Source organism: Dromaius novaehollandiae, chromosome 21 (genome assembly GCF_036370855.1).
Source record: "Dromaius novaehollandiae isolate bDroNov1 chromosome 21, bDroNov1.hap1, whole genome shotgun sequence".
NCBI lineage: Eukaryota > Metazoa > Chordata > Aves > Casuariiformes > Dromaiidae > Dromaius > Dromaius novaehollandiae.
Window position 1 is genome coordinate 2,863,845 of NC_088118.1, and position 130,429 is coordinate 2,994,273.

General features: G+C 41.0%; 4 protein-coding genes and 2 long non-coding RNA genes across 9 annotated transcripts; 3 read left to right on the forward strand and 3 right to left on the reverse strand.

Annotated features, from left to right (window-relative positions):
• The first annotated feature begins 10,450 nt into the window (after positions 1–10,450).
• On the forward strand, positions 10,451–15,814 carry LOC135330482 (uncharacterized). Its single transcript, XR_010392488.1, has 3 exons — positions 10,451–11,451; positions 11,717–11,879; positions 13,742–15,814. It is a non-coding gene; the product is annotated as an uncharacterized LOC135330482 (long non-coding RNA).
• SIK2 (salt inducible kinase 2) lies at positions 14,709–82,224 on the reverse strand. The gene is made up of 15 exons (XM_064524237.1): positions 81,952–82,224; positions 73,031–73,147; positions 68,281–68,344; positions 50,246–50,407; positions 36,757–36,881; positions 34,527–34,650; positions 32,254–32,474; positions 30,587–30,739; positions 27,887–28,051; positions 23,581–23,809; positions 22,589–22,873; positions 22,256–22,419; positions 21,145–21,258; positions 20,362–20,453; positions 14,709–18,721 (listed from the first exon to the last, which is right to left on the reverse strand). Exons 1-15 carry the CDS (start codon positions 82,099–82,101, stop codon positions 18,133–18,135), a joined length of 2,754 nt encoding a protein of 917 aa, XP_064380307.1. The 5' UTR covers positions 82,102–82,224; the 3' UTR covers positions 14,709–18,132.
• On the forward strand, positions 19,217–26,214 carry LOC135330481 (uncharacterized). Its single transcript, XR_010392487.1, has 3 exons — positions 19,217–19,391; positions 23,528–23,952; positions 25,404–26,214. It is a non-coding gene; the product is annotated as an uncharacterized LOC135330481 (long non-coding RNA).
• A 6,284-nt stretch (positions 82,225–88,508) lies between the features above and the next one.
• On the reverse strand, positions 88,509–99,918 carry LAYN (layilin). 4 transcript variants are annotated; one of them, XR_003260053.2, is made up of 8 exons: positions 99,767–99,918; positions 97,127–97,424; positions 94,752–94,909; positions 94,353–94,391; positions 93,891–93,974; positions 92,996–93,122; positions 91,038–92,335; positions 88,509–90,522 (listed from the first exon to the last, which is right to left on the reverse strand). XR_003260053.2 is itself a non-coding variant. In XM_026105856.2 (8 exons), the coding sequence occupies exons 3-8, from the start codon at positions 97,399–97,401 to the stop codon at positions 91,984–91,986; spliced, it is 1,035 nt and encodes a 344-aa protein (XP_025961641.2). In that variant the 5' UTR covers positions 97,402–97,424; positions 98,941–99,025; positions 99,767–99,790; the 3' UTR covers positions 88,509–91,983. The 4 variants fall into 4 exon arrangements, 3 of the variants coding, with proteins under 3 accessions (XP_025961641.2, XP_025961640.2, XP_025961639.2); XM_026105856.2 differs by adding an exon at positions 98,941–99,025 and having other exon boundaries at positions 88,509–92,335; positions 99,767–99,790; XM_026105855.2 differs by having other exon boundaries at positions 88,509–92,335; positions 93,020–93,122.
• Positions 99,919–105,806: 5,888 nt separating this feature from the next.
• On the reverse strand, positions 105,807–115,562 carry HOATZ (HOATZ cilia and flagella associated protein). The gene is given in 6 exon segments (XM_064524067.1): positions 105,807–105,882; positions 106,889–106,941; positions 108,716–108,775; positions 114,203–114,285; positions 115,179–115,217; positions 115,271–115,562. Coding segments are annotated over 6 exon segments (603 nt in total).
• A 9,366-nt stretch (positions 115,563–124,928) lies between these two features.
• On the forward strand, positions 124,929–128,015 carry BTG4 (BTG anti-proliferation factor 4). The gene is made up of 5 exons (XM_026105852.2): positions 124,929–125,002; positions 126,098–126,294; positions 126,931–127,068; positions 127,258–127,453; positions 127,610–128,015. Exons 2-5 carry the CDS (start codon positions 126,122–126,124, stop codon positions 127,799–127,801), a joined length of 699 nt encoding a protein of 232 aa, XP_025961637.2. The 5' UTR covers positions 124,929–125,002; positions 126,098–126,121; the 3' UTR covers positions 127,802–128,015.
• The last annotated feature ends 2,414 nt before the right edge of the window (positions 128,016–130,429 follow it).

Below are 130,429 nucleotides of genomic sequence, written 5' to 3' on the forward strand. Positions count from 1 at the left end.
AACAACTGCTTACTCCTACAAGGAAGATATTTCTTAAGATGCTGGTCTACCAAAGACCACCTGAAAAGCTTCTGCAGAACCCTTTGTTTTGCATTTGGCTTGGGATCAGCTCCTGAGTTCAGCAGAGATTATGGCTGTGTTATTGTTGTTGGAGTTTTGTTGTTGTTTTACTGTAAGAATAACTGTTATCAAACAGCAGCATTTTGGTTGGGCCATTACCAAGGAGGAAGGCAGAGCAAACTGTCTCCCTGTGCTAAGTAAACCCCGATCTCTTTAATAATCACAGTCTGCAGACAAAGTAACACAGAAAATATGCTCCTGGGCCCCATCAGACGTACCCCTAATTTGTAAATGCACAGCTTTTTATAGTCAAAAGTTACACTTGGAAAGGTCAAGCAAGCAAGGAAGAATGCATGACTTGTGTATTTTCCCCTTTCCCTTGCAGAACAGCTGCCCAAGCTTCATTTAGAGATTCATGCATGAGTTTGTAAGGAATCTTGAACTCATGCCCGGGGAACCTGATGGCATGAAGGTTCAGACTGAGCCAGCCAAAACGTGGTTTTTGTGGTGCCCGGTTTCGTCATGTACGTGTTAACACTGGGCCTGACCCAGAACTTCCCTGAAAGTTTTCTGTTTGCTCCAGTGCATCCTTCCTTAGGTGTGTATATAAGGGAATCCCAGGAGATGCTATTGGTGAGAGAAATGGAAAAACTGATTATTTTATTACTGCAGCATCGTGAGGGAGCCTTGCTGGGCAGACACTCAGGCTTTGCATTCTTGCAGGGAAAACTATTCAGGAAAGTCCTAGCCTAGGAGAGGTGTCTGCAGGTTTTCCACTCACCAACAAGCTGATGTAAACCTCTCTCACCTATGTGTTTACTTTGACCTGCTTACCCGAGTGGAAGGGACAGCAGCTCTGTCTCTGCTTTGAAAGACTCTTCTCCTAATGAGGAGGTAACACCGGTGAAAGACAGTCCCCATGCAAGCAGTGTTGCCTAAACAGAGCAGGAGCAGGAAAGGAAAAGAGCAAGAGGGAAGTTGAAGTGCACGGCAGGAAGCAGCCGTGCCTGAGGTCCCCCCGAAGCATAGTGGTGGTGGGCTTGGAAAGCTGCTTTCTGTTGATAACCAGGACAGCGCTGTGTCTTAGACCGTGGTGGGCCTGATGCTTGCCCAGTTCTGTGTGATGGTGGAAGCACTTTGGTTTTGTATGAAAGGTGCCTTAGAAAACCTCCCCTGTATCAACAGAACCTACTGTGTGTGAGAGGGGAAATGTTTACCTGAATCCCTGCCATGGGACTCTTTGCCTGCCCCCAAGACCGCTACATTACTTTGGGAAAACTCCTAACACACTTGTGCTCATTTTGCTTCAGTTCTCTTGTCCTGCCTTTGGTTTCATGAGCAACAGTAAAGACGAGCTTTTCATGTTTCTCATGTAGATTCCTTCCTTTCTGGGAATGGGACAAAATGGCTAGTACTCCAGTTCTAAAATCTGTGCTTCCCTAAAGACAAAGTGTGAGGTCCTTGAAGGCTGAAATGAAATTAGAGATTTTGCCTGACTTCAGCTCTACTGCTGAGGGCTTGGGCTTTTATTCTGAAATCTAAGAGGGTGTATTTATGCTGCTGTGATCACTTGATTTAGATTAAAATTCTTAATAGTGACTAACCGATTTGTTACCTGGAACGTACAACAGATGCAAGACATTTAGTGTGAAAGGAGAACACAAGATATTTATTATAGAGGCTGCCTATAAGTCCAGAGGCTTGTATATATGTAGGTGACTCTTCTATTGAGCACTGATGTTATTCAGAGAGCAAGTGCTTAGTGAGGCATCTGCTGTTAAAGCAAACTGTCTGATGCGAGCTGACATTTCTTATAAACAACCATTTTAAATGAAATTTTTCATGAGTGAGAAATTTAATCTTCCCTCTGCCTGGGGGCAGAGCAGGCAGGGAACTGGCCTTCAAGAGCTGCTGGAACAGTTCAAGGTCTGGAAAACCTGGTTTAGAGGATTTATCCTTTTGGGATGCCATTCCCCATTGCAACTGGTGCTTTGTCTCTGTCTCTGTTGTGTAAGGAATGATATTTAGGCTTGACTGTTTTGATTCCTGCAACTCCCCTGCAGGCAGAACAATGCTCTTAGGCCACTGTTGAGAGGAAATAAAGGTACAGCAAGCTAAAGGTCTTGCTTGTACTCACATGCAAAGTTGGAGTCACAGGATAATTCCCAAGTTGAGCCATTCAGTGTTTGGTACCAAAGTTTTCCAGAAATCCCCAGAAAGCAATTTGCCCATCAGCTAGCCGCAGTTTCTCTCTGCTGGGAGCTGACAAGCTCATCCTTCAAGTCCTCAGCTGTGGGCCCACAGAACTGGATCACTGATTCAGAGCCAGTACGGTAAAGTACCGGGTTCTCCCTGCCTTCAGCTGACGTTCGCCTCACTCCTTGAATAAACTGGAAGGACTGGTGGACCTTCTCCAGAGAAACCCTGAGAAATGTGTGACTAAGCCAGATTAAACTGCTGTGGAGCAGTGGGGGAATATGTGACCCTTTGCTAAATTTACCCACAGTCTCACTTGTTGGATATTTTTGTGTGACCGTAGAAATACCCTTGGTGCCTGGAGATAGGCTTATTGCTTATGACTTAGGCCTTACGCTCACTGTCTAGTTAAAGACTGTCAGATTGTTCCCACTTACATTTTTAAAACCACTCAGAGTTGGTGCTGAGTTTTGGGATGTTTTCTTTTGTTATAAAATAGGGAGCGTTACTCTCTGTCTTAACAAAACACTTTTACTTTACTGAGACTTTCTACTCTTTGACACTGGAGACTTAGTAGTACTGTCTCCCAAATCCCCTCTGACAGAACAAATCCCTCCCAGCAAATGTTTTAGCCTTGCCTGCCTTGTGATTGAGACCTACTTCAGAAACAGGGAGAAGGGCACTGCTGAAAACAAAATACAGCAGCTGATCTGGCTCTAAACCCCCTGGGTGCTTGAACTGCCTGTTGGCAGCGGGAGATCAGATGCTACTGGCGTCAGCTGCCTCTCCTCTTAAGAAATGTTTTGGCCATTTTTCTTTCTGTTTAGATACAGGCCTGAATTGGTGTGCTAGCCCATTAACCCCTCAAATGCTGTTTGTATAACTGCTGAGAAACTGCTGTGTTTCTATGGAGCTAAAAGAGCGTGTTCGGTGCTGCTGTTGAGCAAAACCCAGCATGATCCAGATCCTGGGGTCCTTGCTAGTTATGGGTAGGCCTTCGCTTAGCACCTGTTGGAACAACATCCTAACTTCTATTTTTTCTTTTTTTTTAATGAGCCAAACCCTAGATGCCAGCATTACACTCTGAGGGATGAGCTGCTCTCCACAGACTAGGACATTAGGTCATAACTAAGAGCTGAACTGCTTCTTATGTATGTCACAGTGTCTCTTCCTGCAGCTGTCCTTGCACTTGCTAAGCCTGATGTGTGGATCATGTCAGCCTCACACCAGTGAGTTTTGCACCAAGAAGCCTATCAGGACACATGCATTGGTGCAGGTATGCAGCAGCCAGGCCAGACGCAGCCCCGACGCATGGCTCCCTGCACAGCACAGCCCTCGTTATGGGCTCCTGCACCTGTTGGGCCACTGCTAAAAGGCTCTGATTATTGTGGCCTGAGCAGCCCTGAGGTGTCCCAACAGCTTCTTGTAGGCTCTGCTGGAGGCAGGCAGAGCCGCGCAGACACTGGGATGGCTGAATGCCGCATGGTTTGCCCATAGCTGGAGGTGTGGAGGTAAGCAGTGGAGGAGTGAGAGGGGTTTGTGCGTGGAGCAGAGGTGTGTCTGGATGAGGAAGCTCTCTGTCTGGCCGGAGAGGGGCAGAGGACCCCAGAGACACAGACAGGTACCCGGCCGACTGGAGGAGGTTCCCGCCTGGCAGGACTGAGGCCCGACGTGTCAGCGGACAGGTAAGGGCTGCACCTCTGGCTGCAGGGAGCTTTGTTTATTCTCCATCTGTGAACAGTATATGCTGACCTGAGGTGAGGCTGCACGAGAAAAAGGATAGCGACTCCGTAACACCAAGCCCTGCAACCACAGCCTGGAGCTCTGCTGCCTTGCTCCTGCATCCTGTTTATAACACGCCTTTGTCAGGCACTGTGCAAACTGCAGAGTCCCTGCCCTGAGCAGTTTCCAGTCTTTCCCAGCATGTGGTTCCTGGAAACCTGCAGTCAAATACCAGTAGCCACTGCTTTGTGCTCAGGGAAAATAGGATGGCCTTTATTCATGCAGATGCTTTGATTTCGGAGATGAGGGTTGCCATTGAAAAGTGGCCAGTAAATATCAGTGCTTTTAGTTACAGGGTGAAATGTGTAGCTGGTTCCCTTTGTTCCTTTACAACTGAATGCCTGCGAGCTGCTCAGTGGCTACAGGAGGTCTCTTGGCCAGTAAAGTAGGTTTCCCCCATCCCCCAGTGCCCCAGCTAGAAACAATGGAGGCCACACGGCACAAAGAGCACTGTAACAACGTTGCCAGGAGCTGACGTTGCTTTCCCTTCTGAGTTTTTCCAGGCTTATTTTTAGGCAATTTACAATTAATTCTCTTGGAGTAAAAAAAAAGCCTTTGTGGTTTCTAAGAAACTGTTGATATAAAAATCAGCCCTTTTAAAGGCTGGTATTCTGAGATGAATACCCCAAGGGAGGACAAAAATCCGGATATGTCATGCCAGGGCCCTAGGCAACGTGTTCAAAATAATGCAGAAATGCATGGTTATTTCTTGCACTTTGTACTTTTTTTTTTCTTTAAGTCTCAATCTCCAGTTCTGACTCGGGGTAATACATGTATGAGCAGCTTATGAACCCAGGCTTTTACTGTTGCTATGTTTGTGTGCATGTTTATCTTGTTCAAATCATGACATCTGAGCAGGTAAGAAGGGAGTTATCAGGGCTTCTCAGAGATCAAGAAAAGCTTGCTCAAGAGGCAAACTCTCTTTTGGGGCTCTTGGAAAGCATGCGTTTTTAGAAAGCCTTTCAAAATTCCTGTTGTCTTTGTGTCTTTGTAACTGCTTCTGCTGAAACTAAGTTAATGGCACTCAAAGCTTTAGCTTTCCATGTTCGTTTCCCTGTATGGAGTATTAAATGCACTAGTTAGTTGTCATTCATGAATGTTTGGGTTAAATTGTCCTGGAGAACTGACAAACATCTAATTTTTTTTTTAAATTGGCAGCACTGAATCAGAGCTTTGGCCTCTCCTCAAATACGTGATTACTTTAAATAAACATTAATAAAACAAGGTGAAGTGCTCTGGACCACAGGACTGTCTTTGGAGCTAGAGGTTAAGGACCTGGGTTAAACCAGAAAGGCAAAGGTTAAAGCCATGTGGTTCTGGGAGGAGGTCAGGGTCTTGCTTATTTAACTGGAACTTGGCACCAGAGCGAGTATGTGGCAACCTGAGGTATTAAGGGGAAAAGCAGGCTTGTGGCCTATTGACACCTCGGCTGGGTTTTGCTTGCTTGCTCTTGTAGGGCTTACGGGGGAAACAGTAAGTGTTTTTTGATCCCCTCCCCCCCCTCCCCCCAGACCTTTCTGCATCCAGAGGAGTTGGTGGGTCCCTGGGGAGAGGGATTTTGGCAGCTATTTCTATTCCCATCAGCAGTTCTACAAATTTGCTCTGGCTTGAAGCCACCTTCCTGGGGAAGAGCTTGCTCAGTGTATAAAAAGGGTTAAAGCACTTCAGAACCTTCCCTGGCTTTTTGTGCTAAATTACCTTAAACTTTCAACAAGTAGTGATGGCCTAGACAGATGTGTTGACATGGCAACCGCTCCAAGGAAACGCTTGTGGAGAAAGGAGAGCAGCTGGCCTCCAGTCATGACAAGGTACCTCGAGCGGGAGGCTGCAGCCACTGCCCTGACTGTGCCCCCAGATCATGCTGTCAGCGCTCTGATTAGTGTGAATAATTCATGTGTCTCTCTAACTGCCTTTAATGCAGCTGCAGTGACGTGAGCAGTGCTGACAGGACCCAACCACTAATTTGCAGCATTAATAATAATGTCCTTCTGCTTTTGCTCATAGAGTATGTTTCCAGGGAAGGAAGTTAAAGCCAGATTCTCTGTTCGGTGGTTCCAATTGCTCCTTTTTCCCCTGCACCCCTTTCCACCAGACAGATGGAGGGACTCAAAGCTTAGAGCCTGCAAGGCTGGGAACATGGGGTGGGAGTGCATGCGTGGGCTCTGACAGGCAGGACCAGTGGCTTCAGCTCCTTTTCTGCCTGCTCTGAAGGCAGCAGACCCTGCTTGCTGGAGAAATAGTGTGGCCTAGTGGCTAGGGTGCTGGGCTGGGATTTGGGAGATGCTGAGCTCCCTTTCCAGCTCTGGCATTGCTTTTCTGAGTGGAAAAGGGGGAGGATTCTGCTTTCATAGGCACCTGAAGAGTTACTTTCCTGTAGGTATCTGCTCTGTCTGTGCCTACCCTTATCTGAGTGCTGTGATCTGAGACCTTGACCGTATTTGCTGACCTGCGCTGCTACACAGTGCTCTGTGGGTCCCTCACGCAGACCAGACCCAGTGTTCTGGCTTTTCGAAGGAGAGGATCCCAGGTCCTGCAGAGCCCCAGAAAGGAGCTCCAGCGCCGTTGCAGATACATCAGCTCTGTCTTGCTTCCCCAGGCCAGCAGCAAAGCAGCCTTTCCAAGTGATTAAAAGGCAATCTGTTCGTCATATATAGAACAGCCTGTCCTGGAGTCGGGGAAGTGGCCTCTTGACTGCTGTGAGCAAAGGCTGCCTTTGCGCTCTTCTGAGAGGTTTTGCAGTTTGGCATCTGCATATCGTGGTGCCCTGCTCTTGGTACATGAACTGGGTAATGGTGCTGTATGCTGTGCTTTCAAAGAAGGCAGTAACAAGCCCTGAGAAGCTGGAGTCCTTTTTTATTTTTTTCTTTCTCCTTTCTTCTTTTTTTTTTTTTTTTTGTTTGGAGAATATTTATTGGGTCCAATGTGGTATTTTCCATGCAAGCAGACACCTGGGTTTCCCAGAGTGCTTTGCAGCACAGTGTGCTCAGCAGGCTCTGTTGAAAGGGTAATGCATACCCAGGTGATTTCAGTACATGGTATTATTTACCCTATTGACGTCAGCAGCTGCACGCTCTCAGCTTCTCTCCTTTATAGCAGCCTCTAGGAGATGAGCTGCAGAGAGCTTACGAACTCCCTAAATGTGCCTAACCTTTCCAGAACTCAGCATATAATACTCAGCTAAGTAAATGTCCATTTATGAATATTTTGGGATCAAACCCTCTATTAGCCTTCCAAAGTGTAACTCATTTTGCTCCTGTTCCACAAACCAACACTACATGGATTCTTATCAAAACACTGTAGCTTTTATTTGCTGATAAGTCAGTTCAGCAGGGACTGTTACATAAAACCATATTATAGCATTTTCCTTGCAGAAAATCACCGCAATAAAGTACCTTTTTGAGCACAGAGATCTTTTCTCAAACTGCCATATTTAAACATTTTCCTAGCACTGAGTTACAGCTCTGTGGGAAATGGAGCCTTCCTGTTAGGGACAGTGCATTGAATTTTTGCTGAAAAGACCTGAAAAATTGAACAAATACAACTTCTGAAGTAAACTGGAAAAATAAGATCGGGTCTATGAGTCTGTTTTGCCAGGATCGCCTTTATCACTGTCGATGCTTGTCTAGGAACAAAGAGAAAGCAGTGTTTCTCATGGTGTAATTTCGTTTGCTTTTTAGCTGTAGATCAGGTTCGGATTGAGCATTTTGGGTATCCTGGTGTTGTCATGGGGGGGCTGCTGTTGTGTGCTTCAGTCTCAGCTTTGATTAAAAAGCATAGCTCCTGCAGTTTGGGTTAGAAAAGGCTGCTTTGATGTGAGCTGAGTATTAACTGTAGCAGAGCTGTCTGCCTGGGTTTGCAGAAGGTTTTTGAAACAAGCTACTGTGAGGCATGTATTGAACTTCCCTTCTCATCTCCGTAGCTTTGTGTGAGTGCACAGGAGATGACAGAGGCTCCTGTTGCATGCTCCTGCAGTCTTTGGCTGGTGGGAGAGGCAAGATCCTGCACACAAGTTGACATCCACTTCCATACTGCCCTAATTCTCTCATTCGTAATTGTTCCAGTTACCATGTAAAATGCTACCACATTAGTTTATCAATTCTTTCTTTTCCTGCCTGTTTTGGTCCTGTTGGTCCTGTTGTTCCTGTTGTGCCAAGATAACTGCCATTATGGTTTGCTCTGTGTGCCCCCTGGTTCATTGCTGCTTTAGCACATAAATCTGCCTTATTTCTCCATTCAGTTTCCTGATTCCTATCCCTTTGAGCTTTTGTTTACCTCATTCACAGCTGATTACCTGTGAGATTCACCCAACTAGAAATTTCTTTCCACCTTATTTAAAATGAGCTTTCTGTTATCCAGTCTCCACCGCAAACATGCAATATAATATTCCTGTCATCAAATAATCTGAATCAGCAAAAATCACAATGCTTTTGTTGTCTTAAGTTCTAGGGTTGCTTGCAATTCTGCGTGCTGGGTTGACCTCCTTGGCAACGTTCCTTATACTTTGTCCCCAGCCAGGGTCAGGGCTACAGAACCTGCACACCATTTTCCAGCTATGTACTTGGAATGTCCATTAGTGAACAAAATTTTATTTGTGCTATAATTTTATATTCAATCTTCAAAATCTTATTCAATTTCATGTGTAGGGTGCTCTTGTAAATGGTTAGACAGACCTGCTCTGCTCCTTCATTAGAATGGGCGCAGATGAAGAGATCAGGTTTGCTTATCATTTCAGAGGTTATTTTATGGCTTGTTAATAATATACACTGGCTAGTATTATATGTACTGGAAACTCATCTCCCTGTCTGTGCCATTTGCCTCTCTCTTTTGGATGCCTAGGTTTCCATACCTCTGTAAGAAAAAGAATACGAGGTTTTAATTTAGAGTCTGGGTTACAAACTAATCAGCAAATCTACCTCTGTCGAACTTTTCAAAATCCTTAGTCATCACTTGGAAGTTACTGGGGGAGCAGGCAGAATAGTTAAATTTTGGATGTCCTGTTCCCCACTTGGTCTATTCATCTAATGCCTTTTGTACTGCTTTGCCCCAGGAGGATCCTCTGATCCTGGTGTGTCAGGATCATTCCAGCTCTCCCTGTCACGTCCCTGTTCACAGCCTCAGTTTTCTGCTTCAGTGTATTGCCTCCCACAGCTGAGGTGCTTGGAGCTTGGAGCTGCAGTCTGATTTTGCTGTTGCTTTCGCTTAAGCTCAGTCTGGATAAACTTCCAGTTTACAACTGCCTTATAATCTTAGGGTCAGTTTCTTAACCTAAACTTGCATTTCTGCCTCCTGCTTGTTATATAGCCTGGCATTCAGTCACCTCCTGTGTAGTCGCAGCTAAACGTACTTGTAAGTCGTATCTTACCTTGTGTTGCCTGGTTCGGTATTTGTGAGGCCTGACTATCAGCCTGTTGCTGTTGTACATTTTGTTTTGGCTCTCTGCCTCTGAGAATAACGGGGTGTTCTCCTGAGTGTGGTGACCCTTTTCCTCTAAAAACTTTACGAGGGCATGCCATTGAAGACCTAAAGAAGGATGCTACTTACTATTTATGTAAATTTTGTGTGGGACAATACTTGCTATGTTTACCTCAGTGTCAGTCAGGATTACATGTCTGAACTGCTTTCTCAGTCCAAGGAGCAAGTCCTTGCTCTTGGATCAGCTCCCTCAGGAGAAATACCTTCTCAGAACTCTTCTTTCTGAACATAAACTTAATTGATCCTTTCAGATCTACTGGAAAGTTTCCCAGATGCAGCCCTCAGCCTTTCAGGACTGGCATGTTGTGCACAATTACTAGCTCATCATTGAGCTTACAGGCTCAATTACTGCTCTTTTCTTCACCTGCCAACTCTGCTCTGTTGGTTGCATTTGCCATCTCACAAGGGCTAGACGTGTACACAGCAATAGCCATGGAACAGACTTGTCCTCGGGGGTGTTGCAAGGCATTGGGCCTGTCTTCACCTGAAGGTCACGTGCTGCTGAAGCACTTACTGTTTCCATGCTTGCTTATGGGGCCTGAGGCCTCGCCTCTTGGGAGGTGTCATAGGAAGGGAACTAGCTTGTATTCGCGTGCAAACACTCCTGCATAAGTTGTCACTATAAAGCAGGTGACTCCTGTCAGTGCTATACGGCTTGGCTGTAAGCCCCCCGTTCCCCTGGCATGCACGCAACGTGCAGGTCGGCACGGCTGTTGCGTGCCAGCTTTGCAGGCAGGTGGGGGGGGGGCTGGGCAGAAGCCTGGCTGTAATACAGAGTTCCCTTCTCCCCGGGGGCAGGCGTCCGGGCTATGCTGTTTGTCCGAGCACTGTGCTGAGCTCTGCAGCGTGTGGATGATGTGTCAGATAATCCCCTGAGTTAGTGTCTCAGCAAGCAGAGCGGGGAGGGTAGGAGACTTCATCTGCTGCAGACAAACCTGCTTCTACCTTGTATCAGGAAATTGGCCCGCTCTGTTTTCCAAGCGGGAAGGTGGGTCATTCGAGTGTCCAGCTCAGTACAGCTCTAGGGAAACGTGTGCCACCTTGTTCCTGTTTGGAGCTGCTCACTAATCCAAGTATAAAGCTGCCTGTACTAGGAGGAACAGTGCCTAGGTTTGGTTGAAGCCTTGCAAGGGCTAAAGTTTCCAGCTGTTGGCTGTATCTGTGTTGGAGCTCTTGCGGCTGCGTGTCTGGGTTCTGGTGTGCAGAAGTCCCCCTGCTCTGTGCGTGCAGAGGAGCAGGCTTTGCCGTGCATGTGTATGTGGGTTCTTGTTTGTTTCTTTTCAAGCTGTCGTTTTTGAATATTTGCTGCCAGGGGCTACCAGTCTATTCCTGCAGTCCTTTCCTAGACACTCACCCTTTCCCACTTCCAAATGTACCAGTTATCTTTCCCAGGCTTTCTCTCCACTTGTTCTTTAACCAGTCTCCTCTGCTGCCACTTTGCTCCATACTGAAAGGACTTGGGTGATGAAGCTTTTGAGAGCTTATCCTGAATGTGTTTAGGACTCTGATGCAAGGTGAACAGAGGTACAAGCTTATGCCCACAGAACTGCTACGTGCCTGATTCAGACAAACAGTTTTAAAGCTACACATAACTAGCTGGTCAGCTCAGATCGCAAAAGCCTAATCAGCAAAACTGATGCATATGCGTTCTGCTTCCACCCCATACACAAACTGTGCCGATAGCGGCTGCTACCACGTGTGTACTGTGCTCCTGTGACAGCCTTGCTACTGATCCATCTGCCAGGGACTTAACTGAGCAGTGTCAGCCAGATAACACTGAAAAGGACAGCTCTGCTGGCCAGAGGCCCAGCAGGGGAAATGCTGTGCTCTGCAGCTTTTGCAAGGAGTTTAAAGGCTCTGACCTAGTCTGCAAGTCACAATTTAACCCAGGAAGAGACAGAGCTTCCTCCTATCTCCACTGGGATGACCAGGGTTTAGCCTGTACATTTTGGGTTTGGCGGGGGGGGGGGGGGGGGGGGGGGGGGGGGGAAGGGGGGTTGTCTTCCAGACAGCCTGTAAGGTTAGTTGAGGTCACCCCTTGAGGTATGATCTTGCTCTCTGGTTTGTTTTGCTTTGACTCCTAGCAGCAAAGGAGTGTCTCTGTGTGGGAAAGCTTTTTCTTTTTTTTTCTCCTGTCCTGTATGTAGCCTGTTTGTAGCACTTTTGGGGCAGGAGTGACTGACTAACAGCCCCTGTCTCTCTGCAGCTTGAGTCATCCTGAGATCTCTGGCTGACATCTCTGGTTAAGCTGGGCATGGAGGCAGATACAACACATCACCCTTCTCGCTTGGATCTTCTCCCCAGACTGTATCATGAGGCCTAGGTCAACGGAGGAGCGGGGTACGCAGGCGAGCCGCCATGGCAGTTAGGTATGTTATGTGTACCTAGCTCGGTGTAGTGTCCAGGCAGAGCCTTGCTGGTGGCCTGTCAGGCTCTGTATTCTGGAGGCTTCCTGGCACTTCTGATTCATGGGAATGTGGAAGATGATCTGTCAGTTGGTCAGCTTTGTTACAAACCAAAATACTAATTCTGTAGCCAAATGTTTTGTGTCCCAGTGCGTCATACTAACTGCTGTCTTCAGCTGCAGCTGTTCATGGCCAATTGTAGCTGAGGTCACTGCACAAATGCAACAGGGACAGAGGCGTTTGAGTGTGGCAGGGTAGGTGAACTTGCCAGGTTCTGCATTAATTCTCGCTCATAAGAGCTTGAAGTATCTCTGAGCATCACAGTTTTATTTCTATTGAAGAAACCTTGTCTGGGGGTCACAAGAGTGATGTTAGAGGTGTTGAAGAAAGAATTGTTCAAATGTCTCTCTCTCTCTGTCTCTCTCTCTGTGTCTCTCTCTCTCACTCACACACACACACACACACACACACACACACACACACATCTTTCCTGTTGTGTAACTCCTGTTGCAGCTAACTAGAATCTAGAGGAAATTTCAGAGAGCAGCGCAAAGGGCAGGCTTGTTGCGGCCCCAGGGTAGAAGCTGTACTGCAGTGTCTCCTATGTGAGTATCTGCTGGTCTTTGGTGAACCCTCCAAGAAAAGTGTGGCACTTTACTTTCTCACAGAGCCTCCTCTGGAGTTGCCCATTCTCGCTATAAGTTTAAACTTTCTTCCTGAATGATCAGAGAACTACCATTAATTTTTAGTCTTTTCCCTTAACAGGGCAGAGATGTAGGACTTCAAGGAGGTGCCAAAACAAGCAGCAATAGTGAAAAAATCCATCTTAGCTCTAGAGAATGAAGCCTCTTTTCTAGGAGGCAAGTCCTAGATTGTCTTAGGCTAAGTCAGTGTAAGCCTATTACAACCCAGATCAGGGTGAACGGTTTTAGGGAAAGTAGTTGACAGAATTAATTGTCATTATTATCTATGTCTTGCTCTATTCTGGGAGTTGGATTTTTCAGGACGTCTTTTACAGACCTATTCAAACTTTCTGGCAGGGCAGAGAAAGGAGCCAGCAGAAAATGTGAGTACAGCTTTCGGATTACTAAGACAGATTTCAGACAGCACAAGTCTTGTTATTGTTCCTGATTTCACAGATGGAGCAAAAATTTCATCCTGCTCTTTCCACCAAACTTCAACTACTGCTTTTTTTGGTCTTGTCTTAGTAATTCTGAATGAGTCTTCCACTAATGAAAGTAGAAAGTATTGTAACTACCTTGTGAGATCAAGTTTTGCAGTCTCTAGAAAAGCCTGCAGTGTCCCATGCAGCACCTGGTTTCTTTGTTTTATATGAAACTCTGGGTGTCTTATGCATGTGGACTAGAGAACTAAAGACTCATGGCAGCTGGTAGCATAACTAGCTCAGCAGGACCTAGATGCCATTTACTATTGCATGACTGGCTTTCTAAAATGCTCTCAATTTAGAAACAGTTACAGTGTTCTCATGGATTAATGATCCTATCTCAACCACTGTATTCCTGTACATCTATGGAAATACAACCATCGTGTGCACCACTCCATGGTACAAACCACGCACGGGATTGTACCCATCTAACTGAGTTTATGAAGAATTTAATCAGTGGAAAGTATGTGTGGTCCAGACCAAGTAAACTTTAAAAACCCGCTCTCAGTTCATACTAATTGCTTCTACTATATCCAGAATGGCTGTCATAGGGAGCTGATCAAAGCTTTGGGTTTTTTTCCAACATTTTCCTTTATAGAAAAAGGAAGTTTAATTTAAAGAATCACAGGACGGTGTTTTTATTTTGTTCTTTTTCTTTTAGTGAGAAATTTTGGAGTTTCATTTTTCCTGACAAGGAGTTGACGATTAAATCTTTGAGGTCTCTCCCATCCCACCCTCAACCTCCTCTGCTTTGGATTGCAGAGCTGCAGACAGCAAGCACTGTGGAGGATGTACAAAGAAATACTTTTACAGGTAGAGCTATTGTGCAAAGTTAGAAAAACAGGTGAGAAGACCCTTCTTGTAGATACTATTTTTATTGCATTTGGTGTCAAGGGAGACGCATGTAAAATTTAACATGAAAAGACAAATCTCATTTCCTTTTCTGAATGTATTCTTCTGATTCCAAGCAGTGCCATATGTGTGAGTGCTTTTTCTGGTCAGATCCTGACCATCGCTTTTCAAGGGAGTGGGCGGCTGCATGGGATGAGATGTTGGAATGCCGCGGTCGTGTTACTAGGGAAATTATGGTGGCTTCTCTCTGGCAGTGCCCAAACCCTGCCCCCTTCACAGTGTTCCTAGGGATTAGTATTATATGATCAGCATCAAACAGCTTTTGCATCACTTGCTGGATAGGGTATGCTAACTAATGTCACACAATATCAAAACTGGTAGTGGTTCGAAGAACTGTTTTCCTCTTTTGGAGTCAAGGCAATACATCACTGAATGATGACATTGCCTGTGTTGGAGACACATTCCTGAGAGCAGGACAGATCCACGGGATAGTGGGCAGTAAAGAAATGCAGCTTTTTGTGAAGTTCTTAGAAAGCTTTCTCTCTCCATCATTCTTTCATCTGCCTTCAAAAGTCAGTGGTATCAACTACCCCATGAGTGTTAAAATGATATGAAACAAACTTCAGCCTAGAGCTTACAGCCTTTGCGGTAGGAATGCTCATTTTCTTTTTGTGAATTTTAGCCTGGTGTGTCAGAAATAAAATAACCTTAAGGTGATAGATAAAGAGGTTGCTAAGAACAGAAAAGCTGTAGAGGCTGCTTTAGCTCACTAAGTATTTAAAAATGAAATGTAGATATTCTTTATTTTGTAGTGATACACTGTAATTGCTTTACAGAGTCCAGCATTATCGGTTGCATGTAAAGACTACAGATGAACTTGCCAAACTGGAGCTCACAAAACTAGTGCATTTATCCCAAAGCAGACTAAACCTTCTAACTTCTTAAAAAAATACATTAACGTACCACGCACACACACACGCGCACGCACACACACACATACACACACATATATTGCACTTTTCTCCATATGAAATTTTTACCCCATATACATCACACCAAAGTCTCTTCAAAGGATCCTGTAATACAAGATAATAAAGCTAATAATTACTCTAGCAGTAGTATACGCAGTCCTCTAATGTTAGACATAACAGACTTGAACAGAAGAGCCACTTCAAAGTAGCATGAATACAAAGAGGTGCCCAAGGGATACTCTGCTGTGGCACTAGAAGTCTTTTATTCTAGTTGGCTTAAAGGAAATTACATGAAATGTTAAATAGGTGGTTGGTTGAAGGGAATGGTCTAAACTACAGTCCAAAACTCTCTAACTTCCCTCTTACCAGCACTGCAAAGCTTAAATCAGCTTACACTAGTTGGCACATACTGGCAAATGAATCATGCAGCTCTGTTCAGAGCAGAATTATTTTTGAGTCCTGAAATGTACGGTAGCATAGCGTTGGACAGGGAGGGAAACGGCTGTGGTTACAGCAGTAACCCAGCTCCCACTGCAGAACTGGGCCTGTCGCCTTAGGTGTTACATATGTATGTGTCTCATTAGCACTTTTCCTTGTGCACTAGGTCTGATCTCACATGTCCAAAAAAAGTGTTACTTTTATTATGCTGAGGGGCAGGGAAGATGGACTGAAAGGACAGGACTTTGTGTTGCCTCCTTTTCTCTTCTGCAGTAGTGAAATGCCTGGCTGTTGTTCTTTTGTTGTGCTTTTCAGCTGTTTCCCTTCTCTTTATTAGTCACTTATGGGGGGGTCATATGGGTTTCTGTGTTCCATAGTTATTTACTTCTTCATAAGAGGGTTTTATTGAGTTAATTCCCTCCAAAATCAAACTTGTCTATCATCTCAGTTGTTTAAAGTTTTCTAGCTGCCTGGGTCTTGCATCCAACAAAAAGCACATGGATGTGATCCCTCTTCTTTAAGCTTCCCTTTATTGAGGCTGTGAGAATCACTGTGTTATCAGAGGTAGAAGCTGAGCCCTCATGAACTGAATCCAGCTGCACAACTGGACCAATATCAGAGCTTGGGTATGTACTGACAGGAATTACCTCTCCTAATTACTCTCTAATTTCAGTATACAGGAAATAAGGTATCTTCTGTTGGTTGTTAAATCCTTCCCTCCTTCAAGCAGTCTACAATGCAGTGACTAAGCTTCTACTGTTCCGCATTTAAATGCGGCGTTATTGCTGTAAATGCTGGCTGATTATTCACCTTTGTGGTGAAGGAAAAGAGAACAGCTTTGAGCACACTTTCTCTTTTTTTTTTTCCTAGCTTGGTAGGATTCTGTGATTTGACACACAGGGAAGAACAAACCTATTGGAAATACTTCTCCCCTCCCACCCCCCCCCCTTTTGCTGCCTGTTCAACCTAGTGCTTTGCTGTAGTATGTATAATGCTAAGATGTTTGCGTATCAACGTAAAATGACAAGGTGCCCCTGAATACCCAAATTCTGCAAGTTTGGTGGTTACAGCCTCTTTACTCGTAGTGTCAAAAACCTTAGTTCATTGATACCAGAGAAATTCTCCAGCCAACAGTGGTGTTTCCTATATGTGAGATCAGCGCCATTTCTCCATCATTCTTTGTGCTTTAGTGAATCTGCATTGTGCTTGATGTTTGCTTAAAAAAAGGGCTGAACATTCCAGCTGTGGGCCTCGTTTTCAGGAAGGCAGACCTTGCCTCACAATATTTAAAGCCTGGAGACAAAACCCAAATTGCAGACACCTAAACTTTCTGTGGGTTCCTAAACAATCCTCCTATGTCTAGCATTTCATGACTGAAAGGTCTAGAGACACAAGTGCTTGCTGAGTTTAGTATTTGTTGAAATGGTTAATACATCAAACAGTTCTTGATGCTAAATATTGCTGTAATACTTTCAACACTATATGTACATGAGCAATCAAGGTACTAAGAAAGTTAAACGTTACATTCCACATGGTGGAATGTGTGGTCTGAAGGGACTTTGGCTGTAGCAAGGATATAAATGGGGTACGATCTACTTTCCTCAGAAAAAAGCATATAATCTGATAAGGAACTGAAAAAGGCACAGCACTATCACTTCACAGGGGTTTTTTTTAAGCTCATTGTTTTTATCCTTAAGTTCTAAAACCCTAAATAATTGTCCAAATATACAAAGCTCAATAAACCACCAGCAACGCATACTGTAAATTCAAAACACATTTTTTTTTTCTTAAAGCAACAAAAGGACAGATGGATCCTCTCCAGCGATCAGAGCTTCTCCAAGATAGAGCCCTCCACAAACGGCTGCCTGCAAAAAGGGTTGATTTCAAATGCCAAAGACCGACTTTTTTGATGTCATTGGCTGCAGTTCTTGATCTTCTCATGGTACGTCTTACCCTCTGTCTCTCTGTTAGCTAATCCTTTACCTTTTAGTATTCTGAGCCCCACCCAGAGGTCTCTACAAACCACTATGGCATCCTGCATCAGTTCCAGGTATCTTTTGGCTAGGTCAGTGTGTCGCTTTGCAAAGATCCAGAAGCTTCTCTTAGTGGATGATGAAGAGTTCCTTGGCAGGCTTGAGAAATACTGTTTAATTGCTAACACGAGGAACTGGAGGCTGCTCGAGATGCCTGGTGATCTCTGAGACTTACTATGGAGTAGTTCAAGATCAGTAGCTTACAATCAGCAATTTGATGCCCAAGTGCAACTTTCCTTTAAATCCACCTGACTCTACTGTTTCAAGAGTTCTACATTTGCCATCAGCACAGACCCAGATCTAGTCTGAATTTCAATGAAAACTATTGCTTTTATTGCCAAAAAGTACAATGCAATATGCACTCATTCTCCTTTCTCCTAGTACTGGATGAATGTTGCCAAACTATCCTTTTTTTTTTTTTTTTTTTTTTTTGGAAGGGGTCACTTCCTTCCTTTAAGATTCACTTTTTTCTTTCTTTTTTTTTCCTTTTTTTCTTGTCTCCTTCCATGGAAACTGGTTCTTTGTTGAACCAAACTGCACTATCTGTTCTCCAGCCCCTGCTGCCAGCAAGATGAGCTAGTGGCCAAACACTTTAAGCCATCCCCTGCTTTTGCCAGTCAGGTGGATTTTTAGATCCCCTGTTAAATTCAAGGGTTGGAAAATTACCGTGAATGTTAGGGTTGGAACAAAAACAAAAATTCACATGCTCCTCCTTCGTTTGTCTTGTCTTCCACTCTCATGTTAGCCACCCTGCGGTTTTAATTCACCAGGACATAGCCACTGTGCTGGGGATCTACAGTCTCCATCATTTCACAGTCAAAGAGTCCAGGCAATTCTGAGAGGGTTAATGCATCATAGTTTGACTGAGACTCATGAGATGCTGAGCTGCTCTGGCTGTCAGGCAATGCTACACTGCTCTGTTGTGCTGGGTCCATGGAATACTGGCACTGGTTTGGGTAGTCTGGCTCAGAAGAGGTGACAACAGGCAATTCACAAGTCTGATAGGAATATTGTAAGGACTGTGGTGGCTGCTGCACCTGAATTGGTGATGACAACCGTGATGAGCTGGTGATCTGGGAGGGTGGTAGTGGCTCCAGCTGTACCTTCTGGTAATGACTGAGGAAGGGGTCGTATTGCATTTGTTCTGAGGAAGGCTCCATCACAGGGCTTAGAGGCTGTTGCAAGCTGAACTGCGTTGATTGCTGCTGCTGCTGTTGCTGCTGCTCCTCCTGGCATGACAGCGGCAGTTGACTTGACCTTGGGTACGAGCTCTCGGCTATTTGCATCTGGTTAAAATAGGCTTGCAGCTGGGACTGCTTCTGGAGAAAGAGTCGCTTCTGATGCAGCCTGAATCAAGAACATAAACAGCAATTATTTTCATTTTTTTAAGTGTTAAGGCAGTAGCGCGAGTCCTGCATGCCAGTCACTCAGGCAGTTCTAGCAGGAAAGGACAGAATTTTAAAGTTCCAGGTACCTCTTGTTTACTTATTAAAACTTGTACCCAACCCGCATATTTGTCTTTCAGCAAACGTGCAGAGGCAGAGTTTGCAGGCCTCTCTTTGATAACACCTTTCTAATTGACTAGTGAGCTTTTCCTGTGCAATTAAGTTAACCCTGTGCCTTGCTTAATTTTGCTTACTACACACAAGATGCACCATGTTTGTATTTTAAGCTTTCTGTTCAGTGCTGCGTATGACCCAGGAACTGAAGACTTGAGTATCTCTGGCTACCACCAGGAGTGAACAAAGCCTTCCTCCTCCCGCATTGCTTTTCTCTGAACTGCACTTCTCCTTGTGAGCTTTTATGAAAGTCTGTGTTTTTGACATTTTACAAACAGGAAGAATTTACAACACAATGCTGGGTTACATAGCTACCTGTGACAAATTCCTGCGATACAACAAAAGGGAGGTCTCCAGCCAGCCAATTCCCAGGGCATGCAGAAATAGGAAACCTACTACTGACGCATGCCTACAGCATTCAGAAGAGGAATCTATTGTTTCCCTGCTTACATACTAAGGTAACTTATTTCTCTATAGGCACCTTTTTTTTTTTTTAAGTCAAGAAGTGTACTAAGCTGCTCTGATTATCTAATACTGTCAGCTGAGTTTTTGATTAGAATTAATCAACTCTGCAGTTGCCAGGAGTGGCCATAAACTAAAAAGTAATTCCAGATTGCATGCTTTCTTGAAATCAAGTAGTATTTTCATACCTCTGCTCAATTATTCTGTTCTGTTGGCATGTAGCTGGGTTATTTTCCTTTTTCTCACTATGATCCTTTTGCAAAACTCAGGGACAGTAATTACCTTTAGCAGCTAACTTGCTTATGATTACCAAATGATGAGCTTGGTCTTGCAGCCTTTTAGCTTGGCAATTAAAATTACAGTAAAGAAAAATAACTGACGGAAGGGAGTGAATAGAGCTGAAGCATCCTTTTATAATTCTCTGTATTAGAGCAGTCAAGATTCTTTCAGAGGAGCATCACTTCTAGATTGATGGATCCTTTAATGACCAGAAATACTTGACTTACTTTTTGTTTTCTTTACAGTAAAGTTATTGGGTCATGGGAATGAGACAGGAAATACCTAAATGACTGTGGGGCTTCCAAGCAGGGGGAAAGACATGATCCATGTTCTGACTCACCATAAATACTGCAATATGTAGTACTGAAATGGGGAGTACAATGCTATAAGCAGTAGGGTAGTTTTCTCCAATGCTTTTATATGCCTGCTATCACTAAATGAAGCATGCAGGCATTTGCAGTCTACATGCACCCTGGCAGTGCTGGCTGATAAAGAGCTCAGGGCACAGCAATTTGTAAACACATGGCAGGATTGTTGTCCCTCCTTTAAAAGTACTGTGTCCTTAGAGATTTTAAAATGAAGTCTTCCCTCTAAAAGAATTCCTAAATGGACAGATTGTCCCAGTTCTTTCATTACTCTTGGGAATAAGAACAAATAATTTATCTGCCTGTTTTGAAAGCTTCTCACCTGTGCTCCTGTAACTGCTGTTCCAGACTCCGGGGTAGTTCTTTGCAGTACAGCTGGCAAGTATTCTGAACTTTTGATAGCAGGGTGGGTTTCTGCAAGAAAACCAGAAGTTCTGTTTTAAATTGTACTGGTTTTAATGCATCAGACCAGAAAGCAAGTGAACTTCCATAAAAGAAGATTGTCTGCCCTTATGACAGTTTGAGTGCCCACCTCCATTTTCAGAAGCTGTCATTATAGCTACTATCTAAAACCACAATCACTACCGCTTATTGGCTTCTAACTCTTAGATAAAGAATATCTCTGCATGATAGCTTGTATCATCAAAATCCATAGAAAGATTTCTTCCTAAGTGAAAGAGAAGCTGCAAGCTGGAAAAAAGTTCGCTTTTTAAAAACTGAGGCAATGTGAAAATTGATTAAAAAAAAAAGGGAGGGGGAGGGACAGTAAACCCCAGGGGGTCAGAAGTAGAGCAGATGCTTCTCAGATTTTGGTGTGTGCGCTTTATGGGGTGCAGCACAAATGATAGGTATTCACTAGCAGCTACTTCAAATTGCTTTAATAACCCTGTACAGTAACAAGCTGAGGAGGAAAACAGCAACAATATAGTATGCTTTTTTGCATAATCAGGGTTAGTGTCTGACAAAAGAAAAATACAGTATAATTTCAATTTCAGCTGTTGTCTGCTAATTTAGCTCTTGACCAAGGAACATAACAAGATCCAAAAGGCCAGTCTGCTGTGTACAACAGTGCCTGGTTCAGTTCAGTGGAGGGGAAGCATGGTACCTGGAGCCTGTGTTGCAAGTACTGTGTTTCTAAGCTCTGCCGTCTGGATAACAATGGGGGATGTGCTCCATTAGGGAATGCAGATGTAGCATCCTGCTGCTGAGATGCTTCTTCCTGCAGAGAGAAGAGGAAAAAGTTTCATCCCCAGAAAAGGCTTACTTTTCTGCTTCAACCCTTCACTATTTCCACTGACAGGGGTTCCCCAGTTACCATGTGGGCTGGGACTCTGGTGTCACTCACCACTTCTACTGCACAGTTAAGAGTCTAAACCATAAAGCTTGGAACTCTCTGTGGTGTGAAATGCCTAGGGTTGACATCTCTAACTGAAATGAGGCATGGAATGTATTTCTGACTGGCCAAACTCTGAATGTGCTTTAGTGCAGCCCTCCTGTCACAGCTTCAAAACTGAAGGCAAAAACTTTTCAATAGTGGCCGAGAGGATACGCACAGAGTAGGCATCTCTAGCAGGTAGGAGAGTGCTGACATAGGAAGGGAGTAAACTGTTGTCACAACTTTGTGGCTGTCAGCACTGAAGTTTTCCAGCAGTTAGAAAGTACGGGAGCTGGAGCTTTAAGGACAGCAGGCTTCATCTGGACATCAGGCACTTGTGTTGCCTGTGTATTTCTTATCCGCTTTATTCCTAAGCTCTAAGAGAAACTTATTATTCATGTTTCCTGTGACCTGTTCCATTTCAAACAAGTAACTAGGGAATTGGTAGAAGTTTGATTAATGCAGTGAAAGGCTAAATACCTAACTGTTGTATTATCACTCTGCTTTTGCACTTCTTGCTATATGACAGTTATATCAGACCGGTTCCACCATTGAAAGATGTTAGTTAGGCTTTGTAGAAACTAAAATATCCTTCAGACAAAAAGTAGGCATAAAATGCTGGATTCAGAAAGATAATTAGGCCATCTCACTGATGCTATAAGGATGGGAAAGGCTAACCTGGAAATGCCCATTCTCTCTTCTACAGGCGACAGAATGAGAGAGAAGGGAGTTTTATCTGTACATTAGCTTTTCGCAGCTCCTGCACTCCTTATCCTTTGCTTAACTGGCCCAAAGCATTAGTTCCTCAAAGACAGAGCTTGTTTATTCCTGGTTTAAGTACCTGAGGGGGGCTATTAACGAGGTCCTGCAACTGGGTGGCAGTTGATGTCAAGCTAGGCTCTTCTTCTGATCCCATCTGTTCATAGAGCAGCTGGACTTTGTTCAGCTCCAGGATTCCTTTGGTTCGTGCCAGATTCTGAAGGTGCTGTCTAAATGCTACAATTCCTGGAGAAGAGTCAAGCAAAACTCTTGTCAGAAAATCAGTTAATTCATTTCTGGTTAGCACAGCAATCTGAGATCAGCTGAGTCACAACCCCACCTTGACTGTTCTGTGAATAAAGTACACTTAGTACCACGTCTAGGTATAATGCATCACGACAGCGGTTATAATTACCTTGCGTGAGGGATGTGTCAGAAGCTCTACGCCCCTCTCGGAAACTGACAGGAGAACGGTTGTGGGTCTCTCGTTTTTGGGAGGTGAGGGCCTGCATGGCTGGATTGGCAGGTCTCAGGCCTATGAAAGGTGGTGTCATTCTGGGTGCTGGTTGATTGGTTAGCACCATTTCTTTCAAGGAAGGGGTGTCTTCCAGGAAGTTAATATCTCTCTGAAGGGATCCCATCTCATACTCTGAATCAATGCTGCCCAGAGATGAGTTTTCATCCAATGAGTAGACTTTTCCTTTGACAAAAAACAGAAGCCAGAATAAAAGGAAAATGCAACAGTAATTTAGCAAAGCAAAGGAAGTGCCACAGGCTTAAGCTATTCCTGCCAACAGTGTCTCCAGTGATTATTTTAGAGGAAATGAAACAAAAAGCAAGTTTCAAAAACAAAGTAATTGTAATTTAACACTTGCAGTGCTGGAATGGGGATTAGCTACTGGTTTTTACACTATATCAAAGGTAAGACACTATGCAAATAATGTTCACTGGCTTATTTGGAGAGCATTCAGTGCTTTTTGTGGAGGACTGATAACTCTACAGCCTAAGCCAAAAGGGTTGGTCATCTTGATAGTTCTGGAATAGCAGAATCTAGAGGTTTGTATTTCCCCTTGCCCTCCTCCCCCAGCACCCCTTTAGGAGATGATGTATTTGGGGGCACTTAACTATGCCAGTAAGAATAGGGCAACTTGCCAGACTTCACATGTTGCCTTTGAATTAGTTGGGGTTGTACAAGACCGTAGCCAGCTGTGAATTTGCTGCTTTAGTTTATACTGTCTTTACAGCAGGGTTGGGGGAGCGGGGGGCCTTTATAGCAAATGCCAAGAAATAGAAACAAGAAGCTCTTTCTTGTGCTAGTCTGCACTTTTAAAGTCTAGTGTTTTTCCTCCTTAAGTGAGTGCTGAGAGCAGGAAGTGGGCTCTGAGATGCCTCTGCTAACTTCTGTACCTGTGCCTGGCACCATCACCAGCTGGTTGGTAACTTCTGCCAGAGTGTGACGTCTCTTCCCACAGCGAGTTGCTTGGAGGGCTGCAAATGCCTGTGCAGGGTCATCTTCTGACTCGCCTTCTGTCTCTATTCCTTCATCGATAGAAGTCTCCATCATGCTGGTAGGCAGTGACTGGCATCCTTTCCTAATCACCACAGGAGGTACAGGATCGAGCAGGCAGCCATTTACCTAAATGCCACAAGGAGAAGACAGACAGCTTTCAGTTACTGGCACACAGCACTTCCCTGCAGTGTAAGAAACCTCTGCCTGTTGTACAGACTGAAGGCAACCTGGACTCTTCAAATGTGTGAACATCCCAATAATCTACTGAGGTAAGTACGACTTGTTAACTGCAGATGACAAAGAAATCCATCTGGGTGAAATCACCACTGACATTCTTTTAGTACTCAAAATCTGAATACTCTTATTTCCACAGTATTGTGTTCTCCAGAGTTTTTTTGAAAGTCTTTAAAAACCTTTGCCAGCTTAGTCACAAATATAAATATTTATGGCATGTACAATATTACTGTTTCCCTTTACTATACTTACCATCTTTATCACACTCAAATAAGCAATATGAAAAAATAGTCTTGTCATCTCTAAGTCTTCAGTGTTCTTACAGAGCTGCAGAGATGTGTTTAACAACAGCGCAATAAATGCACCCTTTCCAGCAAATCCACTTGATTTATACTGCTCATCTGCTAGCCTAGAGAGGCTGTGGAATCCCTGTCCTTGCAGACTTTCACAGCTCAACTCAATAAGGCTGTGAGCAACAGCATCGAGCTTTGAAATTAGCCCTGCTTTTGGCAGAAGGCTGCACTATGTGAACGCTAGAGGTACCTTTCCAGCCTAAATATTCCTAGGATTCTATATTTATCTTCAATCAGTCTTTATACTGCCAATCAGTTTGTCCTGAATCCTTCTGGGCTTTAGCTACTTTTTCTCCATATGCAACTAATGGCTTTGGTGGACCATAGTCTGCATGTCATACAGTATTAGGAGAAGCTGGGGATGGTGTAGGTGATGTATTCAGTTCTATAATACCTTAGAAACTCTAAACAGTTTCCTGTTGCAGTATGGACAATCCTGCCATTTTGGAAGGATCAGGTTGGGTCAAATGCAGGAAAAGAACAGATCATTCATCTAACATAAAACCTCACAGTAAAATTATGGTTTATCAAGTTTCCTGCAATGTGGACATGGATTGGTTGAACATTTCTAAGTCAGCCAGCCCCTGAGCATTACATATGCATCAGTACACTAATTAAGCAACTGTAATCCTAAAGCCAGTCCCACAGACTTTAGCAAATGATGACGATGTTAGCCTAACTGGATGGAAGTAAAAAAAAAACCACCTCTGCAGACATTTCACGTTCAAAATGAAATTTTTCATGTTCTCTACTACCCTATGTAGACAGAACATAGTCCTTCATCACCTCCGTGGCTGCTGACTGCTAAGACAGGATTGCTAGGAATATGCTTATAAAAGTATGCAAGAAGTTCTGGTAGAGAAGAAAATGTCACTTTTTACCCTTATCTGACTATAAAGTCTATCCTAAAGCATTGCAGTTTGCTCAGAAATAAAACAGGAGCTGTGGCAACAGTTATTTAACAAACCTGTCTAAGGAGCCAGGATAAGAGCTACGGAGATCTCCAACGGAAAACCTGACATGGCAGCTGCATTCTCTGCCATTAGTCTTGGTACATAAGTTTCATCCGCAGACATCTAAATCAGTATGTATATATCAGTATACATACAGGGCTGTCTTTGTATTATTTCTAGATCAGACAAGAATGAACCTGGGAGATGGTTACAGATGATTTTATGTAAAAATATTGATGAACTGTTCCTGAATTTTCTCCAAAGTTCTCTGGTATTTTGAAAACAAGTGTATTTGGAAGATGACTTCACTGCACGAACAGTAGCTGTTTAACAAATGGTCCTACAAGCAGACTATATGGCACTGCTCTAAGAAAACATTTAGAGCAGCATCGAGAAATAGCTGTAAATATTTGCTGCTTCAAGTATAATGACGATGCTTGCACAGAAAAATTCTGGATCTGGTGCCTCTCTTTTAAATTGATGAATCATATCTTTAAGCCTAGGTTCCTGCGCACTTTCCTTCCTATTTGTGACTTTCTCATTCAAATGCATTCCACTGATGTGGCAGCAAAAGCACTAGAAAGAATATTTAGTGAACTACTGGAAAGGAAAAAAGAGAGCCAGTATCACATGGGCAGGCAGCTCTCTACAGTTTATCATGGCACATGGAACAAAGCTTGGAAGTCTTTCGCAGACACCTTCCATAATACTTAGCCACTGAAATATTCCCAAGGCAATTGTGATTTGATGCCTCACAGTAGTCACCATTTGTTGATTTACTCACTCAAACTGCACCTAGAAAAGGAAAAAACTGGAAGGGGAGTGTGTGTATGCAAAATAAAGTTTGTAATGTTAAGTTCCAAATTTCTCCTAACTGCTTTTTGCTTTCCAGTTGTAAGGGACCACACAAGGATTTACTTAAAACAATGATGAGAGATGGGGCCACACTCTTAGCGTCAGTAACTAACCAATAAATGAGGTATAAAACCTTCAAAAGGGCAAGGATGAAATCAAACCCCTGGCTGGCAGCAGGCAAAAAAATACAACATGCTAAAATTAAAGTCATAACGGTGTGATATGAGAGAGAATAACAAAGATTTTATGTGAATAACTTGCTTAATAGAGGTGGTTCTTTAAGCAATTTCCCCTTCCTCACAAAAGCTCCTGTATTTTATCCATACTGCCAGCTCCCATGTATCTGACTTACTGCTTGCTATCGTACAAAGTATTGTCACAGACATCAAAGTTGGATGGCAAAACATAGCTCCCTTCAAGAGTTAAACTGTAACCATACATTTGTAAGGCTGTGGAGCCGTCACATCCTATCAGTTGAGTTAAGTCTGTTAACTGTGGAGGTGTGGGAAGCCTACACAAAATCTTTGTCTGATTACAGGAAACAAAACTCATTAGATGGGACTGCAATTTTACATGGTCTCCAGAGAAGATTGTACAGGCATTCCTAGTTACAGAAATGGCCTAGCTGAGATCAGCTACATCTGAGATGCTGCAGTTCTAATTTTTTTTTGACAGCCTAGAGGTCCTACAGGCTATTTACCATTCAACTAAAAATTAATAAAAATGTCATTCTTTTAGCTGGCTTACTATGAAATTGGTGGACATAAGCACTTTAAGTGTGTGGTATTTTAATAGCTTTAGCTGGCAATAGAAGCTTATGGTTAAGGATTCGTTATACTTTCTTGTTCTCATTTGTCTGAAATTTTGGATGAGTACCTAGCTGAGTAGGTTACTCTAGATTTCAGCACAAAGAGCGTGCTTGGGAATTTAGAGAGGAATCCAATCAAAAGTTTTTAAGGATTAAAAGAAGCATACATAAAAAGATGTAAAGACACTATGGGTATATATATTAATGTTTGGTAGCAGAAGCTATACAAGAGGAGTAGTCTTCTGGCCTTTTAAATATATATTTGAGAAGAAGGAGAAAAAAACCTTCAGTAGGTTGATTTTCTTTTACAAATGACAGTGTGGAATGATTGGAATGTAAGCAAAGAACCATGAGAGGCAGATTAGCAATCAGAAAAAAGACACAGCTGTCAAAAGTTATGTGCAAGAGAGAAAAGGCAGAAAAAGGAATATTGAATACCTAAAAGTCTCGCATTCAAAGATTACTTAAATTTGGGGGAATAAGTACACTGTGTTTTGTCCAGCTGGTACAACAAATGTTTAGATCATGTGTTTATACTAGAGGTCTTTGCATCTGAGCTGCCATTTATCCTGAGAGGTTACCCAGGAACCAGAGCTTGCAGTAGGTCAGAATTCTGAGGACAACATATGCATAAGAGGAAGTGCTTGGGGACAGGATGAGGATATTGGGCCTTAGAAGAAAAGGCTACTGAAAACAGAGAGAAGCCTTCAGGTTTTCCAGCTCAGCTACCTACAAGTGTCTAGACATACGAGGCATGAACCACTGAGGTCTGTGAAGTGACATTACTTTAGATTAGCAAAGACTCTGGCCCCAACTCCCTAGTGCTTTGTGCTAGGATGATATACTAATAGGACATTGGTTCCTTTGCTGCCAAGTTAATTACCAAAAAGCTACACGTTCTACACTAGCAGTGCTTTTGCTAGGCAGTAACTTAAAGGACAACGATCATTTTTAGTCTTACTGAAATTCAGCAAAACAGTAGGCCAATTTTAAGCCGTACCTTTGGTGTCTCAACTCTTTCTTCTTCCATAAATGCTGTCTCTGCCTGGCAGCTGGATGGAGGGAATGAAAAGGCTTCTGTACCTGAAGCTGGGGGCAGGCCTGGAGACCGCAGCAGCCTTGCATTCTGTGAACGCAAGTTCACTGAGGGCACCACAGCTTGTGCCTAAAAGAGATTAAAGAACTTCAAAAACTCAACAGGCTTAGGTAGAAAATAAGGAACAATAAAACAACATAGACTCACAAATTAAAAATAAACAATACCCAGGCCATTTCCACAGCAGGAGAAGTCTAAGATATTTTCCTCATTCTTAATGCATTGCATTCTTAGTCTTTAGAGTTAAAAATAATTAAAGAAAAAAAAAGAGAGAGATGTCTTATTAAGTCTTCCTAACTACTTATTGAAGTTGAGCACTTACTAACAGCAAAGAGAGGCAAAGAAAGTGTTTGGGACCCTTCAGTGCCCTCTAACTTTTGACCTGCTGCAGTTCCTTTCTACATGTAGTACAAAACCCTTAATATTACAGTGAGGCATAGAGCTGGTTTACATGATTTTTCTAACATGCACTGACTCCTGTAGAACAAACCGTGAGAAAGAATAGAGTAGGCTAGCTCTGAAGTAAGATATTTCAATAGAGAGCACTAGTGAAGAGAAAGGCGTGCCTCAGTGAAAGCAGCCATGGCAAAACTAGGAAATTAAGATTAACAATCATGTGAAAACCATTCTTTTCCTGAAGTGCAGGATCCACACAACTTGTCTGTCCAAAAGAAAACAAGCAGCATTATACAGGAGACTGTGGTGCCATCATGTGTGAAAATGAATTATCTTGCTACTCAAGACAGTACAGTCCTGAGCCAGAAGCAGGTAATGTGGCTAGAAAGTACAAGAAAGTTGAATTTAGTTCATTAAAGAACCACCTTCTGTGAGGTATTCTCTTCCTCCTTGCTCATCTGTCTCCACCTGCTTATAATACATCTTCTGTAATTAACAATCTGCTTTGGAATACTGTCTCTCTCTCTCTCACTGCAATTACTATCTAAAATAATCACTGATTTTAATCTCTGTCAGCCATATTGTTCCTGGACTTATGTTTATAGCTGACAGTTTGGCTTTCATTTCAACAGAATCCAAAACCAAGTAGTGTCTTACTGCCTCAAGCAAAAATGCAGCAGCATGGTTTTGCTTTCTCCTGGAAGCAGAGTAACAAAAGAATTCTGACAGCATTTGGACACTTGTTATATACCACAGCAATACGGTACCTACAAGGCTGTTAGCTTCAGCAAGTATTTGCTTGAAACCATTATAGTCTGAGTTGTCTTGGGCCAAGTCTTTCATGTTTCCAGTTATTCATTAATAGAAATCAAAAGCTGTACAATGTCTGTGTATCTTAATGAAACAGAAGAACATGTAAAAAATCTGAGAATTACTGGAATAAGACATGATAAACTGTACATGACTTTTTTTTTGTGTAGGAAGTTACCAGGGAAGAAACAGAATAGCCTTAGAGCCTGTACTGAATCAGTCAGTATTAATTACTAAGTGGACAGTCTTCTGCAATGGACAGGCTGGCACCAGATCTAGGGAGCACCCTAAATTACTCTTGATAAAATATACGTGACCTCTTTAAGACTTAAATCAATTAGTTAGTCGTCACATTGGCTCTGTGGTCTATGTCTGGTCTACAGAAGCTTTCCAGCTGTGCTGTGAAACCTCCTGTGAAATGAGATTCTTGCTGGGTCATGGGAGGAAAAAGTGATATCAGTCTTAGCAGAGATGACATTATTCAGAAACAGTCTTGAGCCACCAAGAATCTCATGGCAACGATAAGAATATATGGTACTTAGATATCATAATGAATGGGCATATTAACCTGACAGATCAATCCTAATATTTTCTCTTTGGTATCCCTTTGCTGTTCTTTGCCATGCTTCATTTCAAGGGAGATAGAAGGCATATCTGGAGAACAGCAGAGGATAAAGTAATTTTATTTTCAGGTCCTTTTAGAGTGCATATATTCAATAACACTGAGTAAAGCCTGCATGCGTTTAGCCCCCATGCTAGCACAGCTCCCCATAAATTCAACAGCTACTTTGTTGATCACATTTAAAATATTCCAAGTGTTGCACAGTCTCCAAGCCAGAAACCTTGTATTTCTCCAACAGTTTACCCAATGACTTCCCAGCAAAAGGTTACAATTTCTCAAAAATGGAAGTGTTCCACCGAGAAGCCCAGGAGCACCATTTTTCCTTTAATTGTATTTTCAAATTAACGTATCCCAAAAAGACAAACCAAGAATGCTAAGTGTGAAACAAAAAGTAGAGAGGAAACAAACCTGGAGTTAAGGCTGAACCACCCAGCTACCCATTAAGGCCAAAGTCATTGTTTGCATTTGGGGCTTCAGAATGCAGTCAACTCCCTTATTTAAAGCTTATCCAGTCCCCTCCAATAACAAACACCATTTTGGGGTGGAGGGTGGGGGGAGAAGGTGCCAAGTGTGTGCGATAGACAACTGATTTGTCATCAGATGGTACCGACAGAAGACAAATGCGAGTCTTTCCAAAATGATGCTAGAAGTCTACAGATTACAGAAATCAGGAAATAGCAATAGATTCTAAGTGAATCTATCTGGAAGCACCATTCTAGAAGAGAAAAATGTCTTGTGCAGTCCTAAGCCCACCTCTGCTAGGAATGAGATGTTACCTTGGCTACTGTCTGCTCAGCAATGGTGCTTGGCCGACGCTGACGCGCATCAAGTCTTTGCTCCACAGGGAAGCTACTCCGATGGGATTTGAGCCTCTCCACCAACAAATAATAGATCGCAGCAAAGTGGTTATAACTCTTGTTCTGTAGAGACTGAGAGACAGAAGCACAAGAGATCGAGTGCAGCCAAATGTATGCATCTTTTACGTACTGTGAGATTAGAAAGAAAAGAGAATTGCCTTCTGGAAGAAGAACAAATTTTTCAGAGGCAATGGGGCCTTCATGTTGTTGTGAAGTCAAAAAGTTTCATAGCAGAAGTGCCAGGCAAAGAAAGCACCAGCCTTACTTTAGTGGCCCTTATGAGTGGCAGGAGCTTGCTACGTTCCAGGCTGCAGCAGAATGTGTAGCTAACGTTCAGGTGCTATTCTGAGCCCTCAAAGGTTTGAGCCTGCAGAAGGGACCGAGCTCCAGGACTTCCTGAATAGACAGGCCATTCCAAATCACTGGAAGCAATGGGGAACTGAGCCCCTGTAAAGCACAGACACTAGCCTTTTCTGGCAGGAAATATTCAAACTGCAGCCTCCACAATGGCTAAAAATAGCGACCATTCTAAAGGAAATGATTGTGTTAACTCCATAGGGAGTCTTTTAGCATTTACATTTGGTAAGAAGTATGATTTGGGATTGGAGGGAGACAGTCAGTTGCTTACTGCTTTTATGCTCCTTTTTGAATTTCATATTCCACCCTCTCAGAAGCTCAACGTGAATTTACTTTCCCTTCTGCTTCCCTTCCTCTCTCTCCATTTGACATGTAATGATGTATCCGTCCCGCCCAGGGAGTCTAATAGTGTGGAAGCCAGCATAGCTCCTTGATTTTAATTCTCTGCTTAAGAATCAACTTAGCTAGCAAACAAATCCCTAGAAATGACCATTTGTAAGCAGCAGCAAGTATCAGCATCCTGACAGAAAGTACTATAGGGCTAGCATTTTTTAAGTAGTGCACAATATACTTCTGTGTGCCCTACAGTCTAATGCAATTGAAACATCAAATATTCTGAAATGTGTACTGGTTTAAATGAAAGTGAATAGTTAATTACAATAAAAGACCAATAATCTAGTCCTGTGGGCCCTGGAATATATGACCATAACACATTATTCTTTTCCATAGCTTCTAATTTGGATTCTTGACACACAGGAGTATCCTTTCCCCCACAGTGCTGCCTTTTCAATGGACACGTTTTACTCTGAGGGGCAAGGGATGCCTCAGACTGGAATAGCTGGGTGTGTCCAGCAAGGAATAAGGCACACTGGTGAAGTTGTTTGTGGGAATATTGCACAATGCTTGCCTGCTGTCTGCATAACAGACACCTTCCCCCTGCTAGGCATGATCTTTAGGAAACATCTTGGAGGGATGTCTCTCCTCTTCCTGGCCAGTCTACTGGCACAGACTGAGGCATAAAAAGGACAGAACAACTACAAAATGCCTCCATGGGAAGCAGGAGCATAGCTGCTTTACCTCATGAAATAGCCTACCAGCTTTGGTTTTTTTTTTTCCTAGGTCTTGAAATAAAGAATGTTGCAAGGAACTCACGTAATAACTCACAGTAATAAAACAAAAAGGAAAGTGAGCTCCCCCTGGGGATAAATATTGGTGTAAATCTGTTCTACCTCAATAGTTTTCTGTTGGTCTATTCCAAGGCTGTGCATTAGCCGCAAAACTTGCTCGTTATACTCTCCAATGGAAGGCTCATTCTCCTGTCCTGGTGGATAAAGAATGGGTCTCTGTGCAGGAACTTCTATAAGCATCCACTTGTGCTCCTTAATCTGAGCAATAGTTAACCTTTTGGATGGGTCTAGGACCAACATTCTTCTAATCAGGTGTTCACACTCTGTTGGGAAAAAATAAGGTAAGTTACCAACCTGCTTGCTAAGTGCTACTTGCATATGTTCACCTGACATCTACCAATACAGAGCACAACAACAGGAAGCTGGCTTGCTTCTACCTAATTTTGGTGCTCAATACATTTCCTGAAAGCTAAAACAATCTTTCAAAACAAGACTAAAAGTCACACTAAGAGGAGAAAAAAATCAACTTCTTTAAATATATGATATGGCTAATAGTGCTATTACTTCCACACAGCTCCCACACAAGGGTAACAGGTAATACTTAATACCTCCTTAAGGCCACTTGAGCTGTTCTAAGAACTAATGACGCTTCAAAACACCTCTGTGAAGTGAGGGGGGAGTAATTAGCATCCTTCTCCAACACAGTTTGACCCCTGTGGTCACAAAAACAATTAAAAGTGATGCCTGCTTGGGCTGTGAATAGTAGTCAGTGACTAAGACTGCAGGTTTATATGTTTCAAATCCAGAACCAAGGTGCACACAGTAGCTTTAGCTGCCAGAATGATTCTGAACACACCTAGCCATTGCCGCTCTCTGACCGCTGCATGCTGGACACGGTAAAAATACCATGTTTTTCTTAAGATCTCAGCTGGATTTTGGAAAATGAGGAGCAAGGGATGAACGTGCAGTTTTTATATGGGAGGAAGTCAATGCAAATTACTTCAAGGGGGCTTATCAATATGCCCTGCATTCCTAGCTGACCATTATGTGGCTACAGTACAGTTAGAATGAATCAGTCCGTATGGGCAGTTATGACAAACAGAGCAATTTCTGGCTATTTACTCCTGTTCATCTCGTTTGGATTTTGCTGTTTTGCTAAGAGACACACCCTTCCCCACTGCCTGCAACACCATGTGATCAGCAAGAGGGGCAGCAAAGCTGGAAGTGAAACGGCAGATCTACACTGCAGTCAGGACAGTGATCGCAACTTGCACAAAGTACCTGGATCTAGCTTGGATCCCTATGTCATCAAAGTCACAAAACCACCACACAGCTCAGCTCAGCTCAGGCTGCAAAATGTGCCCAGGAAGCTGAGGGGTTGCTCAGCTCCACTCTGTGGTACCATAATTGCATTGCTAAAAGCAACCAAGGGCTGAGCTAACTAGCTCTGCTATAGCTACATTGCAGTGGCTATTTTCGGAGGCGGCGTTCAGGAGTACATGCCACCAGAAAGAAAAAGGGGAGAGCCAGAATGTTTTGCAGTGCAAAACCCCCAACAGCAGGGCAGGGGGCAGGACAGAAAAAAAATTATTTAAGACAACTAAAAATAAGCATAGAAAATAGTCTACTGAAAAGGCATTTGATTCAGGAAGGTTGTTTCCAAGTAATCCAAGTTTAGAGGCCTGTTCATACAGGGAAGCTGAGGGACAGCATAAAATCCTGTGCAAAAATGGCCCCATTTGTTCTTGTCTGAACAGGCATGAGGGAGAGTGAAACCCAACAGATGGGGCAATTAAGCGAGGGAGATATCTGATAGTCTCTCAGTCGCGTGTGGGAGTGCCAGAATATGACTATGAGAATCTAGCATATGAATTAGTTGTGCACTTTTTTGCTTTTGTTTAGCAGATGCTGTCAAAAACCAGGAAGCACCCAATCCACAACATAAGTATGACAGTGATACTGCTCTCAGCATAATTTTCTTTCCAGATTAAAATGTTTATGGCATTGGAGAATGTAAATCAATTGCTGCTCAAATATATCTCTGCTGTTGTACCCCCGTATTTTTAGTCACAGTAAGATGAGAGTTTCTTCAGCTTCCGTTTAGAACCTCTTGTTGCTCTTGGCTGCAGCCATGCTGCCGTTTGCAATACACACGCGTCGCAGAGGTAGAAATGGGCTGGTTTGCCTAGCAGAAGCAGCGTAGTTGCAAAGGCATGTGGCTCACCTAGGCTAACTTATTTTGTTTTGTACCAAAATGAAATGTCTGCCACACCATAATCTGCTGGATAGATGCACACCCTTTGCTGTCTTGCAACAGAGATGATTCTAGTCTTTACTCAAGATTTACCACCCGAAAATATAGGACACATTATTACCTTCTGACATAAAATAAGGGATCCTGAATCTTCCTTCCAGAACACGTTGCCTCAGTATGGGGAGTGTTGGTCCATCAAAAGGTAATGCTCCACAGACCAAAACATAAAGAACTACACCCATGCTCTGTAAGAAGGAGAATACTCATTTTATCTTTTGAACCACAAGCAAAGTTCTCTGAGCTTGGCTAGCCAACTCCTGTCACAGAAAAAAATCAAAATTATGTTCTGCAGAAACAGGAAATATACAGAAAAAGGAGTTATATTTCTGAAAATCCCTAAACATTAAGAATGCTCAGCTAACCCAAGGTGGCTAGGCTTGCAGTACCTTGTGCCGATAAGCAGGTAAGCTGAAGTGTAATGGGCTAGAGACTCTGGCTGCTAGCAGGAAGCTCCTCACAGGTGACTGAATGATACCTGAAAAGTGAGCCCCAACTTCAGGTGAGAATTAGAGACATTCTTTATTAATCTGAATGTTCTTCAAACAAAAACAAAGCTCAAATAGCAGCCACTCAAAGTAAGAAATTGCAACCTCTTACATTTACCAATTTGCAAAAGCCTGGGGAGGAAGTACACTAGCAGCTTTATGAACAGTGTCAGCTTCAGGGAGACTCCAACTAGTGATTCTGCACTGTTGTGTGCAGTGCTGAGCACGAGGGATTATGTAAAATGAGCAAAAGGAGACGATCTGGGCAAGAGCTCTCATCCAACTGCCAGACTCATTTTTGAAAGTATGCAAGTTAACTGGCACTGCAAGTGGAAATAGTCTTGCAGAATAGCCAAAAAAAATACAGCACCACACCACATGAAATAACCACATCAGACCTTCCTGCCATGAGTTGGCATAGATAGCCACAGCACTGGTTTTCTCAAGGGAAAAAAAGTAAGCATTCCACATTCACCTTAAAATTTTGTAAGTACATAGAGATTTTAAAAACTAAATATATATTTTAAAAAGTCACTTCCTTCCTTCCTTAACCTGACAAGAGCTGAACTGCAGATTGTTGCATTCCTCCTGCAAGCTTAGCACTTTCAGCCGACCTACTCTGTAATGAGCTGTTGCAAAAGAAATACAGAATCCTGAACTCATCTGAGAAGATAAGGAGATAGCAATTTTATCTTAAATATAAACACACGTGTGCTTCTCTTTGTGAGCAGGCAGATTCTGTTAATGATTGAGGATCTTAAATATTTAAAGAAATATTTAACAAAGCTCTGAGATTCACTTCTGACAGTCACACAGTGCCTGTGTTACCTGAAACAATGAGTATAGCTAAGGTCTACTGCAGGACTGTTTAGCAGGTTCAGAAAGGCTGTAGCCTTTTGTTTTTTAATTGAGATGTATATATAGACATATTGATACCAATAGATAGACAGACAGACAGATAGATCAGGAGTGTTTTTTTGTTAAAACAATTAGATTATATTAGATTAGCAGCTGAAAGATGAATTTCCATGCCGGTTAACAGGCTCTGACCAAAATGTCAGTGCCTGTGTTGTTATTATATATGCAACATTATCACTGAAAACCTGATGTCAGAGCAAAGACTGGCAAATTGTACTCTATCTCTGGCTGCTTCAGGATATGAATCTGTCATTGTAAGTATCAGAATACTAAAATTAAAAGCAAAACATAATAAGGAATGAAAAGCAGTCTCTGACAATTCATGAAGGGTGCAGAGAACCTGTTCAGCTCATTTTAGTCCCTTTTTCATTGCATAAGAATTTGGTTGCTTTCTCTGTGCTCTTCCGTTAGAGTAGTATGCGTGGAGACACACACATGGATTCAAAAACATGCAGCTGCCTGCAGTAGAAATGCTTGGTTGTTCTCAGCTCAGGGAGAAACTCAGTCACTATCTCTCCTGTGTTTTAGTGGCTCAGGACCCCTTTAACCTCATCAAGAGCGTACAGGCCTTACAAGTTCAATTCCCACTTAACACAGAAGATATCCAATGCACTGAAACAGCAAAGTTCAAGCATTCAGTCAGGAGAGCTGTCTGAGGTGCTACAGTTTTTCCACTAGTAGGCTTATGTATACCTACAACGTACATTTAATAGCCACTTAATTGTTAACTTCAATTCCATTCTATGTTAGAGTCATTTTATGACGCTTTCAAGAAATAAAACCAAAAAGAAACAGCTTGTCTGCAGCCTACAAAAACTCAGAGGTGATTCCTGTGTTCTAAATTCCTAAAAGCTGATTTAAATCCAGTTAAATAAAAAGTAATGATACCCAGATATCCAGCTGGGGTCCCTCATATTGCTGCCCTTCGAAGACTTCTGGGGCTGCATAAGGTGGGCTTCCACACCATGTCGTCAGAGGCTCACCGCTTTTATAGAAATTTCCAAAGCCAAAATCTGTTGAGAAATTAAGGAAAAAGTCACTTCAAACTCCAGTTGCATGACAAACTAAATTATATGCCAGGACTGGACCTGAAAGCTCACCTTCGTTCATCAAAGGCGCTATCTTTCACCGGTACCGAAAGTTTTTACTGGGATGCTGAATGTCCTATATTGTTGTTTTCATGACAACTGCACAATTATTAAAACTCTCTGCAAAACTTCACAACCTGTAGGAGTTTTCAGTTAACTTCTACCAATTTGCTAAATCTAAGTTTATAAACAGTTATCCCTAGAATTCAACAAACTGGAGATCAGACATACATAGGAGCTTATTTACTTGCCAAGAAATATCTGAGATTCAGTACTGGATCTGAGATTTCCTGAGTTTTCTTTGGGTGCTCTCTAGCCTTGAGTACACAACAAATATTGACAACAAAAGCATCAACACTGGAGATGGGAGGAAGGAGCTCTGCCAAAAGCAACAAGCATGGGAAAACACACAGCCTTCTGCTAGGAAGGAAGCTCTGCTACCGGGATTGTCTACAACCCTTTCAGCCTACAACTGAACATTTACTATTCTACAACTCAGCACTTTTTAAAAATGTTCTTTATGGCTTAAGCATGGGACCAGATTTGGGGACTTCTGTATTAGTCACAATTTGTAATAATCCAATAGTGAAAAGTGAAGTGACAGTCACTATTGAATAAGGAACATTAAGTCAGATAAAGTCTGAAGCAATTTTTCTAGCCTCCCCTGTTGCTGCGCTTCCAGGTTGCATAGCTTTTACTAAAACAAAACAGCAAAAAATACTAACAATGAGGAACTGGCTTAGTGGCTGAACTAAAGCTGATTATTTTCAAAAAGCGGAATGCCAAGTGGGCGTTACCACTCCCCAGTGTCCGATCTGTAGCTTTCTTACCTCCCACTCCACCCTTATCAGTATCTTCAGAGCTCTTCACAGCCCAGACCTTCCAATTTCTTGTACGTACTGCCATCACTCTCACTCCCTTTGCTCAGTTCGTACATCATTTGCTTTAGCATTCCCTGCTCTTACTGCCTAATTGTCCCTCCTGCATCCGTTTCACATACCCCTTCTAAATACACTCCTTGACACTACACAGTATTAATACACAAGGTTCTACTTATTCAGCAGTCTTTTCATAAAAGACACTGGAGCAGTGTAGTCGGACACACATTGAATCTAAATCCTGGCTCCACTGAAGCCTAGGGGAGTTTTCTCATGGAATTCAGTGAAACCAATATTCCTCCCCATTACTTCCATTATTACTGGTCTGTATTGTTTAGTCCCTTATTCCACTCATGCTGCACACCATACTCCATGTTCTCTGTGACAACAAATGCTGTTAATGCAAAAAAAAAAAAAAAAAAAAAAAAAAGAAAAAGAAAAAGAAAAAAAAATGTTCTCAAGGTGAAAGATCTGACAAGGGCAAATATTTTTGGATTTAAGACTTTCAAGACTACAGCAAACTGGCTTCAATTTGTTATCTGGTCAGCGATATCTCTGAAGGAGGTACAGAATGGAGCAATAGCAAGTATCATGCAAAGACACTCAAGCCTATGTTCTTTGCACAACAACGCCATTTATGTTCACCACTGCTCTACCCCTGTGTTAATAACGATTTATCTTTTCCCTATCACCTTTTCCTAAACAGAGCAATCTATACAGTAGAAGGCTACAAGTTGCCTTGGGTTTATTCTTCTTTAAGGATAATGCTTTACGCTTGTAGCCAGCTAGGCTCCTGCAAAGTAATACTGCATGCTGGCATGACTTGAGGAATCCTGTGAAAGTCAACAGTGTTGATACACCATAATCAGGCTGTTGATTTAGTCCTATCAACCGCTGAATACCTCAGAGGTATGTTAATACGATGTGGCACTGATCAGCAGATAGCAGCACTGATAAACACTGTGGTTAGCAGAAATGGTACAGGCACTGCTGGTACCACTTTGTTTAGTTCTATTTGTATAGGTTGTTTTACATAGAGGAAAGGGCTTGGCTCTCTATTCACATGTTGTGAGCTATAAAATATTGGAGAACCTCAGAATCAAAGCAAGACAGAGATATTAAACAGAAAAACTGAACAGGCTTAAGTAAAGTTAACTTGGAGTTGCTTTAGAGGAGTATTATGTAAATTGAAACATACAACTTGTTCAACAGTAAAGGTATTAATTTTTTTTCTTTAACAAAAGGACACAAGAGCTCCAGCAGTTCATTTAATATAATGCTTCCTGCAACATGCATCAAAAATTAGCATTGACGGAAGTGGCAGTTTCAGGAACATCAAAACTGAAGAGGCTTTAGAGCAGTTCTCCTGCCTTTCAAGATTTTCCTCTGCACAGAATAAGGTATAAAGCTTCTTCTGCAGTCACTTCTACAGGTAAGGCTTACTACTTAGTACTTGAACACCTGAACACAGCAGGAATGTTTCTTCCCTTCGAGATTTTTGCCTGCTGGCAAATTTGGTTACAGCCAAGCAACAGGTTCAAAAGTTACGTGGGCCGCATGCACAAACAGCGTGATCTCACAGGCCTTTTGGCTGTTTCTGAAAATTCTTTTAACTACAAGTTCACTAAAGATTTCAGCAAGAAACATACCTCTGCTTCCTTACTGCATTGCACTACAGAGTCTCTATTGGTTAAGCAGTACTACTAAAATAAGCAGGATATTTTTAGTTGGCTTTAATGAAATGCACTACTTAGGAATAATAGAGGAATAATGGAGAGCCAAGACTATGCAACTAACCAGCTCTCAGCATGGAAATCTCTACAGTGGGTAACACACTGTAAGGTAGTAGAAACAGTCACTATTTTGTGCAACAGCCATATTCCAGAGGACATTCGTATTATAAACTTACCTTCCTAACATACCTTATGACGGTGATCCGCTTGATTCAGGTAAGCAGCTGGTGACTGCAGATCAGCCACAGTAATACACACACAATTCATGTCATTCTGTCTCATTTTATCCCTCATCTTTCCAAAGCTCACTTGTGGTAATCTTGAAGTAACAGCTAGACACAGCAATGTAAATGTCTAACCTGAATTAGACCAGTTCTCAGTGGTGTTCTTCCACAGAAAATTCATCTTTGAAAATATTTTGCAACGTGTATAATTGCTCTTTTTATTCAGGAATTTCAAAGCATTTCTTATGGAATTTGTCTCTGTTATCAGGGTTTTAGCCTGTTAAACAGCATACCGATTTTACAGGCGAGTCCGGTGGAACAGAGAAGTTAAGACTAGCCCCAATTCGCGTAACAAGTCGGTGGTGACCCAGACAAGGGCCAGGCATAAAAGTGCCCGACTGTTCTCTAAACACCAAAGAGAAACTTGTCACTCAGCTGAAAACCTCTGCCTAGGCATTTCTACAGCCTGAAATTCAGTGCTCTACTTCTGCTATAACCTTTCTGTCACCTCTAATACACATCATGTGCTCTGGGAGCATCTCAGTCCAGTGACCTGAATACATCAGGGTATAAGGGGAGGTGCTAAGTCTCATTTCCTTTTATAAATATTAGCCTTATGCCTTTTTTCCTTGGTTGTAACTACACGGTCTGACACCCTGCACATACTTCATCACTGTCTCATCAACTTATTGGAAATTACCTTCTCTTTTAAACAAACTAGCCATTCTGTGAAAAAGACATTACAGGGATGTCTGAATTTGCTGACATAAGAGAACAAGCCTAAAAATAAGTAGGATAGTCCATGGGATGGTAAAGATATTGGCTTAATTGTCAGAAGCCGCAAACTCATGTTGAAAACATAGGAAAATGGGCTGCATCTCCCTTCATCTCCCTGACCACATGCCTGAAGCTCCTCGGTCCAACCCAAAGCAGTCAAAAGGCTTCTCTTTATTTGTCCAGACCTCATACACAAACTAGGCCAGGGGCTGAGTGCACCACAGACCATTCGATACCGGGCAGTCAAAAATTTCTGGGTTTGCACTAAATGCTCCAACTATCCACTCAGGAAAACTCTGACCTGGATCTGGAAGTACTCTGAAAACGCAGGCTTGCTTACACAGATAGACCTGCAGGTTACTGTTCTGGCTCCTTGTACAATCCAGGTGAAATCCACTACCTCTGTAGCAACGAGAAGAGCTCTGGTGCCTATAACCCTCCCAAGCCATTCTCGTAATTCCTTCAGCAGAAAACAAAGTCTCTGATCTTCAGCTGTCTGGGAAACAATCCTGAATTGCCTCAGCATAGCGTCACAGGACATATCCCCAGAGGCGTCTGACAACTGCACAACTCTAACTGCACAACGAGCAGATCTTTGCTGAGGGAATTCTCGTGTCCAGATAAACCGCACCAAGGAGTCATTCTGGGACACTCGCTGCCAGTACACAGCAGATAAAGGGCATAAAACAGAATATTCCTGCTCCTTTACTGGAAAGTTCAAAATAACTGTGGGATGGGGTTTACCAGGTCATTATGAAGTGCTAAGAATAATAGCAACACCTGCATTTTAAAGTCTGTAAAAACTCAGCATGCCAATTCCTCTATAACAAAAATTCTGCAAAGACTCATGTCCTTAATGCCCTAGGAAGAGGATCTGCATTTCAGTAGTCAAACCTTGGAGCTGTTCAGCAGGTGTATTTATTAATGAGAAACAGTGTCACCCAGTCATAGGATTAATTCCTTTCACTTCTTATCTCAAACTAACCATACCCATTATTTGCATACACACAAAGCAGGAACAGACACCTCTTATATCCTGAGGGTTTTCTCACATGAATTCTAAAACTGTCACCCTACCTTTGGGGTTGTAGTAATGGTCTTTCCTCCAATCTATCTCCGACAACAGAGCGAGCTAATGCTAGCCAAGTCAGCGGAACATTTGCACAGTATGTTTTTACTTCATAAAACATTATGATTATTTGTGGTCAGGATCCTCTGCCCTTCATTTATTATTTGTCTCCTCAGATAATCACATATTCATAAATATAATCACATATTCAGATAATTACGTATTCAGTAAAAAACATGTCCTCCTTTGGATAACTGTGACATCTTTTTGGTGACACCAGAATACAAATAGTTTGATGCTCTTACTAGAAAATAAACAATTCCTTTGATATCGGAATGTGCAAATGCTATGGAGAATCCTCTTTGTTGATACTTAGTATCCATAATAAATTATAAAAACTCATGGAAGAGTTAGGCACTCCTGTATAACATGAATACAACACCTCTGTCTTCTTCAGCTATTCTACTTCTAGCTAAACAGTTAGGTACAAATGTTTCTTGCAGCAATTGAAGGCAATGAGGAGTAATAAATGAAAACCATTAATTATCAGAGGAATGTACATAACGTAATCTTTGGAACCCCACATTTCCTCCCCCTGTCAAGGAATAACACACGAGAGTGCTTCCTTTTTCAGAAGGACTGAAAAATCCAGGTACTTGTTCTTTGCAGTTTTATGATGCATTTTTTGTTCTGCTTTTATTCAAACAAATAAACCTTCATTTTAGGAAAGCTGAGTAGGTCTCTGGATAGCCCTGTTATCCTCCCTCCAAGACCTGAACTGCAGGATTCATGTGAGATCAACTCTGCTAAAGTGATCCTAGTGACAAATAAGAAGCTGTAGCACAAGGCTTCAGGCTGGAAGAAACAATTAATGAGAATCTACTGCACAACAGATCACGATCAGAGGCCTTGAGACTTCAATGAACTGCTTGGGGCTCTAGGGCACAGATGACTTTGAAACTGTTATATTTTGTGATTTGTGAACCACCTTCTAGGGCTGCAGTAGCATTTTGTGGATTCATTACTTTAAATATCTGAATAAAAATTTGAGGTCTTTCTAAAAGATAGACACTAGTTCAAGTACAAATGATTGAATTTGCTGGCAGCAATGACTGACTGAACCAGCTCCACATTCAACATAGCTCCGTAGGGGTTTAAGATGTATGCATCTGTATGCTGGCTGCTAATTGTGAGTTGTCATTTTTGTATGGTGTGATACTATCTCTCGCCTGTTTTTGCTTTGTTAACAATCAGGCTAGAAATTTAAGAGACAAACATTTAACCTTCATTTTACCCTTTTAACACAACATCTCCAAATCAATATTATGTTCCAGATAATTAACATAATTTTGGTATGAGAAAATCATTTTATGTTGCTGCAAATACCTGTTGTAGGTGGAACTCCCAAGAGCCTAAGTCTGTATTGTTGGCCAGGACTGGCTGGGCAACACTGTATTGGCTTGATGTCAGAAAATCAGATACCCAGTCTCACAGCAATGGGACTTTGGGACTCTCCCATAAGCAGAGAAGAGCCCCAGTGCCTATCAGTAAGAAGGCTGCAATGCCAGAAAGAATATTTGAAGGTCAGACCGCATGCCAGATCCACATGAGCGTCATGCTCTGCAAGCACACAGAATGCCTGACAGTTGCATGAACAGTTACATGATGGCATCCTGGCGTGTCACCATCGTCTGGAGGTGCAAATGGCCAGTGCCAGCTCCGCTTCCAAATCTAAATAGGAAACACTGAATATAAAATTCATGCTATACTTCCTTTTCCATCCACCTTCAGTTCCAAAACAATTACAAGTTCAGCTGGAATAACAGAGGGGGAAGTAACAAAAGCTTCTACAGAAAAATCCCCCAATCACTCTATGTCACCTGCCTTTTTCCTATCACAGCCAGATTTTTGTTGTGAATTTTTTTATTCACTTTGAGGAAAGTTTTCTTCACACATCATTGGCTTGGCAACCTTGACAGTACTTCAGGAGACACGAGGCAAATTTCTTCTCTCAGAAGCATTTTGCCATCTGTGTAGGTGTCATTACGTCTGATCTCTCCCTTCACTTATCTTGAATTTGTCAGATTTTCAACATCCTCTCAGTACTGCAGATAAATATCAATCTTTAACTCAGAACTGCAGCTCCTACTCAGGTGCCACCCTCGTACGTCTCCATATCAGATTCGCAAATACATGTACGTATACTTGTAATCACAGTTACAGAAAGCATGACTTGCTCAGGAATACACAAGATATCAATTCCTAAAAAAAAGAGAAACTTTGCCTATCCAGACTGGATTTAAAATTAGGTATTTAGTGAATATGAACATGAGGAGCCACTTCAGAAAGAAAAATTTTTAAAAAATCTGAATAGCAAAATCCAGGAGAGAGTCTTTCAATATGACTGATCAGTACAAGCTGCAGGTTTATATTACAATGAGGATTTTCTTTTTTGCTATTATCTTTACATGTTTAATTTCAGAACACGTAATAGTTTTATTTATAATTACCCAAATAGCCTAAGAGCAAGGAGGTCTTAGAACTGAATGGCATGGTCCTTGCAAGGCTGGTGCCTTTTGCCCCCTATTTGAGCACCACAATTACATAACTTTGGCTGTCGAGACAGTCTCTGTCTAGGTCGAGCAGCAGCAGTTGGCTTTCATCTGATGGTTTGGTGATGGCATGGAGGATTAAGTTTTATTAGACAGAGCCATGAATGAAAGGTCTATAAACTGGTACTAAAAGGAACAGGCAGGAATGTATCCTCTACAAGCACTAATAAGACAATTCTGGTTGCTGAGGTTCAGGGGTAGGAGGAATGGACTGCAGAAAGTGGCCAGCCTCGTATACCCTCCCTGAATAGCATCTCCCACTGTCACTGCCAGACACCCAACAGTAGCCTAGATGGGTCACTGGCCTGACCCAGTAGGGCATTTCTTAAGAGTCTGTGTGCTTGGGCTGGGATTACATGCCCTAAACTGGCCAGCTGTTCCTTCATTCTGCCCTTGATCTGCAGTTCTACAGCTTCAATTTCTTCCCGTTTTCAAGGGAAAGGCTCACCAGTATCTCTTCAGTTTTAAGCATACGCTGAAAACAGCATGCATTGACAATAAGAAGTACAGTCAAAGCCAGACACCTATTAATTCATATTGGACTTTTTCATGTAACATAAGACTTAGTGATGCATATTTCAGCAAACTGTTCTTATCTTCAGAAATCCAATTATATTCTATTGTCGAACAAAATGATTATCTGTGCAGGAAGTTCAACATCACTTGTTAGGCTACGTATATTATTACAGTTACCTCTTTTTGTTTCCATTATGCTTTCTACACTTGTTTTTTCAACTATGTTAAACCATTTTTTAAGAACTCATGAATTTACAGGACCCACTAAAAACCATTTCAAAGAGAAAGTTCAAGATTTAGATAGCATACTGGATGTGCAATCCACTGGGCTTCTTCAGTTTTTAATTATTGCACTGTCAGTTTGATTGTCCCACTTTCTGAAGTGTCAGAATGGCCAGGACTCAATTAAGCACAAAACAATCACTAGCCTCTCTCTCTGTCTTCCCCTACCTTGCTTCTGCTTTGCAATTGCTGATCTACCATAATCATTTAAGGTTAAAGATGATTGTTTTTAATGTAAGAACAGTATTAAGATTTTTCATTCCATATCTGCTGGATTTTAAGAAAATTACTGATCTCTAAGGGAAAAATGTGCCAGCCCTCTACAAAACATGTGCCAGCCACAGCATTCTAAAAGGACTGAAATTGGACTCGTTACCAGAGGACTGAGATTACATAACAGAGTGATCTTTATCTTCTTAACATTTGCCTGAATCTGCACTTTAAAAAAAATGATCATTTACAGCTTTGTGTTCAGCTGAATAAACTCTGTGTTTGTGCAATCTGCAAATATTGGCTCTCAACATTTGTGGCATTTTGTTTCTCAATATCATTACCCCCTTTAGAATAATCTTGAATTTAGAAGGTATAATTTTTTGCATGCACATCTTTTAAATGGAATCTGTTTTTCTGTTAAAAATGGAAACAGAGTAAGTTTTCAGACCTGTTTGCAATTTGAGAATTGGAAGCTCCCTGCCATAGCCATTGCAGCTTCTGCTGTGCATCTAGTAATATGAGGTGGTCTCTAATTTGTATCTCTCACAATCCTCTAGAAGGGCCACTAGCTTCAGAATTATAATTAATCCACTTTCCTAAAATTACACAGAATTCAACCTGCCTGGCTTCATAGAGGCGTGTGGATCTTTTGTTATAATAGTAGTATGAGTGAAGGAGATAATCGTGAGGAGGGAGGTACCGATAAAGGAAAGGTATGAGTGTGTTAGAAGCAAACCTGACCCACTTCATGAACTGAATGCTGATCAGCCAGTTCTGACGTCAATGCATATTTTACTGTCCACCAGCAAGACAAGCCAGCACTACAACCTACTTCAAAATAACAGTCTCTCCTACCTGATCTGGTTCAGACACAATAGGTTTACAATCGAGATGGCATGATTTCTGCAGAGACATCTATAAAGCATCTCAATCTGGCAGTTTTGTGGAGTGGGAAGCATGCAGTAGCTGAAATCCAGCCCTTATGATCCTTTCAAAAAAACAGCAAAGCATAAAGGGTAGAAGAACATTTTGACTATCTACAGGCAACAAATTTGAGAAGAACAAAGGAGTTTTATCTTGTTACTTTTTGAAACAAATTCAGTATCAAACTTGATGGAGACTACATAGTACAGTAGTATTTAGCTGCAGTCTTCTCAGTGGATGTTTTATCCAATTAATATTTTTTTTCAAGTTACTTAGGCTAAAGTTTAAGTTTGAGGCTTTTGTTCCCAACAAGCTAATATCTTCTAGAGAATAACAGCTGATAAAAACTATCACCTAAAGATCTTTATGCATTTTCTGTTTGTCATTCAATTATTAAGATTCAAGAAAGTTCCTTGGATATCTATCTATCCTCTTTCTTTTAGAACAACTTCAATGGAAGTTAGGAAGAGCTTGGAACAAGCATGAGTATCCACTTGGATTTATTTCCTGGCTGCTTGGAATGATCAGCAAGGGACAGCCCCAAGCACAGTGCACAGAGCAAACACTGACACTGCAGAACTTTCTATCAACATAATTAATCAGTTATTGTACTGCTTTTAAATTGCTAGATTAATTCTAATTATCAGAGTTGGGATCCTGGCTGCCCTTTGTTCTTCCTCAGTTTGATGAATGAACCATGCAGCATATGAACCACTGGAAGAGACTCCTCTCAGAGACCTGTGCAACAGCAGGTAACTCCAAAATCGCCGATTAACCATCCTGTGGAATTCATCAGATATTTCCCTTGCAGAGAAGTATAAAACAACTGATTGGGGACAAATCACTACAAAAGTTTCTGCCCATCATAACTTTCCTCCAGCTATTTTAACACCAAAGCTGGACACGGGAATTGCTATCGATCTGACGAAGCTTGACAAAGCAACACACAAGAATCAGACCATATGAATCACCGCTAGTTAATATGATCATTTACATACAGAGCACCAGTAATTAACATTCTGTAATACACAGGTAGAACAGAGGAGCAGCTAAAAGGAGGAGAGAGATAGCAGCAGATCATGGAATCTATTAACTTAACCATTCATCAATGCATTTATTTATTTTTGAGTCCCTGGAGAACCTACGCATTTAAATTCCCTATGACAGAACAGTTCACGTCTCTAACCTTTGCTCTGTTAACAGGTCTCCTGGGATGCCTTTGAAGTAGTTTTTTTGTGACCCTGTGTTGTACTTGCACTGCAGTGTTCAGGAAGGCAGGGAACTTGCTTCCCCACAGTGCTAAGGACAGTCATGAAAGGGACACCTCTGAATACTGCCCCGGTTCAAGGCAGCCAAGGCCCCTGCGGAGGAGTTCTGAAAAACTATCCTTGGCTGAATGTGATGATCTACAGTGCCAAACACTGATACAGAGGGAAAAAAAACAGATAGAAAGTGGTGGTGTAAGTGGGGAGACAAACAGCAGATGAGGAGGAAAGAGACTAGATGAACAATAGGCCAAAAAACCCTTAAATTTAGTTCTGTTACTGATAGTAAGTGGGGTCCATGTGACTTGCACTCCTTAGACTTCGTATTTATTGAAGTCATACATTGTCATAGTAAATATAATCATAAGTCAATCATAAACCTCTAGGATTGGAAACAACTGTTTTATGTAAATGTAAGTTCAAAATTAGAAGAGATAAAAGTAAAAATATCCTACAAATGTCTGTTGATAAATTTGCTCAATTAAAGGTGAACAAAGCAGAACAAACTTTTCATTGTCAAATTCATAGCTCTGAGCAAACAATGTGAACTGCCCTATCAGTTTTCAGACTTTTGAGACTGAGCATCACACATTCAGTCCCAACATCACCAGTTATTACACTCAGGGCATTCTGTTATAAAGTCCAGATACCATCTCCATCTTAAACTGTTTCTTTAGCTTTCTTCAGGTACCAAAAGCCCTAAGTAAGAACTCATACCAGAACTCCAACTTCCTGGTAAAACAGCTGCAAAATCCTTTTGCTTCATCTGATAGTAGCTTTCAATATTATTACAGTTTAACATTAATACAAAAACCCACCTTTATAGAACAGAGAAAATTAAAAGGTAACAGTAAATAGTTTAATATCAGATGAAACAAAAAAGAGACTACTGAAAAGACTCTGCTATTAATTTATATAAAGCATTAAATAACAGAACACTTTTTATAGCTTTTATGAAACTGCTGTAAAATGCTCTAATATGCTAAAGAGGCATGGAACACACAGGACATGCCATCAAAGACCAGATTACTAGTCTTCCCTCTTTAGCCCCAGAGAATCTGTTTCCCACACCCTTCCTTCTGCCAAAAATATAAAACACAGATTTGATAACCAAAACCAGATATGAATGGTTTGATAACCATTTTATTCAGATTTGATAACCAAAATTAGCTGAACGCTATCAAAACCATGGTTCTGCAACTCACATAGCTTTTTTTTTCCCTTTTCCTTAATTTTGTTTTATCCCTTACTTACCCTTTCTGCAAGCTCTTAAACAATGAGAAAAACATGCTAGAGGTGGGAAGGTGGTGGTAAAGGAATGAAGAAAGAAATGCTTTAAATGTACAAACAAAACAAAGGTCAATACAAAAGCAACAAACAAATCCAGGAGCTGGGAAAGCTACCCCATTAATACATATCCTGATAAGAAATACCTTCATAGCCCACCAGTAAAATCCCATTTATCTTTGGATCCCAATCCAAAGATAACCTCTTTTGACAGCAACGACTATGGGTTCCTTTTCTCTAAGTTTAAAAGAAGATAAAATTCTCGCTCAAACAATAGTTTCCATCTCAGAGGTGAAGTGCTTATTTTAAAAGATTGCGTTGATTTCCCACTCTGATAAAGATGACTTGTAAGGTTGTAAGAAATTTTTCCTGAGGGTGAAATGAATCCCCAGAAATAGTAGGAGTGCCCAGTCTTCCCAATGTTTGCTGTAGTATCATAGAGAAAGCGGTGAATCTTTGTGCCACAGATTCTAACTAGTTAACCAGGTGTTAATTTAAATAAATAAATTAAGCTACCTGATTAAAAATCCTTTTCCTGAGTTTCTCAATTTCATTTTCTTCTCGTCTGGGTAGGTCTTAAATTTCCTGTATAAAAAACACCCCCTGCCTTTTCTGTTTCCTCTAAACTCTTTCAGGATGCTATCTTCGTATTCCATAGAGAAAGAGAAAAAGAAATCTCTCTGTTAAACATCTGCAGGCACATTTAATGCTTTTCGGCAGCCTTATCCTTAGAGAAGGCATTAGAGATCAAGACACATTTTCAGTCTATCCATTCCAGATATTCCAGACAGGAAATTCAAGGGTAAAATGATGCAGCAATGATATGCAGCTCAGAAAAGTTCAGCCCTACACCTTTTTCAGCCAGCTGAAAGTCTATTGTCACTTCCTTCTTAGAACTGCAAAGCTGACTCCTATGCAAACCAGTTTCACAGAGCACTTAGCCTCCCTTTTCTGCTCCCATATTATTGATGGTTGAAGTTCAACAGTCCTCCAAATTAAGATGTTATCTAGCTTTCCCTTTGCAAGTGTCTGAGGGCTAAAGTCAGCATGGAAGGGTTCACAGAATTGTAATGAGTTGACAGCCGACAAAATGATTTCCATTGCTAGCAACATCTGCTGTGTCTAAATTTATAATTAAAATGAAATCATGCATGCATGCAAAAAAAAAAATCAATAAGCTTCCATTTTGAGTTTTTCTAATGTTGAAAGAAGTTATTTGATTAACACTGTTTTAACCTGAACATCTGGCAGCATTACAGACACGTTATGACACCCACAAAAAATGACGATGGCTCCAAAAATTATTTCCTTTTTCCTGAAAGCATAATGGAGCTAATCTAGGAATTATTTTAGCTGCCTCCACTGTGATATCCATAATGAAAAAAAAATTAAATATATTACCACTCTGATTTTCTGTACCATATGTGCAACAGGATTTCTCGGACAGCAGCAACTGAATTAGTGTAACTGCTTTCATAAAAACAAGGTGTTACTGAACATTCTGAGTACCTGCTATTTTGATGTTCATATTGTTGTCAAGCAGAAGATTTTCAGCCTTCAGGTCACGGTGCACAATCTTTCGGCCATGGCAATACTCCACTGCTGAGAGGATCTGCCAGAACTTGCGCCTGGCCTCAGACTCACTTAGACGGCCATGGCTGGCGAGGTAATCTGTTCAAATAAAGGAGGTTTCAATGGATTAGCCAGCAAGCAGTAACCCTGAAATTAAGTAATTTCTCTCAAATATTTAGCACTAGCAAACTCGGTAAGGATTTCAGCCAGTCCCGGTTCCCAACCCGTTATTCTCCCACGCTCCCTTCCAAAAGGGTGGAGAAAAAGAGCACGAAAAAGCTGCCACCTAATCAAACTCAACCCTCTATTACCTCCTTTAGGGTTGTATGACTGTTCCAATAAATCTTTTCACACGACACAACTCCTGTGGAATAGGGAATGGTTGGAATAAGTAACTGGCTTCACCATCATAAGGCACTTCAAGTCTTAGCCTCTTAACAGTTCATGTGAGTTTCATGCCACAATTCTCTCTCTGAAACCTCAACACATGCAGTGTGTTGTAAAAGCAAAAAGTTAAAGTCTTATTTCTCTGGAAGCAAAACCAGTAGCCATAAGGAGCCATCCCAACTGGTCTCTTGTCTTCATCACACCACAAGCAGGAAGAACATTTTGCTTTCATATTTGATTATGTCATAAAAGTAACGTTAGTCCCGAAATAAACAGCAGCACTGGAAACCGAAGACTCCATTTATCCTCAGGAACACAAACAAGTGAAGCAGCAGTGGTGAGATTTCAGTTCAACTCTCCTGATAGAAAGGAGCTTCTATAGCCAATTCTAGTTTTTCCTTCTCTTACAAGGCAGAAAAATCAAGAAATCAACAGTGAGAATGCTTTTAGAATCGTCTTCTACCCCCTACAAAGACTGCAGCTAATGGCCAAAGTGCAGCAAATGCACACAGGTATTCCACCCAGCGATCCACAGGCAAGGGCAGCACATACACGCACACCGATCTGCAACCACTCGCTGCAACATAATAACCTTAGCTAGTCTTTAGCAGGAAAGTTAAAATAAACAAGAAACAACGAGCAAGAGACCATCTTATTTGAAGAATGATAACAGTTTAAAAACACAAGATGATTTTCAGCCAAATGACTAGTAGAGTGACAAAAATAATTTCTCTCTAATAAAACGAGGTGGTATTCCAGGAACAGTTGCACTCCCTGCCAATGCAGCACTGTCACCATTCACTCAAAGGCACTGCAGAACCTCTCAGCACAACTACCCTCTCAGATCTCTTGAAAACTAAAAGTCAAACAATACACAGCTTATTGTATTGTTGATTACCGCAATACTTTACAGTGATGCTGGAAGGTAAACTATTCAAATAGAGGTGATCAAATATACCTGTGAATCTTCTAACCAATGACCTTTACAGGACTACGCAAAAAAAAGGCTGCTTTGTATGGACACTGTGGAGAGGACACAAAGCATTTCCATCCTCATTCCTCAATTCTTTCATCCAATCCTCTAACACACAAGGTTTTTATCAGTAGCGATGTTTTCGGGGAACAGGTATGAAATCCAAGTAGAACGAAGCAGGAAGTAATTAGCTGAAATGAGATGCCAATTGCTTTACTGCAACCGCAGCAAATAAATTTTTTTTACAGTGATCTATTTTAAATCTTTGCTGTTTATCTCACAAGTTTCTGCTAAAGGGTGAAAGGAGAAGGGAGGGAATACTAGCTTCATCTGGAAAGTGGTTTTGTCTCTGGAGACTCCATCTCACCATTAATTCATTTTGCCCATATCTACACACGCAGTATTTTTCATCCACCCGTGTTTTCCAGCTCTGTTTAAAGTACAGAGCAAAAACTGAGACTCTAGGATTTATGCTGTGATTCAGCACTGAAATATGTTCCAATTCCACTTTACACATATATACAATACAATATTATCAGATACTTGCTTATCACACACAGCAGATCTCTACATGTGCTAATTACATGAATAAAATGTACATCTTGCTCCCTGCTCATACTGGAGTGGCTAGTAGGAAAAAAAGTGATAGGATACAGGCTGCATAAACAGTTTCAGCAAGGTAATAACACTGATCTATAATAAAATGCACTAAAGTCACATGTATGATAATCAATGACCCAGTCAGCTCTTGGAAAACCTTGACTAGAGACTGTTGATTTCTGCTTGGATAAATCAGAAGAGACAAAATTAAATTTATATAATCTAATGTTCCTAAAATAAGTTGGTACTTTGGTTCTTAACATCATTACAAGGTTGTTAGATAGCTTGGAACCCCACATCTTATTTCCATGGCAGGTAACCTTACGCTGTACCTATCATGAGGTGACAAAATACAGCCTTATTAATTGTTATGCAAATATCAACCTTCCAAAATCTAAGGATAATGGAAGGCAGTCTACAGGCATTTGACTGTAATTCCTGCATTATGTCTGGGGGGAAACTTCAGAGCAAAGAAACCTTTTCTATCCTGCAAGTCTTGTAAAAAATCTTACTAGACAGTGAGGACACGCATTGCCAAATGTTCTGCTCTGGCAATATTCCATAAAACCAGCATTTGTGAGGAGGGAAAAAGGAAAAGGAAAATGTAATTTACAAGCCATCAATACCAATGCAGCTGCTAGTTTCTGATGCTACATGGAATAAGAGCAACCCAGCTTGCAAAGGGTCACTGGGAGCATAAGACAACTAGGGCCAAACTAAGCTTTCAGTTACCTGTAAAGCTGTGGGAAATTAGCAGAATTACTCTGGACTCATTTCTGTGCAAGACCACTGGCTTTAGCATATCACAAATACATAAAATTTCAATATGAACTACAAAAAATGCAGTGAAACAGTGATATGAAGATCTGGAGGAATTGTGGCATGATGCTGATTTAAGAAGAACAAAGGGTTGTGAGAAAGCTATTGCTTATTTGGCAGGAAATCACCCAGCCAATAACACGTATGGGAAATAATTCATCTAATTGGCAGTACATACCCTCCAATTCTACAGAAAGTACAAGATTTCCATATTAACTCTAGATTACAGGTCTGCTGCAAATGCTTACGTGACTCTGTAAATACCCTGAAATTATATAACATATCTGAGGAAAGTACCCACAAGGAAGTTGCAAAGTTTTGTGCAATGCAACTGAAAATGCTGCAGAGAACAGCTACCAAGCATAGTTTCCTATTGGTCAGTAATATTTTTCAGAAGATGAGACTCAGGATTCAAAAATCCACAAAACACTCCTAAAAGTTACTGACTTACTAAAAAATTTGTGGGGAAAAAAACAGGCTTGAGCCTTCAAAACTCAGGTTTATCCATGCCACGTAATTGCTAATTTTCAATCCGTTACATCTAATGTTTTCTAAAGACAAAGATTTTTTTGCTTCTAGAAGTCACCTTTAACTGCAACAGTAGTCATTAAAACAGGACATGGAGCAAATGAAAGATTTTTAAAAAGTCAGACATGAATTAAACCAAATAAAACTTACATTTAACTTTACTAAAGCCTATTTCGAAAAGTAGCACTTTCATCTTGTAAAACGTGGCATGTAGAAAACCAACTGGTATAAACAAGGATGTCTTCTTGAGAAAGTGCTGCTAAAAAAGGCACAACAAGAGACCAAGAGCTTCCCAGCTGATCCAGAGAGCCGCAGTGAAGTTGTGCTCAAAGCCAAAAAGGGAGTTTCTTCAATTTGTACTAATACAACTGAGACCATCAGTGTGCTATTAAGGCATAGGCTTATACTCAACTACTTAATCACTTCAAATTTTGGATTTAACAAAAAAAAAAAAAAAAAAAAAAAGAAGCAGTTTTTGCCTTTGCCTACCATTTGTTCTGGCAATTTCACTGCACTGTCAGCAGTTCTCCCATACCACTTCTGCTCTTCATCAGAAGTTCAGCTTTTTTTATTTATTCTGGCAAAGCCAAAGTCTTTCAGATTAGGAAAGCAAAAAGAATTTTTTTTTCTTCACGACAACAATTTAAAACCAACTTACCATTGGTTTAAAAATACGCTAATGGCACCTGAGCCACATGACAAAATATACCAGTAATGAAACTGCAGTTGATAATTTAACATTTCAAAATATTTTTTATTGTAATGCCTAGGAGATATACGAGCTGCGTTTAAGCTGTTTTAACACACTAACATGCTTAACAAACTTTAGCTGGGCAAAAGCAAGAGCGTATCTGCAATACTAGATAACTAAACAAGTAGTTTCTCTGCCTTCAGTGAAGTTTCATCTTATTTCCGTCTGTGCACCCTTATTCTGGTCCAGCACATCCTAGCTTGCTTAGCTACTGTTTAAAAGTTTCTTTTTCTTATGTCTGCTGTTAGGTATACATTTGATTGGATGCTACTCTTACAGAGTTATTCTGTAAGAATTACTTCTTTGAAATTATTTCTTCTTGATCCAGATAAATTCTTAGAGGCTGAAAATGAGGGTGCAGGAGAAGAGTTCACTCCGACCTCCAGAAAGCCTGCAACTACTAACTGATAGGTCACCCCAGCTACAAATGTGGGACAACAGGTGTCCAGCACAAGGGAGGTAAAACAACTGCTTTCCACCAGATCTAGAAAACAGATTTCCTACTTCATTCCCTGTACTTCAGTGTGAGCAAGCTGACTTCAGCAGTCACTCCAAGGACCAGTATAAAAAACATTTGCTTCATTTACAGTGGCGTTAGTTTAAGGTCAAGGCAGATTTAATAGAAATGATGGGAAAGATTTGCAGACAAAACCGGGAATAAAATCCTGGTTACATACATTATTGTCTCTTATCTCCAAATTGTCGCATTAAATATTTAAATGTCACTTCCGTTTTCTAAATAATTTTCCTAAAGATTCTGTAATTCTTTCAGGCAAAAAAAAATTTCTCAAATTCCTTATAAATAGAAATGCAGTTACAACTTGAAGATTGCATATCACTTCACTCTCCTGTAACAAAACAACATAGAAACAACAGCACCAAATTTACATGAATACAACCAGCAGAAGCATGAAACTTTATCCGTTCTTACTGGTATTACCAGTCAGCTCACTGAAGGATTTCACCAGCCACGTAAGGATGGAGATGGTACCTTCAAAACTCAGAAGGCTACAGCTCTGAGTTTCCAGCCTCGATAAACTCACTGTTTTCAATAGACCATATGTCCAGAGAGAGGGGAAACGGGGCGGTTGAAGCTCTCTCTGAAGCACAGTGCTGAGTCCAGCACTGACAGCCTCAGCACATGAGGCTTTGGGACTCTCTATCCCAAATTATAAACTGCAGATTGCCCCTCTCTCCTATTGCCCTCAATTCCTTAGGCATGGAAGAGCGTTGCCTTGAAAGGCCCTCTCTTTCAAAGCTAAAGAGTATTTCAGAAAGTTAAAATGAAGAACTGCTTAATAAATTTAAATTCAACGAAGCACAACGATGAAATTTTAGTTCAGGTCCAAACACGTCTTAAAATGACTAACTGTTGGAGCTGCTGTCAGCCCCTTCTAATTATCGTTTATGGAGAAGGTCCTACAAGCAGGAATTATCATTTACAGACCAGCTGACACAAACATTTCTGTCTGAATTCAGTTAACAGGTCAAAACAGCTGCTAAAAAACAAATAAGACGTAAAGGAAGTTTTGATCCTGCTTCTGTTTATTTGCGAGGATCTCTGACAAAATTCATAATTAGAATGACTAATTGCATCTTCCAAGCTAGTTATGCAATCCCAATGACCCCCAGAAGATCATCTTGCCCAAAATAAAGCCGAAGCAGCAAGGTAATACAGAATATCTGGAATTTTTTTTCCTAATTAACATAATAGTGTTTATAGCACTCACAACATTTAATATAAACTTTTCTGCATTTCTCAATGATAAATAAAGATGACCTGAGCAGATAGACTAAGCAAACTCCAAACCTGAAAACATCCTTCCAGTAAACTTTCACTGATGGTGCGCTCCTGTTCCATTGTTAGTACAAAAAAGGACAAAGAAAGAAGACCCACCCACAATCCTTGAGGATTTTTACAGATATTCAGGAAAATATAAAGGAAAAAAAATTAATTTTACATTTAAAACCATCTTTTTTGGCTTTAAAAGTCATTTTATGTGGCAAGGCAGTTGGAGACTGAGGTCTTACTGAGGCAACAATTTTTCCTTCTTTCCCACCAGGTGACACATCACTTCTTACCTTCACTCTCAGAGTAGGAGAGGAAGGAAGAGAAAGTAAACCCACAAGATTCTGTTTTATATTAGATAGTTGAAAAGATAAACAGAAAATAAAGCTTTAAGTAGTTGCTGAATAGCATTCCATGCAATATGATCAGGCAAAGAAACACACCTTGGATTCTGACAGCATTACAACGGTTCCCCTACAGAGGGGGAAAATGGTCTTACAGTAAAGCACATTCAGGTTATGCCAAAAGGTCAAAGATGCATTTCATTTAACTGTAAATGATTGGGTCAACTAGAATTAAGTTATTAAGCTACACCTTCCCCCTAAACACTTACCAGATTCCTGATAGATAATCAGAGATACCTAGGAACCTATTTTGTGAAGCTAAGCTACGTGTATATCCACAATTCAAACTAAAAATCAAATCACGAAGTGCTTACATTTCCAAAGAACATTACATTTACATGTTCTGCAAGAACAGCATTCTACGAGCTGAGCTGTGACAGGCTCTTCTGTGGGCATATCACAGAAAGGGAAATACTCTTCTTTTACCTGTATGTTACTTATCAGAAACTGGCCTTGTAAATGTCGCCACACAGCTTTTACAGATGAAGGAGACAAAACAAAACTCACAAAGCTAAGGTTTGCAAGGACTACGCAAAAAGCAAAGGACTACACAAAACGCATCACTGCAGGTTTAGAATTTGTCAGGTTCTGGCTTCCCACCCTTTACCCGGTGGATCATTATTTCCTTTACTCCCACACCCCAAAGAATAATAGGCTGAATTTTCTCTCAATCCCCCACCATCCCTCTGTAGAGACCCTATCTGTAGTTATATCGTCTCCCCTAAGATCAGATTTATGTTACAAGACAAACCAAAATAGATGTGGCACTACCTAGACAGGAAAAGAAGAGAAAAACAAGGCAATTCTGAGGGAGATGGCTACATCTGAGAGAGATTTACTATATAGTATATGATGAAGGAACATCAAATGTTGTTCTTTTCAAAACAGTCTTTACAAACACACACACTGAGAATGCCACTCTTATTTTAATCCATGCCAAAGCCACTGTTCATGCTCTGAGAAATAACTGTGTAACATGTCTGGTTTTCAGGACAAACAGATCCATGGATTATAAAGCAACTTTCATGAGTATCAATCCAAGAATGTCAAATTCAACCCCACATATGACATGATGCCAACTCTGCAAACTCTTTAAAAATGTAAACATGATGGTGGAAGGAAGGGGAAAGCACAGTGCTCCCAGTATTACAAATATAAGAAACAGTCTCTTCATGTTAGATAATCTGCAGAAATCTGAAAATTTCGAAGAAATATGAAGATCTGGAGAAATCTAAGAATTCTTCTAGATCGCATAAGACTGACTACTTCCCTGACGTTGCGCTCTTAAGCATCAGAGTTCTCAGCTGCCATTTGGGTCACTAGACTATACGGCCATTAAATGCTCCAGGCATAAGGCTATTGATAAGTAAAGTGAATTCTGAATTGTGTGTTTATGCCTGTGGTTTAAATAAACAATAGCCATCACTAACAAATCACCTTCTTAACATGCTCAGTAAAACAGGCTTATTTAAAAGATGTTTTGTAGGCAGATTATTTAGAAAAAAGGCCTATATTCCATAACCAAGGTGACTTAAAAGTTTTGTTTGTGTTTAGTTGAAAGCATTTCATGCACTGCTACTACCATCTCCCAAACAGGTCCTGCAAGCCAAGAGATGACTGTTCCTGACCCCCTCTGAAATGGTGAGACGAGAGACTTCAGTGAGTAGTAGGCACTCTACTTAATTTCAACAGCCCCCCAAAAACATTTTTAAGCAAAGCAGATCAGATCTGGTCTCCAGAACCTGCAGATCTCAAAACTTTCCTTAGAGCTTCTAACCTACTCAAATCTCCATGCCTTTTCTGCTCGTTTAACTTGGCAAAGCACATGAACAAACAAAAGCCTGGCAGCAAGGGGAGATCATAATATTTGCATGCTAAATACCATTCAGTCACAAAGTGAATGACAAATCGCATGATATCAAGGTGAAGTCAGATGTCAAAGACAAACTAAATTACACTAAACACAAGCCAACCCTTTAAGCTGTTAATTCATCCTTTGTTAGTAATGCAGCAGACAAGTTAATGAATTTAAACTGTCATCTGCTTTTATAGCTCTGGCCTGTTAGGGGTAATTTGAAGATTCCAAAGCATCTTTTTAGATACACTTGGCCTTATACTTCCCACCAAGTCTAATAGTCTCTGTACAGGAAATACCAGTCTGGTTATTTATGCTGAAATACACTACTTTCTCTCCTGCAGAAATAAATGTGCCATAACCTATCTACACAGGTGAAGCTGATATCTGCAAAGACACTGTTTGTGCATTAACAAGCTTTCAAATGGGAAAGGTTAGGATAGAGGCAGTGCCAGCCACTGGATTTTTTTTTTTAAGTGTGTACTTTAGACAAATCTCACCCTCACATCACACCTTCTGATTAAGTGCTTTTATGTTTTGTTGTTTGTGTTATAAAATAGAAACAAGAAGCCACCTTAGGTTCAGCTGCAACCATAGCAGGAATAAGCCAGCCTTTTGCTCAGAAAGCAGCTCCTTGTCCAGCTTTCAGTAGTACATTTGTTTTCAGGATAAGTGAGACATCAAGACATGTTTTGTAACATATGATATTTACTTCACAGTATACAATTAGTAGATACATTGTTTGAAAAAGCCAGTGGTCAAAGAGTATTGCCCTTCATCTAGATGAACAACTGTACAGTAGTTTTTTTGGTTTTACTTTGTAGGTTAAGGGTCTGCTTAAGAAACATAAACATACTGGAAAAAGTCTAGTGAAAGGCCACAAAGATGATATGAGATTGGAGCACTTGTCATACAGGGAGAGGCTGAGAGAACTGGGACTGTTCAGCCTGGAGAAGAAAAGGCTCAAAGGGATCTTAGCAATGTGTATAAATTCCTGATGAGCAAATGTAAAGACTGAGACAAACTCTTCTCAACAGTATCCAGTAATAGGACAGGAGGCAATAGACACAAATAGAAATAAAGAAAATTCTATTTAAAAATATGGAGAAAGTTTTTTACACTGCAGGCCAAAACCTGAACAGGTTATGCAGAAGGGTGGTAGAGTCTCCATGTTTGCAGACTTTCAAAACACAGCCGGACACAGTCCTGAGCAACCTGCTCTAGTCAACCCTCCTCTGAACAGAGGGGCTGGACTGGACGATCTCTAGAGAACCCTTCCAACCTCAACTGTTCTGTGATTGCGGGATCTGAGCTCAGTGCGAGGCAGCAAAGACATTGCTCCTCAATATCAAGCTTAGTAAGGAACAGAGATGAATATTCCAGTATTAGAGGACATGTACTTCTGGGCTTATGAGTGCCTACTAACAGTAATAGTAATAATGGTTTTGAATTTCAGCTAAGGAAGCTTAGATTATACACTAGAAATAATCTTCATAATAAAAATTCAGATCTTGAGTAGTTTCATCTACGAAGGTTACTGAAATTTCCTTTGGGGATGTTTCTGAGAACAAGTTAGACAACTTCTGCTAGAAGCATTAGTTGTAACCCTTCGCCAGGGTTAGGACATACTGGACAGCTGCTCAAGTCCATTCCAGTCTAGCTTTCTACATCTGTGCCCAGATGTACATGAAAATGTGCAGGACAAACTGCTAGGTAAGACTAGGTTCTTGCCGATACAGACATAATTAAATGCTCTTACTATCAGAAACTAAAGTGATGCCTGAAGGCCTCCTTTATGTAGAAATGTTTCTTGAGAGATTTAAATTTTATTGTTCACTTACCAAACAGACACAAGAGTCTTAGCAGCTGAGAACGCAAGCACTTAGGTTCATAGCATCAACCACATCTCCTTAAGGCTTAAAATTTATTTATGCTGAAATATTCTAGAAGACTTGAAAGACTCAGCATCTCCTCTATCTACTGAGCCAGAATACTGCAACAGCATGAAGGCATCAAACTACAGATCCACTAATTTCTAGGCCAACAGGACTAGTTATGAAGTGAATCTTGATCTCAACAAAATTTGATTTGATGACAAAAGAACACTACCTTGGCTTCACCAGCAAATGGAACAAAATCAAGAATAAAATTTAGGCCACTTCAGTTAAATTGTGCATCCCATTGGTTAAACTGCACCACGTTTCTAAGCAGAGCGCTCAGAAAAGTACCAATAAAAGAGTGGCAGCAGTGCTACCTTTTATTTTGTATAACATGGCACACTTTACATGGCTAGTTACTGATCATTTTTAATGTAGAAATATTTCTTCGATGTAGAAATATTTCTTCATATTCTGGTTGCTGTTTTTCTAGTAAGAAACTTTTCCTAACATTTACTAACCTCTGTCGAAATTCAGTAGTATGCTATTCAAAAATCAGTTTTACTTGGAGATCTGCTTCTCAGGGATGTTTGATTCTGTGTGTGTAGAAGCAGCTGAGAAGCAGACTCTTCCCCAGGCTGATCTGTTTTTCCAAACCACCATAGTGCATATACCATTAAAGCACAAGAGCTTGCAAACAGAGAAAGGTAGAACATAAACAGGACTGACTAAAGTAGCTTACTCTGAATTTCCATGCATTGCTATTATTCCACAAAACTGATTTCTGAAATGGGATGGTGAATTATATGTAATATATAGCCACAGGCTGGCATCTGACAAGATTAAGGAAGAAACATCTTGCTTCCACTGTGAACTCTTTTACAAATCTCAGAATAACCTTATGGTTCTCCATAGTAAAGGATCAATGTGTCTGTTTAAGAAGAGTTCAAGTAGTAGGAGCACAATAACATAGCCTAATGTTATGGTTAGCAGTATCCCACTATTCCCCACAGCTTCTTAAAGACAGCAAGGTCCTCTCTACCTACTGTCCAGTTGCAGAACAGGCTGGAGATTTTAAGCAATACCTAAACCAACAGGAAAGTTGATGACAAGATGGAAGGTAACATAAGTATGTAAATGTGGTGACGCTCCTCTTCCCAGGCACAATGAATGGCAGTTGAAATGTCATCTTCTATTCTAGGTCTTTATCTCCTTCACAATTCTGGCATGCAGTAGAAAAAGGAGTACCAGAAAAGTACATAGGCACAGTCATCACATTACATGTTCTGAAATGCTATATTGGGATTCTGGAGATAAAAGTTGTGTTATTGTCACTTGTTTGAAAAACTCCTGTGCTAAAAATCCAGCTGCAGACCACATTAGGAAGTTGAAGCACAAAATTAAAGTAATTTCTCCTAAACTTCAGCCAAAAGCAGCACATTCCTCTCAATACTTATAAGCTTAACTGGACATAAATCACACAAGCTGCTAGTCCTGAACTCCTATGGGGACTGGTTACATTTACTGCATTTAAAGCACGCTGTAAGTCTTTCATGTAGTATGTCAGACACAGCAGGCAAGAGGGGGTGAACTACTTTCACAGTAGTACAAATGATCGTAACTGAAACCTCAGACATTCCCTTTCCCCTTGGTGAATGGCTGGGTTATTTGTAGGCCAAAGAGTCAGCTTTACCCTCCAGAGTCTGGATTCTTGTAATGTAAACAAAAAAAGTCACTGATGAAAAATTAGAGTACTAATCCTTCAAAACAGGTTCACTAACTAATTTAGCTGACAGTTTTCTTCATCTCAGCTCTTAAAGAGACTTCAGGTGAGAGATGCTGAAGAAAGGTTACAAGGTGGCTGCTGAATATACTAAGAACATAGCAGAAATAGCTAGCTTAAAAGCTTTGTAGAACCGAAGTATTAAGCACAACTGCAACCTTTTTCTTCAAATATTTTATTAAGTGTAAAGACTTTTTTAAAAAAAGAAAACAGCTTTAAAATGTAGTAACATTTAAAATGACTAGACTTTAAATAACATTTACAGCAATGACTAACTAGCAAAAGCTAAATTCACAACTGCTGTTGAGTGTAAAAAGTTTTACTGCAGCCATGAAGAGAGCAAAGCATCTTAGTACAAGGGATAAAACAAAGTAATCCCTTGCGTGAACTAGCATTCAGCACTATGAAATGAAATGACTGTTTAGCAGAGCTGAAAGGACTCAAGGTTCAATACCAGGCTTCTCACAATGAACTTGAAAGTCCGACACAGCATGAAGAGAATATTTACCAGTTACCAAACACTGATGACCATTTTGAAGAGCATGCTGTGTACTTTATGGTAAGAAGAATGATAGATAGGAAAGGGACTTCTATAAACTTTTACAAGTTTTGTCAGCTACTAAGTACCAAAGTTAGGCTGAGAAGTGATCACTATGGCTAACTTCAACATAGTGAGTCTAATCTTTCTCTGGGCTCTACTTCCTGTGGTCAGAGAAGGAAGAGAGGCTCCTCTGGAGGGTGAGTCAAAGCTCAGTTCAGCCCTTATTCTGAACCAGACCCCTGGGAGGGCCCTCACTTCCCCTGATTACAGAGGGAACATAAAGGAAGATCAGCCCCACTAGATTCAAATTTGCCTTTTGGGATATACTTCTCCCCCCCTCACTGGCTCTGGAATAAGAACGTAAATGATCTGCTCTTGTCCAGAAACCCAGAGCTATTTTTCCCAAGTGCAGTCAAAGGTTACACAAAGAACAAAACAGAGCACAATATTTATATGCTGTCAGGAAACAAATTAACTGAAGAAATACCGGGTTCCACAGCTTTATAATCATCTTGCTTTATACAGGAAAAAACACAATATCCCTCAAAAACCGGGCAGGCACATGACAAAATGCTAGAAACTTTGAAGATATTTGGGTACAGAACTCTAGCAGAACATCCCACTATTACCACAGTTTGAAGTCTAAGGTTAGAAAAGGGAGACTATTTTACATACTTTTAGACTGAAGTGGCAAATTCCATATAGGCAATGAAAACCATGACATGGAGGAGAAAAAACCTACACTCACACAGTTGGAGTCAACTTTCTCCCCCTGCCCCACTGTTTTTTAAATACTACCCTGGTTTGCTCCACTTAGCAGTTGCATCAAAGTTCCCCTGGACATGATATGTCACTTAGGACACAACCAGTCCAATGATAAGGACTTAAGGGAGGGGAGGGGGGAATAAACCCAGACAAGAAGAGACTTTGACCATTTGAGTTCAGTTTCCATGTGACCCCTCCTGCCCTCCCAAAGGATAAAAAACCCCACAGCCAGGCTCCACCTCTCCCGTTCTCCAATCACAAGGGCCCTCCACATGCTGAGCTCTATTCTGATGCCCCCTGTGAGCTTGTTCAGCTTGGCAATGTCAACCTGTGACATTCTGCTTCACTGAAACTGTTTTTTGGCAACTCCAGTTTTGTTACTGCAATCTAAAACACACCCAGAAACTCTGAGTGTCTGACTATCAAGCATAAGAATCATGAAGTTAGCTTTTATTAAGCAAGAGAGGTTATTACTTTTAACAACGCAGTCTAATTTCTAAACAGAGCAGCAATATGTATGGGATGTGCTAGACAAAAAGCTTCCCTTTACCTTCAACAGTATTTCTGTTCCTCTGCTATTTTACTATTATTTCTTTCTTCCATTACTCAACTAGGGCATGTGAGACTTGGTCATGGAATATGATCCCCCACTATGCTGGGTATCATACAAACTTGAAACAAAGTTGGTATTAGGTAGTCAGTGACAGTTTGTTCTTCACATTGGCCTTATTGTTATAATGGGCTTTTCTGTCAGTCTGCAGAAAAAAAAGCAGAGACTCTTACTCTCTGAAAGTTTAACATGTTTCTACTACTACCTAATTGCTGCTTCCTCCTCCAAAAACATATGTAACAGTGACTAATACATACAATTTACAGTGAAGTACCTTGTCCTCAATTACAAATTAAATCACTCTCAGATAAAAATTACTACTCTAGTAAAAATTCTTATTTAGGAAAAAAAAGTCCTGAAATATCAAGTCTCCAGTAATAGACCCAAAAGGGTCTTGTAATTATTTTTGAGAAAACAAGGTCTAAGAGAATTAGCAAACTGTGTCTGAAATGCAAATTAATGAAACTAAGTGGGAAAACTCTCAGAGCCCAGAATGCCTGTTTCTCCAATGAACCTCATTTTCTCACAGAAGGAAGCAGCAAAAAGCTCCTGGTCTCATAAATGCAACTTGATAGTTACAGAATCTTGACTGAAACTACACAAAATACACAAACTTACCTTTAACCTCATGTAGCTACAAAGGTAATTTTTAGATAAATCTATGGATTATGTTAATCACTTATGCATATCTTGTAAGACAAACAACATCCAATGTTGTAGTTTTCAAAGCAAGTTATAAAACAAATGGAAAGATTCCACAGAAAGAAAGAAGAGGAGAGCTAAAGGGGGGGAAAAAAAGTCCTGATAGTCCACAATACCCTTCTAGCTCTCCAGCTGGATGTTGTAACAGTTTGTTGAAACATGAGATAGGTGTTAAGGTGTTAATCAATCAGTAAGAAATAATGATGCAACAGTAACAATTTACAAATCTGTAAATTGCACTCAAGAGTCCATACTTTTATCTTCAAGCACTCTACAGCTGACTCCTACAGCTTTTCCTTTAAAAATATGGGTAAACCTGAAAAAAATAGAACAGTAGAAATTATTGAAAAATTAAAGTTGAACTTTTGCTACAGTGCCTAATGATGTCCTGTTACATGCCAGATAGGCACAACTATGTGTCATTTCTGAGCGGTTCAGAGAGTCAGGGAACCTGTCTCAAAGAAGATAGTTCACTTAATTGTCCCCATTGCATATGGCCTCACTATATAGAGTGCAGAAAGGTCATCTCTGGCCTAGCTAACATTAAAAACAGCATTTAAGCACTATTCAAACCCTGATTAGGTCCGTGAAGAAACCAACTTACATCAACTAATTGAGCTCTTCACATACTCTAAATAATTACCTGTTCTAAGTTGGCCTCTACATTTTTATTAACTCAGCACATGTTCTTCATGCTACCGAAAAAAAAAAATCTTTATTTAAACAATTTGATGGCATACATGTAAAAGATGTCTTGAAGCGTAGGTAGGCCAGCCTACAATCTTGTGGCTGGGCTTCAAGATTAGTACTAGTTTGAGAATAGCAGCTTAGCATGTGAGAAAAACAGAATCCCCTTTCCTCTTATTCTGTATTTCCAGATGGCAGTCAGTGTAAAAGCACAATAAATCATGCAGTCTCTCTGGAGAAAGAAACATTCCTGGGAAATGCACAAGGTATTCAAACGTTAGCAGACCCCAAAACAGACCCACACTTACATGCTGTATGCTGAAGCAAGAGCAGCATTCTTAATATTTTATTACTCCAGCCTCATTAGAAGAGCATCTTGCCATTCTGCAGATTGTCCACCATTTCAAACAAGTTTATGAATAGTGGGCTCATCTTTGGTCAGAGAAACACAAGCTATCAGAAACATTTTGTCGCATGTACAGAAGCTGAGAAAAAGCAGTTTTCAGGTAGGCTTTGATCACTAATGTGCACTGTAAAGTTAAATACACTAATACAGGTTAAAATGATGCATTTAACCAATTAACCTCACATTTTGTATGGTTTCTTCCTTGTGGTCTAACAAACAGCACTACTAAAGCAGATTCAGCCTTTTCCTCCTGGAAGAGACTTTGCTGCTACCCTCATATCCATAACAAAAAAACCCAAACAGAGTAACTTGGGAAACGTGCATAGCGCAATCACAAAAGACAAAATAACCTTGAGATAACTAACTAGTTATGTTAGAAGGACTCAGAAATCCTTAGGTTAGAACAGTAAAGAGCATGGAGTATATAGCATGAGCATATGAAAGCCTGAATGCTTTCATAACTATGACAATTATTCAAACTACACTGAAACAGAGGTCAGCAGGTACAACCTGGCTGCCATAACCAGCTCTCCATCACTGTGCCTGTTACCACAATCAAAAACCATGACTACACAGGGAAACAGCGCAGGAATCATGATCAATACAAAAAAACCTCAAGAGGGTGGAATCGCTTTCATTTACCCACTTCATTTCATTTATCCACTTCACTGCCCTGGGAAGAATAAAGGCTCACAAAAACACAACAACAAAAAAACCCCAACTCACCAATTACCTTCTACATACTAAGCAGCTGAAGGTTTCAAGATTCAGTAAGCTTCCTTCATTCTTCTGATGCTTCAAAACACTGAATAATTCTCTACTGTTCTGCACTTCAGGTGGTCATTTACACTTACGAGAGGGCAAAGCAAGTGCAAAGTACTACCTCCTTAGAACAGTCCATTTACAATTGCCTTGCACTGGTTTACTTACAAAATGACAAGGTTCTTAGGTTAGAAGGATAAAGAACAGCTTACATGTACGAATATGGCTGGCAGCATTACCTGCCTCTCTGGACCCAACTGTTCAGAATTCCACTTCTTTCCCTGCACTGGACAGAAGATTTATTTATCAGTGCCCCAGCATCTGGGTTTCAAGCTCCAGTCATACTAATTTTGTATCTACTTCTCCTCTGGCTACAGAATCAATAGGTGATTATACACAATTTTGGTTTTCCATTGTATTTATGTGATAAATTCATTCACATGTTGACAGCTTCTGTTAATTTATGCCAATTCAGGCAGGCTTACATGATGAATATCCATCTTGTTTCCATCTTGGAGGAAAAATTAGCTCTATTAGTGCTAAACAAGACACAGGAAAAAGAGGAACTGCAGGAACTGAATTATGCATACGCTGTGTTACATTTTGAAACAAAAATCCACCTGATGTGATCTTTCCTTCCTGAGAGTTTAGGCAACTCGGGACAAAACCCACTATCGTAGTTGACTACCACAGCCACTTAAGTCTTTACATAATACTCTCAGAAAAGTAACTCTTGCTAATAAAAAAAATCACATTAAGACTTTCATCTAGCACTGTGAATGACTGCTCATTATACTCAGCCGGGGCCCAACCAAAACTGATCTGGCTAAACCTGATTAAGCCGATGTAATTGTACAGCTCCTCATGCAAGTTCATATAAAAACCCATCACCTACTTCCATTTTTCAGCTTCATCAGCCGCCTCACATTTTGAAGGTGAGAGACAACTCCTGATCTGGAGTAAATAGTTTTACTCTAAATGGGAATTAATATTTCATTTGTAGTATCAAAACAAATTCCCCATAATCTTATACATCTGAGAGCTACAAAAGAAAAAGCTGCATTATAAAGTATTACAACTGAAAAATTACTGTTTCATATGAATTTGTTACAGAACTCCTGCTTAAGTGAGGAGTTTGGACCAAAGAACAAACATTAGTGTGCATATGAATCAGTCAGTCAACTTGGATCACTTAAAATACTTATTATAGTGAGTGTTATTCCAAGTTACCCACACACAGACACTCTTCCCTACTGCCATGTTCTTCCTGGGAACTTATTAAACAAAATTATGCCTGATAAAACAGTAAACACAGACACAAAAATAGAGCTTCTTCAGCTCCAGCTGAAATACTGGTTGGGCCACTATTCATTAGCAGGCTGAACATTTAAAGACAAGATAGTTTTTCATCTCAACCCAAAGATGAAAACCTGGTAATTCTGTCATCAAGTGAGATCATAGTTTGCCCTGCGCTATTTTGTTTAACCTATGTCTTCTGCTAAAGGGACATCAGTTTTCTTTAACTTTTTTATACCAGCATACACTGTAATAATTTTGCCTAGACTTTTTATTTCTAAAATGAGAAACAGTGCCAAGTGTCACAGTTTTTTCTTGACAGATAACAAAGAAATGACATACTACAGTAAAAGGGATCCTTGGCCAAAATAATTGCAAATGGTAAACTTCAGAAGTTAAGCTTAAGATGTGGAACATGAAAATATTCTCTTGCTTACCGAAAATTTCTCCGTTTTTGGCAAATTCTGTCACAAGGTACAACATGCTTTTGGTCTCCATCACCTGTTGATGGAGAAATTGCATATTAGTTTATTTGGGGGAAGAGCAAAAAACCAAATGAACCCACACGAATACACATTTTCAGATCTCTCCTCTGGTAAGAAAAGAAGTGAAAGTCTTGGCCTTGCACATACAGTTATCACAATTTTTCACTTTGTTTCTTCAAATTATCTCTACGATTTCAAGGGGTGCATTTGTGTGCTAAGCACACAGTTAAGCTTTAAACACCTTAATAAGCTACTGTACAGGGGAAGAGGTGGACAGGATTCTTGGCCATAAGTGACTAGCACAAGGAGGCATCCTCACTGGCTAGTTTCAAGACTTTTTCTGAAGGAATAGATCCAGGTAACTCCCTTGTTCAACTCCTCTAACATGCTGACAGATGGTTAGTATCTGTGCTTAAGAAAAGTCTGGGGCTGCTACTGACCTGTTACCAACAGGTCTCTAGTTACTGGGGAGGAAAAAAAAAGCATCGGTCTAATCTACATCTACAAGAGCATCTAATCTACAGCAAATTTCAGATACAGCACCACGCCACAGGATCACATTGCACAGTCAGGCAGAGCACGCTATGGCTTTGTAGCTTTACAGTATTTCCTCAGATTAAAACAACCCTATAAGCATCCTCTACCTTTTCTGCTGGCCTTTCCAGCCTGCCTGTTACAAAAACAGACTGGTCACAACTCAGAAACATGCAAGGTTGGAAGGAATAGAGGAGACAAACTGAAAAATGAAAGGGGAAGGGGAAGGCTTCAAAGGTTTTCCATAAACAGATGATCATGGCCTTGAACAAGAACATTACACCCAACAATTCAAGATTCCATCTTTCCATCAAATACACTGGGAAAGGACAGTCCCCCTCAGTTATCCTGCAGCTCTCTTCCTAAGGCTCTACTCTGAAATTGCTTAAACAGGCACCCAGGAACTCAAATAGTATGACTGAAAGATATACTGGAAATTCCCTACTTCAAATAAAGTCATTTAGGATCTCCCTTCAGTGTAATACAATTTCAGCATCAGTCACATACTGGGCCTATGCTATTCGACAACCACAGAAAAAGAGTTCAGCCCAAGCTGCTGGTAGACAAGCCCATCTTGAATTTTATTTGTGTTTTGTTTATATACACAAGCTTGAAAGTGCTGTAAGACTACCTCATAGATGAACTGTTTTCAGAAGAACATTTAAAAAAAATCAGAGGAAAATCATGAAAGTTATAAGAACAGCAGAATTACCAAAATCTGACAAGCCAGCAGATAGAAGATGAGGGCACTACAAATACACTGGACCGTTCATTACCTAACTTTGTCAACCCTCAATAGTTCCCTGATACAAGACAATTCAGAAACTCATAGCATGGACACAATAGGGTGATGGGCACATTGCACAGGCAAACTAGAGAAACAGTTTTATTGAACGCTATTTTAAAAGTCAACTCACCTATCTGCCAAATGTACTTCTAATGTGCCACTCACTTAACAATGAAAAGGTAAACACTACATAACAATTACCCTCCTCCTCAAGTAACCTTGAGAATCTCCAGCCTTAGTTTAACTACTCCGTCTCCTCTCTCATTTTCATGTTTTGTGATCCATTCAGGAGAAACTGTGGTAGGTATTACTCAAGCTATTTAAGAGTTGAATTCTGTAATGTCTGCCTCTACTCAAGGAATCAACAGGCTATTTTAAAAAGGAAGTGCCAGTCTCTTTTCCCTAACATGAAATTAAGGCTAAGCAAGGCTAAATCAGCCCCTTTGTCTTTATTCAACAGAATAATTCTAACATGGGAAGATCTAAGCCCTTGTGCAAGTGATCATGCTGCCATTAGTGATCTGTGAGATCTGATCTCAGTTTAAAGTCAAAGTTTGACTTTAGCATGCACAAATTTGTTTGTTTGTTGAGCTAGGTATTTGAAATAAGCAGGAGAGTACCTCAGAAGCACTATTTAGTTTGTTAAACATACCACTTACAAGCAGATCCCAAAGAGAATACTCTGAAGAAAGCCTTCAAAGTAATATTTGTGAGGCAGAAATGCCAACAGCCTCAAATATTTTACCACTATGCTAGAGGGAACAGAAAATGAAAGAAAACTGGAAAAAAACAAAGCAAAACAAAACTATATTTTACTACACAAACTGTGTGCACTGAACGAGTAATCTTGTAACTTTTTAAAGTTTGTAACTGCGTGTTTCTACAAGTACATGTTAATCTTTTATTTTTAATAAGCATACTCTCACACCATGATTACTCATCCACTACATTGGAAAGGAATGTATTCAATTCCACAACACACACAATTCACAGTTTAGGATAATAATCAATCTGTCCATGTCCACCACACCAATGATGAAAGATTCCAACAGAAATAAATCCACTACAGAACTTGTTCTCCATCTTCAAATTAAAAAAAAAAAGTGTTAAGTTTTTGGATAGCTCTCACTTGGTGTATGTATTTATATCACAAGCACATTGGCAGAATCTGGATTAACATATCCTCATGTCTTCTTACCCAAAGATATCAAAGATAGGCTGCAAATATTCTTCAACTTGCTCTCTTATCAAAGAAAATTACTACAGCCACACAAATCCTCAGCTTCCTTCCACCTAACTACTCAGAAAACTAACTTAAAGGCATGCATGCTAAACAACCTCTGCATTGCCAAAGGCATTTAAAAGGCCACTTTGGATGTAGCCACCTCACTTGTCTTTATATCCTTGAGCAGTCAGAAATACTGACAGTAATATTTACACAGACACACTTCACTAAAGGACATCAATCATCCATAAACATATCTTAACTAAACTAGTCAGAGAACAGAACAGAGAACTAGCAGATCCACTCAAGTTACTTAAGAGATAGACCTATAAGGCAAAAAATATACACATACAATATTGAGCTTATAAAATCATCAGACACCAGCCAAGGACAAAGAAATGCACTGGGCTTCTACAGTTTGCTTGTTCGGAGTTTCAGCAGGCAGCTGTACAGCGCCAGAAGAAACATAAGTAATCATGTTTCCAGGTAGGGGATAACCTTTTACTAGCCATTTCTAATATATGCCAAAGCTCACTGTATATGTACTTAACTTATACTAATCAATATACATGAAAGGCACACTCCTTTTATCAGATTTAAAGAACAGAAAAACATCCAGTAATCAGAGGTTTCCAAAAAAAATAGCGCTCCTTCCTTTCAGGCACAAACCTGAGGTGAAAAGCCAATTCTTCCCACCAAGAAATATAAAATAGACACTATTTTTGTGCATTGACAGTAAGCCTAGCTTGAGGGTAACCAACTTTTAGATCATAACATACATTTCTAAAACTGATTCTGAAGTCTAGGATCTATTCTCTGTTTTCCTCTCCATCCAAAATTCTCTCCACTCTAACTTTCTAACCTCTTTTCTACCCCATTTTTATTTTGAATTCATCTGGCCAGCCAAGGTTTAGTTTATTGCTCAGAGATGAAAACATTCAACCTCCCCAAAAAAGTGAGGTTTGTACTACAAACCACTAATTCTATCAAACATTTGATCCAAAAAGCAATGGAAAATTCCTATGCAATACAAGGGATCCAGCAATGGCCCCAGTTTTCAAAAGGCATGACCTACAATATTGTACTGCTATTTCAAATGCACAATAGCATGTCTAGCCATAATTTCAAGGGGGGGCTTTCACTAAAGAACAAACGTAGACTATTGAAACTGAATTCCTCTTCTCACCTCTTCTGTGCCAACGTCCATTAAACGTTAAAGACACATGAAGATTAGCAAGAGAATTTCAGATACAACTGTGAATTCATGCAATTTTCTGAGGCTCAGCAAAGCCTGCACATCAACTAAAAAGTCAACAGAAATAAAAACACTCTTCAGAAATCTCCAGTTACACAAACAGTTTTGATTGACTACTGTGAAGCTTCCAGTCTATTATGACAAGGACTTTGGTGTGCATAAATGTTAGGAAGGCAGGGCAACATTGACTTGGTGTTTTATGTTTCAGACAGAAAAAAACCAACATTTTCCACCACTTCAGATAGCTAAGAATTGGGTTTTTTTACATGTAGAATGATTCGGTGGTCTGGGTTACAAATCCTTTTCTGCAACTGGCTACCTTCCATAAAGAGCTGTCAACTACTGGCAGGTCAATGAAAGAAGAAACAAAAGCTTTCTGGTGGTCTCCTGGTCTCAGCGGACAAGCATTTACAAGAATCACACCACAACTATTAGTATTCCTTTTGATAGTTTGGGGGTGGCAGCAAAAGGAATCACAAAACTAACACAACTGTTGATACTTGCCTACACAAATTCTCACTGTACACACACTGTGCTGAATATTCCCGTGCTGTTCTAGCTTACATGATTGTCTACTAATAGACAGGAAAATTTCATCACCAGGTATTTAAAAAATCACCTCTTTCACTAACATCACATTTACAATTTTCTGTGCATTTTAAAGTAGATTTCAGGTATATCTGAGTATCTAACAGCGCCATCCCAACTGGTACTATAGAAAAAGCAAGACCACTGTTCACACGCATGCAAAAATATTAGATGTGTACCCAACACAATTCAATCCCAGAAGAGCTGAGAGTTTGTCATGGACTGGCCATCTGTAAGAAGTCACTGGTGTAGAATGAACTCTTCATACTGGAGCAAAGACAGAGAGAAGGGAAGAAAACACTGCTAAACATACCTGGTAGAGCTTTATAATGTGTGGGTGATCAAGCATTTTCATTATCTGCACTTCTCGATAGATCTTCTCCAGATTCACAGCATCCAGCTGAGATTTGTCAATGATTTTTATTGCCACCTGCAGCCAAAGAGTAAAACAGATTAAAACTCTGCCCAACATTTTTCATTATTAGTTCATCTTCTTTATAAAGAGAGTACCATAACCCTAGATAATTTAGGGGTCTTTCTTCCAGCTCAGAAATACACATCCCACACTTCAGGATTTAAAAATACAGCAGCATAACATTAAACACATCAGTAGTCCCATTAAGTATCTGCTGGACTATCACATACATTTGCATGTCAGTAACCAAAAACTTCACTGGAAATGGAAGACATGGAGCAGGTGGTAGGAGGTTAGCACTCCAATGCGCCCAGCCACAGGATGCTCCTATATCAACAGCTAGTGGGAATAACTAAGGACCCTGCATGTAGCAGTGCTTTAAAGATGAAAAGCTTTCTAAAAAGCCTAATTATTTCCACTTCTGGAGTCAAGGTAGCCAGTTTTAATCCTACAAATGCAGAACATTTAAGCAGAAAGTGTTGGCCTAACACAAGTAATTAAAACACAGTAGAGTCACAGCTTTCACTGTTACATACTTATTTTAACTGTGATTAATATGCTATTACATAAGGACATCTGCAATTCATCTATGGAGGGGGGAATACACATTTCTAGGGATATGCTTGCCAGTCAAACACTGCAAACAGCTCAACTAGTTTAGAAAACAGATTTGGGTCCTACTGACCTTACTTTCAGTCAATATCTGAAAAACAAATTACAGAGGACTATGCATGCTTGTGAGATAACAAAATTTAATTTCAAATTAAAAAATAGTTAAAAATTTCACAGAGAGAAAACAAAATTACAGCTGCTATAAAAACACACAAAAGATAACAGCACTGAAAAATATTAAATACATTAACGGTCTGCATTCACTCTGAATACCACATTACAAATGTGGAAGCAGGAGCAAACAATATAAATCACACAAACACTTCCAATTATAGCTGCATTTCACATAAACTATTGAACTACAGGAGACAGCTGTTATGCAGGAGACAAAATCCACAGGAGGTGAACCTCATTATCTCCAGTAAGGCTGATTATGGACCTACCTGAATTCAGAATTAACTATTTACTGACTTCAACATGCTTTTTCTTTGTAAGCTCTTCAGAGGCATACTTGCCTTCCCCAAACACCAGAGAAATAAGGAAATAAGAATTAAGACCCTACTATGAGTGAATAAAGTGATCTAGCCCTTGTAATCAATGGAAAGTCGCTTTTTCTTAAAAAATGAAGGATGCACTACAACACAGCTGAAGTAGAACAAGATTCTGGTTTTCAAAGCACAAATAAACAAAGATTTCAAAAAACCCGCAAAAGATGGTTAGCTTTCACAGTTTCTCATCATTGTAGAACTCACTTCCACTCACTGAAATTGAGTTTAACCAAAAAACAGTATATATAAAGGCATTAGACAAAAAACAATGCATAAAGGTTCACATCTCACAACATATTCACCATTAACCATGAAATTATTCCATAGCCTCTATTCTTCAAAATGCAACAGTCAACACTATTGGGAGAAGTGGTACTTAAAACATTATTCAAGTGTTGAGTGCTCTCCTCCTCTTCTCCAGCTCTCTGCAACTGCTTTTTCCATCCTAGCATGACGTACAGCAATTTAGATAATCCTGATGCCTGCTCTCAAAATGTGCTTTTCTGTTCTATTCTGCTAACTATTTATAAGTACAACATTGTCCATAATAGATCTGCTCTGCCCTCTTTGACATCACACTACATTCTGCATTGAGAAACATACAGTGAACAGCAATCAGTAAACAGGAATCAGGCCCTAAGAGATCACCGATTTCCCTTTGAAAGTTTCTGTCTTGTGACTATGAAGACCATACCTCTAAACCATGCAAGTAAAACAGGTGGATAGCACGCTTCTATTCTGACTTGCTACCCTCTAACTCTACTCCCATTCCTTCCAACTATGATATTTACTGTCTTACATAAGTTTTACAAATAAACTTAAGAAGGCCTAACTTCACATGTGCAAGTAGTAAGGGACAAAGGAAGAACAGTAACATGCATTGGACTGGATTATTGAAACACATAGTTCCCGCTTCGTCTTGCCAGATTTGCATTTAAACTACTCCCTACAGCACTTGCTCATTCTCTCAGCAGGTCCCCTTTTGCTCACAAAGGCAGACCAGCAAGTTGCTTCCTTATTTGGTCTGATTATATACCATGTGGCAGCAGAGGATGCAAACAATCCTACATACAACTCAACCCCCACCCTCCAATACCTCTAAGTCATCCTGCCCTAGGTTAAGATTACACCTAATAAACTGACTTCTGCTTAGGTTTTTTGCAGGCACAATTAACCCAGAAAAATCATGTTACTAGAAAGTTACAAAAAAGTAATCAAAGTAATCAAACCAAACCACTAAAGCCAGACCAAATTCTTAAACACACATCAGGAAATATTTATTAGAAACAACTTGTGTGCTACATTTTCCCACTTCCTCTAATTTATTTTATATTGGCTCCCTGGAAACGCAGCATCAACCAGAGACACAAGATGGTTTCTCATTCATTCTCAACATCTATCTTAGTTTGTGTGTGTTATTTGGGTAGCTTCCAGATTTAAGAGCGGAGACCACTATTTCTTATTTACAAAATAATGAAAAGATGAATCCTTAATAATCTTGCATTCCTACCAGTACACAAACCAGTAATCTCTCTCTCTGTCAAGCAGCAAGGTATCTCCAATCTCAGATAGATCAGTTTTTTCAGAAAGTGCAAACACCTCCTTCATTGATCCACTATAATGCAAGAAGTCCTGCTGCCATTTTTGCTATTACACAGCATTAATCTCTCACTAACTCAAGGTATTTACAGTAACTTTTTTCTTCACCTCCTTCATCCTAGACAACACAGTGTAGAAGCTTCACATAAAACTCACAGCACCTAACTTATAGACTGCCTCCTTCCCTTGCTCTGGTCCATTTAATTTCACTTTACAAAGTGACTGTGCATTTTCTTCCCATAGTTCTCTATTTTATGAAGCTCTCTTTAAATACAAGTGAAAAGAAACTAAAGTAACTTTCTCCTATTTACTCTTCTTGCACATCGGAAATGCATGCAGTACAGAGACGCTAATAAAAGCAAAGCTATACAGGACTTCAAAGAAGAGAGCTTAGGTCTAATGCAGAAGAGGAAAACAACAAGCAAGACCACAGCAAAGAAATAAACAAAGGTTTCCTTGGATAATTTGAAAGTAATAGCAGCAGCCTGCCTGCTGGGGCTCTTGCTGAACCTTTGTTAATCTATCCATCATACTATCATGTATTTGATTAACACAAACATTTATACATCCTTCTCCAATACTTCTCACCCCCTCCAAATGGGAAGGGGGTGGGGGAAGGGGGAAGGTCTGCAACTGTACAGCTTGCTATTACTACTTTTTCCAAGGAAGCTTGACTCTCACCACCTCACCCCAGTGAAAAAACCAGCTTTAGAAGTAGACTCTTGGCACTTTTTTCTAGCACAGTTTGGCACTTCCACAGTTTGCTCTTATATTTTGAGTATTCCTTCTACTGAAAGCATAAATATTTAATACAGTCCGTTACCACTTTCAAGCTGATCTACAAAAGTCTACGTTGCCAGCTTTCTCCACAGATATCAGGCACCATTCTGAATGCTGCTGCTTCTAACATGTGCAAAAAGTTCCAACAAAATTGGTATCTGAAATAATTCTAAGCATAGTTCTCCACTAACCAAGAATACCTTTGCATTTGACATGCAAGTGGAAGTCAGGCGAGAAAACAAAGGACTGTATTTCTAGTTTCAATAGCCATTTCATAAAAAACAGATCAAACCATGTTTTGTCTTACAACATGATATTCTCTAGAACTACAAGCAGTTGACTTTTGAATGCAAAAAGTGAAAGTGTACAATTAAAGAAAAAAATTTGCTGTTTATTTTGCAATCCTTGTACAACTCCCAATATGTATATTATGTATATGCATACAGTGCCAGGCTTTTATATGAGAAGCATAGTAGCAGCTGGCACCACTGCTTCTGCAATGAAATGCAGATTAGATATCGCAGTATTTTCAATTTTCAGTTCTCTTGCATCTTGCCAGGTCTGTAAAAGGCTTAGAGGAAAAACTACTTGGAAATACTTAAAAATATGGCAACTTCTTTATAAAGATGTTAAGAGGAATATTACATTCAGTAGAAACAGTTCACTTTTGTCCATAATCTCAGCTGATATACTTCAAGACAACTTCAAGGTGACAAAAAAGCAGTGAAGCCTGCTCCCTCCTTTTTCTTCCCACTTTGCCTTTTTGCTCTTAAAGACTTAAGAAAACAGCAAAGATGTTTTGGAATATTATTCCTTTTTAATTAAAAAAATTAGGAATAGCAAAAAAGGGAAGGAAGTACTAAAAAAGGCCTAGAGAACTGGAAAGGGAGTTTGTATAACCCTAATCTGAGATCTGGGAACTGAAACCATCTGGCAGCAATTTTGAAATGAATGTTAAGCAAAAGAAGTTCTTCTATCCTTCCAATACTCAAGCTTTCAATTTTCATTTAGTTTTGCTATTATCCATTTAATTCTCTAATCACTCTTTTGGAAAAGAGGCAAACAGAGCCTAACACATTAACAGGTAAAAAGAAGTTTGTCCACGTCAGGACAAACTTTAATCTTTAAGGTTTCATCCAGGTTAGAGAAACCACATTTGAGTTGTTAACCCAGTGCACCTCAAAAGTATGTTAACAGCATTAAAATTAACAAGCACAACTTTCTGCAATCTGGAACTAGTCCAGTTTAGAACAGCAGAGTGTTTGGATATCAGATTTACAAAAACATTGCCTCCCTTAAGGTGCAGTTTCACATTATACCCAATCTGATCTACCTGTGAGATGGCTGACAAAAGGAGCTGTTCTGCTGTCACTCTCTGCCTCTGGATAGGTGTTCCTCCTCTGCTCCTTGCAACAGATCTAGAGAGCCCGTGGCAGCAGAGTTAGATCAGTGCCTTGACTCTTTTTTTTAGTGATGGCTTGATTTTCCCACCGTATTGCTCCACTAACCCAAACTGTGGGTTTTGCCTACACACACACGATCACTCACATGTCTAAACCAGTATCCCATCTCTCATCAGTAGCTACTAACAGTTTGAGAGGAAAGTACAAACCATTTGTAACATAACAGACAGTCAGAAGTGTAACTCTGTGTACTTTAAGTCAGAAATTTATGTCTGAACCGTAATGACACACTAGTCTGAAGGGTTTAATTTTCTTCTGAGGAGCAAGGGCTAATACTAGGGTTTATTTGTTACAGAATGTCATTTTCTGAGTGGGGTGGGGAGGAGGAACCTTTCATACACTCACAAAGAATTTCCTTCACCTTTAAAATATAAGGCTTTTTTTTTCCAGGTGGTACCTTCATCCATTCCAAATGGTAAGCAAGAAGCAAGTAACCATTATTTCACACCTCATCACATTTCACTAGAAGCAAATACCCGTCTTTCTAAACTTCATGTTTCCAATTATTTTTGTTCTCTTTTCTCAGTTTCCTTTCCCTCTTCTCCTTCTAAAGATGAATTTTGCTTACTTGCACGTGTTTCATTAACAAATGTCATCCTGAGATCACAGGATTCCTTAGCAACTTGATAAATAAGCATGGCAGGAAAGAGCATGTCATTAACTTAAACGGCAACAAACACAAACAAGCAAAGCAAAGGTCACATTCAACCATGCAGCCTCCTTCTGAGCACCTTGTATGGACTGTCATTTAAGAGGGTCATGGACTATATTACAAAAACATAACAATTCCCCTGTTTTTGTTAATTTTCACATTTCTTTCTGGTTGACTATTTTACTGCTGTATTAATAGTGTTTCACTTGCAATTTCAGGGTTTATTTGCATACACCTAAAAGAGGGTAGTAGATGGGTATCTTTTGCTTCAGGTCTGGTTTCATTTTATTTTCATCTATAATTTTCTTAAATAGTTTTACAGCAACTATATTTTGAGTTTTCAGTTTACATTACAATTTTCAATTCTAACATGTAGGCTTTTTATATGTAGGATTGATTCTGTACATAGTCCATAAATGCTAAGCTGTCAAGGTAATAAAATTCTATCTTTTTAAATTTGACAGTTATTGGCCAGTGTGCTAGCGTAATTTAGAGCCTGTAAAAAAGCATACAAATAATTTTAGAGGTCAAAGACATTTAAAATACAATTTCAAAGTATCTACACTAAAAAAAGCCCCAAAATAAACAAATTCATAACAAAGAGTTTGAACAGGGAGACTCAGGAGAAACCTCAGAGAAGGAAAACAGTCCCTTTAAAAAGACTTTTCTGAGCATGTCTTAACAGAAACCCAGCGCACATCTTCACCTAGTACAGACTTGTTGGTGAGATGGCATTACTTCATTTCAGAACCTAATAAGCTAAATATTCATCCATGGCAAGTTTAATAGAGGCAATCACACTCTGCATATAAATGAATGCAAGAAATAAGCAACTTAATAAATTTAAACAACAGAACTTAACAACCAACAGTTTAGGGCAAGTCTCAAACATGAGCATCTTATATCTAGAAATGTTATTAAGCAGGACTTCCACTTTCTTATGTGCATAGCCAGCTACCACTAGATCAAGTGAGGTTGTCCCAAACTTGAAGTGCTCATTCAAAGAAGTATACTCTTAGAATTCGTTTCCCTTGACATTACTGAAAGTGATCTTAACAGGGTTCCTCTTCCTCAAAGACCATGTAAATACTTCCAGCAACTAAGCAAGCAATTAAGTTCCAAATAAATATTCTTGCATCTCTGGCTGCAAAAATTCACTCGAAATTTGCAGCAATGTAGCTGTACTAAAAAATGAAAATTTGATACAAAATTCTGTTAGAGGCAAATCTGCTGTAAAAGTAACGCAGAAAAAAGGCTCCAGATTATCACTGTACGCAAGGCTTCTCGTAAAAGGTATATGTGGTTAACAAAACTCAAGTTTATATTGATGACAGCCTACTGGAATTTAAGAATTTCTTGGTGCACAGAGAGAAGAATCATTCCAGAGTTGAAGAGCTGTTAAGCTTTAAATTTCCTATAATATTCATTACTTTGAACAATACTAAACAAAGACTTTCTAAAATAACAAAGTCAATATTGAAGCATTCATCCTCATCGTAAAGCCTGCCAAAGAAATAAAAACTAAAAAGTAAATGACAACCTACTGCCTTCAAGTGAAATATTTAGAAGTTTAGCATATAGCATCAAGCTTGGGAACAGAACACCTTCAGGTAATGTTCAGAGGTCTTTACTTGGCTCTTCAGTAACAGCAGGGAAAGATTTAAAATGATTAGCAGTTTATTGTGCAACTTGAGAAATACAGCCACAAGAAAAATTTCTTTTAATATTTGGGATGCAAAGCCCATCTACCACAGCATAGCCAGAAAAACATGAGCATTGGAGGTTTGTTTTCTTTAATCAAAGTCCAAACTCACGGCAGTTTTCATTCCTGCGAGGAATGAGTTTGCCATATGAGACTACAGCAACTGAATAATCCCAGGTCTTTCCAGCTTGTTTACTTTGTACTATGGACAATATTTTGTTTAGCCAGTTTCCTTATTTTTGTCTGATATAAGCACCATATTAAGCTCTTCTTCAGTAAACAATGAAAAGGATCATAACAGACTGACACAGACTCACCTCTAGGTGTAGTGATTAAAACTACTTAAGAAGGAAACATGAGAGGAGGTTGATCATTCAAAGCCATTACTCCCATCAGATAGCAGTTTTTAAAGTGCATCTGACTACACATTATCCAAATAGATCACAATAACTATAGTTTTAGATGAAGTACAAAGAATTAACAATTTCAAGGCTAGTACTTACTGGGTAACATTTGGATGGCGTAAAAAAGGGGGGGATGACAGAGAGACTAAAATGGTCGTATTTGGTTAACTTGTAGGATAACTTAGAGGGATTCACAGCAAAACATATATAAAAAAATAGTTCCCTTACTAAAACAGACTACCACTGCTCACATAAAAGCATTAGCCAGGTGAGGAAACTATAATATATTCAGGACAGCAATCAAAGCACAAGGCAAGCTCTGAACCTTCCTTATTAGCAACGAGTTATCATTATCTGATCAGTGCGCCTCATGAACTAAGCCAACAGCTGTCCACCCCCTCACACGCAGCCCCCAGCATTCTCACTATCACAGCCACAAACCAGCAAGTGCACTGCCACGGCGGGGGGGGGGGAACCACACACCCCTGCTACAGCTGGGCAAAGAGGCATTATTGCTGCCCTTGCCAGCAAGAAAAAAAAAGAAAAGAAAAAGAAAAAAAAAAAAAGAGGGCATGATCCGTGCTCTGAAGCCTGCTCGCAGCAGAACGCTTCAAATAAATAAAATATTTCTGCTCACGCCTCCCTCCCTGAAGGAGAGGGCTCCTGCGCTGGAAGGGACAAAGCCGTGCAAGGGCGCCCACCGAACCCCCCCCCCCCCCCAGCCGAGCCACCCCGCCTACCCCTCCGCAAAACCCCAGCCCCGGGCAGAGCCCCACAGCCCTGAAGGCCAACATCCCCCTCCCGCACCCCGAGCGGAGCCCCGCGGCCTCAGGCTAGTCCCCCCCAGCCCCCGAGCAGAGCCCCGCAGCGCTAAGGCCGATCCGTACCCCGAGCCGAGCCCAACGGACACCTCAAAGCCCTAGGGAGAGCGCGAGCGCGAGCCCCCGCCCAACGGTCCCAACGGTCGGCGCGCGCGAGGCCCGCGGCCAGGCCCGGCGGCGGGCGGGCGGCGCCGGGGCAGGGGGCGGCCGCGGCCCCCGCCGCCTCGCCTCGCCTCACCTCGCTGCGCGTGATGCGGTGCCGCGCCAGCTTGACCACGGCGAAGTTGCCCTTGCCCAGCGTGCCCTCGATGTCGTAGAAGCCGACGCGGACGGGCCCGGGCCCGCGGGGCAGCAGCGGGGGGGGCCGCCGGGGCTCGGCCATTACCATGCTGGGCGCGGGGGGCGGCGGCGGCTCCGGCGCGAGCTGCGGCAGCGGCGGCGGCTCGGGTCCGTCTGCGGCGCCCTGGAGCCGCGCCGCCCCGCCCCCTCCGCCCTCCTCCACCAACCGCGCGTCACCGCGCGCGTCAGCGGGGGCGGGGCCTCGCCATGGCAACCGGAGCCACCGCGGCGGGGCAGGCGCCGGGCCTCCCCTCCCGGGCGGCCCCCGCGGCGCAGCCAGGCCCGGCCCGGCCGGAGCGGCCCCCCCCCCTCGCCCCCCCGCAAGCAACAAGGAGCTGCCTCTCCCCCCTCCATGGCCCCGGGGCCGGGGGAGGCCCCCCCATGCCCTCAGGCCTAGGCTGCTCGCACCTGTGCCCACAGCAGGGCTGTGTTTCTGCTAATGCAGGGGACCAACCCCCCCCCAGGTGTCCCTGCATCAGCAGCACAGCCCCCCCCACCTTGCTCCGTGGCCTCAGGATCAGCTGAAAACTCAGGCCCTCACCACCAGCACCAGACCCTTTGCTTCTGGACTCCATTTCCTGCAGGAAATACCCTTTCCCTTGCTGAGAACAGCATCTTCCTAGGCCAGAACGATGCCCTTTCTCCATACACCAGGCTGTCAAAGCACCAGTCAGCATTTCCCATGATTTAGAGAGATTTCAAAGCCCCATGGGACCCTTCAGCATAAAATGGTTCCCGGCCCTGCAGAGCCAACACTGGAAATGTGTGAGAAGTCAGGCCGTTTATGCTAAATTTCCCTTCCCTTACTCAGTCCACCTAGTTCTGTTTACTGCTTGCACTTACACTTTAGCATGTTTCCTTTCAAAATCACCATGCTCTTTTCAGCCACCATTGCTGCTCCTGTTCTCACCCGACCCTCCCTGCTCCCCTGCCTGACCCAGCTCACCCTGGGAGACAGGCACCCCCTGACATGCAGGCAGCAGCAATCACCCTCTGGAGGTTTCCTGCAGCTCTGCTGACTGAACTAGGCACAGCCCAAAGCCCATGGCCTGAGGGCACGCACGCGTCTATCGAGTCAGCTGCACATTCAGCAGCCCTTACAGGCCTGCTCTATACCACCGAGCACCGTGGATGCAAATACCGATCAGAACAACACATCACCACCAAAAGAGTTCGTGAACGCAAAAAGCTACACTTGTCTCATGCTTTCCTTTCACATACAAGTCTGATTTTTAAAAGCTGCCTCATACTTGTGGAAGGTCATTTAAATTTGTCAACCACTATAAAGCAATGACCATCTGTCAAGGCAACCAAAGACCTGAGTGAATAAAAGTTAACACATACCCTGCACTGCACTTGCAGTTTATGAGATTCCTCTAAAGCATAACATTTTCAGGTGACACTGCTATGGATAATAACCCCACTGTTACCACTCTATTTATCCCCTTAAGAAGTTCTGGCAATGACTAAGCCATGAGTTGAGTTAGTGAGACATTCACCCTTTTAAATGATTGACAGGTGCATGAGCAAGCTCACCATAATCCCACTTGGATAGAAAATGTTGTCATCCCCATCCACTACTTGTGAGATTTCACTGCCATTTCACACAGACCAAACAGTAATTCAAGCATGATGCAAGCCTCAGTATGTTAAAAGTAACTTTTTCTTCATCTAAATCCCTAGATGGCACAAAACATTGCTCAATACTTACTCTCAGTTGCTTTGTTACAAATAGAAATTTTAGTAATATAAGATCTAGTTGCTTCCTGCCTGCTTCCATGCATGTAAAATCTCAAATTCCTCCAAAATCAATTAAGTCAGATAGTGTTTACAATAGAAAACTTGATTTCCAAAAACTTTCTTGCAGAGCACTGTGTAATGCCAGTTTCAGCCTAAAGTTGAGGTTAGAAAAAACACTCCCTAACACCACTGCTGGAGCAATTACAGTCACAAAAACATCATTTGTGCAACAGGCTTCACAACCATTGATGGCTTTTACTGTGCTTCAAAGAAGGTGATCCAAATGCTTCTCTCAAACACTGGTGTTTTTAGACAAAATACAGAGGAGTGTTTCCAGGCCAATTTTCAACAAACAGCCAAACAGTATCAAATTGTGGAGCACATATGCCCTCTTGTGGTCAATATTGCTGTGCCTAATACTACACACCTGTGATGCTTTAATAAACTGACATACCAAAGACAAATTGGACTTCTTCCTCTGTCCCACATAACACATTAGAATAGGTCCAGTACACACAGATAAATGCATTCACACATGCTTGTCTGCCCAGAAAGATGCATGTCCAAAAAGCATGGAGGGGGGAATATAGGTTTGAGATACATCTACAGTAGGGATCAGGCACCTAATCCAATGCTATCCTTAAAAATTAAATGGCTGACACACAAAGGAAAGCAAGGAAATAAAAGCACCTACCTGTACAAATACAGCTAAAAATATCAATTAGGTCTGCAGTGCTTGTTGAATGCCTGGCAGAGGAGGGCCTGCAAGAATGGTTTAGGTGATCTGCCTGACTTTACAGGTTGAATCCTGCAAAAAGTAGAATCTCCCATGAAACAGCCTTAGCAGGATGTGCAAGGGAACTGCTTTTCTATCTAAATTCCATTCTAATTAAATTTGTATTTGCAGTACTGAAATCCAGTCCTAGAAACCACACTAGGGATAAACCAGCTGAGATAAGTCCTAAAGATAACATCATGCTAATGCTTTCACCTCCTTACTAGGTCACAGTGGAGCGTTCGGGAGAAAGCTCCGGAGAGTACAATTATGAATTATGTGGCCACAGGGAAAGATATGCTGGAGAGAGGAGCTAATTTAATGCCAGCAGTCCTTTCTGCCAACATCCTCCTTAGATGTCATGCAGCATTAGAGAAACCAGGCAGACTGCTGAAGAGGAAACCAGCTTCTTTGAGGTCACCCCCCTTAATGTGAAATGACACAACTGATAGATGTTAGTAGCCTGTGGAAACAAAGCCACATTAAAATCTAGCACTTCCATCAACAGCTGAAGTGGTGGATTAGATGCATGCATTTTTACTTTTTCCTAAGGCCTGCTCCGTCACTGAGCTATGTAGCCTTTGGCAAGTTATGTAACCCCTAGCCATCTTTGCAATCTGTAAAATGGCGATAAGGCACAATGCTAAAGGGGGTTAAGGTGCTCATTTCTCTCTAGGAACAAACATGGAAGACATCAGCTATGAGGCAATGAAATTGCAGTATGTTAGACTGCAGAACCACCTCCACAAGGAATCAGCAGAAGAGCCGTTTCTTGGTGCTTTAAATAAGACTGAGATGAAACTGTGGAAGACAGCCATATAAAACAGCTTGCATTGCCTCATAGCTTTGGCTTGGAAGATGCAGGACATTCCTTACCTTCTAACTGTTTCTGTAGCTGCAATGCATACTGGAGCAGAGTCTATTCATGTCTCATTTATTTACCTTCATTTAGTTACCTACATGCTGAGACAAAGAGACAGATTTTAAAAGAGCACTCAAAGGACTCAGGGAGAGAAGCTATGCTAAATTGGAAGTGCTGGAGCATCCAACAGTTCTTCCAAGCTTTCTTGTTTTGTATGTCAATTTTGGTGTTGATTTTTCTTGCTACCAATACTGGGATGTACAGGGGATGAAACCACTGACAAAAACAAAAGCTGCATTCAAGAAAATGCAGTTTATTACAAGCTGCTCCCTAACACATTAAGGCAAAATTGTTCCAGATGGGAAAGGCCAAGCAAGCCAGAAAAGTTTACAGCACCCTGTAAAGCCTACAGGAACACAAAGGCAATGTAATATCTAAGCACTTTTCCAAAAACTAATTACAAAGTGCATTTCAAAGAGAGAAATATTGGAGAATCAACTCAATTCCTCAATTTTTTAGAAATACTCATAGCAAAGGCCAAAACTTGGAGGAACCCTAGGACTTGCATATCTAACTTCTGAGCCATCTATTTCCACACATTGATTGTCCCGATTGTGGGACAATCTGACCACAGCCTTATAAGAATATCCCCAGAAAAGCAGCTATAGCACATGGGTAGTCTCAAAGAATTTAAATTGCCCTCATTTTAAGAATTTGAATTTTGTTTCTAACCACAACATAGCTCCTTTGCACAGAAGATATAACTTTTTGTTAGTTTGTTTTCGTAACTAATCCAATCAGAACAGAGAGCTTGTGATAGAACATCCATACACCTCTACCCACCTTCTTCATCTGAGTCAATTAAAAAAGTCTTTTGAGAAGAGAAAAAACATGACCAGAGACCATGAACATTAACTTTCATCCAAACAGTTTAAACCAGACAGCCTATGAAACTCAAATCAAGTGTGAAAAAATGAGAAAGACTATAGATCAGCATTACCCAGCCCTACCACCAAAAAAGCACTATTTTGGGTCACTTATGTATGAAACTTTAATTGATTAATAGGTAATTAAGTTTATCCCTATAGCTAACTGAACTGATTTCCAGAGATGGTGAACAATGCAGCCGACTTCACCTGACCTCAGTAAGTCAGCAGCTCAAATGGCAGGACACTTGCATAGTTACCAAAATATTGCTTTAAATGTTTACACACCTAAGCTCCAATATCTAGGTTGAGCTTTTGCTCTCATTTCCTGTTTTTCAATGCCTAAGAGATGCCAAGAGAAAAAAGCCAGAAGAAAGAGATGCTAACTGGGTGCCATTTTCAAAGCAGGCAAAAGCCTTTTCTGCAAGCTTGCTGCTTCAGAGCTTGATCCTGCACCACTGACTGCTGGAGGAACACTGCAAGATTGGCAGACGCTGTGTCATCCTGCAGGTATGCAGGACAGAGCCACTGTGCACAACCACTTGTCTGTAACACGCAGGAAGGGGGAAAAGCAGCTGTGTGAACTGACTGAAGTATTTCCATGTTTGCAATGCACAGCAATAGTACACAGATCCAGAACTGGCTTCCTTTGTATTTACACTGGCAGAGCACACTCATAGCCACATCCTGCACTCACTCCTGTTGTTTCAGTCCCATATAAAACACCTTCTGCTAAAGCCTTTGGCAGATCTTTGCTTCCTGGTGGCTTATGCAAATTGTTTTTGCTTTATTTTCCTATTTATTTTCTGTGCAAAGAGCAGCAAACTTTGTGTGAACTCTGTCAAGAGCTAAATTAATTTCAGATGCTTCACAGCCAGACTCATTTGGCAGGAGAACATAGCCCTCTTGGAGCCGGAAACATTCACCTGCAGAGCAATAGGTGAGTAATTATTAGCATTCCTGCTTGGCTTGCTTTATTTTGCTTGGTCATACTCTCTCCATTACCTGGTCTCTGATCAAAGGGGAAAAAAAAAAAAAAAAAAAAAAAAGGAACAGATGCATCCAAAGCCTGGAGTTTATAAAATTCTTGGAAATTTCTTAGCATAAAGCAAGGCAAAGCAGATCCAATTCTTCATAATTTTAACAATGCATTCTGAAGAGTTCTGGCTTCAGTGACCATTTCATGGTGTCAAGATTGCCTCAACCTGCTCCCTTCACACAGCTCTGCGTTATGTCCTTTATGCCTTCAGACAAAACTCATCCGGCAGGAGCCTAGCGCTTCACTGCCACATCACGCTGCCTCTCCATCAGTGCGTGCACAAGGTCTCCTAAACAAGGGAAATACTCTCAACGAAAACGTTCCACCAGCAAAATGAGATCAATGCAAGTCTTTCTGGCCACACTAGTACAGGCTCTTAAATAGCAGTGTCTGGCTGAGAAATCACTGAGGGTTGCATGGAAATCTTTAAAAAGATTAAGATTCCACTAAGTAATTCTGTACTGAAGGATACTGAGAAGTTTAGACTGGGCCTTAAAGCTTAACCATTTCCATTGGCTGTTTAAATCACAAGACTGAGGACTAATATTGAAGTGACTAGATCTTGTCTGATCACAATAAATATTTCTGAGTTCAGAATTCCTATGCTTGTTTGAGATCTTATAGACAAAAATTTTGTTGAGAATATTACATAATTGTAACCAACATTGAATGGCAGGCCTTGTTTTTTTTAATTAACAGGCATTCCCCATTTTTATTTGGCTTATGAAAAGGCTGAACATGATCCAACAGAACAAATAAAAATTACTTGCTGAACATTGGGCCAAGTAGCAGAACTACTCAACCAAACTATCTGTAATTAAACAATTTTTTTTTTTCTAAACATTCATAATGACTTAGTCTCAACATGCATCTGAACTATTCCATAGACCTGCTGGACAAGAGAATTAAAATTCTGGCAATTAAAAGGTCTTATTACTGTAGGTTCAAATCATTTTACAGTCACTCTTATTTTCAGATTCATAGCATCCCCAGAAGGCTAGGAAATGCTGTTATTCCTATTTTTCACAAGGGACTGAGACACTGAGTGGTTAAGATCAGACTGAGACAGGGTGCAGAACTCAGTCCAAACAGCCCCAGATACAGGACAACATCCTAAGGAGTTTCTTTTCTTTAATGCAGATGTCCAGATTACCAGTATTCAAAGTATTTGGTTCTCAACATGGCACTCCCACTTCTCAGTCCAATGGGATACATTCAAATAAAATGCCAGTTTTAGGAAATAGCTCCATTACTGGAATAATTGAAAACAGATTAAGTGCAGACAAAGCAAAATGTGCTGGCTTAACTCAAAGCTGAACATATTTGCCTTAAGAATACATAAACAAGTTCATAAAAGAGCTGAGACATCAGAGCAGACAGGAGAAATCATAACAGCCTAACTCCACAGAGCTGCTGCCAGTTTTCTACATAGACACAGCTATAAATGTGCAAAGATCTGTAGCAAGAAGCTGTACATCTCTGAACGCAAACCTCCAAGCATTTTCAGGACTTCAGTATTAACAGCAGGACTTAATTCGCATATGAAACACAGGCTAACTCTGGACTGAACAAAATCCAGAAGCCACACTGCTGCAATCAGTGCTTCTCAACCAGTGACTTTGCCTCAGAATCTGCCACTTGCTGCAGAACTTGTGCTGCCAACTCCAAGCTTCCATTTATCACTAGCATGTTCAGGTAAGGATGAAAAGCTTTGAAAAGCAGAACAAGTGCAAAACAAGGCTGTGTTGTGTGTCTACAGCCTGAAGCAACTGGGGAGACACAGAAATGGATTGTGCCTATTCATTTCAATGGGGAAATCTTGTAAATGTATTCTCAGTTTTGAAAATCTCAGTGCTGACGTACAATATTTAACAGGAAACAGTCCTTTATGCAACCAGATCATGTGCTTATCCAATAAATTTGAATCCCCTTTCCATTATTTTCCAAAAGCCTTGGCAACTGCAGAGATTTCCAGCTTCCTGCAAACCAATTTCTACAATAGGATTCAACTAAAGCAAGTCCACATCCAGCAGCACATGGGATTTTGCCCTGAGCATATTCAACTCAACATGAATCTCAGTTTTTATCCAAACTTCTGTTTTTCCACTTAGCTGTACTGACAGTGCAGAGGCCTTGCCACAGGAGTTAGCTCCAAGTTCTCGGGAGGGTCATTTAGTCCTTATTACTGTGAGCCAAACATTCATCCGATCATGTCATATAAACATTATCAGAAAGCCCTAGTGAAAAATAAGCTAATCATGATCTCAAGTCATCAGCACTGCTCCTGAGCTCCCTTTGCCATGTTTCTTCTAAACAAATGTATACAGGTGGGCTCTGCACTACATGGCATAGCAAAATCCCTCTGATAGTTACAAGCTTTTATGGGAGATGCTGCAATCTCTTCTAACACACAGAAGATGAATGCTTGTCCATGTGATGAGTTCAAAACCAAAGGCATCCAGTTCCTTAAGAATCCATGCTGCTGAGCAGACCATGTACCTTTTTGGTTATGCTTTTGCTCCTTTGTAAGTAAGGCTGTGTGGTATTCAACTTGCAGGGGATGACTCTTGGTACCTCTTCACACCATCTGGTGCTAGACAAGCACAGTTTAAGGAAAGTGCCCAGCACACAACTTGTCATTCAGTTGCCTTTCTGCATCATCAGTGATACATGACAGTCCTCCCAAGCCAAAGAGACAGAATTAAAGGGGAAAATTGCAGGGCTGTGTAATGAAAGATGCATGGAACCACCTTTCTCTTTTCCTGCGATACAAGCGATCTCTTAAAGTGTGCTTCAAAAGGCTTTAGAGCATACCAGTGACCAAGTTAAATGCAGGTTATTTTGGAACAGCTCATCACAGCCATTTCTAACTTTACATACCAGAAATCTCATTTATATTTGGCTGAAAGCATTTTAATAATTATACATTCTCTGCTCAAAATAAGAATTAAACTCAGCATAACCCTTACAGTGTCCTGTCAGCTTGCTCTGGCTCCTTACGTGCTTTAAGAGGATAAAACTCTGGCCTGCAGTTGCTTCTGCAGACTTTTGGCCAGTTCCTTCATATCACTTCCATGGCAAATGCATTCTTGTGATTTCTCCTAGCTCCTTATGAACTTTAAGATGTGCTGCAAAAAAAAAAAGAAAGAAAAAGAAAAAACAAAAAACCCACACAAACAGATGATTTAAAAGCAAACCCTTACCATGAATAGACTTGTCCCATCCTCTCAAAAGTCAAGCAGTGAAATATAGACCAGGAATTCTTTCCTATATATGGTGTTATTTTACATTCTTGCTTGTTCCTGGTATCTAACAGGCTAATTCTCATTTCATCTGAATTTATTCTTAGTTGTGTGGCAGCTATAGACTGCTCTCTTCCATCTCTATTCCTCCAAAAGGGCAGGGGAATGGCAGGTATCAAACATGGCTTTGCAGAAGATCCCTTAAAAAAAGTAATTCCCTCCCACTGTCAAGAGGCAAAATTCCATGAGCTATCCTCAGTACCTCATCCTGATACTTATTTAATCAAAGAAATGGAATATGTGAAGTCCCTGTAACACTGAGACAACAGAGCATTTATTATGACTTGTTACTATGATCAGTCTAAATGCTGCTTTTAATCCAATTTCCTATGTCCACCTACCTTGTCATAAATTCCATCTCTGGAGATTAGTATCAGGATGTTCATCCTCATGGAATTTAGTACAGGTCACAGGCACAAAGAGAAAAAATCTAGAATGAAATTGCAACTGGCTATTCCTTCTACAAGAAAGAAACTAGTATTTAGTTTGTCATGTAGGCCAAAGCCAGACTGCAGTATTTTCTGAGACCAAGTAAAATGCTTTGGAATACCCCATTGCCTTTCTTTAGCATTAGAGAGAAGTTCCTCATTCCTTGCTTTGAAATTACTTTTGTGGGGATAAGTAAAGGGACACAATGAGCCTTATGACAAAGCACCTACTGCAATTCTTTGAAAAACAACTTACAGTGTAAACTCAGTTATGTGCTGTGACTCACATATCTTGCCTTGACAGTGAGACTTAGAGGGGGAAAAGAGCAGAAACTACACTACTCTCCTCCCTGTGAAGTGCCTGTCAGCATTGTAAGCAGCTGATGAAGACCCTACAGTTGGACCATGGGTTGGCATGGAAACAATGACAGATCTGCAACTACAGCAGCTTTCTTTGGGACACCTATGAGAAAGCATGACAAGTGACTGACTTTTGACTTTCAACTTCTTTGGAGATGAGAAAGTTCAAATAAATAGGGATTTTAGATTGTTCTTTAAAGACCTTAATATTTTCACCTTTGGAGTGCAGGAAATTTAGACTGTAAACAAAAAGTAATCAAGACTTAACAGGCCATTCCTGGTGCAAAAGGGGGGTTGATGCAAAGCACAGTATATAAATTCTTTTTGGTTTGGATCTTTAAAATCCCATGTTCTTTCAAGAAAGAATAGAGGGATGATGCAAAACCAGGATACAATATCACACATACAGTCATTAAAACAAGTGCATGGGTAGGGCAGGCTAAACTTGCATTGGCATTCACTTTGTGATCCACATTTCAGGCTTTCTTTGTCCATTTCCTTAGTATCCATATATCTCATTCTCCACCCAGGCTGATTCCTTGCTCCTCCCCACATGATCTCCACACAGTTCATATATATCATTGGTCACAAAGCCACTTTCTGTACTGGCCAATGTCACAAAGCCACTTGATGTATTCATTGCCACATCATCATAATCCCCAGAGAGACTGTCAAGCATCTTATCTTCTCGTGTACGGAATGAGGAATTCTTAATGTCAGGCCTCGTTCCAGTCAGATCTGCTTCTGATTGCTTCTTAATTACTTTGTAAACCTCCAGATTTGGACTGTTCCTCCTGTGGGTAGAGAGCCAGGAATCTTCGTCCTTTGGGCTTGCTTCTATTTGCTGTCTCCTTAGGAAAAAGGAGAACATATTAGGACTTGTTCTTTCCACAGAACCAAACACAAAACACCAGGCCTCTCAAGAACCTAGAGATGATCTTGAGGAAAGCTGACGCTAAAACCTAGACACAGCACGCTTGGTACTGTTTGCAGTTCCAGGTGTGGGCAGCAGGCTGCATCCCTGGCAGAGCCCAGGCCCTGCTGAGACACCCTGGCATCCAGAGGGGCTGAGGCAACAAGGCTCAACCCTGGCACCCCAAACACCACAGCCACCTTCCCCACCAGAGCTACCATGCACACAGGGAAAGGGAAGGGAGACGGAAAAAAGTAGTAGAAAAACTGTTGTAACTTTGGAGCAAATAATGTTCATCACTTTTGATAGGGGTCTCCTGATCTTTAAGTGTTCTTTAATAAAGGAATTTTAATGTTAACACTTCAAATCAATCATCTCATTTTACACTATTCCCTAACTAGCATACACCTGTGACCATGATAATATAGCAATGTGATTTGCTTAAAATTGTACTTCAGAAATAATTCAGCATGGAAAAATCCATGCAAGCCATCCATGTTTCTAAACATTTACTTGGCTGAAAACAGCCATCCCCAGAGCATCTTAAAGAATCCTGAAGCTGGCTGCAAAGTGATTGTACAAGATACCACAGGTTCACCTGTTAAACAACAGTGTCACTTGCCTCTTCGCAAAAAGCCAAAAACAGAAGAAGGCTGTAACGACCATCAGTAGAAGCAGCACAGGAATGCTGGGAATAAGGATGTAGGCAAGACTCAGAGCAGGTTCTAGGGGGCAAAAACACAAAATTCCAGCTTTCATTCACTTCTAGTTGCATTTGGCATGCACAGAACTTCATAGAAAAATTAAGTTATAAAAGGCAGCACCATTATACCTCAAAGGGTTTCAAGTTCTGTTCACAATCCACCAGTATCCACTCCTTCTCAAAGGCAGCGACTCCAATATAGACTGATATGTAGTTCAGCAAGTTAGAGTAAAATAAGCTCAAATTTTCAAGATTAGGAACTAACAACCATTGCTGTCTCACTGTGAGAAGGCAATGGTAGTGCAAGTTAATGAGATATGCTGTCTTTTAAAAGCTTATGAATCCCCATCTAAAAGACTTCGGAGCAGGAAGTGTCTTATGATTTACAAATTTCTAAACATCATTCTTTTTCTCCAGTCATCTACATGAAGGGAAAAGCCAGCGTGGTAAGAAGAAATTTAAAGTTTTTAATAGTTAATAGTTAAATTAAATAAACAGAACATTACCAGTTTTGACATTCAAGAGCAATTCAGTAACTTAAAAGTACTTTTTTCAGACCCACAGTACTTTGCACAGCTTTAGATTTAGAACGCTTTGGTATTCAGAGCAGCCTGTTTACGCTGGTACTGGTAAAGTTTCATGGGAAATTTTTTCAGCTGCAGTCATCTAAGCTCAGTCTGTGTTCAGGGTCAAACACTCCACATCTAAAGAATGAGTGTTTGCAGCCACATATGAGATGTGGGCCTACGGGGCCAGAGAGAATGGGCCAGCTGTTGAACACACAGCATACCTTTGGCTTCTTTAAGTGTTTCATTAGCATCTTTCTTACGGTGTTCTTCTGGGAATACTGGCTTCAAGGGCTCTGTAGCAACATCTGCGAAGAAGCAGATATTCCTTGCTGTATTATATTGCAGATGTTAGTTGAAAGAGCTTAATCATAAGAAGTGAGGGTGAGAGATGGAAGAGACTGCCAGCTGTAAAGAGGTGCAAGGTGTTTTAACCTGATACTCTTTTGCCAAGATCTCCGCAGCATGAGCAGGGGCTCCAGATAGTGCATCAACAACAGGCAACACTAGACTGGTCCAGACTGGATTATACTATAGCACGAGGCAAATGCAAACTGCAGGGAAGCTTCTTTGCTCATGAAGTTTGCAGTCTGTGAGGGTCCTTGATAATGAATGTTAATAGAGCATTTCTAATAAAAGTTAAAGTATCATTTAGAAAAGCCTAAAACAAAACTTCTGTAACTCACCTGTTTGAGAATTCTCTCTTGGAGCATTCGTTTGCTTCTCTAAAAGAAAAAAAAGACGTGTATAGTTTCCTTATAAGCTTGAGTAGGGGGACCAAGTCTACCGACTATAGCACAAGTGAGTACCCTTCTTTGGCGTTCCCTCTCCCTCAGGCCTCATTTGAGATCTCAAACACTTTATAAAAATCCTCTGAGTTCATCAAGTCACAATGTAAGTAGCTATAGATGTTAGATACTGAGGTAATTTTCCCCAGGACTTATATCGATTTAAAGGTATCCATTTCCTAACAGATATTTCCAGTGAAGCTGGAGGTTTTCCATATACATTGTCATAACTTCCTTATACCTGCTCTTGAGGACTGGGAGCAGGTTGGATTTTAAAGACACAGAATGACTCATTACCAAGAGAATACTTGCAAATGAAGTTATTTTTCATATTGCATCTGTCATCATTCCACTGAAACATGTAAGGACCTCCAACACCTGGTGGGGCAGATGGCTGGTGGTACATCACAACACAGATTTCACTCCCACAGGATGGCTCATCTACATACCAGTTCCTAGGAAAACAAAACAAACAGGTCAAGTAAGACTTGCAGTCACCTTCCATGATGCTGCAGAAGCTTAAATGGGAACGTAGCATAGAGGGTGGTATCAAAACAGAATACAGCTCAGCACACGCACCCTCTTCCATCGACTAAAGATAGGAACAATGACAATACAGGTATTCACAGTGTACCTTCTTTTTGAATTCCTCTTCATTTCCAAGGAGAACTTGGACAACAAGGCTTTCAAAGGATGTCAGGGAGTGAAGAGCTCTCTACCTCACTGTCTGAATCTCCTCTGTGAGGCTGAGTAAGGTGCAGGAGAGCTTTTACTTTCTCTGTACGCTTTTAGACCTCCGCAAAATTATCAGCAAAAATAATTTTTGCTCACTGGCCTCACTACCCAATGCCTGCAAGTTTTTCCTTTTCTTATTATATGGGTGTTAAAGCTAAAACAAAACCTGTTTTTCCCCCCTGTCTAGAAACACATTAACAAAAAACATCTTGCAGATGTTTTTTCCAATAACAAACTTCACCACAGTAAAACTGCATAAGTCTTTCCAAGTGGGTCAAAGGAAGTAGGCCTTCAGTATTTAGCAATCTAATATAATTGATACCAAAGAGGCATTTTATATATTGCAGAGGAGTATTTCTTTTAAGACTGTATAGGCCTGATTTTGAGAAATGTTCAATACCCACTGATTCTGGAACAAGCAAGATTCTGCATGCCAAGCACTTTTTGAAAGCTAGCCCATAAAATATAAATAATTCCAGATATACCAAGATATTCAACATGGGGAAAAAACATAAGTGTTAAAGCAATAATTTTTCAATCATTACATCCCTGTATTCTTCCCCTTCCTCCATCCACCCCCCCAAGAAAACAAGTCTTCTGTTAAGCTATATCAGTTCATGCACATAAGCTGTGCCCCACCAACGAAAGACAAAGCTATATCAGTTTCCTAGCAGCACCAGATCTGGTCTGGCTCCCAAATATGTATTTCCAATATCTGAATGATAGAAACTTTAAATTGAACAGTACTCATAGCAGTTTTGTTTTATTCAGTCCTGCACAGAGCAAGTAAAATCTCTTATTGTAAATGTGGTACTTTAGGAGCCAGTAACAACTTAATTCTACGCATTTCCAATATAAAGAACACAGCAAAGGTAGACTTGTTTCATATATGACATGTTGCCATAAAATATTTAATAACAGCTGGGTTATTTGATGAGATTCTTGGTTCAATCACTATAAATGCAGCAAGAAATGCAGGATAATTACTGAACACTGCATAGTTTGATTTTTTTCTAGAGTTTAATTATAGGTTCAACAGTAACTGTCTGCCAGGCAAAACCCTCTTGAACCTGCAAGTTCGCTGTAGAGCTGACACCTCATTGCCAAGTCTTTCATTAACCTGGCAATGTTTAGAGCAAAAGACTCCCTATTTCTATACCACACAAATGCAGATTTTGTAGGCCTGGTGCTCTGAATATCTTTGTGCTAGAGAACTGTGACTAGCGATCAAAAAGGAGGCATAATTCAGCAGAACCTCTGAGGCTAAACACATTTTGGTTCTATGTTGAACAGAAACATCACTGTAGTGGAAACTCCTCCAGCAAATTCTATTAGTTATAAATGCTGTTGCTTCTGTATTTTAATTACAGCAAATGCTGTGGTTCCACCTGCCTTAAGACACAGAGGCAAAGACCTAATGAGTACTTCAAAGATTTTAGTTTCTCTTGTCTACAATAAATTCTGCAGCTCTCCAAGTCTGCAGTCTCATAGGAAAGAAGACTATTCCCTCAGCAAGTAGGAAGAGGAGGGTCCATTTGTCAGGACATTAGGGGAAAGAACTTCAGAAGATCTGAAATTCAGGGACCTACATGTCAAGGCACATATTTTGTATATGCTTAATCAGATTAAGACCAGAGGGCCTTCTCTTCCACTTCTCTTTAGCCAGCAAAAACTGAGCATTTAGTCTAATCTAGGTGTCCTATATAGTCAGTAAAGAGCAAGCAGGGTCTCTAAAAAGGAATTTGTCTAGCCCTTACAGCTGGATGGGATGCACTACCCTATGGAGATGACTACCACTTCACTGACTGCAGGGGGAACACCAAGGACAGCTCAGACAACACTACTTGATTCTTTCGAAAGAATCGTTTCAGATTGCTAGAGGTGGGTGATGCAGGCTTCCACCTGGCTACCAACCAGCTTCTCGCCCAGGTACCTACCGGAACTTGGACGAGCTGCCATCCGACCAGGAGTAGAGGTTCTGACACTCTGTGCTATTGTCTACCTCATGCTTTTTCCTCCTAAGCCCTATCCAAAAATCTCCATCAGAAGCCAAGAGACTTTCAATAAATTTTTCAATCAGTCTTTGTTCTGCTTCTGTTTCAATACTGACTAGGTGACCACCATCAGCTCTGCAGGCAAGGCGTGCTTCTTCATAGCTGATCCTCCGCGAAACATCATGAAAGTAAACTATTTTATAGCACGGCCGCTCCATTCCACCCCGGCAAACTGTCTGCCCTGTAAAAAATAGAAACCTGTTACAGAAATTGTGCCTATGAGGACAAAAAGTGAACACTGATACTTCTATTTAGCTGAGCTTGGCACTGTATGGCAATTTATACAGAGAATGCAACAGGGGTAAAAAAAATTAACGCAGCCTCCTATATCACTGGAATGGCACAAGGCATCTCCAAAGTTCTTACTGCGCACAGCAGTTTAGGTTGATCTGCACAGCACAGCTCTTTCATGCTCTGCACTTCTCAGCTCCCCCATGAGTTTTCTGCAATTTGGAGACCCCAGGAGTTCCTTACAAAGACATAATGCTGTGTCAGAGAACAAGCTGCCACGTGCAACATTTTTAAAGAGTTCCTTTACAAGTGTTCAAGGAGGCTGCCTTTTTTTTAAAAAAAGGAATTTAAGTGGCTCGAATTAGAGATTCCCTTACACAAGCAGAAATAATTATTTACCTTCTGTGGCATACAGAATAGTTTTATGGAGTCTACTGCAGTATATCAAGATGCATTCATGCAGTCTGATTTATAAGCACTGCTCTCAACTGTAAAGTTACTGACTGCCCAGGAAGTAAACAAGTCTGTTTTCAGACTGTCATAAGCCAAGGGCTTTTTCATGCATGAAGCAGCATAGCTTATTTTGATTTTAAGGAAAGTAGCCATCAAAGTGAAAAGACATAATCTAAAACTTATGCACTTGTGTATTTCTCAGCAGAAGAGTCCCACCATTTAGACTGTGGAAACAAAGTTTCATTTTACTTAGCAAATATTTCTCTTCAAACAGGCAGCAATCTTCTAACCTAAATATTTTTACAAAAGAAAAACATTTAGCAACTACAGGAAAAAGCAACATCCATTATATAATCAGAACAAATGGGATGTGTGGACAGGTCATTATAAATTCACATACAGGATATATGCTGGTTTTTCCGTATTCTTGTATCTTCCTGCATGGCCACTCAGAGCCTGGGAATTTTAAACACATTCCATACTGGAACTTTTAAACACTTCAGTACTCAGAACCACAGAGCCTGCTAACACTTTACAGAAAAATTAGAACTGTTTGTGCCACAAAAACATCATCTCAAAATGTATCTTTAGGCAAAACCTGTGTTTCTCTTGGTAATTTAACACTCACGCAAGTTTTGTGTAAAAGGCAAGAGACTGTACCTCTTCCAAAGGACATGTCCACTGCTGTTGCGAAAGCCACAAGGAAAAACACAGATGGCATATTATTATAAATCTGCAGCAATTGTCTAGAAATAGAGCCAGTTATGAACTATCTGGGTTCTTCTCTGATATTCAAACACTTTTCTTTTCCATAGACTAGAATATCTGTCTTGTTACTCAAGCGTGCCACTGCTTTTAGCTAAGGAAAAAAATTATTTAGTTGATTCCAGTCCAAACCTCATTGCAAGTTAACTTTCCAAACAGCAATCTCACTATATAGATTAGGTAACAGAGCACTACTGGATATGAAGCTCTAACCAACGCTGAAAGGGTTCCTTGTATTTCCCCCTTACCTCCTCAGTGCTAACACAGGATCTGCCTCAAAGCCTGCTGACTTCAGTGAGCCTTGGTAATACAAAGCTAGGAAAGTCAATTGCACTGCAAAGTAAAAATTGATGAAAGGAAATATTATCTCCAATCCCACCACCACCACCACCCTTGGGGGGCAGCTGAGCTCTGGAACTCACTGCCACAAAATCCAGTTGCAGACGACAGCACACCAGAATTAAAAAAGGATTTATAGGGATAATAAGAACATGAACCAACAAGAAAGTGTCTTGAGTGGTAACATTCAGGCTTTATCCTGAATGCACTAAATTATTAGGTTAGGGAGAGCACCTTGTCTGGCTGTTGGGTACTATGGGGGGTCCAGCACTTTGGTCTGAAGCTAGACTAGACCACCTCGTTTGGGTACTACACCAAAAAGCCTGCTGGTCCAGCCCTGAGCTGCTACACCCTTGTTCCTAAGAAAGGTCTCCAGTTAATAGCTGGCATTGCTCTGCAGCAAACGAGGACCTGGACAGACCGATAACCAAAACAGTTTGTGCGGGAAGAACGGGAAAACTAGCTTGGGCTAGCAGCGAAGAGCAGCAGCTCTGTTATCTAGGACGGCACTCAAAGCCCCCCGAAGCGAGGAAGCAGCGCTGCAGCGAGAGCGCTGGGGAAGCGAGACCCTGCGAGCAGAGGGGCAGCGCGGAGGGCAGCGGGCCCCGCGCCGCGGCTGCGGAGCTCTCCCGGGGCAGGTCCCGCCGCTGCTGCGGAGCCAGAAAAGGGGGGAAAACCACCCAGTTTCCCGCCGAGGCGAGGCGAGCCCCGCGCCCGCCCCCCGCCGCGGCTTACCGCTGAGCAGCCGAGCGCCCGCAGCGCAGCCCAGCGCGGCGGCGCAGAGGGCCGCGGCCGCCAGCATGGTCGCCGGCTCCGTGCGCGGGGCTCCCCCGCCGCTGGCCGCGCTGCCGCGGCGGCTGCGGGCGGAGCGGGGCTGGGGCCGGGGCGGAGCCGGCGCCGCCGCCGCCTCCCGCTGCGTGCAGCCCCCGGAGCACAGGCAGGGCCGCCCCGTCCCGCCCTGCCGCCGGGGAGCTGGGCTGCACCTGGTTAAAGGACAAATGCAGCCCGCACAGCGCTACGCGCTGCCTGCTCAGCGGACAGATGCCTAATAGGGTTAATGTTTTAATATGGGAAATTAATATGGTTTTATTGGACTTAATCTAGACCAGCTCTTGGTAATTGACTTGAGAAATCAGCAATTTCTAAAAACCAGTATTTTAAAAATGGAGACAGACCCTCTAAAGCATCATGAAGACTCCCCACTCCAGGTTACCAGACGTCAGGGAGCACAGAGGTAGTTGCTGGGGCTGCACTAGGACAACAGCTTTGCCCAGCCTGTATCACATCTGCAAAACGTACACAGCAACGGTGTTCTCCGATCTGACTTTTGCATTTCCTAATTCCTTGGTGATTAAGATCTGGATTTAACAAACATGCACTTGAGCAGCTTTACTGGCATAAGCAATTTCACTGATTTCATGAACTTGAATCTTAACAGAAGGAGGATTAATATATTAGCAATACAAGATTTTACATTTAGTTCCATTTCTTAGGAAAGACTAGGTCTTAAGTCCTTTTGAAGATTCTCCAACACACCTCCAAGTGAGATATGCCCATTGAAAATGACATGCATCTAACTATTTCCAAACTATTAACTAGTGTAATTTGACATATATCAAATATGGGGAAGAACTGAGCATCTGAACTGTCAGTAATTTGAACTGCAAGTCTGAAATCTAGTCTTTATCAGGCAAGGCTTCATTGCCTCAACACTCCATTATTATCTGAAGAAACTTGACAGAAAGGAAATCCTGTTTTAAGAGATTTTTGTTTTGCAAATTAAAGCAAACAAAATAATTAGTTTTGCAAGAAATTTAAGAAAAACCTCATCTTCCTTACAGCTGTGTTTATTTCATAACACAGGTTAAAACCCACCACCACCAGTTATTTTAGCAGCCTATCCTTTTCCTAGCATATATGTATGCTGAACCTCTTGGAAAGCATTTCTCTAATGGCTCCAAAGAGAGAGCATTAAAATATCTCCATGGAACACAGTAGTAGCAATATTTCCTTGAATTACTGAAATGACTACGTTTTGCCCTCTCATATCAAAAGCATAACTAAGGAGTACACTGCAGTAACACAACAAAGCAATTATCAAAGATTTTGCTGGCTTTGACAGGAAAACATCAGTAGCTGATAGAAGCCTTCATTGATTTATTTTTAAACAGAAGTCAATCTCAAGTAGTTAAGCACCAGGCACACACACTTAGTAACAAAGCTTACTGTCTCTGTTGTGAAACCCCAATGGTAATATTAGCCACAGACTCTTCCTTTTGACCAGGTTCTATTTTTAAAAAGAAATTACTTAACACAGCCAAAACTGTTGTTCTCCATTTATAGCTTTGGTGGATTTCACACACATGAAATGCATATATTCAATCTACCAGCTCTTTAGACCACAGAAGTTGCTTGAAAGAAGTTGCTGCTTGAAAGCTAGCTAGCAAAGTTCACTAGACTTCAAATCCTACAAAGAAGTCATAAATCCCATGATCACTAATATCCACAGAATGCAAGTCTACAACCGCCCAGGTACACAATTTGGCTCAAATACTTTGGCACAATATTTCAAAAGCCAATGATGATTAAGTTTCATGCCAGCAACGGCTAGGCAAGCCTGGTGCTTTGAGGGGTGCACATTTGGGTGTGCATACCAGAACAGAAAATGCACATGTTCCTAAAGCAAATTCCATCAATGGATGATATCCTGGCACAGAATTTGAAGGAACTACAGAATCTGTCTTGTCTTCTTCCCAGAAGATGTAAACAGCCCTTGGAACTGGAAAGATACTTATCTGCTTAGAGCTCATACCATCCAAAGCGCTTCACTAACAGTTTTGCACCTTATTTACACTCCTGCTCTTATGCTGACTTAAGACATGACTGCAACCAACATTTCCATTTCCTGCACACTGAGAAGGCAGTAAATTGAGCCTCCCACTTTGTCTCACAGTACATTAGTGAGAGATGCCAACAAAGAACAGAATTCAGTGATTTTGAGCCTCCAGAAAAGAGCTAGATGCAAACTTATGTAAAAGTTATTTGCTAACTCAGTTAATTTATGCACTAAATTCATCACTTACATGCCAGTCTGAATTATCAGGACTCGAACTCTGGAAGCATTACATTTCTCAAGTATTAGAAGAACATGAGCCTTCAAGAAAGATCTACCATCTCCATAAGGACAATGGGCCTTTATCATCTCATTGCTTTGAATCACATTATGCAGCGGCTTGGGTAAGGACTCAAGACTGGTAATAATCAGCTATTCGCATACACTGTTCACTGCTGCAGTGCCAACAAAAGGAAAACACAAGCACTACTTAAAAACTTAGTGTTTACAACATCAATGACTTCATATTAGGACCTAAGAGTTTACTGAATAAAGAAAGTATTTGTTGTTTTAGAAAGCTTTTGAATTAAACATTTATTGTTTTAACTTTTAGCAACACAAAGAAATTCACAGACAAGCTGAAAAGCTGCTCCAAACCTATCCACAGGCTTTGTCACAGTAGAAACAACTAGAAATGTAATCAAACTACAAATGTACATGGCTTAAAGTCCAAAGCAGCATGGTCCTGAGAGCAGGATTTGTTTCTGGAGCAAAGAAACACTACTCTCCCTGTCAGACAACTTAGCTGAACTATTTGAGGGCCTTTACTGCTTCTTGATCCATAAGGTCAGAATTAGATGCCTTCCCCCTGTTGGAAATAACAGAACCAGATCAGATACAGTAATTTGTTGATATGGTAACCGCAGCCAATATACATGAACAGCAATTGGTTATGGGCATAGTAATGGCCTCAAAGTCACATCTGTGTTTACTTTTTGGCCAACTCTAAAGAAGACTCAGTGTGAGATAGCTGCCAAGGTGCAGAACTCTTCTTCAGCCTGATGTACATAATCATATTGTATACTTTTTGTATATCTGTTAATAGAGATGCTTTGCAAATACCTATCTATATATAGAAAGCAAATTCAGAGAACTATACTTCAGAGAATCCACACAAAAATGCCCATACAAGTATCAGAATTTTGATAATAGTTCACTGACAATTACATGTCAATGGCAAAATACCAACCAACAGAAAATCAAATTCCACCAGGTACAGTATTGCACAGGATTCACATACCAAGTTTTGAAAAGCTTTTGTCAGACTTGAGTTATATTTAAACTCATTTTCTTCTTATATAAATTTTAACAAGCCCCTATATAACACCCAAGAATGCTTTACAGAGTATAAAATACTACTCTGAAAGTTTCACAGTTTAGATGCAAGTTGATAGCTAGAACCTTGAATGTCACGATGGTGAGCAGAGTTCCCAAGCACTGGTGGAAGAGATGGCATTAGCAGGAAATATGAGAAGTTCACTTCTTGCCACACTTAAAGAAGTGGCAGGGCATATATTAATATTTTCTAGTAGACAGGAAGAAATAAAGGGAAAGAGTCATTAATGTAAAGACAGCAGTGATTTGAACAGACTACTGAATTTAAATCAAGCTCATATTCATGGTACTGAAAGTCAGGACAACTGAACCAGAGTTGTTACATCCTCCCTGGCAGCAACTACACTCCCATAGTTATTTGAGCCAGAGGCTCAGAGATCATGGCAGGCACAACTGTCCTTGGAGCTATACCAAAACTTGGTGAGATCTGACCTGTCCAACACATGCAGAGAAGACACAATACAGGCCTTAACAGATGCAAAAATCAGTGAAATAGGAATGTGCTAAGTTTTACACTCATGCACAAAGCAGTTGTATGGGACTCTTTCAACATGCAGATATTGCACACAGGTAGTTATCCTGCTATGGGTATGTGGTTTATTCAGAGGTTTTTGGAAAGTTACTCAAAGTTATTTGGGAAAGTTATACTGTGAGCCAATAGGGACACACGTATATGAGTGCAGGGGTGCCTTACACCAGCTTAATTCCTTTTGCTATGGATTTTTTTTTAATCAGTGCACACACCTCTTAACATTGTTAGATACATATCCACTTAAGAGAATGTATTCTAATTAAATTGCACATTTAAAGCAATATGAATTCTGTACAAAAATAAGCTGCTAGTAAAATCTAAAAAAGGCAAAGCACTGAACTATTCAAACTATTTCCCCTGAAGGCTGGGAAGAAAAAAATATGTCTATTCTTAACACTCAGAAGGTGAAGATCTGTAAAAAAATACATACACAAATCATGAGTCTGCTGAAATCAGGAACAGGATGGATAACGGGAAAAAAGGGACCTACTAAACGAACACAGAATCAGGAAGAGTGCAGTCTGTCCGTGGAAAAGTGAAAAGCATAGCTCCTCTACAAATATGAAATATTTTCCCATCTGAGCTGTCACTGGAAACAGGAATCATCTTGGGCAATACAGACCATAAATATTTCACAAGACATCAGTAAAAACAGTATGTTCATATCATTTCCAAGTGACAAGTGCTAAGAGACCATTACAAAAATACAATTATTCTAATTAAATGTACCACTAATCAATACCTTGTGTTACAGGCAAGTTTGCTTCAGTACAGAGACAGAGTGGCACTCAATTATAGATAAGTGTTTCAAAGAAACATAATAGGGTAAGCTGAACTACAGTGCAGTGTTCTTTACAGGCCATAAACTGCTGTCTAAAACACGAACCTCAGGTCTCTCTATGCCATCAAATATCACTTGAGGCACAAAGCTCCACCAGTTCTGCCCTCGCCTTCCTTCTGCAGTACCTGCTGATGGCTGACAGGGTTCTGTAGGTCACTCTCTTTTATCTGCTCCTCCCTCCAGCCACCCACCTCAGAAGACATTATACCTTCTGCCTCTTCACTTGTTCCAGGTGCTTCTACTTTCCTTTCTAGCCAACTTTGGAGGTAATACAGTCTTGCTTGGAATTAATTCCATCTAAAGCCCAGTGCTTTCCTGAGGCATTGGCTTTCAAAATGAATTGTCTGTCATTTCTCAGCTTTCATATCCATATGGTAAGTTGGAAGGGAGATGTAAGCTGCAGATGCATTGCTTATTCTTTGAGGTGTTGCTATTCAATGACAGAGCCTTGCTTAAACGGGTGCCAGTATGAGGAAAAAAATGGCCTCACTTAAATAATTTAAATGTCATTTATTAAAAGGAAGAAGTTGCTGAATCAAAGGCTGTGAGGTACCTCATCAGCATTTTCAAATAACAGACTTTTTTAATGAAGAAAAATTTCATACTAAGCATAGTTCTTTTCTTCAGCTCTTACACCACAGCTTAATACTTGTGGCCCATGGGAGAAATGCATGTTTAACACTGTCCTTGTAGCTCCCACTTGACTGACAAGTTACAAAACAAAAGTATGGTTTTTGAATAGGCAGGACAGCGCTGATGTACTTAAGAAATAGCCTTACAATTTCACAGTACAGAGTGGAAAGTATTAGTGGTAAACATGAAAAGAATCAACTAGCAAGTACATACAAATATTAACCCTGGTTATCTTTAATTGAGCAGTGACTTTTACATATAAGGCCAGGTAAATAAATTGCTTTTTTAAATCTAACCAAGAGAATCCCTTTCACAACAACAGTTTAAAAGGAAAGAACATGTAACACTCCCTTGTAGATAAAACATGATATTTCAGTTCAGAGCAGTTTTCCAATTCTTCTCAGTCCCAGAGTCTGAAAGTAATAGAGGATGACCTTAAACTTCAGTTTCTGCTTGCATAGTCCCTATCAGAGAGTTACTGGGATCCTGTTTACTTTAATAGATGCCCTACTGACAATGGGAAAGAATAATATTTACATCATTACAGGAGGTCAAAGCCAAGTGCCAGAAAGGAAACTGCCTGTCATAACATAACCAGATTGTCAGCAACCTCAGACCTGATGTTTGTTACAAGTTAAAGAATCCTTCACCACCTGGTTTAGCAACTTCTATACCTATGTCACTGGCCTAAACAAAAGGGAAGTCTATTTCAGGTCATTTGATCCCACACATTTCCAGAATTTAGATATATTCCTAAAGGGTTACTTTTCTAACTATATCTTACAGAACTATCTATGTGATGACAGACAATTTCAACAGGCCATACAAGGATGCTGCAATGCATCCAGACAGAAGTTTCAAGATCCAGCTGTCACTCCAGGTTAATAATTAAACTCCTATGCTGGTCCCCTTAAAGGTTATGCAGATTTGTGTGTCAGTATTTACAAGACTGACTTTGAGTTCCAAATACTTTCAAAAGTATATGAACGAGTCATCACAGAGCATATTACATCATAAAGTCACATCTTATTATGGTAACCTATCTCTGGATCTATAGCAGTGCTAGAAACTGGGAAGCTAAGATTTACAAAAATATAACCAGAGAAAGCATCCATACTGCATAATACTAGTGATGAGGTCATTTTAATGCCTCTTCTCTCACTTGATTAAGGTAGAGTTTGGAAAGGAGCAGGCTTTCTTCTATTTCCTGACCCTCTGAAAAAGCATGGAAACATTTAGGCAACTGTGGTCTTCTTCCTGACTTACTGCATTTGAACCAAAGTCACCAAATTAAAAACTTCATAACTTATGTTTAATAACTAAGCTTCCATTTCCTTTCCCTAACCTCTATTTAGAAATAAATGGAACATACAGGAGAAGCAAATGATTTAGATCTGTGCTTATTACATATTCCTGCCTGTTATGTATTTAAAACCAAGTACAGAACAGCAGTAGCAGGCAGATTAGCCTTTCAATCTCTAATGTTCATCATAACAGATAATGCACAATAAAACTGAGTATTTATTTTCAAAACAAAAATTTAAAAAGAACATCTTTGTTCCCCCCAGATCAGCCCTGACTACTTAGGTGGAATAAAATCCTTATTTTAAGTACTTTAATCACCTTAATTGATCTGTTTTGGTCTTTGGTTTATATGGATGAGAAATCAATTCTTTCTGAAAAAGAGAAAGATTGATTAGTTACCTCTTTAATTCATTCTAAACTGGAAGACAGTTTTATACAGATGCTGAAATCAAAGACTACATCAGCATTAGAAAATAGTTTGGAGATTTTTACATGCTAAAACAGTACCTGAGTATTTCAGAGTATAAAATCCATTTAAGTTATTGTGTCAGAAAGGTAGAAGCTGTCTTGTTTCAGATCTAGTTCTAATACATTCAATTCAGATAAAGCAGATGTACTTGGTTCAACATTTTAATGAACTGAGAAGAGGAAGTACTTAATATGAACCAATTTAAAAGCTTAAGTGAGGAAGAAGAAAAGATGATTTGATGTCTAAAATGAACACGTCATTCCCAAAAGTATGCTTTGAAATTTTGCTTTCCAAGTCACTTGTCAGATCACTACATTCATCAGCTTAAAAACTTCAGTTCTGCTCTCTTCTATTGAGTGCAATGAAATTGTATTATTAGGATCTGCAGCTCTTCAGATGAAGTGTTTATCCTTATATGGGGTAAAGGCACATCTATCTCTGCTTTATATCTTGCAAATTATAACTGAAAGAAAGGAGTGCCTTAATATAATACAGATATATTATTCCTGAATTTTCTTTTCCTAATAAACATCCAGTCAGACCAAGCAAAAAATACTATAAACTAGTAAATCTAGCATTCGCTACCAATAATAAAAATCCCTAAATGGATTTCTTCCTTTTATTGCCCAGATTTGGTTTATGAAAGCTTTTCAGGGAGAAGAGCATGCCAAACCTGCAGCTAGTTTTATAGCTCTATTATAAACCCAGAAGTTTTAGTATTTCAGTGGAGAAAAAACCCTTTGAGACAACAATGTAAAAAAGCAACTAAAATTACAGTTGACAGGCTATAAAGATTCTTCCAGCATATTAAATTGAGAAATTTAGTTGTTTTCATTTAGTTTTATTAAAATGGGTTAATTTAAATAACTGAAGTCCTTTTGTTATGCATCTGTATGAGTCCAGTGACTTTAACAGAAAAAAGCTGAAGTCCCTTTCCTCATCACCATTCTGACAGGGTCAACCACTGCTTCTGCTCTATTTCCCTTCTCAGTCCCAAGCTCTTCTAGCTTTTAACATTCAGGACTTTTCCATACTTGCCCTGTTTCCTACCTGTCTCTACCACTGAGGTCAGCTTCAGTTCCTATCTGCTCCTCCCACAACAATCTCCACATTTTCTGTGCTAACCTTAAGGTATGCAGTGGCCCTAGGATAGCTTGCAAGACCAGCCACCAGCTGCTCTGACTTTCCTGTTCTGTTGTCTTGGGAAAGTAATTAAAGCTACTGAGCTGTAGCTGAGTAAGTTACATCTAGATAAGAATGAAACTCTGCATCAAGAAACAGCCAATTACACCTGCAACCACTTCTCTGTATTTTTACCACTCTGCTATCCCTTGAGGTGTTCGGATTTTAAGGGAACGGTCACATTCACCACATTCAGCTGGCTTAGACTTCACCTAGATTCCAGGCTTTTTGCTTCCTACTGTCCGGCCTCAGGCCTTCAGAAGCACATAGCCTACAGGATTCTCTGCTTAGGGAATTTGCTGAACAAAGCCAACTTTTCCCCATGATTACTAGAGTTCAAACTGAGGTGTTTCTGCTATGCAAGACTTGTCAGCCATGGCACACCTTCCAGTTCCCCAAGAACTGTCATACACTGGACTATAGTACTTGCAACATTGTCTGTATTGCAAGAATGCACAAACCTGGAGAATGTAACAGAAAGTAATCAGACTTACCGCAATCCTTTGTTCTCTCTGTTTCCTCAGCAAAGCTAGTATTTCTTCTCTTTTCTTGGCCTAGGATATATTTACCACAATAAGCCCAGAAAAACAATTTGAAAAAATTAAATGATACTTAATTGCTTCATTGTAAACTTTTAATTCTTCACTGAAGCTGAAAGCTAGAATGAACAAATAATACAAGCAGAAATAACAAGCTAATGCATAAAGTACTTCAGTTCTTTCTTTCCAAGATCCAGAAAAATGTATTATTTCAGAGAGCAACTTCCCCTTCTTAGATTTACATGAAATTTTAAATAAGCTTTCTCTTCTCAAAATAGGATGAATCACTCCAAATATGGAGATGAGCATATATACACACACAAGCAAACAATGCTCTGTAGCATCTCAAGATTATAAAATCAGGGTAATTCAGGATTCCCATATGCATAATGGCTCCATACAAAAACCTTTTCATCTTAGTGGTACACCCAGCAATAACTTTCATTTTCAGTATGCATCTCTGGAATAAGTCAGTCTCTGCTACTCTGAAAGTGATTAAAAATTGTGATAACTTCAATGGGGATAGAATTTCAACCAGTGTTTGGAAGTACAGAACATTTGATGATTGCTCTTCACTCAACAGCTCTGGTTCTTCCAGGTTACACAAAGGGAAGTGCATACCACAGAACTTGTTAAAGCTCCTCTCTTTATACAGTTGAAAAAGAAAACAATTTCATGAGTAGCAGCACTTCAATTCCTACTTGGAGTTTACTTGCATTCTGATTTCCAGACATCTGGGTACATCTGTATTTTTGCTTTATGGAAATGATTAGTTTTCAGATGCAGTAAGACATCCCTGTTTAAGCTGAGTAGAGCCACACTGAACTGCTTTGATAAATTCCTAGCAGCATGTCATGAAACAGACATTCCAGGAAGCATTCTGGGAAAACCATCAACCAGTGCCAAAGAGGAGCATATCCCAGCATATGGCTAACAGAGAAGAGTTTCTTGCTTGCTTTTTCCTCCAGAAGTAGCTAAGAAAAGAAGTAAAATAGATTGGGGGGGAGAAGGAGAGGAAATGTTTTGCCAGGGGCCATGCCTTTAAGATTTCTTTCTGTAGCAGATTCTTTCATCTGACCACAGTTTCCTCCATACAATTTAGAACTTAAGCAATCTTCAGTGCTTATAAAATCCTTTTTTCAACACCACGTTTCAAATTTTTCTCAGCTTTAAGAGTAACAAAAGTGTTACCAGCATTTTTTGCAACTGATTAATATAAATAACAGTGCCAAAGACAAAACCCAAACTGCAGTTGTTTATAAGTCCTAATGTCCAGATGCAACACCCACCAGTATCCTAGAACTAGAACTCTCATCTTTTACCATTACTCCCCTTTCACAAACTCACAGGGAATTAATACAAACATTTAAACTCTAGCTCAATTAAAAAGCCATTGTATGTAACTAATAACAATAAGTTTACTCAACTTCATGAGAGTGGCATGGCACACTGAAAGAAGTACTTGCATTTTCCTTTAGGTTACTACAGCCTCCTCTTCTTCAGAATTGCTCTCATAAGAGATAGAGCATATCCAACCTCCTTGTAGCCTCCTAGACCTTCTCATAATCATAATAGTCTTAGACTGCCAAAGTGTTCAATATGCCAACCTCAATGAAGGCAGCAGCAGCAAGATATCTCCTTTTCTTCACATTATGAAAGTCTCCTCCAAATCTCCTAAATATTCCACAGAATTACAGTGAACCCCACATAAATAACTATTTGACACAACCTATACAGCACTGTCAGCAAGCAGCAAAGGCTGGTTGCTCCCTAAAGTGCAGTGAGCTACATAGAATAACACAACCAGAAGCCTCACCACTCAGAGTCCAGCTCCACAGTACCTCACTGAGGTGAGCAGTATAGACCCAGGAGCGGCAACCAGGTTCAACCAAGAGCTCAGATCATCAGGCAAGGCTGTTGCAACAAGGCAGGTCCAAAGCTAAGCCAGGGAAACAATGCACAAGTCAGGAGCAGGTGCAACAATGGTAACCAGGGTCAGAGACAACCCAGTGAAAGCCAGGCAGGTCCAGAGTGAAAAGATACATCAGAGACCAAGCCACAAAATCAGTCCGCAAGTCAAAATTTGGATCAACAGGGTCTGTAAACAGACACAATCACAAGAGAGCTGGAGACAGACATACCTACAACCCAGGTCAAACAAAGACTGAATGCCCACGGCTGAGTTTAAATGGAGCTCCTGGGTGCATGGGCGGGTGTGTGGGTGTGGATGGAGACCCCAGGTGAGGCTGTTCAGGGCCATTAAGGGCTATTAGCGTCCTCATGGCCCTTGTAAGCACTACCAAACCACATGACGATAAAATATGCAGACAGAGCACTATTTTAGTAACCGAGGAACTGAAGATAGCCAAGTAAGACCGATATTAAAAGAAAAGTAATCAGGGTGAAAAAGTATGTAGCAATACAAAGATCTATTCAGACAAGCTAAGCATTCCTATTTTAGATGCATTTAGCTGATTACTCAGATTTGCAGTGTTTGTAATTTTGTAGTTTCTTTGTTAATCATGAAATACCCTGTAAAGCCTGTGGGAATAAATGAATTACAGAGCAGTCCAGTGAAATGAATGTTTAAAAAGACAACAGCTATTTTCCCATATGCTTCACTCCTATTTTGTATGAAATTAGCCAACTATTTAGAATAAATATTTATAATAAATAAATTCACTGTCTATTTATGAAATAACAGTGTTAATGCATGTAAGCTTCCTTTCTGAAAGACCCTGACACTGTACCACTGCGTAGACAAAAATCATTGCCCAGCTCTACGCAGGAGAACACAGTTTCCCAGTTATGCTCTCCCAGGGAATGCTTTGTAAGAGCAGAATGTCTGAATCAAGTTTGCAATTTGGATTTGAACAGAAAATGACACCTATGACTGATAATAATGTGAACATTACACTTATTTCACTCAGTGCATTACTTATCATTTTCCTAGGCTTATTTGAGGCTTATGGCATGTCCTGAAATTGAAATTAATCGGCCATCTTTATAGTTGCCAGATGCCCAAAGCTGCAAAAACCTTGGTATCACTATTGTTGCTGAATTTTAAAAAAATGAACTGAAGAAGCACAGAACCGTTGCTAGCTTCAGCCAACATTGAGAAAGAAGGCTAATTGATGCTAATGGATGAGATGCATTACAGGGTTATTAACTGGAAAAAGAGGACTGCTGACTTGCAGGAAAGACTTGCAGACCTCAGCGCCTTTCCACACCTCTTGCAGATTGCTGTCGTCTGGCCTGCTTCCCAAATATAGGGTAGAGGCTTTTCATTAAAAATGTGGAACATTTTACTAAAATGGGTAAAATATACTATAATTATAGGGTTAGGCTGGCAACATTATTACAATATTTAACTTCAGTTGTCTTAGATTTCCATTACTAGTGTGAATTGCATTCATGGTATACATATGGAAAATTAATTCACCAGTTGTATGAATGGTGACTTCAGGAAAGGTTTGTATGTACAGACTACATCAGTGTCTCGAAAGCAAGAACAACTGTTATTTGCCAAAATTTTTTTCTTGGCAAAGCAGCAGGAGAAACCCCAAGGTCGACACACTTAGTTCAACCCCACTGTTTTAGGGGAGAGGGACCTCAAAGATGTAGACACCAGGTCACTTATTTTGCTTCTTTTTGTAGCCAATTTAATGCTTGGGTCACCGCATAAACATGAATCCTGCCAGTCTTCAATAAAATGAGAACATGCCTTATGAGCACAAATATTATGTAGATAAATACTGATTTTCAAAAGGCTCATCTACAAATGAAATTCAGCCTTGAGTACATACAACTCATAGCAAGCTGAATTTTACCGATCCTTCCACCAATTACAGACTCTACAAGAATCATTAAATAAACTTCTGATTTTGCAGTGCCAAGGCAGACTGATGAAAGTCTATGTTAAACTGCACTGAAATCAGAAAAGGCTCCTTGCAAACCAGAAGGATCCAACCTGAAAGACTCTACAACATCACAATTACACCTTCTTTTGTAAAGGCAGCATTATAAACTCAATTTTGATGTTGTTTGCTGAACCCTGCAGTTTGTTCAGGAGCTGAGTAGGATGTTCCTACAGAACTTCAAGTAGCTTAGTCAAGCAGTTCTTGAATTATATCAGTCTAAAAACATCACCTAAACCTATCCCTGAGTGACAGGCCATGGCAGAAGCATTCCCATGGAAGTTTATTTAATAACTGCCCACTACCAAGTTTCCCGCATCTCTCGCTCAATCAGCTCTTGGCACTAGCTGCTGCTGGGCACAGGCTAATGGAGAAGATCTATTAATAACCGAGAAAGACTACTAAGAAATAAACGGATTCTTCGAGCTGTACTTCAATTGATCTATGCCAGGATTTTGTATGTGAAAGTGGCACTGTTTATTTTCAAAAAAAATAACCTCTTTTGAATATGGGCACTTGCACTTGGCTACTTTTAGGTACTAAACTGGAACAGACATTATGAGAGTACTATGAACAAATTAACTATATAGCCCTGCTACTTTCAGCCCTGCCCCAAGCCAGCATGGCACAATCACGAGTGAATTTAAGCTAACCATCAAGAGATGGGGCTGCATTATGCAAACCACATTGTGACCCATGTTCAGGCTATTTTTATTGCTGTTCATCATGTCATTTCCAAATTTCCAGTATGCCACTGACACAAACAGTGAATGCCAATATTTGTGAAAAAAGAAGTGGGGTCAGGGAAACTTCTGAAGACCTGTTTCAGAAATGTTTCATTTCTACTATTTTAATGTAAGAAATTTTCAACAATGGTCATATTTACCCTAGTGTATAACAATGCATTCTTCTAACCAACCGTTACCTGTCCCTAAATCAAGTTATCTCTGACCCTAAAGGAAACACACTGACATAAGGAAGTGAAGCTGTGATATTTATTAGCAGTTTTTATCATTCTGGACCCCTCTGTGCTCTTTTACCAGCAGGAGGGCCCAGAGTCTGCCCTTGGGGTCGAAAACACTCAGCAATCTCCATTCCTAAAGGCGGGAAAAATGGAACGTGAAGCCCCCTCAGAGCCTGAGTAGGAACTCAGCAAAACGCAGAAATGAGCCCCAAATGTTGTCACCCACAATGGTGAGTTACAAGTTTGTAATACAATTCTTAACGGTTCATTCTATTACTAATGAAAAATAGTTTCCTGCAGAAAAAAGTGTTTCCAGATGATCAAAACAACATGCATAGGAAGGCTTTTCTTTTACAAATTCCAGAATCTGCATTCCTGATTACAAGAACAAAACCAACCTGGTTAGTCTTTTGGGGTTTACATCTCACATAAAAATAAGAGTTGAGGGTGAACCTACAACGTGCAAAGGGATACTGATGCTAGTTATTCAGTGGACAACAGATTGGATCAAACAGTCCTGTGGCAGGCCCGTCCTGCTCTACTCCAGTCAGTGGTTCTTACCTGCTGAAGATATTTTTCTTCTTCAGTTTTCTGCATGTTGTGAGCTTCCAAGATTCTCTCTTTCTGGCTGTTTTTCTCACTTTCTAAATAAAATAAATTAGAGGCAAATGACCAAGTACTCTTACTATGACCGTGCTTCACAGAGGGCAGCTGAACCATAACGCACTTCGGGGCCACTTGGAAAGTTAGAGATCCCGTGTCTGGACCCCCAAGACAGCAGGTATCAGCTGAAGTACCTCACTCCCGCAGAGCCTGGGGCTCTCCTGTCATCCACAGCTATTGGCACCACTCATCATTCATTCCTTGGAATAAATTCCTCCAAGAAACCTAGGCAACGAAGGTTTAGCAAACGGGGGGCACGTGGTACTTGATACTCACTCCTAGCAAGCGCTGGGCCCTGCGAAGCAGTACTTCTTCCTGAGAGAAAAATCGCGTGAAGAAAAAAAAAAAACAGATTAATCGCTTTAGCCTAGCTGGCGAACACCACCGCGGGGCTGAATTACCACAAAAGACGGTAAAAAAGCACCCTGTGAGGGTCCGGCTCTGGGGAAGGTCTGGGGAGGGCGCAGGGCCCCAGGGAAGGGGGGGGGCTGGAGGGGGGCAGGGAGGGCACATGGCCCTGGGGAAACTGTGGGGCCCTGGGGGGGCTATGGAGGGGGTGGCCCTAGGGAAGGAGGGGGGCCGGGGGGGGGCACGGGGCCCTGGGGAAGGTGGGAGTCCTCGGGGAAGGTGTGAGGCCTCAGGGAAGCTGTGGGGCCCCGGGGAAGCTGGGGGCGGAGCCCACGGAGGGCAAAGGGCCTCAGGGAAGTTGTGGGGCCCCGGGGAAGTTGTGGTGTGGGGCCCGGGGGGGGGCACAGGGCCCCCGGAGAGCTGTGGGGCCTCACAGTTGTTGTGGGGCCCCGGGGGGGAGGTAAAGGCCCCGGGGAAGGTGTGAAGCGTCGGGGGAGGTGTGGGGCCTCAGGGAAGGTGTGAGGGCTCTGGGGGAGGTGTGGGGCCTCGGGGGATGTGTGGGGCTCTGGGGGAGGTGTGGGGCTGGGGGGGTGGGGGGTGCAGGCAGGGTCCCCTCACGGCGCGGGGCGGCGGGGCCCAGGCGGGACTCGAGGGGCGGCGGGAGGGCGGCCGAGCTCCAGAAGGCACGAGCGGCCGCCACGTCGTCCGGGCCCGAGCCGGCGAAGACGAGCGCGTCGGCGGGCGGCGGGGGCGAGCGGCGGCCCGGCTCCGTCCCCGCGGCGCCGCCAGGGCCTCGGCGGGGCTGCGGCCTCGTGTCCCCCATCCCTGGGGGGCCCTGCCCGCCCCGGAGGCGGCGAGAGGACGGCGGGGCCTGGTGCTGCCCGCGGCGCCGACACGTTCCTGTCACCATCGCCTGTCGCGGTAGGTGCCTGTGTCCTCTCTGCCTTTTTTTCCCCTCCCGTCACTGGCATTTGGGTCTGAGGCCCCTGAATAAACAGAGCTGCTGCCAGGCTCCCTGTGCCTCACCCGCTTCAGCCATCCGCTTCCCCTCAGACCTCCAACTCTAAAAATGTCCCGCTGAAGCTTTTTCTCGAGGTACTTCACTGCGGGCTGCTGAGTATCTGCTTTGAAAGCGTGATTTGCAGGCATAAAATGGAGTCATGACCTCCTGCTGTATTTCTGTGGGTTGGAAATACTAAAGCTCTTACGTGAACAGAGCGGCACAAAAGGGGGGGCAGCGCTATGAAATGCAGCCCTTAACAAGAGACCAAAGGCCGTCCGGGCCCGTACCGCTAATGTGGTTCATGGGGAACATCGGGCTTTAACTAGGAGCTGTTGGCAGGGTGGGCATGTGCCATCTGTCAGCAAACTGCTGTTTCTGTGAGTCATTTGCGACCTGTCCTGCACGGAGCTCAGCCAGGGCCCTCCCGTGGATGCTCTCCCAGAAGGGAGTGTGGACATGCAAGTCAGTAAATTTGGCAAATCCTTTCTGTGGGACCATCCTTTTAGCCTGCATTTGTGTAGCATTTAGCACAGAGGCATCCATGACGAAAGCTCTAAGATCTCAAGGTGTTTAGAATAAGTAACAACATTGATGTCCATAAAATAATCAGAAACCTGCATTTTATTTGTTCAGTAAGAGGAAATAGGAGTAAATGTTGAAAACAGTGGCATTAGACAAGAATAAGGCTGAGAAAAGCACAGTCAGAGTTGGACCTAATGTCTGCAAACGACAGAAAAAAAAATGCCTTTCAGTTTGCACTCATGTGTTTTCTGAGTGTCTTGTACGCCAAACAGTTAATGAGTGAAGTTTTGTATCGCACGTGCAGATGTAGTTAAACAACAACATTGGCTTGACAGTTATACTGGTGTTTCTTGCATGTGTGTGACCGGCAAACCAGTACATCTCACTTGTTTTGTTTTACTGCCTTGCTTGGGCATTACATACCTCTGCAAAGAGGTTAGTCTGCCTGCCTTCCTGCGTGTCTGATTTCCATCAGGATATCTTCCAAACCTTTTTACCTGGCTGTGTGGTTAGTGATTGTTACCTTTGGCAATCAGCTAACTACACTGCCTAGTAACTAGGCTGATGTAAGAGACAGTTCCCTTTCAACATCTGCTTTTAGAAAGACTAGGTTTCTATTAAAAAAAAAAAAAAGAACTCTTATAGCAAGTTCTAGCACTATTAAAGTTGAATTTTCCCTGTCATTAAAATTCTTGAATGTTAAGCGAAGGGATCAGAGTAAAAAACATTTATAGCGTACAGTGAGTTTAATATTTAAGCGTTGCTTAAAGAATCTTTCACTTACTAGCCTGTTAAATAAGACATGAAATCTAAATGGAAATTATTTTCCTAATACCTGACAGATAAACTGAAGGATACAACAAAGCTCTTGTCTGTAAAAGAACCTGTAAAGGCAGACAAAGCAGAATTAAATTTCCTAGCTTTTTCTTTTTCCGTAGAGCTTCTCTTAGCCCAGAGTTGGTGCATAACGTCAGGAAGCAGTGAGGGCCGGCTGCTCTGCGAGGGTAGGTGAGCTGGGTGCAGAGCACAATAACGAGGCAGGCACGAGCCGTGACCAGCAAGGAGCCAGGAGGCAGAGCAGCAAGTCTGGGTGAGGATCAGGGCCAGAGACAGTGGTCAGGGCCAGGCACAGTCCAGTGATCACCCAGCAAGTCTGTGGTGACGAGACAGGTCCGAGGTTGAGACGGGAAGCTGAGCCGGTGGGTTCGAGTCTGGGTCAGAATCACGGAGGTACAAGGCTAAGTGCAGACAGAGCTGCTGCACAGCTGCGATGTAGCATGGACAGGGGCCAGCAGTAAAGCTTCAGCTTAAAAGCAGTTCCCAAGGGAAAGAAGGGACATGCCCTTGCTTCTAGCTTTCTTCCAAACAGCTCAAATCAGCTAAGGCGATAAGCTTTTACTCAGCAAGCTAAACTCTAACTTGACTGACTAAATTCTTAGAAGAGGGATGTGCTCTAGGCCCTGACACATTGCCCAAACACAATTGAGTATACAAGAAGTCTTCAGGAAGCCAAAAAAATAAATGAAGCCGACAGTATTTTTGCTCCAGGAAAGTTCCTAAGGATTTTATTACCAACCTGAAATCTAAGATTTCACTTGACATTGGCAATAGCATACACTTCCTGTGGACAGCTAACATTTCTGAAAATGAAGCCATAAGCAAATAAGCATTATTAATAATTTTGCACTAGGCATGAGGATGTTGTGAGGCATGTAGTTCTCTGTACTGAGGTTGTAGCAGGGAATCCTGTGCCTTGTTTTGATGGCAGTGAAGTTAGTGATTGTGAAGCAGCAGATACAATCAGCTAACTACACTGCCTACAAACCAAGCACTACTTCTGTAATGGGGTCATGGCCTTCAAACCTAGAAACAAAGAAAGCACTTCCAATCATTTGTATTAACGCATTCTATCTCGTCAGCTGCTCTTATAGAAGCACGCAATTGTCAGTAATGAAAAACGTTGGTCGTATCACCGTTGGTGTCATTCTACTAAATCCATAGTCTTTATATCAGAAATCAATTGTTCTTAACAAATAAAAGTGCGGTAGATGCAGCACATAGATCATTTCAGAAGTGAGTGCAAGGTAAAACAATGAAATACCCAAATGTAAATGATTATAATGTGCAAGAATGGAACTGGGAAATGAGAAAAACCTGGGCATGTAGTCCTTGCTGCAGGAGCGCAGATTAAGTGGTAGCTCTGTTCAGGGCTGTATATGCAAATACATCTGCAGATTTGGACCAGTACAAAATGTTAAACATAAATAACATTCTGCCAGGTTTACAACGTGCCAGCTGTTGATGCTTATGGCACAATTATCATATTTATCCTTGTATTCTAGTCAGCACGGTTGAGTTAATTTGTCCTATTGCACTGGAATGGTGAAATTTCCATTTAAAGATTCTCAAAAGAAATTGCATATAAGTACAGCAGCAGGAAGAATAGAATCTCAGTAGTTCCTTGAACTTCAGAAAACTCTCCCCATTTTTCCAGAGAAATACAGAAACACAGGCAGTGTGAGTAATCAGATGTCAGGCTGCTCAAACATTTTGCACTAATTTGTGGTAGCCAAATAAATGAGCAAATCTATTCGGCAGAACAAAACTGAATATTGGTACGTAGTTGTAATTAATTATGCCTTTTGTCTTATATATGTGTATGCAATTAATGATGTGATACAAATATTTTATATAGATTTACCAGGCCATTCTTAATTCAGCAATGAGACAGAGCCAGTGGGCTTATAAGGAAAATTTGGCCTACCAGTTAAAAAAATTTTGTTAGCTCTCACAAATAAATGCCTTATTTTTAAAATGCATAAAAAAGAATTCAGGACTTACCCTTAAGTAGCTTACCTTGTAATAATCCTGATGATAAAGACTGAATTTATACTGGATAAGGACTGAATAAAGCTTAAAAAGCTTTAATGGAAAGGGAAAAATGGCCAGCTTCTTCACTCTTCATTTCCTTCCTTTTTCCATGGCTAGCACAGCCACCCATTCATTGGCACCCAGCAGTCTTTTAAATGCACACCTCCGGGGATGTTTCCTGAGGCGGCACGTCGGTGCCCCATCTCTACCCCTGGGGTTCCAGGGCTGGAGTGTCCCCAGCCTGGACTGTGGGTCAGCCCCATGCCTGCAACCTTTGTGTACGCTCTGTTGTCATGGTCACTCAGGTGCGGCTGCTGCATGGAGGACGGGCCGTTGCTTTAAAATGCACAGATGCCTCTTACCATAGAAGGCTTCGTCACAAAAGAGGTTTCTATGGGCAAAGCCAATACAGACCGCAGTTTCTGCCTTTCTCCTGTGAGCAAACGGCTACGGGCTGTGTCATAGCCGTTGAGGGTGAAATGGTGATCTGGGCTGTAGTGTTACACATGGTGGTCCAGGCGCATCCTCCTAGGCTGACATCTGGACCCTGGGGCTTCAGCTTGGTTTGGGTCACACAGGGAGCCTAGGTACCATAGTCAGATGCCCAAAAAAGATAGACAAACAGAAAGAATGAATATCTTGTGATGCTGGCACTAGGCTGCAGTGGTAGGCATATGCTGCACATCTTCACGCAAAGGCGGCATGGCCCGGACTACCTCTCTCCCCATTCCTTGAGGGCCCAGCAGGCATTTCTGCCTGCTTACTCCTGACCTGTTCAGCTCACTGCAGTCCTCTCTCTCCCTTGCATTTCTGGCCTTGCTTCTGTACTTAATTTTTGCTCTTTTCCTCCCCACGACCAGCCCCAGCATGCCCCTAAGCTGCTACCATTTGGGTAGGAGGCGGGTAGGTGAGATGACGGATTGCTGCAATGCAGATTGTCCCCACTTTGGGCTGTCCTTTGCTCCGTGCTGGCCACACTGGTAGCCAAGGCAGAGCAGGAGAAAAGACATTCCATTAACAGAAATAATTTTGAAGGCAATAGCTCTAAGACTGCATAAAATAAGCCCAGGCAACTTTTCAGTCTTTCCCATGCTATTTAATTTTATAACATGCTAGACCATCACCGGTCCTTTTTTAGTTTATTTTATTGCTTTAGTCAACAAAGACTGATGATCTTAAGTGAAATTCTAGCAAAGTGAGGTGCTCAAACAATTAAGATCCTCTGCAAGCAAATATAAGTTTCTCCCAATCCCTATTTTGTAAAATGAATTCAGTTAATAATATTAGAAGGTGCTCAACATTATTACATAACCCCGTGGACTTATCTCAGATGTTTCCTCTTCTGAAGAGGAAAATGACAACTCTCGGACTGAGGTAAAGCAGTCCCTGAAGTCAAATGTTACAGATTTGGGAGATGACAATTAGAGCTAGTTACAGATGAGGCTGGGAGCCAGAACGTGTAGTATAATTGTGCACACTTGCAGTTACACCTTATCTCATCCACTGGCCCTGTATGACACAGTAGTGTCATACCGTCGCACTTTGCCTGCTTATGAGTGTTCCTACAGACCTGGACCCACAGGCGTTTTACATCAATGAGTGTTTTTCTTTGGAAAGCCACCCCTACTGATCAGTGTAAATAGCATGGCCATATTGTCATATGCCATAATAAATTGTGCAGTTGTGCAATGCATAATAAAATAACAGTACTCATGGTAAAATGTTTATGTAGAAAAATTGCCTGTAAATACATTGAGATATTTACAGAACATCCATCGAGTTACTAAGTAATTAAGTAAAAATGAAAGTCTTAATCAAAACATGATTCATTTCTTAAATAAATATTCTTAAACTTTCTGTTCAGGCCCAGAAAGTGTCGATTCATATAATCTAAAAGGGTAAAAATTCTTTGAACAATCAACATACTGAAATTTAGTTTGTGGCTTTTATTGGAATCAACTTGTGTGCTGTTTCATTCAGAAATAATTCTTTGCACAGAAACTGCATGATTTAAATACAGGTGTCAGTTTTTAATGTCACAATCCTGATACAAGGTTTCTTCTGCCCTCCAACGTAATGGCACGGGCAGCTGCACTGCTGCTGTGTCCATGCAGCGCTACTACTGTTTGTACCTTGGTGCTTTGTGATAGTTGTGAGCTAGACTGGGACAGTGTATAGCCAGGCCAAGCAAATACAAAGTGCCTTTCTCTAACAGGAGTAAATCAATTTTTGTCACATAGGATGTTTTCCCATACAGGCCTAGCTCACGCTTACTGATTTTGTATCAGTGGTTAGGACTTAAGCTGCTTACCTGGAGAAGGTGTCTGTCGTTCATCATCCACGAAAGCTGAATGGCTCGTAGAAGGAAGATTGCTAATAACAAGCTGGACATTCTTTTGTTGGTTCCATGTACTCAATCATGTAAAATAAAAAAAAAAAACTGCAAAAAATTCTGCAAGGGTGACCCTTGCTAGCAGTGTGTTTAGGGAAACAGTGTTTGCTCTCAGTTTGGCCAGCAGTTACTAGAGAAACTGAGACTGACTCTTTTCCCTTTGTAGTTCATGCCTAGGCTTGCCTGGTGATCCAGGAGACCCATAGTTTAATCTAACTAAGAATGCTTGTGCCGAGTTAGGGGCCTGATCTGAATCCCACTGAAGTCTTTGGACAGATTTCCATTGATTTCAGTGAGCTTTGAATCTGTCCCACTAACGTCCCGGCACTGGAATGCAGCGATTTGGGTTTTGTTTTTTTCCTTCTAAGAATGATTAAAAATCGGCAGCACCATTTAGCAAAAGGTGCACATGTCTGCTCATTTATCTCATGCGTCTTGTCGGTCAGAACACTTGGCTATTCATCATGCTTTTCTTTGCAAATGCTGCTGGGATGCTAACAATTTCTGTTTGCATGTGCCTGGGAATGAGCTGGAGCATAATTCGTTGACTGTTGCTTAGGGGATCTCGCACTGGGATGGACAGTCCAAATTTTGTATTTGAAGCTTTGTTTCTCAGCTGGTTACTATCCATAAAGAGTACCCAGGGCTATGTTTCCTGTAAGTCGGTGACAAGTGAGAGCATTATGAAGGATTTGAGTTCAGTGAATCTGCCTGATTTAAAGAGCCAGTTTTTCTGGTCACTAAAGTGGGAAGCCAGACAGTTGAAATACTCTCTGTCATTCTGGCTTCTTTTAAGCAGTGTCATTAACAAAAACATTTATGTATTCCTGTTTGATACTAAAAATACTAAGTTAAAAACTCTCAGCACCTTACTTCTGTATCAGTGACATCCTTAATAACTAGAGCCATCTTGATGAATTGCCAAGAATTTTGCTTAGATCTTCCTTTGTTTGTTCTTATTTTTTGGTTTGGATTTTGTTTTTTTTTTTCTGTCTGATGCAGAAAGTAGTTATAAACTTCGGTAGTTTGGCCTTGGTTTCATCTCCTAACTGCTAAGAAATAGCACCTTATTGCATGACTGCTTTCACTGCTCCCTCTGGTTTCTCAGGTGAAGAGTTTTGTTTACTGCTGATTTACAGTTTATGTTAACTATGGGAACAAGTAACTGAACAAAAGGAGGTGTTGTAGGGGTTCAAACTTCTCTTTGATTGCCCTTTGTGGAATCCAGGCACTTCACTCTTTTGTCACAGAATTTCATAACTTCCAGGACCTGCCTGAACAAGTTTGAGACAGTGCAGAAGTCCCATCAGCCGATGTGTTCCACCCACCCTAAACCAGCTTGGCGTTCATTGAGGAAACTGAGAGAAAGTCACCGAATAATTCCTGAGACCTAACTGTGTTAGAGTCAGAGCCCACATGGAGACTATGATCAAATTATGGACTCCAGTGGCAGGGGATGGAGGCCATATGATGCCTACCGCTGTTCTGCAGTAGGAATGTTATTTTAGCCCTGATAGGTTAGGGATAAAAGGAAAACAAGGTTTATAAGTAGAAGTCATATCTTTTATTAGATCATAATATGATATTGCTGGAAAATGACATGAAGGCAAAAGAAACCAGACTAAACAGTAACTTCCTGTGCTTTGGCAAGAAACACAACATCATCCCTAGAGGATTCATAGTCTCTATGCCTCTGATTATGCATGAAACCCTGAGTTACTTCAAAAACTGTACTTATGTGCATTAGCTGTCATTTTTAGGAGGTAAATTTTGCTTTTGTTTAATATTTTCCTGGACACTTCTTTGTCAGCAGAGTTAGAAAACTCAGGTCTGTGGTGCTTCCTCCCAGCTGCATATTTACTGCTAAAAGTTCCCTAGAGGTAAAGGCACTAGAAAAGAGATCAGTTCATTGCAATCACCTCATACTCTGCATGTATCTTAGCTTTTCCCTCTGCAAAGCCTTAGAATATTTCTCTATAATTCCAGTAGAAAACTCTCAGGTATTTAAGATACTTCATGAAGCAAGTGTCATCTCTTTGGGACATAGTAGGTGGGAGCCTCAGGTGTGGCTAGATGGCAATGCTGAAATGCTCTTCAGGAATGCAGAGCAGAGCTATGTGTAAAGCCTGCAGGACTAGACTATCACAGGCATTGCCTCTCAGGAGTGAAGATCATTCCAGTGCTGTCCAGAGACCTGCCAATCCATTCAAAGCCATACTGTGAGTCAAGGAGGAGTTTGTGAACACCTGCTCACAAGACGTCTGTAGCTAACTCTATCTGTTTGCCTAATGCCTCTTATTGACAGATTCATTGTTAATATGAAAAACAAAGCCCCATTTTCAATATTGGCCACTTGTTATGCGGTTCAGCTACACTCTATAGCAAAATCTATGTGATAAAAAGATGCAGTCCCTTGGAAACATTTTTTATTCTTCTGACATGTCACCATACAACAGAAGTTTAAAAACAAAGAGAAATTGATGTGGCTGTAAATTGGGTCTCCAGGGTTTACAAGGGAATCCATTCAGACCAGAAAATGACCCATCAACTGCTTGACATTTTTAAAGCAATTTTAAATCTCTCAAATGCAATTCAGGCCTCAGGCATGAAAATCCTGTTTGCCCATTCATGAATTCTCATCTGTTCCTCAGAGCTAATTTTGGTGTGCAGGATGCAAAGGGTCAGTGGAAAGTAAAATTCCTCACAGGCTCCGTAGAAAGAGGCGACAAAAACCTCATATGGACATTCTTCACGGTAATGCACAGCGGTGATTTCCTGTTGCCAGACACCATTTTCCAGAAAACCCAGAACAGACTACCATCACCATCTTATGCTGTATGCAAAAGGGAAAGAATGACTCATGGTTTGTGTATGGAACAAACAAAATCTTTATTTGTCATCACAAGCTACCAAGTGCAGTGCAGAGCACATGGTAGGTAGAGTGCTGTGGTTAAAACAGTGGCCTACGATATTAAAGCTCAACCTCTGGTGCTACTGAAGACTTTTTCTGAAGACTCGTAATCTATCTCAGACTTGATTTCTCTCTCTTTTGAATGGTGATTGAAAAGTACTTTTTGGTTAAAGGAAGTATGTAGATACGTGAGGAAAAGGAAAGGGGAAGATACCTTTTTCTCTTATTTATTACTAACTCCTTAAAATCAGAATTCCTATGAAGTGCATTGGTAAGTCTATTTTGTGGTGCAGAAAGAAGTTGTAAAGAGCAAGGAACTAACTGAGCGGAGGGGAAAGGAAATACAGAAATAGCCAGAAATTTGTGGTTTAGGGTACACTTTGTAAAGACATGTACTTCTTTAAAGATGTGCCCTCATACTTCATTTTGCTTATTCAATGTATTTTATCACAATCTAATCCAAGACTGAATGTAAGCACATGGATTGCTTAGCTGCAACATCTACAATCAAATCAAGAACCAGTTTAAATACTCAGCTCTTTTTACCTTAATTTGTTCTCTTGTCTTGACAGTTCCTGGTATCTGGCACTGGAGGCACAATTTCCTGAGACAGCAAAGGGAAGAAAAAACAGAAAGCATCAGCTTTTCTCTGTATGTGCCCTGGGTAATTATTGCCTGAAGTTTTAAACAATGAATTACTCACGTTTGAGAAACTGCCTTCCTGTGAACCCTTTAACAGAGCCATTCACGCTCTATATGGAATGCCTCAAAAATAGCATAAAGCTTTACAAATCATGTGAACATTTATATAGAACACTAGCAAAATTAATGTTATGATAAATACATACAGAGTCATACAATTTTCAAAATAAAGAATACCAAGTGTGAGGGCTTTGTAAAGAAAGTAACTGTGTTGTTTAAAGTCTGCTAGGAGCTGTCAAGTGTAACTTTGATAATTAACTAATAAATGTGGTACTATTCTTCTCGTGGTGAATGTTTCACTAAATATTAAAATGATGTTTATGAGATAGACTGATGGACACAGTAGAATACAACATGGAATCAATTGCCTTAAAAAAGGGAGCTGATATTAGGATAAAACTAAGTAGATTGGAAATACCTTTGAAACCAGCATGTTGGTCAATCTAATGGAGCACACCTGAATATTGTTGCTTTCCTGAGGGCCACCTGATTTCTAGTTCTATATAAACCCTAAGTAAGTTACTCCACAGAAAGAGTGAGGAAGGATTTGAGTTTGTTTTCTTTTTTTAAATGGGTTATATAGGCTCCTGTAGTATTAAGTCTGTTTTCTTGTTGCTTCTTTGAAGTTATATATAAAGTATATCTGAGGTTTTTATCAATTCTGGTCTGAGAAGGTAATGTTTGTGATCTTCATTGTATATAAAAAATATTTCATACATATATGTATGAAAACTGCTGATTGTTTGCTCTAGTGTATAAATGATAAGTAGTGAGTACTATTTTTTTTTAAGTGTTCCTATATTCTGTTAACCAGCTTAGTGTGAGCGCCTTCCAGTAATGCATTGAACTGATGTCTGTACTCAGAACTGAAATCATCAGCTGTTTGGCAATATACTATCTTCCTAGATCTATCCAGGATAGCCAGGCTTTATCTGGCATAGCTTATGAAGGCTTTCAACATCTATCTTTGAAACTTGATAGTACCTTAATGTCATTAAATCTCTCTAGAGTAGTGTCTCATCTCTACTGATGACTATCCAACAGCTAAAGCACCTTGTGCACTTTAAAATGAAAGATGAAATTGCTGCCACAGTCTTCTTCATCACAAGGCTAGTGAAAAAGCAAGACAAGCTGAGCAAACATAAAATGGAGAAATTTGCAGCTAAACTGACAACAATATTGTTTGAAAAGTATAAGAATCATTGGTACTTGGACAATCCATCCAGAGGACAAGCCTTCAGGTAAGAAGGCTCCTGGTAGGAGGGTGGGGGGAGAGGAGTGGAATCTTTACTCACTTCACCTTGATTTTTTCATGTATCTTTTCAATGCTTGGAGACATTACACTGGAAATAACCAGTGGTTACATGTAAAATGTAGCAAAGCAGAATCTCAAGAGAATCACTGACCTATTTCTACAGCCTGAGGGAAGAAACACTATTGACTGGTAAAGATGCACTTATTTTGAAAGCGCTTTTATGAAAGCATTTTCACATGTGCCTGTGTGGGCACAGCTAGGAAGCTGAGGTGGAAAACTGAAGAAAGGAAATAATGTGCATAAGATACCCTGACTATCTGTCTGAGTACTTGAAGGTGGAAATCAAGTAGTACTGAATTGAATCAGGAAATTCTCATACCTGCATTTAATCTCTAATAATGACCTCTGAAGTGAGTTGCTGCACTGCAAAACCTTATTTGGGTTTATAAAGCAGCTCTTGTTAGGCTGACTGCTGGTTAAGGCTGTAAGTGAGACCTTGTCTCAGCATGGCTAGCCTGTTCCTATAAAATAACTGCTGAATTTGAACATACTTGTACATGGGTACAACTTGTGTAGTTACAGTAAAATCTTATATTCCATCTGCACTTGTGCTCTTACCTAGGTGTATAAGGATAAACAAGCATCAAATGAGAGATCCACTGCTGGAGCAAGCTTGTGTGGAGAGTAATGTGGACTTCAATAAGCTTGGCTTGCCAAAAGAGATGACAGTATGGGTTGATCCATTTGAAGTGTGTTGCAGGTGAGCTGTGAAGCTGTGATTAAAGACAGGACCTGTGTCAAGTGCTCTAGTACAAACATGATCCTCTCTAAGCCTATTACTAGAGACTTAATGTCTGAGTGTATACTTGATCATTAGTGTTAGTTGGCTAGTAGCAGATGTTCATACTTGCAGCACAGAGCTGTATTATACAAATATGGTTGCTTCCAGATACGGTGAGAAGAGCCGGCCCTTTACAGTTGCTCACTTTGAAGGAGAGGAGAACCAAGAGCTTCCTCAGCAGATCAGCCATGCTGTTGACAGAGCAGCACTGGACTATCATTCTGGCACATCCTCAGATGAGGAGAGCTTCAACAGGGAGCCAAAAGCTATCCCTACTGTCAGCAACCCTAACAGTGTCTATCAGGTAAGCATGTGCTAATGCATGTAGCTGCCAGTAAGAGCTAGCATTTGCCCTATAGGCTCATTCATGTAGGAGTGCAGTAGGCTAACAATTGGCCAGACCAGTCTCCCCTTCTACCCCAGAAAACTTTAACACAATCTCTTGTTTCTTGCTGTGTAGTTCAATGACTACTGCAAGCCACCTATACAGACCTGGTCTCAGTATCTTCATAGGAAGACATACATGACTGATGGACTTCCTCAGGCAGGCTCATACTATGCCCAGCACAGGGGTTACAAAGTCTACAGGCCAACAGCTGCTTTCACAGGACCGCGTGTTGATAGATACCATTGGATCAATACCAAGCGGTAGAACTGTGGCTGCACCTGTTGCAGGCTGTTGAAACACTGAGCTATGGTACAGGATGAAAGCTGGCACTACAAAACTTTGTACATGGAGAAAAAGCACTTACTGTCTACTCCCTGTGTCTTGTCTTGTGCATCGGAGATTTTGGGGTTTTATTACATAACCATTTTAATGTTTTAATGTTAATATAAGATTAAAAATTAATGTTTAAGACTCTGTTTGTAAGTTAAAAAGGAAATGCAGATATCAATAAATCTAATCATGTTTTTTAAAAGCTGTCTGATCTGCTATCAGTGCCCTGAAGGGAATTTAAAAAAAAAAAAAAAAAAAAGCCATATTGCTTGGTGAGAGCACAAGCAAGTCAAGGGAGATAAAACATCCTCCGAGTTGCTTTGAAAGATAGTCTGCCTTCTTCTGGCAAAGGCAGAAGCATACTACTTAGTTGCAGGTGGGGGGGGTCCTACATCATGAGCAGAATAAGCTCTATGCCCTCGCTTGAGAGGGCTTAGGTGTGTAACCAAAAGACTGTCTGGTGACTCCAATTGGGCTTTTGTCTCTTAAACTATAACTTAAGTGTCAGAAGAACACTATCATGGACTGGAGAGGCATGAATATATGGTGGTGTAGCTTTCCACTGCTGTGAGCTAACACATCACTTTGTAGGATGGTGGAGCTGTTTTCTCTAAAGATGTCTAGGCTGCCTGCCTATCAGCAGTACTTTGGGCCATGGTAAGAGCTTCTTCTATAGCTCTGGGTAACTTGGGTCACTTGAATTGTCTTCTAGCTAGTTGGGAAACCCAGACAGATGAAGACTCCCCTCTCAGGAGAAAGAAAGAGGACTCACTAGATTAGTAGTGGGCTTCTAAACTATGTTCTGGATTATAGTTGTGGGTACTGACCAGATAATGGGCTGTCAGACTGTCACAGACTCCACATGACTTTAGAAACCTTGTTGACTTGGAGTGCGTTCCCCTACTGACTTGATCGTGTACTCCTCCCATACTGCCCACTGAAACTTGGGAGCGCAAGGGTTGCAGAAGTGATATCACTGGTTTCTGTCTTGCTGGTAGATAACTTCATTATGATCAAATGCAAGTTTTGGTAGCAACTAACTAGCTTGTCAAAAGTTAATAGTTCATGTAGATATTTACAATTGTCACTTACTGCAAGTGTTTGTACTTGCAGTAGTCCAAATACCACTATGTAATAAGTAATAATTCAAACCACCTACGAAGTAATCCTAAAGGAAAAGTATTGTCTGGCCTGTGGAAGCAGACAGCTAGGAGCCAGTTGTAAGCCTCGAGGGCTGCCTGTGTGAGTGAGGCCATATGTGCAAGACTTTTAATTATAGACCCTAGCTAACCCAGAGCAGGTGTGAAATGCTAACAATTGGTAGTACTTGCTCTATTAAGCCACAGGTGCTCCATATACTATATCCCAGGTTACCCTTCAAACATGGTGTGGATGGGAATGATCAGAAGAAATTATAGGACTGTAATCCACAGTTCAGCAAAGAGGTACTGTCTCAGCCATGCTTCACAATGAATTGTTCCACATTTCTTCAGAACAAACCTGCATCACCTGTACCTTTGCACAAGACTTACTGAAATAAACTTGGTATTAGTGGGGCTCAGTAGATCACTACTACAAAATGAGTGGAAAACCTACACTCCCTATAACTTAACTGTGAAGCATTTCCTTTTTAAAAGAGTTAATTTTAAAGCCTGCTGTTAATGTATGAATACTGCATTCTGTGGGGTGTTGAATAAACTAATTTAAATGAGATGTCAGGTGGGAGGCTTCTTCATTACTGTGAGTCAGAAGCAGTGTTTCCAGCTGGTTGTTTTTTTTTTTTTTTTTTTTAGCCTTGATAATAGAGCCTGCATGTGGGCAACTTAATCACTTTATTGTAATCACTTTTCTGGTAAGATCAAAATAAGAATCTATGTACTGGGTGATGGTGTGAATGCTTGACTTAAGACTTCGGAGAAAATAGAATGGGTACCTAATTCATGGGGCTGTAATAATCCAGTCACTTATCAGTGTTGAACATTTGATGTATAATGAGGTAACAGCATTAGTGTGAGGGTATGCAATAACTCACAAAATAATTCCAAACTCTTGTCCCTTGCCCTCATGAATTGGGGGGTGTACTTGTACTGGGGCCTGGGAAGGATGTTAGCTGACTCTGCTTCTTCCCCCCCTGCTTTGTTAACTAAACCAGAGGCTGTGGTGAGCAGAAAACAGGTGCTGTGTACAGTGATCAGTGAATGCTAAATGTTTCATGTGATTCAGGGGGGTTGGCTTTGGAATTTGGGATGAGGGAGGACAGCTTAGTTGCCCCAAGTTAAAAGCTGGGCTGGTTATTGACAGTAGGGAACCCTAAGTCAGTCTTGAAGAAAATTGTTTCTGTAGCATTCTATGACATACAAAGATTAAGATCCTGCACTTGCATAGAGGTGTTAATAGAGAGCACATGGCACATGATGACTTCAGAACAAGTGGAGGCTCTACAGGCCAGGCATGCTGTGTTTGGATTTCTCCCATTACTGTTGTACTTGTGTGGTACAGCTAGGGCCCACAGTTGTTAGCTGTCTCTGTGGTCTTCCTTGTTTAAGGTCAGAAGACAAGTAT

Excerpts from the sequence above, each read along its gene's own strand:
- SIK2 (XM_064524237.1), bottom strand. The coding sequence starts at position 82,101 with ATGGTAATGGCCGAGCCCCGGCGGCCCCCCCCGCTGCTGCCCCGCGGG. Across the intron at positions 32,475-34,526 it reads CCCTTATTTTATGTCAGAAG|AGTGTGAACACCTGATTAGA; the intron begins GTAATAATGTGT and ends TTTTCCCAACAG. Across the intron at positions 20,454-21,144 it reads ACTTGCAACACAGGCTCCAG|AAACCCACCCTGCTATCAAA; the intron begins GTACCATGCTTC and ends GTTTTCTTGCAG.
- LAYN (XM_026105854.2), bottom strand. The coding sequence starts at position 99,833 with ATGCTGGCGGCCGCGGCCCTCTGCGCCGCCGCGCTGGGCTGCGCTGCG. Across the intron at positions 94,392-94,751 it reads CATTTGCAAGTATTCTCTTG|AGAAGCAAACGAATGCTCCA; the intron begins GTAATGAGTCAT and ends TTTTTCTTTTAG. Across the intron at positions 93,975-94,352 it reads AAGAGAGAATTCTCAAACAG|ATGTTGCTACAGAGCCCTTG; the intron begins GTGAGTTACAGA and ends GCTTCTTCGCAG.
- BTG4 (XM_026105852.2), top strand. The coding sequence starts at position 126,122 with ATGAAAGATGAAATTGCTGCCACAGTCTTCTTCATCACAAGGCTAGTG. Across the intron at positions 126,295-126,930 it reads TCCAGAGGACAAGCCTTCAG|GTGTATAAGGATAAACAAGC; the intron begins GTAAGAAGGCTC and ends GCTCTTACCTAG. Across the intron at positions 127,069-127,257 it reads CCATTTGAAGTGTGTTGCAG|ATACGGTGAGAAGAGCCGGC; the intron begins GTGAGCTGTGAA and ends GGTTGCTTCCAG.